Raw genomic sequence first — 144,179 nt, 5'->3', positions numbered from 1 at the left:
CAAATGACTAGCCACCACCGGTGTGGACGATGTAGCTACGTAGAAAATAGAAGCCGCTGTTTTGACGCACGCTGGTCAGGCGGCGGTTCTGCTTTGGCCTTGGAAGCCAACGTCCCAGAGTCCATGAATAAAAGGGAAAAGGAATGGATCACAGAGCACACAAGGTTCCTTGACATACTGTACCTCAACAATGAACCGCAAACTATTTCAATAAACAACATGTTAAGGTTTTACAATGGTGTTCACAGTCCACAGAATAGAACTGAATCAAAAATCTGTGCAGTGTGCGAGATGACCTTAAATTATTGACCTCACATCTCTTCCCTCATTTAACTCCAGTATCTACAGAACACGATCCAGTAACTGCTTAACCTTAGATACCCTTCATGTTCGCAATACTGTTGGCAGAACTGTTTTCAGGTGCTATGCACTGCCTTCAAACTAGAGCTATTATTTCCCTTGGAGATTTTAAAGCTTTATTAACTGCTTCTTTTTTTTTTGTGATTCTTGTAATTGTTTTTCTTAATTCCCTATTTCTTAGTTCCTCTGTTGTTTCTGTGTCTGCTGATTCTGTTCTTGTGATTTGTTTCTTGTTCTCAGGTCTCTCTTGGAAGAGATTTTAATCTCATTGAGACTGCCTGATTAAATAAAGATTAAATTAAAAATTTCTGAACTACAAGGAGGAATGGAAAGAAAAACAGGAGCAGGCTGACGTTCGCTGGCCCCGAGAAACATGTTATGATATGTGCCAAAGGAGAATGTACTGTGCTTGACAGTAATTAAGATTTATTGTTTTATTCAATAATTTTCCAATCTGGTTAATCAAAGTAAATTGAGAGTAAATGAGCATTTGCGGAAAAATGTCATGCATTTACTTCTGCTCACCTGAAAAATTAACAAGTGTGCAAAGAGTCCAGGGGTGAGTTCTCCACACTAATGCAGAGCTTAATAGACCACAGCAAATCATATTCAGATCTTTGTTTTAAATCAGAGCACGATCTCACATTCCTCCTGTCCACTTTTAAGTTATCTTTTCTTAAGAACTCCACTGATAAGCCTCCAGAAATGTTCACACTCCATTTATTAATAAGGAAAGTCATATTTATTCATGACTGGTAAACACTCCACATATCTTACAACAGCGGGATGATCATGCATGAATACCAAAGAGCAGTGTAGCAGCATGCAATCACACAAGATTGCTTTGGTGGATACTGCTAAATAGAGGTATGTTATACACTTCAAAAGAAATCTGCACTCCTTGGGCTTATGAAACATCCTTCCTCTCTGAGGTCTCTCGCTTTCTAACACAAGCTTCTATTATGCATTTAATCATGTGTTGTATTAGAATGTTTGTGCTCTTATGTCGACAAATACAATGAATGTCTGCTGTGGTGGATAAGCAACTCCTGATGCTGTTTGCTTTGGCTTCAACAGCGGAAATTAAAGTATACAATCTAATAAAGAATCTACTCAAATGAAGAGTGTGCCACACGGTGCATCCATCTAATTCCACTGCCTCGCTCTCTAGTTAAGACAAGGAGCAGTGGCTTGGGAGCACAATTAATTACACCAAGATATTTTTCCAGAGGGAAAAGCTGAAAATAAAGTTTGCGTTGTGAATGACAGCACCTCTAATTTGTTATGACCTATAGGCATAGAACATTTGGAAGTTTAGGCTTCATGCCCACTGAACATTATTACGAATCAATTTGGCTGATCCGTTAGACTCCTGATGGCTTCATATACTTTTACTTTTTATTATTCATGAGCAGAAATTTATAACTGTGTAATGAGGATGAGCATAATGATGATGTTCAAAGCTGCATCTGACATTTTCGCTCATATACACTGAGCTTCTTCTACTTAATAACCGATGCATCAGAAATGGCTCCTGTGTATTTTGGGCACGGCACTCAAGACAAGTGATAATAGGTGGGTTTTTCTGGCTTCAAAGGCGAGCACTTACAGTTGTATTGGTCAACCAGCTGAGTGTAAGGGAGCAGCAGAATGTTGTGGTGTTGGGTTTCATCTTTTAATAATGACAACAGATTGAGAGTAGCTCCCGGCTCTAAGTTTTTATGTCACAATACTTGCCAGTGCAGCTGCACGAACTCCATCTCTCTGGGCTTTTCTTGCACATTGCTCTCACGTATTGGACCGGACTACAGATGAAAAGCTATCTATACTTACATTTTTCATGGTCAAAAAAGGTTGAGAACCACTGACCTAATGTATCATCACAATCACGCTACGTTTAATAAAATGTATAAGTAATGAGGTCATTAGGAAAACTACTTAATGCATTTATTATTAAATATTCATATGTTAACACATGTAATGTTGGTTTTTTTATAAATGCTGTACAATATGCAGCATGACAGATTTATGTCAAGATGGCGGTTGGGTGTACTGTATGAACTTTCCGTGATGCACTGCCCTCAACACAATAAACACACAGCCAGCACCACTTTATGTGAATACAAATGTGCTATGGTGGCTGTACATGCCACTATTGATGACATTACCCCGAACACTGAAACCAGAGGTGAGAACGATTTTCAAAACTTCCAACCTTAGACCTTTATTGGAAAATGATTTATAATTGTATTGTGTCTAGATGACTTGCACATTCATCTGAAACACTGATACTGACCTAAAGCTCCTGGATAATTAATCTCGTGAAGCAACTCGTATTTTATCGTTTAATTATTTTGTTTCTCACTTGTGTTGTGTGTTTTTATTTCCTGTAACAATGTAACATTGTTAAAAGTGCTCATGACTATGTTCTGCTATTGTTGTTCTTCTGAGATGTCATGTCAGTGGCAGCGGCTAATAAAAGCAAGTTGAGAACTCATTTTATATTTTGGTATTTGTTTTGTATGGAAACAACTACAGTGGCTTGGAGATTTAACTTTAAATGGATAAAACTGCCATTTTTGCCCATCAAGTTGATCAAAAGTCAAGGTGATTCTCATTTACCAAAGTATTCACAGCCTTTGCTGTGGCATGTCATTGTGTGGCCAGGTGCTTCTAGAACTTGACTGGCAAATTGAACTGATTGGACATTGTTTAGAAGGGCACACGCCTTTCTATATAAGGTCACACAATTCACAATGAATGTCAGGACTTTATTGAGCTTTGAGTGTTCCCAGGAGCACAGAGCGTTGTGACAGAGATAAAGTTTGGACTTTACTCTTTCTAGAGATGTCCTTCCATACGAACTGAGTGAATGGGCAAAGAGCGGCCGTGGTCAGGGAGGTGACTCTAACAAAAAGATACAGAAGCTGCAGACATGGGAGAACCTCCCGGAAGGACGACCATCTCATCTCAGAGAGTTGCAATGAATGGATGAGTAGTGTCACGTGACCGTTGACGTAAAGGGGGGACTGAGATTATAAAAGCCTGGCCAACCCAGCTCGTCTCCTCGGCTCACCAGCGTACCACTCGCTAGTTGTTGTTTAAGCTCGATACATGTTCATTGTTTGATTTACTCTGTAAACTTTGTGCATTTGATACCGAGGTACAGCATCCGTTATCCCTGTTTACCTCCTTTGTTTGTTTATTCAAATCTTCAAAACACCTTAAAAATAAACAACGTTCTTTTAATAAAAACAGCTGCTTTTATGTTGCTTCCCTTTTCCCAAAACTAACTGGCTCATAACAGCAATCAAAGCAGTAATTGCTGCCAACGGGGCTTATACAGAGCACTGAACTAAGTATTGAATTAAAGTCTGAGACAAAGTGGTCTCAGACTTTTGGACTGCACTGTATGTTTTTACTTTGTCATTATGGCTTCCTTTGTGTAGACGGATGAGCAGAAATTGCAACTTTATCGATTCAAAATCTATAACACAATAAAGTGTGCAGAAAGTGAAGGGGTCACTGTACATGAAGGCCCGAGCCAGGTGCAGCAATATGTCACTTTTCAGGTTATTCAATTCCTGAAATAATAAAATAAGCACAAAAGAAGGTTAATCTATCCGGAATCCATTACTCTGCTATATTGTTGTATGTTACTACCATTAAGGCCAAATGTTCCGTTAATATTTACAAACTCAAGATATATCTCATATAAGAGCAAGAGCAATATAGATTTTTGATGCCAACACAATAGACCCATGAACCATGCAAATCTGTCAGTACTGCATATGAGAACTGCAAGGTCATGGTAGTTGTACAGCGCCCCGGAAATGATTTGTTATTAGGTGTATTGATCGTGCATAACTTAACCACTGGGATTTCAAACAGACATTGTGACAAGAACACTGAGAGCACTCGGTGGGAAGTGAGAGAGGATTTTTAGTTAGCAGTGGGCAAATAAATCTGTGATTAAAAAAAAAAAAGACTTCTGCTCTGCAATTATTCCAGTCTTTAAAAGCAAAATATGAAGTATTTTTGGCAGAGACAGAGATACACTGACTGCCAGTGAGGAAAGTCAAGAGGCCTTCAAAGTCCTCAAGTTCAGTTGGTGAAAATATTTAGTTAAATGAGACCTATTATGCTCATTTCCAGCTCTACACTTTTATTCCCCGACTCCACTAGCTCTGCGTGATTCACAGTATTAAAAAAAAAAAAAGTCCTTAATTTATCTCAAGCTGTCTGTTCTGCACTTCCTCTGTCGAGCCTCTGACTGAAACAGGCAATATTATCTCGGGCTTCCTTAAAAGCCCACTTTCTTTAGATTGACCGAACCTCCAGAGAAAGCAAACTAAAGTACCTAACTAATAACTAAAACTGTAGTAACAGAACATTATTGATTGGATTTTTCAAATTTCATCCGTACACGTTCGAGCCTGAACCCGAAGCGGAAAATGAGAGTGAACAGCAGAAACATCAGCAGCAACAAAGATTACAACAGGACGTCTCTGTTCGGTAAATATTACACCCACGTAAACATGACATAATGGTGGATTTAGTCTTTCAATCACAATCCGTATATACAATTTTTTTTGTATATAGGCCTGTTAATAGATTTACTTGTGGGAAATGCGCTTAAATACCGACTGAAGTGGAAAAGCTCTGCTGTCAGGAAATACAAAAGCTAACGTTGCTAGTAAAATGTTATTCTGTTCCAGTCCGAGCTTTTGGCACAGGGATCACGTTTACATACAGTTACCTCGTTATTCAAAACTTTGGCCACATTTAATATTGACATTGAACATTATAACATCATATATATGACATAAAATAAAGAATAACTGGTCCCCTTTAATGAATCACAGTCACAGCTAAAATTCATGGCCTCTGAGTGGCTTGGTATCGTCCTTTATGATGGTTATCGGTGTGTTGATTTCACATATTCTGAATATTTTGTGGTGAAATACAGTGACAGCTATCAGACAAAATGTCAGGGGAGAGACAAAATGACTCCACTGAACATCATGTTACTGGCATTATCGAATCATTGGCAAAAACACTTTCCAAAAATGATCCTAAATGATCAGAGTAAAGCCTATAAAGAAATTTGGGGCAGGGGCTGCACGAGGAAATTGTTTTTTCTGGTTTCATATTGAAATACACTAATTTATGAACACCACACTGGTATTATAGATGAGATAATTACCAACATTACTTTCCCATTATTTTGTGTGTGTGTGTGTGTGTGTTTGTGTGTGAGAGAGAGAGAGGAGTGTGGGGGGTGTGCGAGTCTCTCTGCGTGCTTTTATATCCTGATGGGGACCTCAACCTGAATACATACTAACCCATGGGGACTAGTGTCATTGCGGGGACAGAAATCTGACATCCCCTTGGGTAGAGGCAGCTTTTAGGGTAGGGGAAGGGTTTTTCATTTAGTTATGATGGTTAAGGTTAGGGTAAGGGGCGAGGGAATGAGTGAGCCCCATGGGGATAGTGAAACAAGTCTGTGTGTGAGTGTGTGTTGTGTGAAAAAAAGAGAGAGAGAGAGAGAGAGAGAGTCATCCTGTCAGCCCATGTGGCATCAAGTGAAAAGTTTATCAGCATGCTGGCTCACTGTTGACAAACTAAATGAGTAATTACACTAATGCTACTGTAGGTCACCACTTACATTAATTAATTGTAGCTACTGTAATTAACTTTCTATAATTAACAGTTGCAAACTTATAAACAGTGCTCATGTCAACACCCAAATTGTAATTAAGACTGTGAAATTCAGATTTTTCAGGATTTTGAAATCCCAATATATCCAACACGGTTCTCCATAAGGCAGGTGCCTAATATCAGGTAATTAAACTCACATTTAATGGATACTGTGCTACACTGTCAATCCTTAGTGTTTTTGAAAGCAGCTACAATGTGAAAACAAAGTGAGGATGTGAAAGAGGCCGTTTGTCGTGATGAACCTACAGCTGAGATTTACGGAAAACTTTCAGCTGCCGGTCAGTAACTTTACTGATTCGCTCTCACCACTCTCATCGCGCCCTTAAAGCTCGCTGTGCGAAACCTGCTCAGCACCGGCAGACAGACTCACTTAGCAGCAGAGACAGTTCAGCAGCTTAAGAGACACATATTTCTCTCAGGAGTTGGTGTAGACAAAAAAACTGAGCTAAAAGCAAGTGAGTAATGGACTCACCCTCCTTACAATCAGTCATTGTTGTACAAAATGTACACTACCGGTCAAAAGTTTTAGAACACCTCCATTTTTTCAGCTGTTACTGAAACTTTACAAAGAGTAATGTGCCTGGAAATTAAATCATAGAACAAAAAGATTTTGTTTTTAATTATTTCGGTGGCGTTCTTTCTACAATGGAAATGAAAAACTGTTCGGGAAGTTCGTCCCGACACTGTTGAAGAAGTTCCCATGAATGTGGTGTACTTGCATCCCACACTAGCTCCATGTGATTTAGGTTTGGAGACCGTGCTGCTCTTTTCTTCTGTTTTGGGTCATTATCTTGCTTTAGGATGAAGCCATGACCAACCAGTCTGTCTTCCTTTATCACTTTCCTTTTTCCAACCATTCGGATAAGAGGGTGTAGTAACAGTTTGTTCCAACACTGCCTTCGTACAGACAGAAGGTTTGTGAGTCATCAACCTGTAGGAAATGTTTCAATTAACTTTCAAGGCTTTGATAACTTCTATTGCTGGAGGAAAGCTGCAAGTTAGCCAATGTCTTGATCTCTTTTTTAAATTTAATTTACATATTTTTCAGTTTCTTTGTTTTCTTTTTTTAATCTTTGGCAGCTTACCGCTTACCTTTGTAAATGGAGGTGTTCTAAAGGCCGGAAGCGTACAACAATGACGAGTTGTGAGGGATGTGAGATCACATTGTCCAGAAAGCTGTACAGTGTTATCATCCAACGCTATGAATCCAAGCTGAGCTCTGCTGCTGTAGTTTGGTTTTAAACTACCACCTTAAAACCCACCTGAGGAGCCTACAGAGGTTATCTGTCACTGAGGAGATTAGAAATATCTTGCTGTGTATTTAAAAAAAGAAACTCAGAGCAGTCAGAGCAAAGCAAGTTCATTTTTCTCTCACCATCAAAACTAATGAATGTATTAGGATAATCATCACATTATTGCAGTTTTCTAATCTCTTATTATTGTACTTACACAGTGCATAGGCGTTCAAGCATGAAGCATTGAGGCAGCAGTTTCCTTGAACACAAATAAGTCCGAGTATATGTCTTCCAAAAAAAGCATCCAATGACGGAGGAGATTTTGAGAACCAATCTGTGTAAGTGTTGTGTTCTGGATGGTCGATCACGGTTTTGGTTTAAAGTGACGCTACAATTATGAGAATGATACAGAGCTTGATTGGGACAAGAGGAGACTTTCAAACTATCAAGCCTCCACACCTTTGGTGCGTCTGCCTTTCAAATAGGCATTTAAGGTTTTGAATCAGACTTAAAAAGGCACATTAAAGATACTTTATTTTATCATATAGATGTAGTTGTAAACACAGAGAGTTTACTTTTCAGGTTTGGGTCAATTTATGAGATTTTGATTAAAGTCTATCCCCTTCTCTCATGCCCAAATTACAACTCTAAATTACACCTTTCTTTCATGCAGAGGGTTAGATCACAGTGATTTCTTTGAAACTGTTTTTAGCAGAGTAAATCTATTTCTGTTGGAGAATGTTCTGGCGTTGAGGTGCTCTTGTGGAAAATTATCACTGCTGAACCCGCTCTTTGTGGTTATCTTCCAACCCACCCAAATTCCCTTAGATATTATTCACACTAAATTCCTCAAAAAGGTTATGGGGGGGGGGGGGGGGGGGCCTCTTGCTTTCTCTCTATTGTGAATGATTTCTTCTCCTCTGATGGCTTTCCCGATTATTTGAAGAAGGCAAGTGTTCAGGCTTTGCTGCAAAAAAATTAAAAAAAAAAGTAGCCTCTCCCTTGATCCATGACTACATAATAACCATACACATTTTTCAAAGCTACCCGTTTTATCTTAAAAGCTTTGCCGAATGTATTTCAAAGCCATGTCAGGAGGCGATGGAATGAAGCAACAATTGAAGAGTGACTGTTCTACTGGTTTTTCTTCTCCCTGTCAAGAAGATGAAACATCCCAGTCTCCGCCGGAACATCTGTTTTTCTTTTCCATTGCAATATGTGTCTGTCAGCAAGAAATGGCTGAAGATTTTCTATTCAATGTGCACATCATCTTCTAAGGTAGCCTCTAGCCCCGTCACCTGCAGCTAAATTTGACTCCACTAAACTGGACTTGAAGGGTATAATATTCAACTTTTCTTCTTTAAAATGTCTAAAAGCAACGAGACCTATGAGATATGTTTTGTTGAGATGTTTACTTGCAATATCCCAAATGTTTCCATCCACTTTCAAACCTAGAGAAATCTAGGTTAATCATTGTAATCATTTGGTCGCCTGTCAATGGCATCGTATCCCCTTTGTTCATGTGTCAGCGTTGCGGTTGTTTACCAGAAGTACTGACATTTTTTAAAAAAACCTTTCAAACCCTGGTCTTATTTAACTATATATTTTAACTGGATGATGGATTTTAGCCATCAGACATCTGGATCTTAACTTATCCGAAAAATAGGCCGTCCAAGACGTATTGTGTCCGCTGAACAGTGCTGGAGAAACAGTGATTTTTAACATGAACCAGCTTTATTCAGTGTTTTCACCTGCTTTAATCACCTGGTCTGTTTGTTCTGTAGAGGAGGAGTCCTCTGTGGATAATTCAGCTCTTAATAAAACCCTCCTGAACAACCGACACTGAGGGAATCCTAACCGGGAAAAGCTGATGGAAATGGTGGTGAAGACAATAACGCCCATGATCCCATACTTCACGACATCACAACTTGTCTTTTGTCATCGTTATGATTGAGAGACCCCACCCACCCAGCAGCAGAAAATTACATATTGTGCGTTTAAACACAACATATGCAGACTTTCCTTGAACTTTTCGACTCATCACTTTACATAAAAAGGACAGAAGAAGAATTGCTAAGTTACTCTTGATAAATCTTTAAATCAGTGACTAAAACCTATTCAAAATATTCTATTTCACAATGGCATTTCTTTCTGAAACGGCTTCAGACACTCATTTCTGCATTTGTGTGCTGTGAATTTGTATATATACGCTTCGTACTCAGCAAAACAAGGATGAACCTACTCAGCCTCATTGAGTCTTCCCCTATTGTACGACAGCAACAATACTGCTCCCCATCCACTTTTCTGTAGCTCAGCACAATGACAGATGATCAATGATGACTTTGTAGAAACTCGCCCATCAAATACTGCCTAACCTTCACTGGGGTGATGGCATCCTCACCAACTCTGCTTCATGTGGTTCAGCACTGAACGCTAATGTGCTACCTAACATTAAGCCTCAGAAGGCTCCATATTCATACTCAGTATTGATGTGGGTCTGCCCATGCATGAAATAACTTTAGGATCTTTACAAAGTAAGGTGAAATAAATGTCTCTTTAATTTACAGATTTCCCTCCAATACTCGGTTCCTCAGAGAAATCTCCCGCCAAGCACGGATATCATTTAATCGCATGTTCAATACAAGGATTCAGGCGCTCTCTTTGAATAACACGTGGCTGTTAGAACTCATTGAACATCAGTCAGTTATCTGCTGAATACTCGTCTGCTTAATTAGGCATCAGCCTTACTGGTCAGTTCACTGTTGCTATATGAGAAGGAATTTACATTACTCTTATAAATACGCTAATGAGGGAGAAAAACGAGAGGCTACACTTATTTTAGTGATGATGTGAACCGCAGAATTTCAGCAGCACCGTTACTGTGGTGTAGTACAATGCCATTGTTTAAAAAAAAACAACCAGATCAATCAGTCGGTGGGCCATAGCTCATCACAAAGGTTACTCGTATTGCTCTATGTGTCAATACGGGAAGGAAGGAAAGACATATTTGAATTATCCCCTAAATGGTGTTGCTAATTTACATACTGTTCTTTAATAACCAAATTTGAGGGATCTTTGTTAAAATGTTAGTTTATGTTTTGTATTTCTGTTAAAATATGAATATGGGAGGGTATACCTTTACTGGATTTTCTTTTTGCAAATAACAATAATCAGTATCAGTCCCAGAAACTGGTGAGGATCTGACACAAACACATTAAAAAAGGTGCTATATGTAAGTTTACTACTAATTGCTACAGCTGTTTACTTACCAGCCTCATAAAACAAACGTGGGGAAAAAATACTGTTAACAAATAAAGTTTAATTGATCCCACTGTTAGATGTAGAAACACATCACTCTTCAACACAAAACAGAATTACACTAAACACAAATAAATGAATAAATAAGATAGGAAAAAGACACAATTAAATGGGATAATAGAATCCAAATGACAATCGAATGTAGCACATTTAAGTTTAGTACGATAACAACTAATTGCATAAAGTGGCATGTGAGAGCGGTTTAATAGATTTGAAAATCCCTGATGCAGAAAATGAAATCACAGTGTATGTGATAGTGTGTGTTTATGTTTAGGTTTTTGTGAGCATGAGTACTGGAGGCCGAGTGTGTTTATTAGCTTATAATTAATTGTACATCGCATTCATTTCCATTTTCTACTTATCTGTAAGTCTTATATTCTATTGTAAGCCCCTTAAGATTTTACATACACTTAGTGGAAACCCACTGTGAAAAAAAAACTAAAAGAAAAACTCATGTCCTTTGTCATCACACTGTCTCTGTACATAAACAGGTGAATGACACAGCAACAGACAAGCATGAATGAGCTTTAATAAAGACATTAGCATGCTCATGGACATCAGGCGGCTGTAAGAGACTGGAGTTGCGTGTTTTAAGACGGCAGCCTCAAAAAGATTTTCAATCAAAGGGACCAGAAAAAAAACTAGACATTTCATCAAAACATTTGCTCTGCGGGATGTGGCCCTTGGTAGATGAATGTGGGAGATGTCGGATGGCTCAGGCTGTAACAAGTAATTACCAGTCCACAACAAAGACGAACTAGCCGGAAGATCCACAACTCCTCACAGCCTGAGGTCAATGCTCAGCATCCTGCAGTCTCAACCAGTAAGCATAAACTAGAGGGAAAATGGCTGAGTGTGAATCAGGCTGCATGATTTAAGTGGCAACACATAAAACTGGGAAGACTCCTAACCCTGATGATTGTGTTTTTTAGTACGTTCTGTTCACATTTCTCAAAATACTACATAGTGAATTACCTGCAGTTGCCATGGCTTATTAGAAATATACTTTCTTGAATTATTCTCTCTGGGAAAGTGGCTAACTACGTCGTCCTAGTCAAGGGTCATCAGCATTAATGCTCAGTGCGCTAATTATTCATGCTAGTGTTAGGTAAAAAGATGACTTTCATTATTCATTATTCAATATTCTGATTATTTATTCCAGATTAATAGAGTAATCATTAGGACGAGTGAAGCAGTGGAGAAATCATCTGATTATTACAGGCAGTTAAATAGGAATAATTCATGTTCATGACAAGTTGCGGTTAAATTGCCAGGTCTGAAACACAACCACAAGTGAAGGGACCAGTGATGGAGAGGACCAGAATCGGGAAGAGAAGTCAAGGAGTCTCAAGTCTGACTGAATGTGTCAGATTCAAAGAAATTCCCTCAAGGCATTACTGAGGTATCAAATTCACGAGAATTGGAGAGACGGACTGACGGACAACCTGAAAACATATACTGCCTACTCACACAAAGGTAATCTTAAAACGCCTTTGAATTTCATAGAGTTAAATTATTTTGTGTTAGAATGGTCATTAGAACAAGAATTTTCTTCTATTGTCAATGTGGACATTTTCCAGTCTTCAAAATATTTAGATGGAAAGTTCAGAGTTTGTGAGGTCACCGTGACCTTGACCTTTGACATCTGACCACCAAAATTTAATCAGTTCATCCTTGAGTCCTTGTGAATATGTATGCCCAATTTAAAGAAATTCCCTCTAGGCGTTACTGAGATATCACCTTAAAAAAAACATCCTTTTTTTTTCTTATTTGTTGTTATTTGTACTCATAATAGTGAATGATAAATTGTTTTATCCATAATCAACTATTTAGAGCTTTAAATCCAGCAAATATATTCTAATCCCTTTGAGGAAACATCTGAGTACCAGGGCCGGTGTTAAATGAGGAGACAACACTGCAACAATCACTTCCTCCGTCATAATCCGTCCCCCAGATGTTTGAGGTTAGAGTGGATTTAAACTCAAATAACATTCACTAGTCTGTGCATCACCATTAGGGTAATGGTGTTCAGCTCATACGCACGCTAAAAAATGGATTTAGGATCCATTAGCTTATTAGGCGCAAAATGACATTATCTCGCCTCAATGTGAACTCCGCAGCAGAGCCTTCGGAGATAAATTATGCCGTGGTAACACCCCCTGATCTGTCAATCAATCCTCTTATCAGTTTGTCTCCCCGCAGAGATTGCAATCACCCATTCACTGCGTACTTTAAATGAATGTAAATGCACTGGCTGATGTATGCAGCATGTTTTTAGAGGGATTCATCTAAATGATATTCCAAAGTAGTGGAAATGCCTGCATGAAGATAAAAGCCTCGTAGAGAACGCATGAACAAAGACTGTTAGAGAGCTCAGTCCAAGCTTGAGATCACTTAACATTGAACTGACATTGAACTCTGATATTATGAAAAACAGGATGTCTTCAGAGTAAATATTAGGGTTTCAACTAAAAATTCAACCACTAATTATTTTCATTATCAATTAATCTGAGTCCAACATGCAGTATCTGCACTGCTTAATTGTTTGAGCAACAGTCTAAAACCCAAATGTATTCAATTTAAAGTTTAAAACAAACAATTGTTAATTTTGACCTGATTTTGATTTGATTTTTTAATTACAAAAATGTAATTTAGTTCGTCAAATTTTAGTCATCTGATCTTATTCTACATATTTTTGTTTGTTCATAATTTTAGTTTAATTTTTTTAATGCATTTTTTACTTTTGTCTTCTAAGTATTGTGTTGTGTGTTGTGTGCAGTTTCCATGACTGCAGGTGTTTTCGTCTGTTGCAAAGTTAATGGAAACGGCACCGTTTACTCATTCACACACACACACACACACACACACACACACACACACACACACACAGTGTCCACGCCCCTCTGCTCTGCAGTAATACAACAGACTGACCGGCTCAGTTAATCCAGCTGTCATTATAAACTCTGGCTGTTTGAATAGAACTCCCTGTTGCTCCTGCTCACCTGGCATTACCGCAGCTTCCTGTTCTCTCGAGCGCAGACCAGCAGCTCATTCAGAGGCCGGTTTCACTCGCTTGTTCACTTAAATCCTGTTCATTGTCCGGATTTAGCTTTCGATGAGAGAGGCTAAAATGTCACATAATGTGGCGATATTTCTTTAGAGGCAGATTAAGATGGTTAACCGCCGACATTGATCCTGGAACTTGCTCATTCCCTGCGATGGCAACACAAAGGGGAGCCGAATGAAAGTAACATTACCGGTAACATCCAGGGTGTCAGCGTGCTACCCTGCATGTTTCCGCAGTTTGTCTCAGCTGTTTTCGTTGCTGCTCCTTATCTAACTCTCTCCGTCTGAGAACTTGAGATAACATTACTGACGGAGACACAGTGTTATGTGTTGGTTGCAGCAGGTCAAGTGGCTGAATCAACTTCTGAAAGAGAGATATGTTGGGCGGGGGAGGGATACTCGAGATCCACGCTACGGCGTGCGATTCCACAGATGCGATGCAGATCTTTGAATAGGGCTTTACATTAAAACAGTAACCATTTTCAAAGGTTACGTTTCATTTAGCTTAATTTCATTTTCGCCAAACATCAGCTCTTCACATTTCAGAAGAATTCCAGTGAATGTTTGAATGGTCAACTACTCGTTTAATCCGCTACTTGTTTCAGCACTAGGATTTATACACTTTAAAATGCACTGTATATGCAGTGCTTCCAGACTTTTGTCCCCATTTCATAAATATGTTATGGCTGCAGATTTACTGTTTAAATCTATATGTTTTGAAGATGGCTAGACTGAAACTTGCAGTGTGGCCTTGGAAAGATGAATTGGGAATTAAATAGTGTGTCTCTGAAGAGTCGGCTATACTCTAAATTGGAATCTCTCCTCTCCTTGCTTCATTATCACAATTTTCTCTTGGAGGCTAATTAAGGGGGGGGAGGAGAGAGCGAGAGAACAAGACCCCACTGATGGAAATCAAATGAGAAGGACAGGAGTGGGAGAATAGAGGAATAATCGGTCGTCTGATGAACGCTTACAGTGCCCTTGATGAATAGCAGCAATGCCCTCCTAAAGCAGATGGGAGGAGAGCGAGACAAGTGCCAGGGACAAACTAGACTTTGTTCTTGTGGGGGTAAAAAAAAAAAAAGGGGTAAGCCGAGTGTAGGAAGGACCAAGAGTAAGTGGAATCAGCTTCATTTACTGGCCTGACTCTTAATACATGCCCCTTTCTCCTTCACAGACAGACCACATACCACAAATTAGCTTGCCAGACTTCAGGCCGACACTGCTTTTACTTTCACTGAATAAAATCATGTATGCAACAGATCATTATTTTCATATCTGCCGATTATTTTATAGATTATTCAACGAACTGCCGAATCTGTAGAAAGAAATGTAGATTTTTTTTTTTTTTTTTTTTTAATCCTCAGAGCCCAAGGTGACATGTTCAGATAACCGTTAAATACCCCAAAATATTCCATTTACAATCCGAACTGAAGCTGGAACCGTGAAGAGAGTACAACAATTTAATCAATAAAAATAGTATAAATAATACATTTTGTATCTTCTGATATGGTTATGAAAAACACACAAAAATTGAAGAATTAGTCTTCATTGATCACCTTATTGATGATGATTACTCAACTGAACAGTTAAATGTAGCTACCCTCAGTAGTCAGCACAGGAAAATACTAGTCGCTTAAAACATTTAATATTTTGTCAATGTTCAACATCAGTTAACTGTTGCTTACAAGATGTTGAAGAGCTGCCCGCCACCAGCAGACGGCAGATGACATCTCGTAGTATTTTGGAAATGAAATATAGGCTGTGTGTGAGTAAACTGCACGGCATGTGGATGTTAACCTGGGCAGCCAGGGCTAGCACCGCTAACGTTGGCCACGCTCGGCACACCAATATGATATTGTTTACTCACAGACGCTGTGATCCTGATTCAATTGTTCTGATTGTTGTCTTACTTTTAGATTGCCCATGTTGTCTAAATTTAAATTTCCATTTAATCAACATGGAAATTAGTCAAGTCTATTATCACAGTGAACACAGCAAAACCGAACAACTGAGAGGTTTAAAGTAAGTAGTGTTTGGCATTTTTTGACTGGAAAATGATTTAAATGAGCAAATCAATAATCAATGTAGCTCTCTCTCTCTCTCTCTCTCTCTCTCCTGAGGTCAATCAATCACTTTGAGTTTTCCTTTAAATCCTTTGTGACAAGTGACCTTGCAAAATGGCTTTTGTCAACATCTCTGCATTGTAATTCATGCTAAATGACACAGCCATGACTGTGCCAGTGCAGCATCATTCAAATTGGTCATCTAATCTAATACAAAAGTCTACTTTATTAAATAAACCATACATCATGCCATGTCTGAATGGAATAAATTCTCCACAGCAAAAGAAAGTCGGATCGTAAGTGGGGGAACTCTTGTTGTTTGAGGGCACCGTTTTAAAAGCACAGGTTTTTAGTCTCCAGTCAGACCTCAGGGTGAGGCTGCTGGGCATTTGCCTTCCCCCCAGCAGGCTATAAATTTCAGAGCAGTCAGCCGTTTGATTAACATGTAGATCAATGTGCCGGTTGTCTCTATTCTTCTAAGCATTCCCAGACATGATAAAAATCCAATCATGCCAAAAGCCCAGGAAGTCCATATCAAAATCTAAATTCACTCGGCCACTGGGGTTGGTAATTAAGGGGAAGCAAATGAAACCACAGAGGTAAAAGGATGCAAATATGTCTGGGATCCCTGTGACGGACAAGACACAACGGCTGTGTACTGTGCTGATTTAATAGGAGGCTGAATGCAAATGGTCACATTCACATTTCCTAGTTGAAATGTGTAAAGTACAAAGGTTTATTTGTCACCAAGGCAGAAAGAGGAAGAAACAGCAAAAGCAGGATGAAACAAAGTAGTAGCTTTTGTCCGTCGTCACAAATGTTCCCTCTTCAGAGACAACACTGGCAAGGAGGCAGGAGAGAGCGCTATGTGAATGGCATTACAGTTTGTTTACCACGACACTGTACAAACACTATCGATAGATTTCCTTCGCAGGTATTATTCTAATCTCCTTTGAAACGCAATTCTACAGAAACACGCAATCTCTGATCAAAAGCCTGCTGTCGTGGAGACACAAAGAGATGTTCCACTCTGGAGGGTAAAAAGTGGGTTTTATATGAAGGCGAGACAATTCACACTGTCACACTGATGTGTAAAGCACCGCACTGGTTGACAGGAAAACATGTAAGATGACGCTTAACACACACACATATAAACACACAAACACAAATACACATCCCATTTTAAATGGTTATGTAATGATGCCACTAATAAAAATAGCAGCTCGTTAAAGACGTATTTCAAACAAAGTTACAAAAGTAATTGGAACCAACAGGATATGTGGTTCAGGTTCAAATCAAAATGTAATGCACCCTCAGGGAATGTGTTTTAAAAAAATAAATAAAAAGTAATACGATGGAAAACGTGCAGAACTATGTGCAACCCATGGAAACATGAAGCTAGCTCTATTTAATGGCATATTTGAAGTCTTGAGAAATGACTAAGTTTAAATGTAAGCACCTATACTTGCTTACACTGCTTATCTGACTGTCACCATATATTTGCTTTCCCGACACAGAGATACACTCAAGTTATGCAGATTATCTTTGTCACCAAATAGGAGGAGGAAAATAAAAAAGCTGTTGTGCAATTTCTTGCCAAGGGTAGAGCCTGGGCATGTTGACTGATTCATATCAGTTTGGCAGGTGGACAACCATCAACTCTGCAGCATATCTTTATGTAATCACTACAATACTGGGGGGGGGGGGGGGGGGGGGGGGGGGGGTTGTCTTAAATGTATATCTGCAACATACTGCATGTAATGGTAAATATACATATTTTTTAAATCCCTCTGAGAAGAGACTGTCCTCTCAAGAAAAACAACAGTTTGCTGAGATGTCTACAGCAACCTACACGCTCACCTGACAACAGCCATTAGCGACCATGTGAATTATGACTGTCAGGAACAAGGGCAGAAATAGAATGACATTGTTATCAGCACCTCACAACCTCTTACGCCACATGCACAACTTGCTCTGCTATGAACAATGCAGCAGAGCTCTTTGCTTGATGGACATGGACAGATCTGCCAAAACAACACTTCACTTGCTTGGTCCTTCCAGATAGCACCGCCTTTATGACCCACCAGCAGAGGATAACCACGACCAAACTGCGTTCTGCCCCGGTTCTTTCGTTCATTCTCCGTTTGTCTTTTCCATACTGCTAACTCTCCTGTCCTTTCAGGCCCTGCCACGCCCTCCTGCCCTGCAGTAATCCCCAGCTTTCCCGCCTTTCAGCCACCGGACTCTTCCTCGCACACCCACTCACCTGTTCCCAATTCCCTGATCAGCTCTCAGTATTTATACCAGCCCCATTTCCACTCTTTCCCTGCCAGACTGTCTATTGTGCTTTCAACACTGTAGCTTTCCAGGTTTCCTTGCCTGTTTTTGACTACCTGCCAATTTTGGGGTTTTGCCTTTAGCCTGGTTTATCTGCCCCTCTGTTACTGACCACTGTCAATGCCCTGATTTTACCTATACTGTGTCCCCTTGCCTGCCGAGCCTTTATAAAGGTGAATTGTTTTGAACTTTCACGAGTGTCTCTGAGTCGATAATGATGAAATTGGAGGGAATGGGTTGAAAATAAAGGCCATATTACAGTGTTTTTCCACCAAACATTTCAAGAACTACAACTTCTCAAGAACTATTGTCCAGGAATTTTCCCAGGGGCTAAAAATCCTTCCCAAGCTTTGTGATTTTCAGTTGGGCTAAAGCCCCAGGGAGGTGAAGCCAATTAGTCTGCTTACATATCAAAAGCACAATGGTCGACATTTGTACACGCAACCCTCAAGTGTGATGACGAAATACTACGCAACAGCACAACAGGGGTTTTTTTTAGGTTTTCCATCTCAATAATTGACGCCCACAAACTCAACACTGTGTGAAGTTGCAGGTTTTTAAAGATGCCAGGTGTGTAACAATGCTGCCAACAATACTAGCATACTTGATTGATCAACAAATTAAGAACTGCAAGCCCCCCCCCAAAGCCCACCAAGGGGCTGTCGCTTGTTTATCATTTTCCACCTGCAGTCAATATTGTTCTCTTTTAATCTTGACTGCGAGCTGCCTCTAATCCTTGACCATGACACTTGGAAAATCACAACAGGGTCATGTAAATATTTGTGCCTCAATTATTTCTAATGGTTTTGGAAAACAATGACAAATACTGACTCCCTGCTAATAGGAGCACCAGACCAGAAATCTGTGTTGTTTTGCAAGGCGACGAAAAACATTGTTTGTTCTCATTTTTAGCAGGTAGACGGGAGATGAGAGCCCCCAAGTGTCCCAATTTCAAATGTTGAAAACTCATAAAAAGGGCACTTTGTGAATCATCATTTGTCCAGCCAATGAGCTGAGACCACATTGCCTTGGGTGAACCATTCAGGTGCCTCACAACCACAATGCTTTTTGGGTCATCGAGGCACAGAAACCCCTCCACCAGAATGAGATTGCAATTTGTTGCAACGCTTTTTTGATTTTAACAAAAAGCTACTTTCATGACGCACAGATCAAAATAAAACACTTCAAAGGGGGAACATCTGAAGTCGTGTAATAGCATAACTAGGGGGTCTTTTACATTACATCAAATTTCATCAAAAAGGTCCAGACAGCTGAATCGGACACAGATACAGGGATACACAGGCTAAAATACAGGCTGAATTCATCCTGCATGTCTCATAGCACATAATGACCATCATTCATCTGGGAGGGTGTGACAGGGTTGATCAGCATCAGTGAGTCGATGGCTACTTTGCCAGAAGCTGAAATGTCTTTTTTATTTTCAACCTGTACCGCATAAAACTACTGATCTCTGAGGGGGCAAAGGGTATTAAGGTTGCACCAATAATGTAAATGACTGTGGATAAGGGAATAGAGTCAGGAAGCAAGTAGTGGGAAGTTAAATAATAGACTCTAATGAGGTTAATAATTAACAAATGCAGCCCACAATTTCAATATAACATGACTTAAATGGAGGGAAAAGGGGATTAACTCTTATTTTGACATCTCGAGACACAGTATAAAAACAAATACATACAATCAATTGACAGTAACAGTTATTTTAATGGTAGAGGACAAGGAGGCTTCATGGCGGTGAACTGCAGATTTTGTGAAAACATGAAAACAAGTCAAATCTCTGCTCTGTCATTAAGGCACAGTGGGTATACTCTTTTATTGATGCAGCTCTGTCATCACATCGAAGCTCTAAAGATTTTCTATTTACAAAGTTGGCTCTGTGCTGAGGTAATGTGAATGTTTGCAATCTATTGCTTCAATTTCTCTTGGGAATCCAATGAACGAGGCTCAGCGCACTCAATATGCACCACTTTCATTCATAATGCGGCAACAAATGTAAGTTACCTGCTATTTGCTTTAAGATCTCTTTTATGGCCAAAATGTGGGAAAACAGCCTGGAAACACTAAAAAAGATTTATAATCTCTCAGATGTAAGAAGTATATCATTATAGAAAGCAAAGTGACTCTTCTAGACTCTAAACACTACTGCCCTCCTTCTCATTTTCTGTTAATTCAACACCAGATGCCAGCAGTAAAGTCTTTTATACTACCTGTCTGGTTTGTTTGAAGAAAGTGTTTTTGTTCATATCAAGACAGAGACGTTACGGGAAAGGCTATATCAAAAGTTCAGGTAATCCTCGGGGAACGCTGATGGTATTTTTGGTGATGATGAAGGCTTTCTGGATCATTTCGGTGTAAACTGGAGCAGGTTAACAGCATCACAGATGACATCAGTGATGTGCTCTCACGGCTGCAACTCCGATGGATAGAAAAAACGCCTATGTGCATCATTTCTGGTAATGACACTTCAATATTTCCACTGACCTGAGGACATCACCTTCCGGGTCTCATTATGCAGGGTATTTTTCACCTTTGTCATTTTATAGACTTATCACTGATCAAAAAATTATAAGGCTGCAGGCCTAATCACTTTTTCCTGTCTTTTGGCCTGTATAAAGATTGGGAATCTGAATCCAGTTCCAAGCCCCTTAAATACAGTTTTTAGTGGTAGCTGCTAAATTAATCAGCTTTAACATTAATTTAAGCTACCCAAATTAATTTTCATAACCTGCAGCTACATCCTGAAAATGAGAGTGAGTGGCAGAAGATCTGAAACATTAATTGTTGATTGATATTGATTTGTCCTGACACACTGAACAGCTGTAACATACTGACTCTTACACCTGATTATTCACAAACTACCAAACGCAGGAGGTTCTGATTCAAGAATAATGAGGTTAATGAGCTCAAAGTATTGATTTGATATGCATAAAAAGTTAATGTAGATCATTCCTCTATAGAGAAGAGTCTCCACTCTGTTCAACTGTAAAAACACAGTTGGCCTGTGGCCATAGACTGATGCGTCTTTTCACTCATGAACAATCTCTGGCAGAGTAGAGTCAGCAGCTTGGAGAGAGCACATTAACCAACAGAAGTTTCAGTGTAGCTGTTAGGGCATTAACATTAGCTAATTAGCTTCATCTGATATAATCTAATCCCCGGTGATGTTGGTCATTTAGACAGGCAGCGCTGGTTATAGATGAGAAGCCTAAATGTTTTCAACTCCAGTCTTTGCTAATAACAAATAATGAGGAGACATGAAAGGTTCAATAAGAGAAATATTAGTGTCAGAGATTAACGAATCAAGACGTTCTGCCTACCAGTAACTGGATCAAAAACTGGCTGTCAGAACCCAAACTTAGGCCTGTGTACACTCGTGTCAAGCTCTTGTTGTCTCTGCTTAGCTATGTACCTTTTTTTTTTTTTTGACTTTTCCTCCTCACCTGCACATCAGACGGACACATGATACTGACAGAAGTAGTAGTCAGGGAACAGTACTGTGCTGTTTCGCGGAGCAAATGTGATGAAACAAAGCATCATGACATCACCAGTTTGTTGGACTTTACACAGAAAACAGGTGTGGATATTTAGGAGCATATCACAGGCTGCAGAAGCAAACCACTCACATCCCATTGAAAATTAATATGGGTTTTTTTGGGCAGACAAAGTCCCACAGAGTAGTTCAATATAAATAAAATAACTAGGCATTACCTCAGTATTTCTGGAAGTACAGATATGGTGTCAACTTTGCTACGATATTTTATTCTCACAAAGCTGTGACTCCAATTTGCATTGCTGATAGTTAGAAAAGCAATATTACCAAAAAAAGGGGGAAAAAAACATTGTTAAAACGTCTGTTCCTTTCAAAATAAATTCCTTTTCAGCTTTTGTTTTTGTTCCACTTACAAGCCATATAGTCATATTAGATTGCTTGCCTCTCTCCTCCCATCCAACAAAAAAGAATAGCTGATTGCTTTGGGGCAGACAAAGTCCCACAGAGTAGCTCAATTATTGACTTTGCTAAGTCAACCTTTAACGTACAAATCCTTCTCAGACTCTTGTCCTTGTGGTGGCCGAGGGCCCACTGAAGGCACGCATTCAGCTCACAGTCCAGCAGACATTAATTCCTCTCAATCTTCACACTCAATTTAGTCTTGAATGTTCCTGCCAATATGGCTGAGCCTTGGAATTAGAAGTGGTAAATTATACAAATAACCCCTTAATAGCATGCCGTGCCCGAATGAAGTGAACCCGCCAACGTGGCAGCGATTTGCAGCGTGGCAAGTGAAATGGAAGGGCAAGTCCAATCATGTACGTACATGTGCTCAGTGAGCAGTCTACGGTGGGATAATGAGGATTGGTGCTCATAACACCACAAGTATCCACAGTGTCCATTTGTTTGCCATTATTTTAGCTCTTCATGCTCGCAAAGCAACAATTCACACAACTATATGCCGTTAGTGAGAGAAAATGAACACTGAATGTGTCTGTGGCAACAAAAATCAGTTCAGTACTTCTGTTTGACCTGCATGACTGTGTCAAGACACAAGTGATGGGATAGAAATTATAGTATGTGAAGATAGACTCTCAAAGGAAAATAAAATGTGGGTCAGGGTTATACCACAAGAATACGTAAGTGCATTTCAGCACCGGAACGGCCTGCAAGAATCAGGATTTTAAGCAGTTGCTGCCTCAATCATTTCAACTGTCCTTCAAACTTGGTAAAGAATCATATAAAAAGATCATATTTATTTATTTTTCTCGATGCAGAACTTATTTTAGGCAGCCAACTCACGTAGAACGGATTTATTACATGAATAAAGAGTATGTTGAGAGTTGATATTTGGTGTCAGACTCTGAGCTTGTCATTTCCCCACAAGCAAACGCCAACCTCAGCACAGCAGCAACTGGGGAGTGACGATAATAAACTGCCCCCCGGGGGGGGGGGGGGGGGGACGGGACTTAGACTCAGAGCCTACAGGTGGATGCTGGGGTGATGGTAGGGTTTATGAAATGCTACAAGAGAGCAGCAGAGGCAGCAGCAAGTTTTTTGCAGCAGTGTCACAACAGAGTTAGCAAATTGACTAGCGGCTTCAGCCACGGCATGGCCATTCCCCATCAGGGTACCTGAGACCACGAGGGGAATATATCTTTGTACTGATGATGGATAAGTCTCAACCCAGAAACCCACCTGGTATGCAGCACCAGGCTGAGACACATCACTTATGCAGCAGATAATTACGAACTTAAAATCACAAGACCTCAGGCTCAGAGCAGACAATATCTTCTTATGTAATATAGTGATAAGCAGCAGATGACCATGGCTCAGAAGTTGGGACATAATTAGGATATGAAGAGTAGTATAGACATTTGTCACATTAACCCATTACATTGGGTTTCAATAATTATATACTGGTTGCTGAATATGAATTGTGGGGAGACATAATGAATGTGACAACCTAATTAGTGTGTGACAAAAGCACATTCAGTTTCCCATGAAACAAATAATATTAATTATGTTAATGGCCTGAGTCCAAGACAACAGTTATATCCTAAAGCTAATGTAGAATATTTCTCTCTATACAGGACCCAAGTATGCAGTTAGCAAACAGCAAACCCTCCAAAAACAACAGCAACAACCGGTTAATAGGGAAATGTGCACAAAATGACTTGTATCCATAAGATAATTATTCATATTTCATTACTTTATAAATCAATAGTAGACAGTGCTTTAGTTAGCTTCCGATTCTGCAGTCTCAAGTTAGATGGTTTATATTTTATTTTCTAGACCCAGTCTGATCCAGACCACATCTAGTCTGAAACCTTTTTTGTGTGAGTGTTTTCAATAGAATAAAAAGGTTTCACAAATCTGAAATTGTGTTTTAAACAGTCTTGAGCTTACCGGCCGCTATGACCGAAGTTTCCCTGCTAACAGAAGCTAACATTAGCGTCGCATTACACGCGCCAAACAACAACAACAACAACAAAATAAACAAGTTCAACCACAACAAATGACACAAGTGAACCCAGTGTAAGTTCTGCATGCAAGCAGACAACATGGAAGGACTAAGTTCGTCCTCAGCAAAAGTTAGGACAATGTAAGAGGATAACCGACGGGGGAGCGTCACAGCTTATTAGCCTAGCTAACATCACAGTTGTAAACATTAGCACAGAAAACAAGCTTACCTCGGTGAGGTGACAGACAGCTGGACCGGAAGACTTCCGAACAGTCCCCAGCGGGATATGAAAACTCTTGGGTTTGAAGTATCCATTGATCCAGCTGTATCAAACGGCTGTTATCTCCAAAAAAAAATCACTGATACTGTGAAGATCAGGTGAGTGTGACTGAACGGTGGTGGCAACACTAACATGATTATTCCTTCTCAGACTCGGCCTGAGGCAACGTTAGCTGGCGGTTATCATGTTCATTAAATGGTACACGAACAACAGTGGTGGGTGCAGCACAGGTGGCTTAAAAGCAGAGCAACAACAGCAGGTAGAGACTCAGCAAAACAAACCTGCCACCAAGAAGATGGTGCGATTGATTTAAGTTAGGGACCAGAAGTTCCTAGTGTGTCGTGTGTGAATGAAGCTGCCATTTAAAGGTCAAAGTTCAGATTTTGATTTTAGAGCGTAATCTGCCTACTGTCTTTTCGATTAGTCCACTCCTTCAGGTGTTTTGCCTGGAAAATGTGATTAATGAACATAATAATTAACTAGAGCCTTTAAGGTGATATTTTCAAGTAGCTTTGTATGTTTGATCAATTGTCTAAAATCCAAAGATATCTATTGCAATGCAAGAGTGGAAGAAGGAGCAAAAGAGCCTGGAACCATCAAATACCTGTAAGCAATGAACTGAGTGTCAAAATGGTGTAGTTTTATTGATAGACTAATCCTTTCAGCTCTACTCTTGAACTTAGAAATAAAAAAAATCGCCTTAAGTCTTTGAGAAGCCTTGAGAAATATATAAATATGTCTCTAAACAACAAGTAACAAGAATTAGGGCAGCAACAAATGATTATTTCCCATTATTTATTAATCTGCCAATTATTTATTATTTATTATTATTTATTTTAATAATTTATTGGTTGTTCTCTGTCTAAAATTCCAGCCAATATTAAGAAAACGCCCACTGTCATTTCCCACTGACCCAAATGTTGTATAATCGCTGCAGCTCTAACAACTATTTTTTATCTTATTTTCAAGTGCAGTAAACTTTTACATGGGGGACTAGTAGCCAACACACAGAGGCAAAGATTACACAAGGTAACTTCAACCAATACAATATTTTCATCTGTTTTCCTTTTGTTTTCCCATCTCTCAAATTATAACAAGAACTATACAATCTACTATGTTTACAGAATAGCCAATTTGTTAGTCGTACCATAGCAGGTAAATTAAAAAAAAAAAGAGGTCTTAGCAGTTTTCTTACAGTCTACTAATTTTGGAAATTCCACTGAGACAGAAAGTTGAAGAAACCCTGCAGCTTGCAGTCTAGGTTAGTGTGTTTCCAGCTACGATGTGTGTGTGGGTGTATGGGTGTGTGTGCTTCACAAGTTTCAAAGTGCAGATTTAAGGACATTTCAGGACACTGAACAAAAATCTCCGACAACTGCTTCAATGAATTAAACAATATAGGATTCCTACACAGAATGTAAAAGTATGGAGAAAGAAAAGTGAGTATTTATATTTTCAGACTATGCCCCCTTTTGTTTTCTTAAAAAGATAAAATTCTGAATTTCTAAAAATAAATTGATCACACACGGCGTTTGGAGCCGGCAGCCAGTGCAGCCAAAATATTTACTGCTGTGTGAGAGAGCGCGGGCCAGAGCCAGCTTGATGTTGTCGAAAGCGAGGCAAGAGCGTAGGAGTGTGCGTTTTACAGAGCAAAGTCAATGGACTTCACTTTTCCTTTCCAGTTAACTGGTGAATTGTACATGAGCATCCCTTTTGTTCCTGTGGGTTTTTTAAGGTGTACGGTTATTTAAATCTACATGGAAAAAACTACACAACATTGCACTGTTTCAACATTACAGCTTGAATATTGTTTGGCTTTGGTGTTAATTGATTGTATGAACTACAGTAGCCCATTATAGCTACAATCCTCCGGCAATTATATAGTGTAATCAGACCCCTTCACCCTTTTCACATTTCATTATGTTGCAGCCTTATGCTAAATTCGTTTAAAAAAAAATTTTTCCCTCATCAATCTACACTCAACGTCTTACAATGACAAAGCAAAAACAGAATTTATTTTTTATTACAGCCTCAAGTCTTCTTGGCTATGAAGCATCAAGCTTTGCACACCTGGATTTGGGGATTTTCTGCCATTCTTCTCTGCAGATCCCCTCAAGCTCTGTCTGGTTGAATGGGGACCGTCTGTGGACAGACATTTTCGGGTCTCTCCAGACATGTTGGATTGTGTTCAAGTCAGAGCTCTGCCTGGGCCACTCAAGGACATTCACAGACATACACCAAAATTAGCACGTATATGCAGTTAGCTGAGTGCTAACGGTGCCAGTGACTATGTTACTTCAGTTTCTTCAAACCCGACGCTGACTGAACAATGTTGTTGTGAAAAGGCTTTGATACACCTAATCTATAGCTGTCTACAGGTAGTGTGCTCATCAGGTGCTCGAATAAGCTGGTTGAGACAAATAGTTTTGCTCATACACAGAAGAGGTAGTCATAGCAACTTCCCAGGGTCATATACGTTATTGCTGATGAATACCAGACTACTGCAGAGTCATTTGACATGGGACTGGATGCTGATTGTACCCGTTCACACCGAAGACAAAAGCCACATTAGTAGAGTTTTTTATCCAGTGTAAAAGGGGCTAGAGTTGTCCTGCGTCATCTTGGCTGTGTGCTTATGGTCATTGTCCTGTTGGGAGGTGAACCTTCGGCCCAGTCTGAGCTGGTGAGCACTCTGCACCAGGTTTTCATTAAGGTTATTTCTGTTCTTTGCTCTGTTCATTTTATTGTTGGGATGGTATTGGTTTCCTCCAGACATGATGCTCAAGAACTGAAGCCAAACAGTTCAATCTTGGTTTCATCCAGAGAATCTTGTTTCTATCAGCCTTCAGGCGCTTCTTTGCAAACTTTCAGTGAGGAGACGCTTCATTCTGGACACTGACATAAAGCCCAGACGAGTGGAGTGCTGCAGTGATGGTTGTCCCTCTGGAAGTTGGCCAGCTGTTGGTTATTCCAAACTTCCTCCATTTAAGAATTATGGAGGCCACTGTGCTCTTGGGAAACTTCAGTGATCAATGTGATATTTCAGTTTTACCTTTTTAATAGATTTCTAAAATTCTGTTTTTGCTTTGTCATTATGGGACATTGAGTGGAGATTGATGACGGAGTAAATACATTTAAACAATGTAGGTACTTTGAATACTTTCTGAATGCACTGTAACAGCATACAGAGTCAGAATGTGTAACATACATGTTAGCAGTTGGATTTTGGAATCATTTATTTACATAATAAACATCAAGCTATTTGTATGGTCTGAGAAATCTAATGAGAAGTCTGGAAAACTATGGAGTTCTGAAATGGAAAATGTGTAGAAACCCTGAATATTAGTTGTGTCACATCCCAACAAGAATGTCCTGAATTTGAAAGGAACCGTCTCTGTTCGGAGTTTGCATGTTCTCTCTGTGTTTACGTGGGTTTCCTCCTCCTACAACGTACAGGTCAGCAGGTTTAAACCATCTATAGATGTCAGTGTAAGTTTTTATTTAAAAACCAAATGCTGCAGTATTTTGAATTTCCAAAGAGAATCTGAGGGTGACTTGGAGAGCTTTAACCTGATGTGCATCGATGAGTCAACGATGAATATACAGGCTTTGACTTTCAGTAAATATTAACAAAAATTCTTTTAACTAAAAAAAGCTGTTATGTAATCTTGTTGAGAAACTATAATGTCAAAAAATGTAGCTTTATTCTTTAGTTAATAAAATATATATTATATATTATTGTTTAATCATATTATACAAATGATTAAACAAAACAGAGCGACACCACCGCACTGATCACTTCATTCACTCACAAAGAAAAAACCAACGAGAGAGTTGTTCTCATGAATGCACATAAAAAAAAAACAACTCTGCAGCTGGCGTACAGTGTCTGTAATTGACAAAAAAATTAAAAAAAAATGTTTGGTATTTTCTGAAAATGATGCAGAAATTGAGAAAGTGTGATCCAATTAATCCACTATCCACAAACAACTGCTCATTCATCCTGTAATAGCTGCTTCATAATTGTATGTTCCTGCCTTTTCAACAGAAGACTACAGTATAACATAGAAGACTAAAGGTGAAATTTAGTTGCAAGGCCCATGGAGAGCGCTGCATAACGGCTGGGGTATTAATGTGTTGTAGTCTTGTGTTGTGGTGTCATGACTCATGACTGTGTCCTTAATTTTGTCTCTTGGAAACGATCAAAGCTAAGACAGATTCCTGGTTGTATTATGTCAGAGACAGCAGGGGTAGTTTCTGGATGGCAGGTGTTAATATGCGGTTGGACTGGACCAAGAGGAGGCATTGTTGTGTTGTACAGCATAGTTTGTGCTATTTAGCTCAAAAAAGTGTATCAATAGTGCCACCACATGGAAAGGCCTGAAAGATTCTAATGGCTGTCTGCAAGCCAACATTTCCCCTCAAACACACGGCTTCTAGTTTTAGATTTGAAGTGAAACTAATAAGAAACTTGATGTATGAAGTGTGTTTCAGGTGTCAGCTTAAGATTTTACTGATTCTTTCTTTTTTTCTTCTTTTACTTTAATAATAGAGAGGAGAGACCACCAAAGAAATGTTAGAACATCAGCTTTATATATGAAATTCAAAATCTTAGCAACAGGCAATATGGACATTAAGAAAAAGAAATACAACTGTGTTAGTAATATAATAACAATTTGACAAGGTGCAAGTAATGCTTTACAACAGAGCAGATTTACTTTGGAAATATTGATTAAAATATAGAAAACAGTGGTTCACTGCCAGCAGCTTTACACTCTTTGAAATTCTCTATCACAGTTCTTAGTGTCTTGACTGCTTCTCATCCATCGCCATATTATTGTGCCCACCAGTGATGACAGTTTTAGCAAAAATATCACCACCGCCCACAGAGCTTTTGAGTCAGCACAGTCTTCGTCCGTAACACTGCAGACTTCTGTTGGTCTCCACACTGGTTGCAAACTGGAAGCCAAATGGGTCAAACATGTAACAGTCATGCCAGAACTTTGTCTGGAGGAGCTCATCTGGTACTCCTCCTCAGGCTCTCCACGGTCTGCAGGAAGGAGCGCTGGGCTTGGTCCTCCTCCAGGGTGGAGCAGTCCTCCTCCTCCTCCTCGATGATGCCACACTGCACGCAGCGCAGGCGTGGCTCTCGTTGCCCGGCTCTACAGACGCAAGCCGTGGCCAGAGACTGGGGGAACTCCTCCATCACCAAAGGCAGCAGATGGGCAGGGAGCGTGTCCATGCTGGTCGCCATGGTGAACGTAGGCCCGAATGTGGGGTTGATCAGCTGGAGATAGTGAAGCTCTAGAGTAGATGTGGCGGTAGATATTCTGGTGTATCTGATCAGCTGTCTCCACTGCTCTGGGACAGATGATGCAAAAAAAAAAATTTTTTAAATACAATACTCAATCAGTGAGAGCTGTTTAATATTCAGCCCTGAGGGTTCTGCTTGATGAGAGATGATTTGAGAGATCCTGTTATTCCAATATGCTCTTCGTTCTGAAATCACAGAGTGTGTGTGTGAGTCCGAGCGAGCCGTGGACTTGAGCACCACGAGCTCTTCTTTATATACATCTCTGCCAGCCCACTCATTCCTTCCTTTGGGCATCCCTCCGCACACGGAGCCCTTCTCCCCTCCTACATTCTCAGTGATGACACATTTCCGCAGCTTCCATACCAGTGCACCGGAATAATCTCTCAGAAACTGTTGGCATGGGAACTAGGATGGTGATGCTTGGGCGGGAGGGAGGGAGGGAGGGAGGAGGCAGAACAAGTGTGGACTGTGAAAGTGACGAAAAGTGGTAAAAGTCCCTCAAGGAAGTTATGTGAGCTGATGGGTAGGTTGTAAAAGGATGTAACATAAAATATGGGTATGGGAGGGAGTTTTATTACACCGAAGAGTTTGTGGAGTTTTTTTTATTGTGATAATATATGACAAGAGATGCTATTTGACACCAAGATTTACACACTATACAGTTTTTACATGATTTTAACTCTGAGCTCAGTCATATTTTATCCAATTACAAACCCAAATAAGAAATTAAAACCAGTACTGTTCTCTTATCAGACCTTAGTGTAGACTAAAATATGGCCCGAAACAATAGTGACAAGATAGCATAAGAAGTCAGGACAAACGGATGACCAGGTTACGTTATTTGAAAAGCATATTTATTGTAGGCTGGAAGGACAAATACAAGATAGTTTTCCAGAGTCGGGACATAATAATAACATCCAGGTGTTCTGGTTTGCTCTGCTTTCCACATGACTCCCAGGTATTAGGAATGTGCCTAATGCCACTGCCCTTGAGAGAAGCTCTAGCCTTACAACTGAATTTGGTCCCAAGCGGCTGCAACTACACAGTCAGTATGAGTGAAATGTTAAGTACAAGTTTTATCTCCATTGGGATTAACACAGCATAAGTTAAAGCTGATATCTGAGCCAAGACAAGTGAAATATGAGACAACTACGGACTGACAGACTGTGCGGACACACAAACTCAACATACATGGGAGTTTTTTCAGAAGAGGAAGTCAAAGTCATGTATCAGAGGTTTTACATTATCTCATTGGTTTTGTTTCATCTGTAGATGTGGTTTAGTTTTAAAGCTCCATCCAGTCTAAAGGTCTCTGTCCATGTGTAGTGTGATTATAGATCAGGTCTAGCTTCTATATTAATACTGTGAAAGTATCAAAGCCTCAGTCCACAGAGAAATGCACACAGCCTGTATTCAGAAACTGAGCCTTAAAACCAGCCGTCAGGACTTCCTGTAACTTTGTGATGTCACAACAAAGCAGTCAACCAAGCCCCGCCCACCTGGACCCACCATCCAACCTTTGTAGGATTTGGTTTCTCTGAGTGTTTTTACCTGAAATCTGCTGTATTTTTATTGGATCACTCAGAAAACAGTCAGCCAATCAGAGGAGAGGCTCAGAGCCTCCTCTCTTCTGATTGGCTCACCGACCTGTTGTAAGAGCTCCAGAGAGAAGCCTGAGAGAGGAGATGTAAAACAACACTGAGATGGCTTTTAGTTTTTAAAACCGCAATTTATATCTTCTTATGGATCAACACGGGAGAAGAGGAGAATATGAACCTTTAACATTTTAGTAAAACAGATCAAACGTAGTCTGAAAGAATGTCAGACAGTAACGCCAGTTGTAAGCATTAATTTGAAAATCAGTTTAGTATGTAAACAAAACACAAATTTTAATATTCTATATTACACACAGCTTCTCTCTCCCCGCTGGCTATTCATCTACAGTGCCCCCTCTAAATTTTCTCAACAGTTGAAATATAGTTTGGTTCAATTATACAAGCAGTCCCTTCTCTACTTTGAAACTGATGTTATGAAATGAAAAAATAAGAATGAAGAATTAAGGATGCGATTAATATCACAAAAAAAACCGCATCAGCCTTTTAAATTGTTTAAGTGCTTTAGAAAATGTTAACAGTAAGTAAGTACTGTCCCTCAGTGTTGTACTAATTAGCTTTAAGCTAGTCCACATACTCACAGGAGGCTCAAACACACACACAGACACACACATACAGACACCTCCAACCTCACACACATCCACGTTTCCTGCATCCTTCCCTTCTCCTGTTGGGCTTTAGTTCTCAATCACAGTTTGCAGACAGACGATTAGCTTGTTTCCTTGTTAATGTTCCGCTCATTAAAGCTGATCACTCAATAAATAGAAACACTTTCGTCCAATATTTTTCACACTATTGTTTTGGATACGTGTTACGGCAACTGTGGCCAGTCACCGCTTCAGATCATCTATGAGTAGGAGGATCGGAGAGATGGGGGGGTGTTTAGTCAGAAAGTGTCACGTTTTCTCTTCTTGGTCCATAATGATGATGGTGTCTGCTGCTGCCGCTCCCCAGCCGATCTATCCCTGCTTCTGTTTCTTCAGGTAACGAGCGCGCTGGGACAAACCCATCCCCATCATGTAGCTGTTGAGGATCTTGGCAGGGAGCAGAGCTGTAGTCACCCAGCCCTGCAGAGGGGGAATTACATGGTCAGCTGGTGGCATTTACAAATAACAGATGAGCATTCATTATTAATTTCCAACCCACAGGAGCAAAAACTGCGGCGGGCAAGTTTGTGCAAAAGAGAATTCGGACAATTGTTGTACACTCTCCTCAGATTGTGTGCGAGTCTCTACACTTTTTGAATATAGATCATAAAACTGACATTTTCTATTTCAGCATTTTTAAATCTTTTCTCACTGTTTCTAGTCGTCACTTTTAAGATAAGGTGAACTCATCTCCCTGAATAAATTCACCTAACTTGAATCTATTTTTTATGTACTGTGCCTTAGCAGGCAGCTCAAATTACAGCGATAAACTCTTTTCTGCTTTAACTGTCACGTAAATTAACTCCAGCTTCGCAGACAACAGTGTGGCAGTTGAAACTGTTGATTTTGTTCTGAGGAACCCCCCCCCCCCACTGTTTTTAATCCTCTTCTTAAGTAAGGAGCAGTTTTATGAAGCATCATAAATGGTTCTTCCATCGACTTATTATTCAATTCATTACCAATAGATTTCCTCTTAATTCTACTCTTTCAATTTGTCATGCTGATTTTCTTTAAAAGCTAAAAATGTGTTAGTATTCTAAATTGATATATCATTAAAACAAAGTTGGACATAATAATGGACCGTGAATTTAAATGATGCGTGGAGGAAGACTTAAAAAGCACATTCACTGTTGTTAGAGACAAAGTCTGCTACTGAGAAATGTTCGTTGTTTCTCACACACATCATGTCCAGCTTAACTTCATCAGCTCACACAACGTTTCACTACTTGATTGGTCAGTCACATCACAGCTGAGACGCTACTGACTTAATTTGAATTCCTTCAGTGTCAGTGGTTCGGGAGGTTTTTACCAGCAGCCAAATTATCTGCAGAGGCGTCGTCCTCTCCAACTCAAACAGACCTGGTGATTATAACCAGTAAAAAGAAGTTTGTCACATTTAAAGTCAGAGTTTCGCCGACACGAGACGTCAGGGCCGAGTTGGGAGCTGAGACCGCTGCTAACCTTTGTTTAGATGTTTCTTTGATAACTTATGAACCAGACATTCAGGAGGTTTTAACCGGCAGCCGAATTATCTGCAGAGGTGTCCTCCTCTCCTTAACGAACGGAACAGGGGATTAAAACAAGTAGAAACACTGAATAAAGCAGGTTCACAGTGAAAATCAGTGATTCACAGGTCGTCTCAGAGCTGAGCTGTCAAACATTTCCTAAGCTTTGTTCTCGGACGTCTGAAGACCAAAATCCTTCATCTGGTTAAAATATAGAGTTGAAAACAACCAAGGTGTAAAAAAATGTATGTGGCTTAAAACTAGATAGAAGTCGATTTTGAGGGTTCGGGCAGGAAACTACAACACTGACACAGGGCGCATAGAGGATGTGATGTCACTGAGAGGCGACCAAATGACACGGACTGATTAAAATCAACTACTTGGGTTAATTTAAAAACATATATATCAAAGGTGTAGTTATTTTTTAGACATTTTAATTTGGAAAAGTTTGTTATGTAACTTCCACATCCATTTAGTTGTATTATTTAACTCTATGGCTTTGACATTTTAATTGTGCAACAAAAGGAAATGCATAAACAGATGAATTAGAGCAATGATGACAGGACATATATAGTTGTTTGTGAATATGCAGAAGGCTGCAGATTGCAGCTTCACAGCAGTCTAAATCAGGAACTGGTGAACTGTGGATTATTACTGGAAAATGGACAGAGCTGTGGCTGCACAGTTGAGGGGATTATCAGATAATCACAGCTACATGTCTGCGGCTTGTGTTTTGGTGAAATACAGGGGCTGATGCCAGGAAAGGTTTACATTATCTGCACAGGATTTTTTTTCCATGCTGAATATGATTTATTGACCACATGCACTGTAATGGATGGTGTGGTTGTTGTAATGTATATCAATAAACACAATCATTGATATTCAGATCACACAGTTCAACAACACCCAACAACAACACCAACATGGAGGAAGTGGGAGGAGAAAATGGCTCTTGCTCTGTGACCTCTGCTAAAATAAAGGCGCCTCATAAAAAAAAAAATAAAAATGAACTACTTTTGTTGTTTCTGTCTCATTTCTGATGCTCGTGTCTCCTCAGAGTAATTACAGTGTCGGGATGCAGACAATACAGCAAGGTAGCGAAGCGTCCCACTCCATTATTTCAGAGGATGTTTACCTTTTGACAGATGCTTTAGCAACTGTTGACACAACATTAATTCAGCGAATGGAGACGAGCTGCTTTTTTTAAATATAAAGTGAAATGGCAGCCTGATGAGCTTTCGCTGCTGTCGCCATGACAGAACTCGACTACCTGCGTGTCAATTTTCCCCATTGTGTTTGAATGGTGTCGCTCTCGCGTGCTCCAGCTGTGCTTCAGCTGTGCATCCCCCCCCCTCCTTTACGCCGCCATTCAGATTGCTAAATTCTTGAAGTGCATTTCAAGTATTCGGGCTCATTATGTAACGGACAGGGACATGCAGAGGAACAACCGGCCTGCAGAAAAACATTGTTAACAATAGCCAGACATTAAATAAAGAGCGTGAACACATAGAGATACAACGAGGTTTCTTTTTGTAGTACAAAGGAATCGTCTTTTCAGCAGCTGGAAGTGTGTTTCACCTTCTTCTACAGAGACACTGTTCGACTTTTGAAGTGTAAAATAGATTGTGACGGGTGAATATTTGGAAATCAATGAGGAGGCAGGTAATTTAATATTAAAGTATTAAACTAGGCAGAAACAGTTTTTGTCATTAATCAAAATGACGCCAATAAATCTGAATGAGTTTGGGGGAAAAAAGTTATATGTACTGTGTGTCTTTATTTGTTCGCTCCCAGCAGAACACACCCAGACTTACCATAATGGCGTGGGGCAGGTAGCCGTTGGTCTGGGTCTGTAGCCCCACAGTGTTGAGCTCAGCTGCCACGTAACGCTCCGGACTGGGCTTGTCCAGCGTAGCCCGTCGGATTTTACTCAGTTTGGTTGCAACGAAAAATGGCAGGACGCTCTGGAAAAAAGGAAGAAACACACACACACACACACACAGACACACACACACACAGGTTACATAAACGTGTCTGGTTTCACGTCAACACAGTGTTGAGACATTGTTTATTTTTCTTAAGCCTACAAAAGGCAAGGCAAGTTTATTTATATAGCACCATTCAGACACAAGGCGATTCCGAGGGCTTTACAGAGACAGGAAACACAATAACAATGACATTAAAATGACATTTAAAAACAAGAAAAACTAATCTGAATAAATAAATTATATGTAAATAAGTTATATCAAGATTGCATAAAATCAGGTAAAAACAAGCAAATGCAAATATGGCACAAGATTACAGAAGATACGTCTGTAATTTATTGTTAAGGTGCAGCAAATAGTGAAGCGGTGACAAGTTTCAGGTGTTCAGGAAGCTTGTTCCACAGGTGAGCAGCAGAAAAACCAAAAGCTGCTTCTGGGAGCCCCGAAGTAACCTGAAGGAGTTTTCCTTCAAACTGCGTTTTTTGACTGCAGCTGTGAACAACCAGACTTTGTTAAAACCATGTGATTTACCTGGATGATGATGCCTTTGCTCTTGTACTCAGCCTGGAGTCCTCGTGAGAAGAAGTCCACAAACGCCTGCACAAGACAAAGTCGGGTCAAACACCAGAAAGCCACGAGACTTCGGTTCTCATCCGAACGTATCGCAATAGGAAAAAAAACTGCAAAAACTAGCAAAGAGGAAATATGTGCAATGCACTGACAGCTGTAATGAACTGAGGTGATCATTAAATTAAGCACTGAACTAAAGATTCAACCTGGATGTATTTTAGATGCACTTTTAAACTTGCACTGCAGAAAGTGGGATTTAGTAGATAAACATGACCCAGTATGAAAACACGAGCAAATTAATCAGCTGAAACTGTGAACAGCAGGCTGGTTTTTAAGCTAACAAACACACACGAGACGCTTATAAAACATTATGACGCCACATGCTCTCATAAACATTTTTAATTGGTACACCACCTCGGGACCTGAGTCAGTCGCCGACTTGTTTATATTCAACAATTAAAACAGCAAATATAGAGAAAGACGATCCTTCACTTTTTCCCTGCATCTAAATAAATGTTGAACTGGCGTGTACCAACATCGGTCGTCGTGTTTTTCCTCAAAAGTCTGTTGGTGGATTACACAGAATAATTCATTACCTGAGAACAAAAGGCGGATTTCTCCTCGTGGATGGCGGCGTATGGCGAGATGTAAAGCGTTTATGACGCCGAGATGCGTCTACGGATAACACTTCAGTTAACACTGGAGGAAAAAGGTCATGAACAGTGTATGGCAATTACCTTGGAGGCAGAGTAGACGGTGAGCAGAGGGACGGGGTACATCCCGCTGGCGGACGAGATGTTGAGGATGGCCCCCTTCTTCCTGGAAACACAGGAATATAAGCAAACGCTCTTTTAGGCTAAAAAGAAGAAGAAGCAGCAGAAGAAGCAGAGAGCACGAACGAAGAGGGAAAGAGAGAGAAGTGCAAACAAACACTTCACCCTGAAATCAATGGCAGGATGATCAGAGGACACGGTGCCGTGTGTGCTCGCCAGCTGAGCCGAAACTGCTCTCGTTGTAGATCAAAGAAAAGCTGGTAGATGTTGATAAGATCAAACACAGAGTAACATCAATAACCCAAGTATTTACTATCTGATGATATTCTTGTTCCAGCATGTGGCGCCTTCGTACGATATTCCATCCAAACAACAGGTGGACGATATTTCTGAGAAGTCAAGGGTTCATTAAGTTAAACCTGATTTTCCCATAGTCTGAATTTATCAGACAATTGTATAAACTGGATGTAACGCTTCAACACATTTACAATCCATCACATTAGAATGAAAGATGGTAAAAAAAAAAAGAAATAAGTTTGATAAGTTTGATTAAATTAAACTGGTCAGTTCTTTTTACAATCAGCAGATGTTTCGGTTGATATGGTTTTAACTCCAAAACACAATATTCATTTTTTTGTCAAAGAACTAAATACAAACCCTGCAGCAAGGAAAGATTCGAAAATGGCCTTTCTTCAAACATTCAATATTAACGATCAGTTAAGTTTTATTTTTATGAACTTAAAAATAAAAATAATAAAAATTAAACAGCATTTGGAGCATGTGCAAAAAGCTTGGGCTCCCCACCGAGTCAGCACCGATCTTCACATCCAACTCCAGGGAGAACGACAACAAGAACAAAAAGTTCCCAAAATGTAGAACTTGCAAAATCAATCATTCATCTTAGACAACACGACTTCCTGTCATGTCACCGTTTCATTCAAAGCAGATAAACATTCATCGATCCACTCCGATGTGTTGGTGTCAGTTAGTAAAGATTCACAGGAGTCAGTAACGCATTAACTTGAACTTACCTCTCCACCATTCCAGGTAGAACAAGACGCGTCATCTGGAAAACAGTGGAGAGAGACAGAAGGTGATGAGTGTGAGAAACAGAGTGAAAGTCATTCGTGTGTGTGTGTGTGTGTGTGTGTGTGTGTGTGTGTGTGTGTGTGTGTGTGTGTGTGTGTGTGTGTGTGTGGGTTTGGTCGGTAAGTGTGTGGAGGAGTGCATCCACATGTGTAAATGTGAGTGTGTGGATCATGTGTGAAGAGGTGGTCGGGGAAGGAAGACAAAGAGAAAAGGAAATGATAATGATAGCAGAGGGAGCAGTTTAAAGAAATATTGGACTGGGAACTGACGAATATGGAGAAGAGGGATGGAAGTTACTTACTGCGATTTATGTCAAAGAGAGAGTGTGTATGTATGTGTGTGTGTGTGTGTGTGTGTGTGTGTGTGTGTGTGTGTGTGTGTGTGTGTGTGTGAGTGTGTGTGTGTGTCTAACTGACAGAGGATCGAAAACTTGGACAAACATTATTCAAAGGCAGCCCAGACGTCACAGTGACACGTCCAACATTTACAAGTCTACAGAGTCCATGTTGTGCCTGAACCATTTATTTAAGATAATCTCTGCACTTAGTAATTAGTTTTTTATTCTTTTGAACGTCTCCTCTTAAATATCAACTTGTGTTTTCTCTTTGACCTTAAAATGAGAATGAATGATGTTCTAGTGACTCAGTCAGAAAAAGCCTCGTTACATCAACGTCTTAAAACACTAACACTCACCTGGCACACTGATGTGATGTTAATGTTGACCATCGTGTCGATGAACTGAAACAAGAAGAACAGGAGCGTTACCGCAGCTTTGGTCAGTGTGTTTGTACTTTCACTTCTACATATTGTCGATCAGACACGCAGGTTATTCTTTACAGATGTTATACTGCGGTTTGTTGAAGCTCTCGATGGTGGAAACGGCACAAACGCTCCCCACACTCAGGGCTTCTGCTGCTACAGCCTCCCTTGGTCTGGTATGACCAGTAGCGTAAAGTGGCTAACGTTAGCTACTGTTAGCACATTTTAGCATGGCTGTTTGTTGTTTTTTTTATTTTGCTTTTGTCATAAAGTTTGATGCCTCTCCTCTACTTGTGCCATTGTTGCACAAAGCAGAAATAACACAGGCTGACTTTAGAAAAGCAAAGATAAATCACAGTGTTACTTGTTAAAAACAGGAGACGACATTTGATCAGGTCTCATCCAGCTGGCCACCTCTGTGCAGTTTCATTAAGTCTGAAGCTGCACATGACGGCCAACCTGTCCACTCAGCTTATGAGGCAGAAAACTGATCTGAAGTAAGAAGTGTGTGAAAGACAGAAAGCCTGTTTGATATAATTATTCATACATTCAGGAAAGACAGAATATAATAAACCTTTAACTCACAGTGTCGAGGTTGGGGACATTGAGGAAGAACTCAGGGTAAGAGTAGGATACTCCAACATTGTTCACTGTTAAAAGAGAATAACAACAGCACTGTGACTTTCTGAATCCAACATCATGAGACGAACTGACGGATGGGAAAGAGGATAACGTTTCGGTAGATGTGGAATTCAGAGTGTTGTTCCTCTCTCCAATCTACGGAGGGCAGCAAAGGGCTGAAGAAGCCAGGATAAATTAACCTTTATGATGACATGACAAACTTACATTTATCACAGAGTATTATATAGTATTTCCTGATGCCTATATGCCTTGGTTTAAATTGAATTTCCCATTTCATATGAGCAGCTTCATTAAATTTTATGCAGCTGCTGCTGCTGTCTTACCCAACACTCCAACCTCCAGCCCTGCAAGTCCGTCTTCAATCCTGGAGTAGATATCTACAGCGCTGAAGTCTGCGGCGATCGTCTTGGTCTCCACGCCACATTTGCTTGCTGAGGGCGCAGATATGCAAAAAAAAAACATTTTAATTTAGTAAACAGATGAGAAGTTATAAAAAAAAAAAAAAAAAAGAAGGTACCAGAAACCAGTTCTCACATTTATGAATGAGCTCAGGGAGAGAGAGGGGGGAGAGAAAAATGATTAAACCCTGAAATGATCCTTCACCATCAATGAGGATATCCCTCCCTTAACATAAAGCTTTCATTTAATTGGGCAGATTCACTTTCAGCTCCAGCAGGAGGCTTCACTGCCTCACAGCCGAAAAGCACGAGGGTCCCGCCGAATCTCCATTCGACGAGGGCTCACTTCAGCAAAACACACAAACACACAACTCAATGCAACATCATTTGGTCGTTTGTCATTTTTAGCCACACGGTGCAACACGGATGCAACATTTCAGGTTCGGGGCGAATGAGGCTTCGTGGCTGCACGGATCAGCAGCTGTCATACTTAACACATGAGCTATATTAGTCTGGTGCCTCTGGACCACAGGTACTGCTGATTTCCCCTGACTGTGAGATGTGGGATTAGTTCGACTGATGGATTAAACAGAGTAATATCGAGCTACGTGCCCGTATTTCACAGTGATTTATACGAAACTCATCCTCGAGAATCTTCACTTTCCGTTCATTCTTCGCCGTCTGGTGACGTTTCTGTCTGCACTTACACTGCATGTTTCAGACAAACAACAACTAAAAACATACAACTCACCGATCGCCTTGGAAACGTCGTCCAGCTTCTCCTGAGAGCGGCTGATCAGCACGATTGCAAAGCCTCTGCGGGCGAGCTGATACAAACACACACACACACACACAAAAAAAAAAAAATGTGTCAATAAAAAGGCGACAGAGGCAGCGCAACAACACAAGTCGCTCGTTCTGCCCCGCAGCGATGATCAAACTGTAATTGGTCTGAAATCATCTTGTGCTCAGAAAGTCATTAATGAGGCAGGTGTGTTAGTTAAAAATCAAAAGTGTTTGACAGGAACAGAGACAGAAATACTTCCCGCCTCCCTCCTATGAGTCCCGGGGAATCTTACCTCCTCCGCGTAAGCTTTCCCGATCCCATCTGTGGCTCCTGTCACAACTACAGGGCGAAAACAGGGACAGACAGAAACTGGATTAGCAGGATCAAAGTTTGTGCTGTTCAGAATCAAATGTTAAAACACTGAGAATTCAAAAAGGCGACATACACCTCTCCATATTCACTGATAAATTCACATAGAGGAAGAATGGATAGATTATTTCCGTGAATATAAAACTGGGGCTCGTTTGGCTGCTTCATAAAAACTCGTTGCCCTTGTATATCTTTGTACTTCTACATTCATCAGGGTGGATCCACAGCGTGAGAAAGGAATATAAATTAGATGAAAAAAGGAGCACAGAGAAAATTAATGTTGCCGCCCAATCGCATCCTCATATTAATGTGTACGGGCTACAGCCTCACACACACTGAATACTGAGTGTTTGTCACTGGAAAACAATGAAATAAATAAAATAAAAACTCGTCTCTTACATGGTCAAAAGTATGTGGACACAAAAGCATCTCGTTCATAAGCATTCGTCTCGCCTCGGGACTTGGCTCCAGGGATTTTTCTTTCCCAAGCCTTGGGCCAAGAATTGGACAAAAGTATGTGGACACTTACACTATTAGATAGAGGAGGAGTAGATGTATTTCTATATTTAACCTCACACTTTAAACAGGCAGTGTCAGATCTCACTGTAGTCTGAAAAGTGCTCAGCTTGTGCTTATTTAAAAGAAATATTTTTATTTATTTATTTGTTTATTGTTTATTTGATAGGGCCAGTGCATGTTAATGAACATCAGCACAAAATACACAATGTAAACATGCCGGATTGTACATCTGTAGTATCTAGGCAGGTAACATAAAACAAAAAACAACTACTACAAAATCTGCACAGAAGAAGAAAATATTTTAAAGGGGATGTTTTGCCTTTCAGATTCATAAACAGATGTTTGTTTGTTTTTTCTTAATTTCCTTGGTGTGAAATCAAGACGAAGACAGAGCACCAATAATTGTTCACACCGCCGAACCAGTGCAGAAACAACATAACGGTGCAAACCACCATAAAGGAATAGACAAAGAGCGCCACCTACAGGAACATTACCATCACAGAAACCCAGTGGTAAAGATGTCAAAGAGTTGAGGAGTGATCCCTGGAAAGTGCAGCGCAAAAAAAAAACAGCAATGATAAACCGAGCACAGAGAAGCTTCAGAAAAATAAAATAAATGGACTTTCAAGGGTAAAGGGCTGAACGTCAGCGTAGACAGATGAACTGCCGGATGAGGTACGTGGAGAGCAGCTGAGGTGAAGAAGGAGGACAAAAAACGAGGGAGGGAGGGAGAGAGGGAGGGAGGGAAAGTGAGGTCCTCTCTGTCATCAGTGGCAGTCGAGCGAACAGATGCCCTGGAACTGCCTGGCACAAAAAGCAGCAGCAGCAGGGGAACTATTTTTAGCAATTCCCATCTTTCAGAAGCAACTATTCATCACACCTCTGGCTAAATATAACAAAAAGTGGATGGGGGGGGGGGGGGGGGGGGGGGGGGGGGGCGCAGAGCGTTACAATATGTCCCGGTGTAACCTGTAAAGTCCCCGCTTAAAGAACAATATCCACCTTGTCCTTGTGTCAACTTATGTGTTGCTCTTCCGCTTGTGCGTGTAATTATTCCTCTGTGTTTTTATGTGATTTTGTTCCTTTTTTTTTTTTCTTGTTTCTTTTCGGGCATCGTGGTTCTGACCTACTTGTGAGAGTGAAGTGCACTTAAGATGGGAGCACTGGTGCATCGGTTAGGTCGAACCGCATCAGTGTGGCTGGATGCACCGAGCGGCGCGGCCTCTAGGGTCTGCTAGCGGGGCTTTTAGACTCATTAAATACAACATACAAGGTGCACAAAACATCAAGAGCGAGCTCTAAACTTTAGTACCTGGGACCAGTCTCAGTTAACTCAGACTAGATCACTATTGACATGTATTATTTTAGTTGCTAGAGGTCTGCAGGCAGGCTCGGAGTTTTTAATGTGAACAGGTCCCATCGTGGCCAACACCTGATCTGGAGTAATGCAATCCTTAAATACACTTTTTATTACATGACATACTTTATATTTAAGAATGAAAACCCTCGAACAGACAGAGTGATTAACATTACTGAGCATCACACACCTCCTCATCTGTATTTTCGTGAAATGTTGCTCGTGCTGTTGCCACAATGTCAAACGCAAACATCCCCGCAGGAATGATGGTGTTTATTTTAAGCGAATATTTTCTTATTTTGACAACTCTGTCTCCACCGTTGGCTGTACCCATCTCCCCTTTATGTGATCTTCCTGCGTACAGATGATGCTGAGGTGCCCGAGCATCCTCCAGGGCTGCAGCAGAGCCAAACAGGAGGGAGAGAGGAGGGAGGGAGGGAGGGAGAGAGAGAGCAGAGAAAATGACAAACACAAACATGGGGGATCCTGGGGGCAACTAAAAATAGCACAGAGAAAAGAGGAGGGGGCGAGTGAGGGAGAGTCTGCAGGCACAATGATGAGGGGAACAGAGGCTGGGTTATTTTTAGTTGTTTTAAGAATGAACTGTTTTGCAGTCAGAACAGGGGGGAAAAAAAAAAGCTTTTACAGCTGAGTGCATGTTCCCTTCACTCAAATAAAACAAGGTCTATTTTAGGAACTGCTGTCTTCTGCAAATGTAGGTTAGACTGGCTACGTGCTCGGATGATAGCGCTAATACACACCGCCATCTGGATTTGATAGCCGACATCATTTAATCGTTGAAAGGGACTGAAGGACCAGAACTTACACTGTCTGTGCTCTAAACAAAACACATGATGACGTTTTGTAAAGTCTGTTTATTCCTGCGTTTTCAGGCTTAGACGGTCTGCGTCGCCCCTTTCCCGACATGCAGCCGAGCACAAAACGTAATAATCCTCAAAGTGTTGCTTTAATAACCGGTGAACACTGTACAGTGCAGGAGACGAATATACGCCAACATCTTGCCCTACTTCTACACGCGCTGTCTTTCCTCTAGGGGAGTCACAGTGCACGCACTTGCAACAAAAGACTTCATACAAAAAAAAAAAGTATTGGTACACGACACGTAGGTGCACTATATCAAATAACTGCAATCTACAGTACGTATGGTTCAAACTACTTTTATATTGTTAGATAAACTGTGCTAAACTACCCATGTATCCAGGAGCTTTTTTGATAGGAGGTAAAAATGTGTCACAACATACTGGAAATGAAGCGTTGTGGCCCCGGCCTAAAAAAAGAAACTCTCCAGACATAAAGGAAAATGTTTGTTTGTTCCAAGACCTGAGAAAAATCACATCATCATCATTTTTATATATTTTTTCCAACTGAAATCGTGACTCATATAGCAATCTCAATATCTGCAAAATAATCCGAATTTGGATAAAATACATAAACAACCTGTAATTTAATGTGTTGCCTTGGTGACAGGTTCAACTTAACTGACCTAAAGAAAAGTTCCAGGTGCTCTGACGCAGCCTGAACCCTGAGCTGGAGCGTTAAGTCCATTAATCGATTAGTCCAGTAGCAAGTATTCTGATAATCAATTAATTCTTTTTCCAAGCAAAAACGCCAAAAATTTTCCTGAATACATTTTTATAAATGTGAGAAGTTGCTGCTTTTCTCCTGTTTTATATCATGGTAAAGTGAATATCTTTGGTGGCGAGACACAAGTGAGTGTGTGTATGAGAGAGAGGCATGTGTGTGTGTGTGTGTGTGTGTGTGTGTGTGTGTGTGTGAACCAGATTCCTGAGGACCCTGCGTCTCATGTGAGACTCATTTATGAATGGCTCCAGTTCCGTTACATAATCAGGCCGTCCTCTCAATCAGGTCCACCTCAGCAAGACAAAGTTTGTGAATGAAAGTAGCAGCCGGGGCTAAGGTTCCTGCGGCTCATTGCATATTCTGAATCATTTTGCATGTGTAATCCAAAAATAACCCCCCCACACCCGTCTGGTGCTCGTCCTTTTTTTTTTTCGGCTGCACACAGAAAGATCAAAGGCAATTTTCGGCTCGCATCCTCAAAACATTTGGGTTTCTCTCGCAGACTGATGTGACTGTGACTGTGACAGCGACAGTGACTGCGCAGGCTGAACTAGACGGCTGAAGGAATTATGACTTTAAAGTCAGAATTAGAAAACAAAAAAAAAAAACAAAAAAAATCATGTGGCCCTAATCCTCGTCTGTAGAATCTAGACTCTGATTTAAAAAAATGATAAAATAGTGAGAAAGTGTTGTGTGAAAATACACATAAGAATTCAAGACTGGGAAATATATACTGCAAATGACACCCAAACAGACTATTAACAATCAGTCTGCGCTGAACCTTGTGGCTGCAGTTTAATGAAGCTGTATCCAAAACCACTGGGCCTGTTTTCTTCTAAACTACAGTATCAGAGGTTTTGAGCTCTTTTTGTGTTATGATGTGAACCTTGAACAGCAGACTTAAATCAATCCCAGCGGTCTGATCAAACTTCAAGGTTCAGTCAGTGAGCAGGCCGGACAGATGGACAGTATTCAGTCTGATTTGATAATCCCCCTGACGCCATAATCCACTCACAGGATCTGAGTAGAAGTTTACACCCAGTGACAAAGTGCCGATCATTCACTGCCTGTTCTTTATGTCTTGTCAAAAGAGCCACAGACTCACACTGTGGGCTGCTGCTGCTGCTGCGACAGAGACGCCACAGGGCGGGACAAGTGTGTGCTGAGGGAACAGCAGAAGACTGGAGGCTTTGTAATTACCACTGTGAACTATGAAACAGTCAGAGCAAACCTATTGTGCAAGAAAGCTGTGACCCAGTGCAACAGCACAGAGCTGCACAAGTTGTTGATAAAGCATTAAAATGACTTTGTAAAAGAAAACGTGACTGACTGTGAGATATATATATAGATATATATCTATATATACATATATTACAAACTTATCATCATCATATAGTACAGAACAGAACTAATAAAACCTAACCCTAACCCAACAAAGATAATTAAGTAATAAGTATTAATGGAGAAAAGTATTATAATCATTTATACAGAGTGTTTCCTAATCTCAGTTCCTCGGGCAGGTTGGTCCAAGGCTGGTCGGCCTTCGTTGCTCAATGGCCGGTTATCTATGACTGATAAAAAAAGAAAAGAAAAAGAAAAAAAAAAAAAGATTTCCGGGTACATTAAATCTTTTTTGGGGCATAGAATTTAAATACTAAAGTTAAATGCTACAGCTAACAGCTACGTTTAAAAGCTGTTTAATACGATCATGCAAACTAAAAAAATAACTAAAATCAATATGTATCAATAAGTTGAGCAACTCTTTCACAAAATGATTCAGGCGGAGCTTTTAAAATGTGACTAATGATCGTTTTCATTATCAGTTCATCTGCTGATTATTTTCTCAATTTATCGATAGCGATTGAAGTAGTTCTTAAGTAATTTTCCCTCAGCTGACTGATCAATTAATCGACTAATTGTTTCAGCAATTAAAGGAGTTCCTTTGGAATTAGACACTACACATAAACAGTCAAATATGTGTTGAAACTGCAAACTGTTATTTTTCCTTAAGTTTTGGCAGTTTGCATTTATGTCTGGAGAGAGATACAACCACAAGGCCGAGACACTTTCTCCCATTTTTACAAGCACTAAAGTGACTTTATTTCCTCCACGTTCAGGTTCAAGTTGATGCTTTTCTTTTTTGCTCAGGAACCACCTCCACATATCTGCACCACTTTCTGATATGGGCCCATTTAAAAAGCTGTTTAAAACCAGTTTAAAAAAACCTACTGATACTTTATAGATCAATAATGGAAGAATAGAAGCTGCAGGACATGTATGTCAATATTTATTTCTACACTGCTTATTAACATTTACACCTGCAGACACCTTTAATAATGGTTTATTAACATTTAAAGGTGACTGACTAACTTCTACTGATGGTTAATTAAAAATGAAGACCTCCATTATCTTTTATTACATAACTGCAGACTTGAGGGGTCTCCCTAATGAACCCAATGTTGTTGTTGTTAATGGCTTCTAACTGATGTGAAATGTATTAGTAAACTATTCATTAATCATAAACAAAGACACTAATTACAATAATCTCTTCGTTATCTTACATTTAATCAGTACTAACATCCTCTATTCAAGTTCCTCACCTGCCCACTTTCCCAGTGTAGTGGGTGACACGAGCCGGCCGTTACCCAGCACCCACACCCTGATCCCGGACAGCAGCCGACACACGGAGCACACAGACAGCCAGGCCGCGGTCAGAGCACCGAGCCAGAACAGCGGCGTCTCCACGGCCCGAAACACGGCTTCTCCGCTGGACGACATTCCTGCACCACACACTCCTCTGTGTGTGTGTGTGTGTGTGTGTGTGTGTGTGTGTGTGTGTGTGACACCTGACGACAGGACGTGGGATATCTGAGTGACTGTGGCCAGGAGCTGCTCAAAGTGCAGATGCACGCGTCGACAAGGATTCCGGATATCCGCATCGGCGCTCGGCGGTCTGTGATTGGTCCATTTTCTTCTTCTTTGTGTTGTTTCTAGACAGGACATTACAGTAAATCAGAGCATTACTGCCACCTAGTGTTCTTCCACAGTCACAGATTTTCCTCTCTGCAGTTAGAAAAAATAACAATTAATATATAATATAACATTTTTTCGGAGCTGTAATCTATTCTTTTATCAACACTTTCTGTTCCAGCTCTTCATGTAATAATCTGTTTAATTTGTGATAAATATCTTAATATATGGGCTATATATAAAATACTATAAAAAGAACAAAGCTTTATTAAGTCATAATTCTTTTATTTTCTATTTTCTCCTTTGCCCTCATCAGCTCTAACACGTCTACTATGTATTTTCACAAATGTTTAAACTAACATTTCCCTATTCTTTCCCACTCTTCCACTCTGGTTATTGTTACACAGGTTTACTTTGATTTTATACCGGTCTTTAACTCACCCACTCATTCTGTGGCTGCATATATATATATATATATATATATATATATATATATATTTCCTTTGTTTCTGTTCTCATCATTCCACCATGAAACTGAATCACTGCTACCTCTTCCACAGTAGGCCTGTCTGCTATCCTACACGCATCATGAGGTCCTGATATGTGGACCCTGTGGCGCCTGTGTTCCCCGGATCCATATGTTAGAGATCTGGGTGTGATAATGGATTTTAAACTAGACAAATAGGAACTTAGGGATCAAATCTAGGGTTATACATGATCTTATCTGGTGATGTTAAGATTTTATTGTTTGTCCACAAACCATTAAATGTGCTCTCTGACCTTTTTGCCACCACACGTCCCATCAGGGCCACTCAGCCTGACCAGGTGTTTCTGCTTGTCCCAGGAGGAGACACAGCTACCAGTTGTAGCCCCCAAACTCTGGACCGTTGCCTCTGCGTGTTTTTAAAACACATCTTTATTACTTGGATTTAACTCAATATGAGATTTTTTTTTTATATAGTTTATGATCTCATTGCTCTTAATATTTTATTGTTTTTAAAACTGGTCTTTGTGTTTTTATTGTGTGGTTTTATAGTTTTTGCTATTTTGATAGTATAGCACTTTGCTCAGCTGTTGTTGTTTTTAAATGAGCTTTATAAATAAATTGGACTTGACTTTATATTCTGTCGTCATGCCAAAGCTGCAGGCTGTTTATCATCTAATGGGGAAAATGCTTGACTCTTTGCATTACAGTTTATTAGACGTTAATGTTTTACATTTTCTCATATTTTTGCAGCTTTAAGACTAAATGAATATATAATATTATTTCACCTGATGTGTTGACTGAAAATAATACTTTCCAAACTGTTCACTGATGGTGTATTGATTGTTATAGACTGGCTTATTGATCACAGTGATCTGTGCAGGTTTCAGATGTTTTACACGTCACCTTGGTTCAAATACCTTGTTTGAAAATACAACAAAAAATGTAATAATAAAACATATTATCCAACTGAGTTTTCTATATATGAAATATTTTCTCTATACCTGAAATTCAGCACCATGTCCAATTGTACAGCTGTATAGTGTATTTTAGTGGATTCTGTATTTGCTTGCTTTATCTTGTGGTTTTAGGTTTTATGAAAATCCTGTTTAAACTAAATAGGGCTCCAATTTTTGGAAATGTGGTAAGGTTTTTTATATTTTCATGAAATATACTTACAGTACTTTGAGAAATCCTTAAACACAACAAGTTCTGGGCATGTACACACATCTTCACCCTGGGAAATTGTAAGAATTATTTAGAATTTGTAACATTAATAAGGGTCTAAATACTGAAACTGTCCACAAAACAGTCCCATGCAAGATTTTACTTGCATTAGATATTTTGTAGATTCCCTAACTATGTATGATAGATGCTTACACTTAAATATATATATGCTTTTCTTTCCTTTTAATTTCTTCTTACTTCATAGAAGTGACAAGACGTTTTTGAATGCAACTTAGTATACAGACACACACGGAGTACAAAATTCAGCCAAGTGGAGCAGACAGCAGTGGTCCATAATGTGAGAGTGAGCGTTACATAAGAGCATTGCATCTAAAAATAGAAATGCAGCAATGGTAAACAGGAGTCTAAACTGTTGGCTCTAAGCTTTCAAAAGGAACCTGAATGAAATTTAGATTAAAGTGCCATCTCGGACATAAAGGACCCTGAGCCTGCAGGCGAGTGCAGCAGCCCTGAAGTCCACGAGTGAGTGAGTGTGAATGAGGCGGACGACGAGTGAGAGTTAAAACTGTTGCACTGATAAATAATCAAGAGTGAGACAAGACATAGAAAAAACAGCTGGTTAATAAATCTATGTTAAGAATATGTGGATGCACAACAGCCGGCAATGCAGCACCAAACGTTTCCAAACAGTTCATATCACTCATAATGTTGTGTTTGTTTTTTTGAGAATGGATCTTGTTGATAAAGAGACAAAAAGTTGGAGACTTTTAAAACTGTGATCACCGAGAGAAAATCTGTCTTTTATTTGACAAAAACACGTTCACAGATCTGCTGTTACTAATAATATCTGTATTAAACTCTGTTCTTTGTGGACAACAATACACATTTTATTCTGTATCATCCTGACTGTTAAACTCTAATCACAGACACACACACATGAAAGAAAACACTGTGTATCATTTGTGTTTTTAAATGTTTATTTCCATGAGTTATTTTACAGAAAAAAAAACAAAAAGTTCAAGTTCAGCTTTATTGTTATTTTCACACATACGGGGAGACAGACTGTCGTTCCTCACGGACCGCAGTGCAACAGGCATTAAAGACGTAATAAGTGTAAAAAGAAAAAGAATTGTAGACTAAAAATTTGCATAAGCGATATAAACAGCTGACAGTCTGAAGAGGAGGAGTGAGCACAAACACTGGGTACAAGATCTTTGGCACATGACGCTCCACATGTCGTGGTGTCAGTCACTAAAACTACACAGAAGATCTCACAATGCTTTTATTATGAATCAGAGCTGCTGTGGACATGTTTAAAGGCATTGTTAAAATTGAAACACACACACACACCCACCCACACACACACACACACAAACACACACACACACACACACACAGTTAACAACATATATATAATATCCATTCATAATATTCATGATATAAATTCATAATCACAGTAAATTAGGTGAATTAACAAACAATACATTCAGTCATTCTTACGACAAAGAGATTTCTTTTAAAAATGTATTTTATTTGAGTCTGTGTTGTCGGACACTGTGACACGTTTAACAGACACAGAGAAAAGACCAAATAAGACAGTGTGGAATATAATGTTAAATTATGTGAACAAATAGAGGCAGGAGGATACACATGAGGAGAGGAGGAAAAAAAGTGTGAAGTTACACAAGGTAACACACACACACACACACACACACACACACACACACACACATCTAAAGACCATAACAAGACTCTACAATGACTCCGTGCTCTCTGTGTCTTGTCTCTCTTTGTCGTCTGTTGTTAAATTAAGAAAAACATCACAAATCAATTATTGAGGAGCAAACGGGGAGTTGAGCTTCGTGGCACCTTCCAACTGTTTCCACACTGTCGTACATGAACGTCTGGAGTCTTGAACAGTAAACATGCATCTGACTTTTTCTTTTTTGTTTTCCCAGTTAAGTTGAATATAAATAAAGTGTGAGATAAAGTCTGAAATGATTTCCATTCAATCACAGTTAAGTGTCTGACTGCTCGTGTACGTCTTCAAACTATTCAAACTAATTCAGTCTGATTGGAGCCTGAACAGTCACATATACTGCAGTTTGAACAGGTGCATCACTACTGTTTTAATTTTATTAAATTTCAGACTGTATTTTACAAATATCTGTAAGGAGGTTATTTCTTTTTATTGCTTCTTCTCTCACATACAAACACACACACACACATGCACACATATACACACACTAATACCACCATACTACAGATGCACATTATCTCCATACACACAACATAACTTAACTAAAAACTGATATTATTGGCACAGCAGAAGAAAATAAATGAATGACAGTCAAAGAAAAGAGGAGATGGAATATTCTAATATACATTTAACAAACATTATTTCCATGTAATGTTGTTACACACGCTCTATGTAAAGTGTTTGTCCGGTTACATCATGTTACAACCTCTGGAGGTTTTTATTTGCACTCACAAATGGAAAAAAATGCAAAAAACTGATTCTTCTGACTTTAAAATAAAATATGTTCACAATGACTCATGAAACGTGAACCCGAAGAAAGAAAAGGACACTAGACATCTTTCCTCCCTGGTTCTGAACTCTTTTCATCTCCCAATAAATAATGTTTGATGTGTCTAAAAGCTTTTAAAGCAGTTGTCCTTCACTGTGGACGTCACGTAATCTATTTCTGTCTTTTCACAATGATATTGTTGCCACCCTCACACCTCAGGAAACAGACAGTCCTCTGACCGGTGTGTGTGTGTTCTGACTTCTGTGTCATTGTTACTACCTCTCCTTTGAGCAGTTGAGCTGATTAAGAAGACGGCCTGGAGGGGAGACGGCAGTGAGAAGGAGGCTTAGACACACTCTCACTCTCCCAAACCAGGAGTTGCCTCCTCTCCGAGGGGGAGGGAGCTGAGGGAGGGTGGGGGTTCACTACTTGCTCATGGGCATAGGTGAGACCCCAGGTCCCAGAGGCTTGGGATCCCCAAGCCAGTGATTCTGTGATGATGTGACAGCAATGCAGATTAAAGATTGAATGCAGAGGTCAATCACTCCTGTCAGTCGCAGATTACAAGAAAAAGCACATTTGTAAAACTTAAAGAACCTTTTAACCGTTTAACTCTGAAGGTGTCACGAAGAAGAAGACGCCTCAGATTCTATGTTCAGGTCTATTAATCTCTATTGACAGCATGCAATAATCTGAAGAGTCTGCAGCTCTGCGGAGATTCGATCAAACAGCTGGTTTTCACGGGGCAGCGTGGGAGGATTAAAGTTACCGTGTGTGCTGCCAGTCGAAGTGTTTGCACATCGACACATTGTGAATGTTTGAGAGCCGATGTGATGTCATGTTGTGACACTTTCTCTCTGTTTTAGTGCTGAGCCTGAAGAGGGACAAATGAACTGACACGGCTGATAACTACTGTGATTTCGGCTCGTCCTCAGCTCGGGAAAATAAGTGGAAAACACTGCTAAGCAGTAACCGGAAAAGGTCGAGGAGACAAAGAAAGAAGAAGAAGAAAACTTAAAAATTAGCAAAATCTTAGGGTGACACACGAGATGTAAAGTAAATGCAGGAATGGGATGAAACGGGATGAAAAACAACTGTCTACTTCCCTTTTACAATTTTTCCCGCTCACTGTGTGGACTCCACCTGCTGACCTCGCTGTGGACCGGTCACTGCTGCCGTCTCCCAGCGTAGTGTGTGTGTGTGTGTGTGTCTGATGTGGAGAACCTGTTAGGTCAAAAAGCATAAACAACAACAAAAGAGCAAAAAAAATAACATTAGAAAGCAGAAAAAAATCATATCATCACAGAGACATGTTTTTTTTTTTCTTGCTTTGCTCCTGCCTCAGAAGGAACTGATCTGAAATTGAGAAACATTGATTTATAATGAGTGTAAATGAACACACATTCAAAACATTAAGAACATCCATATATTGTGTGATGCCAATATACAGAATAGGAATTGTTGCACTTTCCAACTTGCACTTAGTTGACTGAAGTAAAGTCCACTTCAGGTTTGAAAAATTTCTGTTGATTCAAGATTTATTTATTTTTGAATCTGCACCATTGTTGATGAACTTTGAGTCAACGCGTTAACAACTCTTTTACTAAAAGCAAATCCCCAACAGCTGATTCATCGTCTTCTCCCTGACATCTGTCCGTCCAACATTCAGTCTACGCTCCCAAATGTTCCGTCAGCAGAAAGAAGAAAAGAACCACAACAACACGTGGGGATGAAATGAAGAGTTCTCCTGAAGAACATGCTGCTCGCTGCACCAACAAAACACAGCTGCATGTTGGAGATCCTGTGAGGAACACACGTCAGATAAGAGGGCGCTACACATGGCGCAGAGAAGCTGATGATGTGTGTCTGATGCAGAATAATTCATCAATAAAAACTATTTCTTTTAGATAATAATCCTTACATTTCTACAGTGTTGAAAAATAAAAATAAAAAATCCTCCACATCTGTTCCTCTTTCATACGTGTTTATTCACAGCACAATAGAATCACGAGCGTAACACCAAACAACCCAAGGACTTCTGGGTAAGTGAAGCCTGCTCCTCTGTGTGAGGTTGGAGATGGTGAGGTGCGTTCAGAGGTGCAAGACAAACACTCCTTGTTGTTGTGTTTTGTGTTTTTTTTTTTACCTGTGGCCTCACAAGCTCCAGGATGTGCCACAGCTGGAGAAGGAAGTGATTGAGATTGAAGACCATTTAAATGTGTAATTTACATCTGGCTGTGTGTGTGTGTGTGTGTGTGTGTGTGTGTGTGTGTGTGTGTGTGTGTGTGTGTGTGTGTGTGTGTGTGTTTGTGTGTTGGAGGCATGGGTCACACTTGTACACTTCTATTGAGTCCAGACCTCGGTGTTACAACAAACCACTTAACCTGTCTTGACAGCAGCAGTGTGACTTTCTCAGCCCCAACAACACGAGCGACGTTCAACATCCTCCACAAATGCTTTTTGGGGTAAGGGCTTCCCAGAGTCATGTATGCACAGCAAGCCCAGACCGCAAAAAGATTCGTGACGGACAACTGCAACAGCTCCCAAACCCAGCATCCACTCCACAGTCCTGCACGGATCCTCTCTCTCTCGCGGGTCTTCATCCTCCAAGTGTTTCCAGATTTAAAAATAAATAAATAAATATAAAAAAACACACTGTGCGCGAGGCTGTTTCTGCACAGGCTGTTCAGTTTATCGTCGCATGGAGCCACCAGAAGAGGAAGCCACTGGGTTGGCATTGCTTTGCAGCAACACGCAGCCTTGTCATTAAAAAGAGCGGCGATGAGGAGAGGCGGCATCTCATTGCCGTTATAGACTTTAACACGCAGCAGAGGGATGGCCGCGATTTCATTGGACAGGACGAGTCGTCATCTACCAATAGGAAGGCGAAGGAAAAGAGCACCTAAGCAGGAGGCCAAAGCACCTGACAGTTTCATTACTCCCCCCCTACATCCACTGTGGACAGCAGCCAACAGCTGAGTGCTCTCTGTGGAAAAAATACCTGAGACATGATGTGATGTGGTGTGTAGCTGTGGATCCATTTTATTCTCCAATATAAAAAATTTCACTATCTGAAACCGATCAGCGCCTCTGCTTTCATTATTGTAAAGTTTTCCTTATTTGCAAAGGGTTAATTTGGCTCCAAACCTCCAGCTGCCGAAGCAGGGGCCCCACCCTCGCTCCGTTTTCATTGGGCCGTCCAGCCTTTCATTCGTGGACGCGTCTCCCAGCCGGTCACGATTCCCCCCATCTGTCTCGAGCGCACCGGAGCCAGACGCCACTGACGCAGCACGCGCCTTACTCACTTTTTTTTTTTTTTTTTTTTTTTTTTTTTTTTTTTTTTTTTTTTAGCAGTCACGACTCGAGACTCGTCGTGCACAAAAGGAGAAAGAAAGAAAAAGAAAAAAAATATCTGCAAACAAGCATCAGATAGTAAAAGGCAGCGCTGTAAATGTGGAGCTGCTGGAGCCGCTCAGCTTCTGCGTGAAGACAAAAAACCGCCGAGATCCGAGGCGATGGCGGTTCACAAGGAGATAAAAGAAGAAGATTTTAAAGGTGAAATCTGGTGCATCAAACTTATCAGAGATGCCCACGGTGTTAGTGTGAGGACGGTCCGCGGAACAGAGCTAAGCCACGGTCTTAAAACACTTCAGCACCACAACAAGAGGACAGCTCCCCTCTCACTCTCACCGTCCTCAACTCCGAATCATCCGCAAAATCTCGAGCTTTTATTGGTCCAATGACACAAAGTAACAACGATACGAGCAGCAGAGGTGATATTAACTACAGTGATCCGTCAGGAGACACATCCACCCTTTTTTTTTTTTTTTTTTAGTCCTAACTGAGGGTGATTCCCGTGTAGCTGCAAAGACAGACTGCTTTGATATCTCCTCCAGCATGCTGCAAAAAGAGCAGAAATCCACACAAAACACCCATGACACCGCGTTTCTTCCCGCCTTCATCAAACAATTAACAATTAACTGCCCAACAGTGGATTTAAAAACAAAAAACACACACATATATACAGCAAAGCCTCGAGGACAAAAAGAGAGAGAGAAAAGAAACAGGAGCAGCCAGAGGAAGGTTGAAACAACTCACCGTTGTAGCAGCGGAGCCTCCTTTAAAAACACGTAAACGCAGCACAAAATATAAAGGACAAAAAGAAAAATAGCTTGTTTCTCCATAAAATAAACCCCTGGCTTTCCGCTCCTTCAAACTGTGCACACACTGTACTCTTGAATGGTGTGCCTTTTATAGGAGTGATGCCCCCTATCTATTTCTGGATCACGATCCAACCCCGTTTCTATTTTTAGCTCGCGCGTGATGAAAAAAGAAAAGCTCGCAGAGGTTCCTTGGAGGAATTTCGAGCGTGCGGCGTTTGAGAACTGGCGCGAGCTCCCGCTTCTTTCTCCTCCCCTCCCTGCCTCCCTCCCTCCCTCGTGCGCGCGCACGGCAGCATCTCCCTGATAATGATGATGATAATAATGATGATGATGATGATGATGATGATGATGATGATGATGATGATGATGATGATGCTCTGGAAATCTGCACGCCTGGATTTCAAAAAAAAGAAAAAAGAAACAGAATCACGAGTGTGCAGAACTTCGCTTTTTATTAATTCACCCCCCCCCCGCTCCCATGAAGGCACGCGCACAGACGCCCCCACCCTATCAATTTACACTAAAATGCACAAATACACCGATAATTCTGCAGCTCATAGTTATTTTTACGCTGCTTGTTTTATATTTAACACTAAATAACAATAAAGAAATAAAACATTAAAATGAAAACTGACTTCCTCCTCCTGGGGGCTGCGTAAGTCACTCGGCATTGACGTCAGGTGGAGAATCTCCCACTTTGAAGGTGGAAGCAGGAGCCGCCGTTTCCTTTAATGTGGCTTTAAAAAACACAGCGAAGGTCCAATAAATCATCAGCTGAACATGTTTAATAGCAGAGGATAGGCTACAGAAGGCGCAGCCCCCTCCTGCCCTCCTCCCACAAACTGGAAAGGCCATTGTTTGCTGGCTGTAGTGAAACCTCTCTTTCATGTCATTGGGAGCGAAGGAGCGGTCCACTACTACTACTACTACACACAAATAAAACGGTGAGTAAACTAGGAGCTCCACTGGTCACGTGATAAACCAAACGTCTGGGATAAAAAAAAAAAAAAAAAAAAAGGGACAAATTTACTTCATGATTTCCCCCCATAAACCGGCTCTTATTTCAAATCACGAGGCCTGTGAAGGTGGTTAAAGGACTCCAGGTTCCAGCACACCCGGAGGAGAGGAGGCCTTCAGTGTGATGATGCAGAGCTGCACAGGAAGGTGGAGGGCTGATTACAGGCTGCCGCGCGCTCAGTCCTGCAGACTCCCCCCTGCACAGGGCAGAATGCTGAAACGCGTAGTAACGGAGCGGCGCTTGGCCGACCGATGATGCTATTTTTAACTCTCGTACTCAACATGCCTGGCGCTGCGGGTTTCTCTGCTCAAGGTGGCCTACTACTGTACGAGAGGCAAAACATAAACACAGGAGCGCTTCCAGGCGGGAAACCGGGTTTGATCCGCGGTTTATCAGAATAACAATGAAACTGCAGCCAGGGAAAAATAATCCTGCTCAGATTATGAGATGTTTTTTTCTTTATGAATGTGTCTCTTTAAGAATGAGACCCTGCCTCATTCATTAAAGCTGCAACCTGTAGGATTTACATGGCATTACATTTACATGAGATGAAGCCGACTGTATCATTTTCTACTGAATGTGTTTTATTTAGATGTTTGGTAAGAACAATTGATGCATGAGGACATAGATTTTTTTATTTATTTATTTATATTTATATCTTTACATTAGCTTTTATGGAAGATGATAAGTTGAAAATTTTCTTTTTCTTTTTTTGAATTCAGATTTTTTTTTTTAAATCACATGTGAAATGAAAACATTTTTTGGGAGGAATTTTCAATTTAAAAAATTCACATGTAATGTGAAAAAAATCTTTTGTATAATGAAAATGTTTTCTTTTTTAGAATTCCATTTTTTTTTTTAAAAAAAAGGTCACACGGACTCTCAAGAAATCTTAGGTTCCTTATTCAATAGAAAATCATCCTGTCCTGGCTTCACTCTCAGGCATTGTGCAAGTCATTCATGGACTGTCAGAGATGGATCCGGTCCAGACCGTGCAGCCTGAAGCCGGAGTAAGTAAAGAAAATGACTTTAAGCTGAGTGAGATCTTATTCCATTTGACAGAGGTGGAAATCATCCACGACTGTTCAGAGTTGAAAGGCAGGCAGGTTTTCTGTTAAAGCAAACCTTTACTCCACAGCTCTCACCTGTCCACCTGCCTGATTGTTGATGACATAGCAGACAGGATACACCTTCTGTCTTCTGTTTGTAAGTACAGTCTCCACCCACAGTTTTTTAAGAGCTGTTGTTTATTTTGACCATTTCCTCAGGAGTCGTCCCCAGGATCATGGCTCTGAACGAGGAGCTACGACCAACAAACAGAACTACAACACGATGAGGAGAGGGTCTGCGATCATGAAGGGACGACAGAGGTTACCTTGCATCTCTACCAGACAACTGATAATGGATGGTTTACAGACAAAGAATTACTGGTTAATTACTTGCTGGTTGATGTGTTAATGTGTCCAAAGGTCAAGGTCACGGTGACCTCACAGAACGTGGTTTTGGACTTGTGAACGCGGTATCTGGAGAACTCTTCAAGGGAATCCCTTCACATTTGGCACACATGTCCACTGGGACTCGAGGATGAACTCATTAGATTTTGGTAGTCAAAGGTCAAAGGTGAAGGTCAGTGAGCGGCTCAGTGAGCGGCTCTGAAACATCAGGAGTGTGCTTAGCAGTGATGGCATTACTGTGGAGCTGTCCATGGTGCTGAAGCGACAGTGAAGCAGTTAGCACAGTCGAGTGAGGAGTTCAGATTACAGCCTTTTAAGTACAGTTAGGATTCAAACAGACTACAGTTAAATATTCTGTGATGCATTAGCTTTAGAGCTGCAATGATTAGTTGATCAAAAGAAAATGAATTGGCAACTATTTTGATATGTGATTAATTGCTTCAATTTCTTTAAGCAAAAATGCCAAACAGTTGTTGGTTCCAGCTTCTCAGATGTGAGGATTTGCTGTTTGTCAGTTATGATAATAATGAAATGTCTTTGGGTTTTGGACCATTGGCTGGACAAAACAAGCAATTTGAAGATGTCACCCTGGGCTCTGGGAAACCGCACTGAGCAAAAGCCTTTAGACTAAACGATAATTGATTAAAGGAGAAAATAATAACAAAGTGGACAAATTGATAATGAAATAATGTTAAAAAAAAGTTGCAGCCCGACATTAGCTCGCCTGAGTAAAACAGACTTAATTAGCTACAGAAACAAACAAACAAACTCGATACAGCCTTGCGTGCCTGCTCTGTGAACGTCTGGTGCAGTATTTAGATGAATTCTAGCTTAAACAAACAGGAAAATGGAGGATAAAATAGAATTTCCTTTTCTGCCACACTTGTATTCTAACTTCATGAGATCTTCACATGCACATCCTCAATTTCAAACAAAAAAACATATCAGACCATGCATTTATTCTGTACATAAAAACTGCTATGCATCAAAATACTGATACTGCTGTCGAGACATGTTGCAAAAGCCAGCTGCAAGTTTATGGTAAATACTGTGTATATGTTCTATTGACTTCCTTGTTTTGTACTTTGTTTTATTACTCTATATTCTGCTTATAAAGTGTGATTATATTCTATTTTACCTTTTTGATTTTACTGAAGTTTCTTCTGATAACTAGGAAATTCACCGTATCTCCCACATCCTGTCTCAGATCAGGTCCAGTGTTATTCTGCTGCAGCAACCGAGAAGCCGCCGTCTGACATCAGATGATAAAACAACACGTCTGTAAGTCTGCGCCATAAACGAGAGACAGCCTCATTCAAACAAACTGACATCCTCTCCCTGTGTGTTGAAGTCTTGATCCACTCTTACGTCACTGTGTCTTTAAAATAGCCGCCTCCTTTCATGTCCGTGTAGGAAATTCACTATTATTATATAATATCTTGCAACATCTATTCAGTGTTGCTATATTCAGCAGTGGTGAGGCGAAGCAGCAAGTTGGACTAACTGCTACATAAATAGATAGTTGCAAAAGACAATTGTCTTGAGTATATTATATATTATTATTTACATGTGTGTAAACCTTAATAAAGTGCATTATTTAAACGTATGAAAGGTGCATGCAACTTCATGTTTAGCTAGTGCAGTAATGAAACGAGCTGCCTCAGCTGCAGCAGACTTAACAAAAGACTCCCAGTGAGTATACTATCACTCTGAAAGCACTCAATGGGTACAGAGCGTCACACACACCCATTCAATGCAGTGTCTCTGTGGTGTGCCAACTCACATGCCTATTACATAACAGGGCTCCTACTCCCAGGCCTCACGCCCCTGGCAAATCTATGCACGCTTTGCTACACATGAGCTATTTATATACTGCACCCAAGACAGGGCTGGTCAAAAATACCACTCCAGTCAATTATTCATTGAGAAACATTCCAAAACAGATCTGGGAGTGGGTTCGGCTGCACAGGAATAGACCGAGGGGCTCACAATAGCCAATAAACAATGTCCATTAGCAATGCAGCAGCAGCCCGTTTGTCCACAGTGGTACCGAATCTGAGGGAGAGAGAGCGAGTGAGGGCGGGAGCTGCAAATTTGCCCTCTCATGTGTTGTGCTTGTATTTATAGGAGTCTGTGCATACACTTCAGCTCCTCTGCAACCATCTTGTTCCTTTACAGGAGTCTAAAAATAGCAGGCTGCACTGTGCTTGTGCCATTTTTAGGTTCTGCAATTTAAAGTGAGGGGGAAAAAAAGTGCTGTTTCACACGGATACTATGTGGGTGCACTTCTTTTTTGTGCGTGTGTGTGTGTTAACGGACATACTGTTCCATCTGACACACAGCTCCATGCGGCATCAGCAACATCATATTCAAATAAATAGCTTTGGCACTGGAAGCAAAGCATGTTGTTAAGTGCTATAAAATCTAATGAGTTACTATCAGTTTCAAGGTTATGGTTGCCAAACTACAAAGCCTCTAAAAGAGCCTAATTGTTATTAATTTTCTTCTGAAGACGACAACAGATAAACAGCGGCAGCCATAAAAGCTATAAAAACAATCTACACAGAATGCAGTGCGACTTTACATACATGTGTTTATACAGTTACCTGCTGGCAAAAATAGGGGGTTAATTATAAAAAGCTTCAGGTTGAAATAAAGTGTTTTATGTTATGGGAAAACAAAAGAACAGAGACTTTGACAGCTTCACTTTATGACTGATTTGTTGCCGTTTTAAAACCTGGTCACTGCACCACAGGTTATTAAACAAGAACTAGACAACAAGAAATATATTATGAGCCTGTAAATGTTTAATTCAAATCTCTGATGCTTAGCAGAGCTACTAGAAAGCACATGTGCTCATCTGTCATCAAGTCAAACTCTTCAGGTTTCCCAAATATAGTTTAGATAAGGCTAGGAAAAAAGGTTTATACATTGCTTTATATTCATGGTGTATTAATCCATGAGGATCTTGTTTTCAATAAATCTTGCATCACAGTTGCTGAATTGCTTTAGCAATGTGCGCCCATGAGCTCCACCCCTCTGCGGTCATTTATATCATTTAATAGTTATTTTACACAAACTGATGCTGTGTCTATCACCTCAACATCCATCACTTCTTGTGCAGTGTAGCATCCAAGGCTGTTATCAACTGGCCCCAACGTTGATTCATTACTACAGTGTTTAATGGTTGGCGAATGTTTCAAATTAGAAAATGTATTCACTTGAAAAGTTATGAATTATTTTCACTTTGATGTCTAATCCATATGTTAAAAAAGAAAAAACACTGATTACACCAGAAATATTGATGGTAAAATAAGATGTTCTGAATCGTCTAAAATGAATTTATTCTGATGCCATTTAATCTAGAACATAGATGTTACATCGGGATATTGTGCAGCTTTTATTATGCTAAGTCGTAATGGCGTCATTAAATTACACAGTTAGCAATGATAGAGCTTTGTAATTAAAGTCATATATGCATACGTTAAGGTTGTACACACAGTCTTTGAAATGATCTGACTTGTGGATGTAAAATAATCATAGTATCATAACTAAAAATACAACTCTATGTCAGGTAATCATTCTTTACGCTCTTCCTAAAATACAAATTGAATACTCTCCAACTATTATTGTGATGATATTTACATGTCTGAGTGTGATAACTAAGCTACAGTTTGGACGTTTGAACTATGGATCAGTCATTACTGAACTAAAGACACGTGGCTGTTGATTCCCCTAAAGATACGTGTGACATTAGAACCTATATGGACAGCTTTTTATTTTTGATCCGAAACGTGGCATTTTGGGACTTTCATACAGAGAGGAAGTGATTTTAGGAGCTGATAAAAGAAGTGCGCCTTAAAAAGGTCGGACAGTGCCACCATTAGGTTGATTATAAAATCTCAATAAAAAAAAAATTGCAGTCATGTTTATGTTTTCGTATAGTTTTCAATCAGGGATTCGTATGTGATGTGATGATAGTGGGGAATGTTACGTCTACAGTTTAATTTAAGCTTCAAGGAGTCCAAACACTTTGTTTTTAATTCCCACAGAAACAAATAAGTGATGCAGAGAAATGAACTCATAAAATCCACACATTGCCTTTAATACTGTACATTTAATACAGATTCCACTTTTTTTTTCTGTTTTTTAGTAGATGGTCAATGGCAAATCTTTTTTCTGCCTGATGATTTCCATAAGTTAAGAAGCAAATGTAATAGCATATTTAATTTTCTCTCTTTTGTATTTAAATTAGCTTGGAGCAAAATCAAAGTTTGTAGGTCCCATATAAATAGGAATGATATAGAAAAAAGTGCAAAAACAGAGAATTCCCATCCGTTTTATCATCCGTTTTATGAGGCAGAAATAGTGAGGGCATAATATTGTTCAAATTGACTCATTTAACCTCTGAGTTGAGAAGCACATTCTTTACCATCTCAGCAAAAGATTTAAGCGAATACTGTATAAAATCCTTTTCCAAATAAATTCCCAATTAAAACCTTAAATTAAAACATGGCACCTCTTCCAGGCTGTAGTATGTTTGTTCTTTGAGAACAACTGAACAATATACTTGTATTTCCTTTATTTTAAGATGCCACCTCCACATAACCAAAATGCTAAAAAGGTCTTCATGAAAAACGGTGTGTGTTCTTCCAATTAGCACAGATTGAGATCAACATATCGCAGAAGAATTAATTGGAACGTTAGAGACTTATCCTCCTTCCATTTTTGCAAAACAAGCAAACCTAGAAAAAACAAAAAACAGAGCTCGACAGTCTTAACTTCTTGATTGTTAGATAACAAGAGGTCCTGCATTTAACAGATAAGTTGTGGGGCAAAAGTATCTACAGTTGTACTCTGTGACGTTTCCTAATTCTTTGGGAAGTTAGATCTCAAAGAGAAAAAGCTGTATGTTTCTGGATATGAATCTTGATGCCTCACCTTTAACCACATTCAAGTTTCTTACACTTTTATTATGTGCAAGTTATCTGTGGTCTTCAGATGAGTGTGTGTGTGTGTGTGTGTGTGTGTGTGTATGTGTGTGTGCGTGTCTTAGTGTTCTTTATCTGGCGTGTGCATGATCGCAGGGTACTAGTGGGATCAAACTGGTAGAGTGGTTCAGGGCTGACGGCGTTCCCTCTTGGTGAGCAGGTAACACTGGATGGTTCTCAGTCGATCTTTGGCGGGGGCGAACTCCGGCTGCAGCTTCAGCGTAGACTCGTACCAGCGCATGGCTTTCTCAAACTCCTCCTGTCGTCACCAAAAACACAACAAACAAGCCACCGTGAGGTCACATGACCCCCTAGCAGAACTGAGCAGTGGGTCACGCCTCTACAAAGAAAACAAAACAGCAACAGAAATTTTGATTGCAGCCGTTACCATTGCTATATAGACGTTGGCGAGGGTGAAGTGGTTGACAACAAAGTGCGGGGCGATTTCTACGGCCATACGGGCGACGGTGAGGGCATCCTCCCATAGCCGGGCGTTCTGGAAGATGTTGGCCAAGCTGATAAGAGGCACATCCTGGTTCACAATTCAGGAGGAAAAAGAAAGAATATAGATTATTTATTTTTCATTTCCATGTTTGAAACAATCCTTTATTCAGTAGAAGTACAGGGTATGTTGGGTGTTGGGAAAGGCTGATGTCTAACTTGCCTTCATTGGATGGGGGGCGTAGTTGAGAGCCTGTCGTAGGCAGTCAATGGCTCTCTTGCCTTGACCTTTCACCCTCCAGTACAGAGCAGCCATGCTGGATAAAACCCATGATGTCTGATTCTGCAGGTTCAGGATTAGGAAAGAGAAAAACATGTACAATTTAAATTTTGAGGCGTTGATTGTGATTAGTGTTGTAGGTAAGTGTTAAAACAGCTGGGCGATACTACTAATAATTTATGCACAGTAATGGCACCTTCCGTTTTCATCATCACACACATAAAACGTGTATGTGCTATCTTTGCATTTCAGAAAATCAAAAATGTTTTCTGGGTCGCATTTAGGACAACAAACTGGAAGACCGGGGTTGGGCTGGCTGATGCTGTAAGCAGCCATGACACTGAGCAGCCTTCAGCATCTCTCAAACAGCTGAGGAGACATTCAACAGTTTGAATGTGGACTCCTGTCCTTAAATTCTCAGCATTTCACCCGTTTCCTCGGTGGGAAAAATCTCTCCTTAATGAATATTACCGTTTTGTTTCCTGAAATCCCTTTATTTGGAGAAAATGAAGAGCGATGGAGAGTTAATTCATGTAGCTCAGACATGACGACAGAACTGAATACGTTTGAGCTCAGGGCCTTTCACAGTGGAGAGCTCATGTTTGTGAGATTCAGTTTTGGAGGAACAGCTGCATCAACAAACCCTGAACGGCAACGGAAGATATTTCATATAGTGCACAATGTAATGTTTTATCTCACTGTTTCACACACACATACATAAGCATTGCTAAGCTAATAGTAGTTAACTGTAGCAGGGTACACAAGTGAAGAAAATTTGATCTTGACTCTCGCCAAAAAAAAAAAAAAAAAGATCTCAGCCAAGAACTGGGACCACCAGAGAGCCCTTACCTTCTCCAGCACTTTAGCGATGCGTGTGCCGACCTGCTCAAAGGACTGAGGGGAGAACTTATCTTTGCCCAGGTTCTGCAGGACCTGAGGGTGCGGACGAGAAGAGACACATGGGGCTATTAACTACGAGGTGGAGCTGCGCTGATCATTTAATAATAGTCTTGACTGTCAATTATGTCATTTTCTCTATTCTGTGTTGTGTGATGATTTTCCACTTGAGAGTTTCAATACATTAGGACTGACCCTGACGAATTATCTACACCTGTCCAATGCTCTTTTGCACATTCATATAATACATGGTTTGTAGAAGTACACCTGCGGAACTGAAACTGTTTTGGATGAGAACGTCAGATGTGTTCAGGATGTTGACGTTAGTTTTAGATGATAATCAACTGTTATTATGTTTAGTATTGTTGTGATAGGGACAACAATGTTTTCAGAAAGGGAGGAGGATGAATGATAATTCTTGTAATGTACGGCCTCTGCCTTCGCCCACCTCACGCAGTTGACTCTCTCCGGTGTAGTGGATGGCGGCGCGATTGGCCACCCCTGACAGGTGGTCGAGGGTGTGCATACTCGCAGCTAGGTTGGCGTTGCATAAAGGCTCAGCAGCTGGCTCCTGGAGCGGAGTGGCAAAATCTATGTGCTCTGTGATGCTGAAAAGAGACAGCCAAGGGAAAATATAGAATTAAACATAACAGGCTAAAAACTGACTTAATATTGTTTGTTGATACGCTTGTGATGCAAGAATGTCAATGAGGCTGCAATGTTTTGTTTATTCCTTTCTTTTCCTGTTTTCTATTTCTAAACACTCAACAGGTGTTTCATAAAAAACACTCAAGACATTTCTCAGGTATCTTCAAAGCTTTTCTGGATGTTACTTTTCAAACAAAACAGTTAGAGCCGTCACTCACACAACTGACGGTGTGCACATGGTCAAAATAAGAAGATACATGAATCCTCTTTGGGACTGACTTGTTGTAATATAACAAGATGAAAATGAGAATATGATCAGGACAGTGAGAGTCTTACTCAATGTTTTTGGCAGAGACAGCCAACCAGGTGCTAGCTACAGTGGTGAGGTCTACCCTTCGTGTCCGCTGGCACTCCTCTGGCCCTGGCCAGCCAAGACTTGTGTAGTCCCTCCAGCGACCTGCCCAGGAACACAAAAACCATCTCCGTCAGTTGGGTGAAGCCCGGTGCCTCGGTGCTTTTTCTGGGTACAATGAAGGTGCATGTGGTACCTGAAGGTCCAGGTGATGGGATAGTCGGCCCACTGATCTCCAAGATGGAGTGAGCTCCAGGCAGTGACTCCCCGTTATGGCCGTCATCAGAGCTGGCAACGCTCTCTGTCCCATCCACCTTTGCCTTCCTGACCCGCTTCACCTGGAAGGTGATCTGACGAATGACAACAACAACAACGGGCATTCAGACACACACTTCAGTCACATCACCTCCCACCCATATCGGGAGGAGTCAGGTGATTATTAATCATAATCACTTACCCACTCTGCTCCCTCATCATCCTCACAGTTTCCGAAGCAAGGCCCACCGCCGGCACGGGCACCCATGACACGGTCATTCTTTAGCACCCGGATACCTCGCAGGTCGCCTCGTTTGCCTCCAACATCCAGCGCTCCCTCAAAAGCTCCCATCAGGTCCTCCTTCAGCTGCCACTCCTCCTCCCCTTCCACTCCTCCACCTCCAAACGGGGTGGCCATCTTAGCTGTTCCCGAGGCAGAGGGAGAAGCCCGGTGCTGTCCAGCTGCCTCACCTGACCCATTACTGTCCAAGATAACCTCTGGGGGGGTCAGACGATTAAAGAAAATGTTATTTTGAATGATGTCCATATATTAAAATAGTGATCATGTTTACAATCATTAAAGAAACTCGTCAAATTGTATAAAGTAGGAATTATTATTACTGTAAAATCTTTGATGTTCATAATGGATGCAGTGTAAATTCCTGCCACATGTGAAACTGCACTGAACTGCATTTCTGAACAACTTCACTGTTTCCAAACACACTTCGCAACGGTGCTGTGGAAAGATTTTTTATTACGGTCACATTCTTACTCTCAAAGAGCAAGGAGTCATCCATGGCAGAAATGGCTGGAGCGTCCTGCTTCTCTTCGCTGCCCTCCCACTCCTCCAGCTGTATGCCCAGCTCCTCCTCAGCCATGCAGGCAGCTCCCTCTGGATCAACACAAGTCGGGGGACAATTGTTACTCCAGATCTTACCGTGATTGAACCATGAATTAATTCACAAAGACTGATAAAAAAAAAAGAAAGATGTACAGCCTGTGACAAACACAAATCTTAAATGTATTCCCAAACACTGTTCTGTATATCCAAACATGTTTGGTAATATACATCAGTAAATTTGGAATAAAATGAATATTCTGAGACTTGAACAATCATCCCACTCTTGTGTGGGGAATTATGTAATCACGTTATTATAGATAAGTTACTATGACAGTTTGGATATTTACTTTACAAACAAATCAGTCCTTTCAGCTTCTGTGTCTCTACACTGCTGACTTCATTCAGTTTCAATTCACTCTGGTGAAGGGAGTTTCCAACAGATACATTTAGTTTTTTTTTTTAATTTTCTTATACTGGTAGGGGCTGAGAAAATTTTTTGAGATAATAAAACAATGAGGTCGTTAAGACAGAAATGATGGAAACATGCTCTGCCATGGACTGTACCTCGTAACACTGCAGCACTGGAAGAATGCTCCTACTGTTGCAGCCCTGTGTGGCTCTTTGTTGCACTGGCAGGTTTTTGCGGTTGTTTATTAGCTGGTCTACACTGACTGCCATTATCATGATGCTGGGCTATGGAGTTATTGTGTATTATTCCCTTCTATATGGCCTTTCCCATAATGCAAGCCCCTCCTTTTTAGGTGTCAATTTTTATATTTTTGGCCATATATACATACATACATATACATATATATATATATATACACACATATATATACACATACATATATATATATACACATACATACATATATATATATATATATATATATATATATATATATACACATACACATACACATACACAGACATATATATATATGTAATGCAGTTGTCTGCCACTTATCAAGATTGTGACTATGTGTGGTGTTTTGTTTTTCCACAGCCGTGAAAGAAGATGGACAGCCCACATTATTTCCAACTATTTGACTGTGGCAATACTGCTAAAAGGATCAAACATGTAGGAGGAACTGCAGCCACCATAGAATTTAATATTAGAAATGTTTGTATATTTTTTTTCGGTGTATGTTTAAACTTTTGCCCCAACTTAAGGTGGGTGTGTGTTTTATAAGTGCTTGTGTGCCCTCATGTACTCAGCGTGCTTCATGGGAGCAATATTTAGCTTTGGAGAATAAAATATAGACCCTTCTAAATTTGGCATCAGCTATTTTCTGCTGCTTAAATTATTGAGTGGCAAAATTTCTCCACTTCAAAGCACTTTTCTCTTCACTCCCACTGATATGAATAAAAAAGCAGGTGCAGTCTCTGTTCACATCAGAAGCACAACATACTACTTGTTTTTCACAGCCAATCTTGCAGCTTCAAGGGACAACATTGGGGGGGGGGGGTTCTGAGTGTAAGGCCCACAGCGTATGTTTGCATCATGAGTCCATGGCTAATTTTCAGTTCAATACAGCCAACTGGCAGAGTTGGGCAACACAGAAAACTGTATTTGTAAGCTGTGATGAAACAGCTTTGCAAAATGACCTTTTTAAAATCAGAGAAATTATTTAGACTCAGCTTTTAATAAAAACATTCTTTCACTGAATGTGATTACACAATTTAATTTAGGAACAAATTGTCAGATTCTGCGTAAGTGGCTATAGTGTGTGTCAATCTGTTATAACCAATACTGAAATCATAACAGGAAGATGTCAATATTCAGAGCATAGAGTGCATTGTATGTAAATCGTTAGCAATAAAGGGCAAATATTGGGCTGGGATTTGTTCCACTAGATCTGTCCATCTGTCTGGTACACAGCTCAGAGACAGAGCAGTGAGAAGCACCATTACCTGCTTTTTTTTGTTAAATATGGGCAAGATTAACCAACAATGCTTAGTTTTAAGAAACCCACAGATTCTTCAGGTTCACCTGCAGTTTTAACACAGTACAATTTTGCAATAGTTAGACACAATACAGCTTGTTTTTAACATGCAAAGCTCTCTTTAAAAAAAATACACCTCTTTATCTTGTTGCAACTCCCCAGTGCCTCCGAATCTCTAAACTTTCTCCGAGATCATTGCTGAAGTTCTGAATCTGTAGTGCAGTTCAGAGTTCAGTTGAACTCTTAAAAGAAAATCAGGGAATATGCCTTTAAAAGCAGTAAATCCTAGGAAATTCCACTATAGTGCAGAGATATATTAAAATAAAGTCTTTGTTTGAGTTACTCACGTGAGCAGGGCTGTCGGTGTGAGAGATTGTAAAGGAAGGGGTAGAACTGCAGACAGCGCAGCAGAGGTAGGCTGGTGCGACACTGTTCACAGCCAGCAAAGGATGAGAAGGAAGAGGAGGAGGAAAGGGCCATCACCAGAATGTGGCGGAACAAGGCCAGAGCACCTGTCACATTGCCCTGGGCCAACTGCACGCTCACCAGGCTGAGCAGAGTGTGTGGCTGAGGAGAGGAAAACAAAACAAAAGGAACATTAGCTGATGGGTAACGTACATAAAAACTGACACTCAGCTTTAGCAGATATGTGTAAATCCTGCCGAGAGAGGCACGAAACAAGGTATATGCATTTTTTTTTTTTTCTAAAACTGCAAGAACACTTTTACAGTTTATAGCGATTTTATGGTTCCTGGATTATGGCCACTTTATTAGGTACGCTCCTTTAACCTCTACAAATCCCTGTTTTTGCTAGGCTTGATTTAACAAGATTTTGGAAACGTTCCCTATTGATTTTAGTCCATGCTGACTCGATAGCATCTTGCAGATTTTGCACATTTTAGGGCCACACAGTTGTATTTTAAATCTTCTGTGAACAATCTGCAGTCCACTGGAGAGCACTGAATTCATGCTCTGGGAAACGCCATGAGATGACATCGCTGGACAATGACAAAGGGTTCAGTGTGTGTGCACTAATATACTTAGTCTGCAACTTTGTCCCATGCAGGGCAGGGCAGGTCAGGCAGGGCATCTTTTGTTCCAACTAGTATGGTTGGTAATGAGTTTGGATGAAGTACATTTTGTTCTTGCATATACTTAAATAACCTTGTACTGTGAAATAAAACAAAAAGGAAAGATCCAAAAATTCTGTTTCTTCAACATTAAAGCCTCTTTACTCCTTACAATAGAGATCCACTTTTATTATGGTATAATGGCGTGTGGTCTAATGGTAGAATTGGAAATGTGTTTTTGGCTAACCTGATGAATCTGTTTATACAAACACAAACAGCAAGAGCAGCGTGACGACTACCACGATCTTGGGGTTTCATCGATACCGTTTCACAGCTTATGTGTGCCAAGTCCGAGATGGTAAAACCCAGCAGGTTATTTACCAATGTGCCTTTACCTCTGATGCATTGAGTGCCAATGCTTGCTCCAGCAGTGTTTGTGCGTGGGTGGTCAAGCCGTGGTGTAGCAGCAGGTTAGCAGCGTTGGTGAGGGGCAAGTGGCGGTGGGAAGGCGGAGCTGAGCTCAACACTTGGCGCAGACACTGTAGGGCACGGCTGCCATTGCCTTTGGCCCGCCAGAAGAGAGCTGCCTCATTGTAGACCTGCCAGCGGGGTATAGTGGCCTATATATACGAACAAACTTGTGTTAGCTCGGAGAGTGACTTAAGATGGGTTGAATGAGGAGTCATTCATGATCAGCTTCCCAAATCTGAGACGTGATTGAGACTTTTTAATCAACACAACAACGTGAGCATTGCTTCAATAAAACATAAATACATTCCCACTCAATGATCATAAGAGTGAAGAGCCCTCTTACCTGTTTCATAGCTTGAGCTACTTGGGAGCCAATCTGCTCCAGCGTCCATCCTCCACTGCGTAACTGCAGAATCTAAATCACACAAAGTAATATTCATGACTGGACGTTCTTCTACACACTCACACACACACAAACACAGACACAGGCAGAGTAATTCCGTAAACATACCACACATAGTACGTTTCTATCTCAACCACTTCCCTATTCAAACCACACACACATTAACACATAAATAAAACAGGCAGACAGATACCTGGGAGGCAAAGGGATCTTGGAGCTCCTTTTCTTCCAGCGGCCAGTCTAGTGAGGGTGGCAGGAGGGGTGGGTATGGTTGGGGGGTGGGACCACAGTCCGGCAGAGCTACTGTCTGAGGAGGACTGCTCTTTCCATAGAGGAGAGTTGCCACTGGGCTGAATATACACAGTTAGATATATTTCAAGTTATTTTTATGTGGTAAGTTCTGATGTATAGCTCACTTTAACATGGAATCATTTGCTTTGCGCGCATGTAGTTTTGAACGTCATTCTGAGGAAACATAGCTACGCTGCTACTAGGCAGCAACAAAATACCTCCATTCAGAAGTGTGTACTGACCTGAGGGCCTGCGTTTCAGGTGGAAGGTAGTAGGTTGGGAGCAGGTGAGCGGGGGGAACACTTGGGTACTCATGGGCACAGTCAGTCCTCTGAGGCCACAAAATCCTCTGTATATCCTAAAAGGAAAACACACTTTCAACAACTCTTGTTCTTTAAGACAATACCACGGTCTATTATCAGCGTTATCAAGAACATATTTATTAGTGAATTTTTAATCACAATTTCAACTAATCTAATGTTTTCAATGCCCCAGAGCTTATTTTTGACTGTTTGAATGTTTATGACTCTCCTCACATTCATATGCAAGACCAAATGTGATCCAGCAATTTCTCTACCGTAGCATTAATTTGACAGGTCCGATGTGGTGTCTGAATTGTGTTGAGTGTGCATTAGAGCGGCAGAGGTTTCATTTGTCCTTTTGTTTTGTTTTTTGCATGCAGTTTTCTTATCTTGCCTGTGTGTAATCCTGACGACTGCCCCAGAGGGCCGCAGCAGGGTCTTGGTCTCCGGACACAGAGGGATGGAGCTGGGGGCTGGCTGCTGTCTGGTTGGAGTTGCGCTCTGACACAAGCGCCACGCTGGATGCCACTGACACCTCCTCCCCGAACTAAGAACAAAGAGGGAGAAACAGAAAGAACTGAGAAACAGAAACTGGCTGAAGATGTTCCCCAGTAATGTGTGAAAAAGATTATTTTTTCTTTTTATGTGCTTCTATTGATAAATAGAAACATCCACTGAAATCTGTATCACACAACATGTTCTTATTAACGTCTTACATTGTCATATCTCAAAGACTCACTTGGACATAGTGGACATGTTCAAACAGATCGCCCCGGTGATAACGCACAGGCAGGTCAAAGGGGCAGAAGAGGCTGCGCTGCTGCTGACCCAGCAGACACATCTGATGGTTCCCTGCAGCACATATGACACACACCAGTCAGGTGCTGCTATGCTTCAGGATCAAAGGATGTGTGTGTACCAGTTTACATGAAGACTGGAGTGATATGACAACACATCTTTTGAAGGAACTCACAAAGTAAACTAACTCCAGAGCTGTAGAGTGCGTGCATGATGAGCTCACTTATTTTTTAAATTATGAACATCTGCTATTTGTCTATTACAGAACATGTTAAATCACAACCAGCACAAGTTGCTGTGCATGGCATCCTACCAAGTTGGGCTTCCTTAGCCATCTGGGTCTCATGGATAATGTTGCGCAGGATCTGCTCTTCCTGCAGCAGCTTGTGTTTGTCCAGTGCCTCCTGCTGGCGGAGGTAGTGATCATGCTGCTTCTGGTACTCCTTCAGCTCATTCAGTGTCCGCTGCAGGGATCTACAAACACCAGGGAATGAGGACGGGAAACACGGGACAGTTGGCAGAGAAACATAGCACGGTATCTACAAAAAGATCCACTGCAGTCGTGAACAAAACACTGACTCTCTGCCAGCTCTGGGTACTATTCTTTTACTTACACACTCTGACTGCCCCGTGGGGGGGTGTGAGTGCAAGGAGAATATCTCTGAAGGGAAAAGTATTTTGGTTTTATTGTAATCATTAAAAATCCAAAACACATACTAAATAATACTCTCACATCTTAATTGCCAGCCACAGTAGGGTTGAAATCTTAGATTTTTACTTAAATCACAGTTCAAACAGAGGAGGACAACCTCAGGTACTATAACCTGCTGAAGAGCTAACAAGTGTATTTGTAAAGAATAGTTCATAATCACAAATATTAGAAGTTTTAAAACTGTGAACAGTGAAAAGAAAGAGAAATGACAGGATCAAACTGAATACTGGTGAGCTGATAGTTTATAATTTGTCTTTCTCAGTTATGTGTGTGTGCTTGCCTACCTGTGCTGGGCTTCCAGACGCTGCTCCAGCTTCTGCTGACAGAGCACAGCATGCTTCCTCCTCAGGGCCTGCTCAAAGCCAGGCTGGGCCTGCAGTGCCTGCTCGTAACACAGAACTGAGTGGTTGTATTCCCCAAGCATCTGGTCAGACAGTGATAGAAGAGGAGACGTACAGAGTATGGATATGGCCGAGGTCAAACACTGATTTGTTTCATGTAGAAATTAAACTGCGACAAAAATAAAACAACTAAACCAACTAAAAATATGAACAGAAGTTTATGAACAGAGCTTTACACACTGGTGTAAAGCTTTTATATGCCTTTATAAACTGACCAGTAAGAAAAGACATTTCTGACAGATGAATTCTGGCGCATTTGTGTTTTGGGAACCCTGAAACTCGGCTACAGATGGTGAGATAGCAAAACTCATTATCAATAAATCTGCCACCACGCTAGGTACACATCACTCCCCTGTGAGCTGCTGTCTCAATAGTAGTAAAAAAAAGAGAAAAGAAATGAAAACCCAGCTTACTGTTATTTAGTGCGCCAAGTCCTAATTAGCTATTTATTTCTTATTAACATCTAAAACAGTATGGAAAAGTGAGCTGAGCAGCAAACAAAGGGAAACTGAAACCATTTCCACACACAATGCACATTGTTCAACCAATACATACATCAATAATTCAGTTCACTGGGTAATTTAACTTTCAAATCTTTTTCCACAGTAAACCACAAAAGTCTGTAAGCTGTAACGCCTTACTGGTACAAAGTACACTGACAAATTCATGAAACAATAGCTGTGATAGTATGGTGTTAACATTTTGAATGACCAGTTGGTAAGTTTGTGGTTTAAATACACAAGCCTCTACTGCAGTTGAATGACTTACAGCATAAATGTTGCCTAAGGTGTAGTGGCTGGTGAAGAGATCTGAGGTAAGGTCCAGGGCAGCGTGGGCGAGAATAGCAGCATCTGCTGAGAAATGGGCACGGTGCAGGATGTTTGCCATGTTGACCAAGGCTACATCCTTGTGCTGCCTACAAGTACAACACACACACACATACACACACAGCATGAGGATGTGGACACTTGCGAGCAGTCTCATTTAATGTAGCACAGTATACTAGTGAATTGGGTTTCTGAGCAGCCTGACAGTACCTTGGGGAGAAATGCAGAGCACGCACCACACAGTCCACTGCCCTCTGAGGCTCGTTCTTCATGCGCCAGTAAAATGACGCCATGTTGTACAGCACCCAGGATGATGAATTCTGGAAAACACACACACACTTTTCTAAACTTCTTTGAAGGACTAAGTGTTGACTGTTTCTCTGATACCCTGAATGTGTCTGGATTTGTGGTGATAGTAATTATTGTTTCACTTTTTTGGTATTATTAACACATCTTCAAAACCACACTGATTTTCTGATGCTGACTGAAATGAAGGCAGATGTACACACACACCCTTAAACAGATATTATGTACTTCCCGATTTGCCATTTCTTCTGAATCTAATATCTGGGGGTTTTCTACACACAGTCCACACTATTGTTCAATAGCTACAAAGGGGAAGTGGTTTAGTGAGGTAAAGTTGTACAAGCAGACCTTACCCTCAGTAAACCTTGATGGATGCGGTGGCCCACCTCATCAACACTGCGGCCCAGTTTATGAGACAGTGAGCTAAAAATGGGATCCTCCTTAGAAAGGAGTGGGGAGGTCAAGTTTGCCCTCTCTTGCACACCCTGGAACAGACAAATGGGAAGAGTCAGTAACTTGGAATTTTAGCGTGTGATCAAATACAGAGACTCTGCTGTGTAAATAATAAGCAGTGCACAGATTGCCTCACCTAGCAGCAGGGTTAACTGAAATTCTCAAGTATTTTACAAATAGATAAACAGCATACCAACTCCCCAAGCACACATTTAAACTATATACAACTTTACACAAATATTTACATTATTTACAAATAAAGATGACATGCTGGTGACCACACAGCAGAATATCTGGTTATCTGGGTTTTTCACTCTCACTGTAGCAGAATATATTTACTCATTGGTACTTGCCCATAAAAATACCACTGCCCTTCAATCTTTACCCAAGGGCCTCTCAAAATTGCTGTTGGACTTGAATGCAACCTTTAGAAAAGATCATGTTGTTCTTGAGAATTGGAGACACAGATTACAGTGATTTGCAAATCTCCACAGAGCCATTTTTTATTCTAAAAATGGTCACAGAATATAAATGTCTTGACATCTGGCACAAATGGAAATTTATTTTTACATATCATACGAACAATGTTGACGATAACCTGCAACCAAAACTTGGCTTTTTGTACAGAAACAAAACCAGCTAGTTTTCTCCTTAGTTCTGGATTACTGGGAAGTAATTTGTTGACATGCAGCTGCCTCCACTATCACCCTTTAGATTGGATTTCACATTAAGTTCTAAGGGTCAATACTGAAGATAATTACAACACTCAGCACAGCATTTCATTTGATAAGGTTGGCTGGGCTTTCCAGACTGAGAAACTTAATAACCTTTGGCATGCAGATAGAGTGTGGTCCAAAACTCTGGTCTCAGACTTTAGCATTTTAAGGCTCCTAAGAGCACAGTGGCCTCCACAATTCTTAACTGGAATAAGTGTGGAACATCCATCTTCACACTGGATCTCTGGTCCATGCTTAACTTTCTCTAGTGACTAGGTGATGCTTCAGTAATCCTGTGCCAGAACTGATGTAGATAAAACTGCTGTTGCTGTTAGCGCAAATTAATGCAAAAATAAATAAATAAATAAATTTAAAAAATCCAAAAGCTTATATCCATACTTCAATGGATACTTCGTCTGCTTTAACGAACCATATTCTGGTTGTATTTTATTAACTTCTGTATGCGTCTGCTCTTACATCCCTTGAATAATTTTCCAGCTCAACTGTGAACACTGTTGCCGTAAAAATGCATGTCAGCTCTGCCTAACTAAAGGTTAAAGACATTTCCCACAGGATGCTTACATTTGATGGATGCAAATTGTGACTTTCAAATTAACATACACTTGAGAGAGGACAGTACTCTTACGGCACATCTCCAGTACATCACTCTCTTAAACAGAGGTTTAAGTTGGCATATTAATTATAACAAGCAGGTTTTCTTTTTTTCACACACAGGAATTTGACCTCTGCATTTAACCCATCTGTGAGCAGTGAGCAGTGAACACACAAACACACACACACACACACACAGAATTTTGAACAAGGTATTGACAAGTTTGACCTTACTCACCCTGAGATGTTGGAAAGCATGGATACTATAAGGTAGTTCAAACACTTTTGCACAGTCAGGCTTTTCTAGGTCTGGAGGCAGAGCTGGCCGGGAGTCCACATAGTCTTCAGGGCTACAGGGAGGAGAGGTGGGGGGGGGGGGGAGAAATCACTTTAAGAAGGAACGTTCATCACTCAAGACTTAAACGGTGCCCAATCCAATAAACAAAAACACAGTATAGATAAAAATATGAATGTTGGGAGTTGTTGAGGAGAGCTTACCTGATCTCTTTGCCTTCCAATGAGATATAAGTACCGTCATACAGGTCCAGGTCCCCAAGGGGTACCTTAGCCATGATGCAGTCTGCATCCTCTTTGTAGTGCCTCTGCTCTAGACCTGTGTCTCTGTCCTCATTCTCCTCAATGTGAATTTTCTGTGCCACCAGCTGCTTCTGCTCAACAATAACCAAGGACAACAATAACCAAGAACAATCAATCAGTGAGGACTTGTAAACAAAAGAAATGAAAGAGAGGAAGAGAAATCCCACTTTGGTCCTTGCACATGACACTGACAAAGTGAAACACAAATACACACCTCCAGCTTCTTGAGGTAGTTAACACGAGTCTCTTGCCTCATGAAAATTACAACGTCATGTGGATGCTTCAGATTCAAAGGTGAGTCAACCTGAAATAAAAGTAGTGATGGAAGGACAGACAAACTGTGAACATAGATAGATTCCTTCGGATTAACCGAATGATACGACAGCATATCCAACCTAAATTGCAGATGTGCAAACTCCTGTCAGCCAGTCACATAAACATCAACACAGTCTTTCTCTCCAAATTGAGTTGGCACCAGACAACATTAACGTAAACGCTGGCATATTATATGCGATTGCCATCGCGGACATTGACATGGGTCTGAAATATTTTGGTCATCTTGACCTCAAACACCTAACGATAACGCCAGTTTAAATGTAGCTGGTTGGAGCTAACTGACTCAGCCAAACAAAACAACTTTTTAATGCCCCTTTCTCGCAGTATGCGACATTAACGAAGGCGTTAAAACGAGTCTTGCTGAGTTCAGATAAACTACTCAAATAAAATAATAATAAAACCATAAAACAAAACGGCACATGCTAACAAATATAGTTAGCCGCACAAGCTAGCCACCTAACGTACGCGTTAGCAAGGCAATGAGCTAGCTAACTGACATACTTGTTGTTGAATTTTTCCATCCTCTGTGACAACCCAATGAGTCGTTGCCCCTGCGGAGTCCACTATAAGTAAGCAAAGAAGGATGAAAATCTTCCCTTGAAACGATGTTTTTCGTGAACAATTGACACGACAGGGCAAAGACTCAGGACAGATTTTCCTGAGGTCCGCCATTTTTTCTGCCTTCTTTTGCTCTGTGGCACCAACGGTAACAACCGGCCTCCGGTCGGGAGGGGGCGCTGCTCAACACCTCACCAGACAAACGAAAGAGAAAAGAACCGTTTATCTTTGATGACGTTTCGAAAAAAAAAAAAAAACAGGAAATTCTGCAGAAACGAAAAGTCTGAGACGTTTTCACGTCAAAGGTACGTATATTATAAGAATTCTTGCTTTCACAAACGTAGTCATTACTTCAACGCTGTCGTTGCTGTGTTGCCGACGAGGACGCGTGTTTGTTGTCTGCTTTTTTGGTCAGTATCTTACTTTTAATCTCTTTTCAGCACAGTCAGGCTCGAAGTTGCAGTTCCGCATCCAGGGGCATGACTGGTCCATCAAGTGACAACATTGCCGACGCCGTTTATTAAGTGGACGTGTCAAGACTTTAGCGCTACAGTTTCGACACCCACACTATATATTTTACAATTTTAAGTCACTGGATGAAAGTATGACTAGTAGATGTGGCGCACAGCTGCAGCTCATTACTTACACCAGCAACTGTGTAATTCTATATAGACTCAAAGCTAAAGAAGGTCCTGTAAAGAACGTCTTGTTTTTATTCACAAAGGTCTATGTTATAATGATAAAATTATATTTTCAATCCTGCTGTAGGCAGTCATGCGAGCTATTAAAATAGTTTGGTTTGTGATCTTACTAAAAGCTGCCTGGAAAATCCCCAATACTTTAGTTCCTGACCTGTGGCCATATGTAAAGTCATAATGAGGATCTTAATTAGTTAAACCATCCATTTTCTTTTACTTACCCAGTTCCAGGCCATTGTTAATGTTAAATTAATGATATTATAAGAAATTATTGTTACATTCTGCTGGGAAGTACTGACAAAAATGTCTGTAAACTCATGCCCTTTGTAAATAAGTCAAGGCATTATCACCTTTGCTTATATTCATTGATATTTATCACATCAAGGCCAGTTTGACTGTGAAACGAATATTATATTGCATTTTGTGTGGTGTTGAAAAGGTCTACAAGGGTCTATAACTCAGTGAACCCTGCAGAAATCATGGAGTCAATACTGTATTGTCATTTAGCTGAAAGGAATTAATTTATAAAACAAAACAGAGACCTCACTTCACTGAGACACAAAACAACTGTTAATAACATGAAATTGAATATGTGATGGGTCGGACAAAACATGCCTTTTGAGGAAATCCCCTCAGGCTTTAGCAAACTGTTATTTATTTATTTATTTATTTTGGTACTATTTAAGGCTGCTGTAGTCCCATTTTTGAAAAATAAATAAATAAATTGCATGTTTTTGTCCCCCTCTCCACAGATGGCTTGCTTTGATAGCAGTAAGGGGAGTTTGGAGGAGGACAGTTATGAAGGAGCTGTTGGTGGAGAGCTGTCCGGCTGTGCCTTGGCCATGCTGGAAAAGGAACGGGAGTCCCTTCTCAGCCCATCAGAGAACCATGGCACCTTCAACAGCAGCAGCTCCAGCAGCTTTCAGGCTGCCACCCCCCTGCAGGGCTACGATGTAGAGTTTGACCCGTCGCTAGAGAGTAAATATGAGTGCCCTATCTGCCTCATGGCTTTGAGGAATGCCGTTCAAACACCCTGCGGTCACCGCTTCTGCAAGAACTGCATTGAGAAGTCCATTCGGTATGCTATTGTGCAACATTGAAGACTAACTCAGGTTTATGGTGCATTCTTTAACGCCAGCTTCATGGCACATTCTTGAAGAGTTGTTCATTTGTTTTATTAGCAACAGAACAATCTGTCAAAATGTCCTTTAGCTATGTGTCTAAATGATGCAGTATTTTCACTGCCACTAGGCTTCCTGCTCAAACATAACGCACCATGCAGAAACTGATAATATTAATGCTCAGCCTAAACAATCACTGTTCTTCCTCTTGCAAAACAGTGATACAGGACAGAGATGCCCTGTGGACAATGAAATGCTGTCAGAGGATCAGCTGTTTCCTGATAACTTTGCCAAACGGGAGATTCTGTCACTTACTGTTCGCTGCCCGAACTCCGGCTGTGCTGATAAAATGGAGCTACGACACTTAGAGGTGAGAACTTTTTTAAGGGTGACAGTCATCTTTGATTTTGAACTTAAAAAATGTAATTTTGGAGTTTAAAATGACCCTGTTTTGCACCATAAGATTTAAATGATATCAAGATCATTGTGATTAATTTGTTTATTATACTTTTATAGACCATAAATAATCACAGAACAGGTAATTGTGATCTCTTATGGTTGATCCGTTATTACCATTGACCACCAACCTCAGAAAATAAGGAACAAGTCGTCGTCTTCCTGAACTAAAGAGACTGTCGATGAAGGCTCTCGGATGATTTCAGAGGCTGCGACACTGTGTCCTTGTTTTGTGCCTGTTAAAAATGGGATGGATGTCAAGTTAAGAGCTGCATCTTTCTCTGCTGTAGACAATGAAATTGTTATATATGAGCCACCGCTGTCCTACTACAGAATATAATTAACGCCATTGTTCCAATGTATTGTTTTCCCTCCAGAATCATTTGGCACTCTGTCAGTTTGCCACTGTGCCTTGCCCTCAGTGCCAACAGTCTGTGAGAAAGAGCCACGTAGAGGAGCACACAACTGTTGAGTGCCAAAGGAGACCCATGTCATGTCCAGATTGTGTGGCATCCTTTGTTTACGAGGATAGAGAGGTACTGTTGACTACTGCCACTCTCGTTTCTTTTCCAGGAATAGTTCTCACAGCAGAATCACGTAGCTGCATTGTGTATATCAGTGAGGATTAGTCTCCTTACAATCTGGTTTTTGGTTGCTCCTACAGCGTCACGAGCAGCAGTGTCCCTTTGCCAACGTGAAGTGCCAGTACTGTGAGATGGATCTCATCAGAGACCAGGTGAGTGCCACAGTCGCTGCCACGAGAAAGGCCTCTGGTCATAAATGTTTTTAGTTTGAAGTGACCTGTTAATCATTCAAGGTAACTTCTGTTTACAAGAACTTCTCTTTTATTTAAACAATGGGGAACCAATCAAAACCCAACCGCAGTTCATGTCATAGTTGACACTTCTGCAATACCAAGTGCTGATAGAGATGTTTGAATGGGTTTTGTGTCAGATTAGTTATTTACATTTGTTCACAATTACACAGTGATAACCCACTTCCTGAAATGCTTGTTTGAAAAATTAAATCTGAATGAAACCGAGCCGATCATGTTTGTGTTTCAGATTGAATCTCATTGTGATACAGATTGTCCAAAAGCACCCATCGCCTGTAACTTTAGCACCTTTGGATGTAAGGAGAGGGTAGGTGACACAATTCAAAGTCTCTTATGTTACAAATCTTCTACACACTGTTGAGAGAACATCTGTTCAAAACTTGGGTTTGTTACAGGACTGTTAGTCCTGCAGAGCAGATGTCACAGAGAAAAACTGTCCTCCCTCTGCAGATGCAGCGCCACAACCTGGCTCAGCACATGCAGGAGTTCACACAGATGCACATGCGCTACATGGCCGAGTTCCTGCGTGGCCTTAGCCTCAATGGCACCACACCCAAATCCCTGTGGGCGCTCGGACCTTCTGTCTCTTCTGAGGATCAAGGAGCTGCAGCATTAGTACCGGCCTCTAGTGGGCCCAGAGGTCCTGTAAGCTGCAGCAGCAACTGTGCTCCATCTCAGCCCAGTGAAGAGATGCAGAGGATCAGAGACATGGATGGACGATTGGTGAAGCAGGATCACCAGCTACGTGAGCTCATCATCTTTAAAGAAACACAGGTACGGGATGTCCGAGTGCACCTGGCTAACAGTATGTTCATTCACATGTCCCCCTCCTGACCTCAGCCTCTTTTTAGATGATGTATAGATGAGCTTTGAAATGACAAGGGCAAACAAAGTAATCTAACCTCATGTGTGTTGTCAGTCACTGCCTTATTTAATTAGGCTTTGGTCATTTATGTTGAGGTATCCACACTAAAGGGGTGATGTCAAACTTAACATTTACAAAAAAATATATATATTCTGTAGCTCTATTCACCAGCTTCAATGTGATTTTTCTAAAGGGTAAGCATATTGCTTTCTCCTTCGCCTCTTCTTTTCCTGAACAGCCTGTTTTTGTTGGCAGCATGTTGTCTCTAGCTGTTGGAGACTTGCCTTTTTAGATCTTGCCTTTTAAGCCTCAGTCCTGTGAAACTATTCTCCTATCGCTTTCACAGGTAGGCCAGCTTGCAGAGCTCAGGCGTAGGGTGTCAATGCTGGAGGACACAGTGAGGGAGCTGGAGGCCCAGCAGTGCCACGGTATCTTCATCTGGCGCCTCAAAGGTTTCTCCGCTCACCTGCGGAACCAGGAAGCAGGCCTGCCGGTGGTGGAGCACAGCCCCGGCTTCTACACGGGCTGTCCGGGCTACAAGCTGTGCCTGCGTTTACACCTGCAGACCCCTAACGCCCCGCGCTGCTCCAACTACATCTCCCTGTTTGTGCACACCATGCAGGGAGCTTTTGACGCGCAACTGACCTGGCCATTACAAGGCACCATCCGGCTCGCCATCCTAGACCACGGCCCCGAGGGTCAGCACCACATGGAGGTGATGGAAACGAAGCCAGACCTGCAAGCCTTTCAGAAGCCCACCATCCTGCGCAACCCCAAAGGATTCGGCTACGTTACCTTCATGCACCTGCAAAACCTGAGCCAGAGAGCCTACGTTAAAGACGACACCCTGCTTATCCGCTGTGAAGTGACGCCACGATTTGACAATATGCCTCACCGCGAGGGACCAACAGTGCAGCCCAGAGGGCCTGAGGCATCAGTTTCAAGGGACTAAAGTCAAACGCATATCTATGACAGTGCGATACATCTCTCAATGTCTCTGTACTTCTCAGTTGATTTTATTGGTTCACATCAGGAGGAGGGAGATTAATGCTGACGGCCATTTAATATTTGGAAACGGCAAGTATACTAGTATTTATTTGTTTACCAACTTTTAAATGTCAAAATAGTTTTTGTTTCAATAGATATGCACATGCACAATACGATCCTTTTTTTTTTTTTTTTTTTTTATTCATTTTGAAATGTATGCATTCACCTATATGGTACCAACATTCACCAAGCCTCCTTTGTTCAAATTGTGTAAATAGCCAATGTGTAATCAGCTCAACATAACCAGTTAAAGAGATGTTCTCTCTGCCTGCAGACTGAACATAACTACAAACTTTGCTCTCTTCTTGTGTTTGTTGGAGACGGTATGCACCCTGTGGAGTTTTTGATCTCTGCTGGCAGATTGGAGCAGCGTTTTGGCAAGCAGATCCCCATTTCTATGTTTTACCTCATCGTCTACGACCACACACACACACACACACACACACACACACACACACACACACACACACACACACACACACACACACACACACACACACACACACACACACACACACACACACACACACACACACACACACACACACACACACACACACACACACACACACACACACACACACACACACACACACAGATCCACTTGTATGCATTCTTAATGACTGCAGGGGGAAGGAATGAAAATGAGTAGTGTAGGAAAGGCAAACAGGTGAAACAGCGCTGGGCTGTGTGGCATTTTTTTATTTGCAGTCGCCACGTTTGGGATCGTGAGAAATATGAAACACTTGGGTCCAGATCATATAAAAGAAATGGCCGCACAACAAAGAAGTGCCACAAACGCACTGAAATCACTCTTCTTATCACAATATGAGACCTTAGTCCAACAAGAATAAAACTTCTGGAATAGCTCTAACATTGTGCTATTTTCATGCCAAAAACATGGAAGCCTGAAGAACTTTTTCATGTCAGGTGAGCGGCTTCCATTGGAATAAATGGGGCGCTGTTCAGTTCTGTTTAATTTATCTGTGGGTCACACAAGATGCAGAGGAGCATCATGTCACCTGGGGGGAATTGAAGCGGCAGACAAAGCAAAGAAACACATCATACCATGTCCATCAAAAACAGGAGGACAGTTTCATGGCGGTAATCAGCTGAGCAAAGCTCCAAGACAGGGTGAAGAAGAAGAAGACGACGACGACTAGTTCTTGTATTTAAAGATGGGAAATACTGCAAGTTTCAAGATATTCAAAAGTCTGCTTTCCAAATGTTTTGTGAGGAAGGAAGTGCATTCGATAGATATGTCCTGCCTCTGTGACGCGGTGTATGTTGACTGTAAACAAAAACTCCACAGGGTGCTTTTTGTTTTGTTTTAAACTAAGGTCAGTGTAAAGATTAGGAGTCTCAATAGTCAAACTCATGTTCTCCAAATTCAACATGTAATGCTTCACTATTTTTTTGACTGTATATTTTTGATGAATACGTTACAGCGAGTCACCGAGTTGCTCATGTTGCTTTGGGCTGCCACAAACTCCTGCCTAATGTGCCTCATGTCACCTGTGCCTCATGTCACCTGTGCCTCATGTCACCTGTGCCTCATGTCACCTGTGCTTAATGTGCCTACTGCGCACTATCAAAAGCATTTCAACAGTAGACATAAATCCACCATCATGGTTCGGTGTCTTCAATGTAAAACCCTGTTTAAGGCGCTAAGGCTGTTTAGCCTCCTCAGTAGATTGTGTTATGTATTGGTGTGTCGCTGTTCAGTGATGTGACTGTATTAACAATGATAACTCTTAATGTAAATGAACAGGTTCTTATTGTGAATCTTAGCATATGATCCAATGCTGATGGAAATAGCCTCAAATTAAAGTTGAGCATACTGTCTCCCACTGTCTTGGACTATACATTGATACATTACTGTGTGATATTGCCATGTAACCAAGGATCAAAGATATGTCATCCATAAGTGACTTATTTGATAACTTGCTTTATCTTTTGTTGCTAAAATATTTCCTGTAAGAAAAGGTATTGAAAACTTGTTTAGAAAGTTTTACAACAAGAAAAAGCTGTGAACACATTCAACATCATTTTTATTCATTTAAAATAAGGTCCAAACCAAATCAAGGTTCCCTTTCCCACAACAATGATCATACCTCAAAATATTCTTAAAATCTCAGATATGCTACAAGAATTACCTGCGCATGTGCTAGCACCTACTATCATCACGTTTATTCATCAATGTAAGGAAGTTTTTTGTTAGCTCCGTATCCCGGGTGACCCGGTTTGGCTTCCCCTCTTTCCTGTTTGTCTTCTTTCTCTGGTTCTCCTTGAGCTGCGTCGTTGGAGCTGCTCGCCTTGTAGCCTGTTAGCGATGCTGAAATTGAATGCCATATTAATATTCAAAATAAATATAAAATGCATACAGTGGTGCTAGAATGGCTGTTGTGTTTTGTCTGTTGTCATAGTATGAGTCAGTCTTTCCTGTGTCAGGTTTTTTTGACTCACGTGGAGATCTCGGAGCTTCTTTCCCACACTTGAGTGTGCTCTGAGCAAAGCACTCTGCCATCCAGGACAACACCTCTCCACAATATCTGACCTAGAGACGGGTGAGCCAGAAACCAGAGACTTAGTGCTTCCTAGATTTTTAATTTGAAACATGTTGAGGAAAATGCAAGCAGGTGATGTGTGAAATCGTGCTGTTGAGGTCACTTTTCCAGGTTTACCTGAGCCTCCATGGATGCCAGTCGTTTCTCTTGGTCCTTAAACCCACTGACAATCCTCAGCAAGCTCTGAACCCTTGGTATCAAACAAAAATCAGTTAAAAACATATTCAATGCTGCAGTGATCGTTTTGTACCACCAGGGGGCAGAAGAGCTTTAAAACGAGCTACGGCGTGGTGCTGGGCAGGTAGTGTAGACTGTATAAAAAAGGATTTTATCTTGCTATGATGAGAGCGCATGACAGTTTTATCCACAGTAACACAATTGCAAAATGACAATTACTTAGAGGAGGTGCTCTTGAGTCTCTCCTCACTGCTTTCCCAATGCTGGCGCTCCAGTTTGGCCAGGTAGTTCTCTTTCTGCACCGTCTCCCATGTTATCAGCCTCTGGTCTAGCCCTGCCGGCAGCTCCCTCTCTGGCAAAACACACACACACACACACACACACACACACACTAGGAGGTAGTCCAATAACCAATTAACCAACAGGCAATTTCCAAGGACAGAGCAGGTGAAGGACAGAGATAAAAAACACAGTCTGTTTGCCTGTATTTCATTTAACCTAATTTTTAATTTAGCCAGATAAGCCACAAGGAACTACATCATGTGCTTGAAGTAATGAAATAGTCCGGAAATAAACGGAAATGTGCGTATGGACCCTTCATACCCAGGTGCTCCTGCTTGGACTCGGGCTGTTTGACCAGGCTGAGGAGGATCTGAGAGAGGTGGCTGATGATGATGAAGGGCGGAGCCAGTGCCGGACGGCTGTGGTATTCCACTATCAGGTTGTATCTCTGGAACTTCCAGAAGATGTCCGTGTTGCCCTGCACTACCTGGAATGTGTAGCTGTAAATGGGTAAAAAAGAAAGAAGAAGAAGAAGAAGAAGAAAGAAATAAAAGCCAATAAAATGTACAAAGAAGCCATCAGCTCAACTCATTTCATCAGATGGACAATCATGGGGGCAGTTTCCTGGATTCCCACCTGAACATGGCAATAAGCAGATTGAGCAGCAGGACATTGGTGACAAGAAGGAAGATAACCAGCAACAGAATGACCAGCCAGTTGGCATAGATGTTGGGACACGGCGGCCGTAGGCCCATGATAATCTCCTCTGAGTCATCGGTGCAGTTAATTTCAGGCATGCGAGCAGCTGTGCTCCGTTTATGAAAGAACAAGAAAATTAGATTAGCATTCAGCAACATTCAGGCCAACAGAGAGCCATCCCGGGCTGCATGAATGAACAAAATGTAACATGACAATAAACTGTCACGCTGCACAGCACACATTTGGAAGTCGCATCTTCTTTATACCAATTAAATATAGAAGAAATGTTGCATCCGCTGTGATTTTACCATCTATTTCCTCCAAGGGGATCTGACCGAAGATGTGCAGGTAGGGGCGGTACAAGGCTCTGCGAAACACCCAGTCGATCCTGGGGTCGTTGGGGTGGAGGAGAGCCTGGGTGGCAACGCCGTACGCAATGAGCCACACGCTCAGGAAGAAGAGGAAGAAGAAAACATCCTTCATCTGGCGGATGGAGAAACGGACATGTATTCATCTGTGACCAAGAACTTCACTCTCATGTTGAGACAGTGGTATTTTTGCTCCGCTCACCATTCTCTCCACAATAATGATCTTGGGGCCGAGCTGCTTGTGGATGGCAAAGATGTGGATGAGACGTAGAGTGAAGACCATGAAGTCTATGGCCAGCACGGTCCTCCCTGCCTCATAGGTGTGATCGACCATCCTGCAAAATCCAATTAACACGGACATTACTCTTTCATTTCTGCCCCTCCTTCACATTCTGTCATTAGTTCATTCATTCCTTCATCTTCATTTTTTTTTTATCACCTGCATGAAACCCCAACAACAAAGAGTGAGATGGCGACCATGTCGCACTTGTTCCAGTTGTCCTCGACATAGAGCTTGAACTTCTTCAAGATGCTCATCTCTTCATCCGTGAAAAAGCTCTGCGTCATAAAAGACAGTTGATGTTTTACTATAAGACATAGACAGTTGTAAAGGGAGTTCAAGAGGAGATCACAGCGATTTATCTTTGATACCAAAAGTGTGATCTGACATTTATTTCTGTTTCATTTCTCATTCCGACATTTCTTTTTCCGATCATACTCTTTGACCCTTTGTGTGGTTTAGTGGCATCATTAATCTGATAGAAAGTGATGTGTGTGTCACTGTTCTGTTTTGTTTTGACAGAAACTAAAATTTATTATATACAGTGTTTGTAATGTGCCTCCTTGAACATGTTGCTATTGGCTGAAAGAATGGGACAAAATAAATCAGTTATATATTTTTAAAAAATGAAAACATTGTGCGCTGGTGTGAAGTTTCCATTCATGTACCCTGAAGAATTCCAGATGTTTATAGGTAGATGAGGCTTGAACAAACCTTTGAACCTTTTATCCATCAGCTGTGTCTGAACAGAGGTTATTTTCTCTCTCTACTAGAGCTCAGTAATAATTCTCTCATGTAATCACGCCCTCGGCCAGGTCACACACCGGAGCTCTATTCAGACACACCTGCAGCACCAGACGGGAGTTAGACTGCACAATGTTCAGGGGGAATAGTCTATATATAGATATACATATATAGCAACATACTGTACATGTTGTCACAGCTTTGTGAGAGCGAGGAGTCTTGCACCGGCTCATCTATTAGATTTAAAAAGCTGGTAAACCCATAATCTCTAACCTTGTTCTACGACAATTATGATAAGAAACAGGGGCCCCATTGGCACTGTCCTCCTTTAGGGAGAAGCAGGCACCCCAGAGCCATCCCTTTGAAGGCACAGGAGCCCTGCTGGGTTTTGGTAGCAGGCCAGAGCCGCCTGTGGCACTATGGTGGTTCTTTTTTTGGAAACCCGCGCCATAGTTCTGTTCAGCTCAGGGACTTTCTGAGATGCACGTTGAAAAGTGAGCCGGAGGGGGGGAAACGGAGGTGAAGCCCTGTCTCATCTGGGGCTTTTGTGCCCATGGGAGCAAGTCTGAACGGGATCAGTGAAATAAGGGCTCATGCTTGTCTGACCTGGCTCATCGGGAGGGAGTCGGGCAGAGAGGTGAAAGGCTCATGAATCCTTAAAGCCCCAGAGAGAATGAGCTCATTGCAGCGATTCACATCAGATCCCACTCAGATGTGTCTGTGTTGGCAGGTATGAACTCTGTCACGCGAGCACGTCTAATAAAAATGGCAGAGCTTCAAAATGGGTGTCACACTGCGTAGACTGATAGGTGTGGAAAACCTAAAAAGAAATCACTAAATAATGATCTGAGAACTTGAAAAATCTGTTTGGAAAAAGCAGCGAGGCCGGATGCTTTGACGGTCACCTGCCGAAGCTCCTCCAGCACCAATGTGAAGACCCAGAAGTAGAGCATGATCTCCGGGGCCCCGGGACCAGAGGGCGGCGGTGGGCGGAAGTCAAGCAGGAGCACGTAGGTGAAGAGGCAGAGGAAGGCGAAGTACATGATGACGTTACCGAGGAACACGGTGACGGGAGCGCTCCAGAAGCGACGCCAGCGGCGGATTAAGAAACGCCACCAGACAGAGGCACAGCTCTGAGCTGCTGGATCTCCAGGTGGAGAGTCCCTGGAAATCAAAGGGGTTTTTATTAACATACAAAACATAACAAGTATATAATGATCTAAACACCTGGTGTATCCTGGCCTCTTTAATTGGAACACGGGAATATTACTGATGCTGCGTTAACGTTTGATGATCGGCTTTGATGATGCAGGGCTGGATGTACTCCAGGTTTTATGTTACGCCATTGCTGATGTACATTGTTTTGTGTGAGCTTCTGCGGTCTGTTTTTTAGCCATTTTTATTATGTTTCATGCATTTTGGCTGCAAGACAAGTGCAATTCCCCTCAGGGAAAAACAAAGTTGAATATACAGGAAGTTGAAATTAAGATGTGAATTGGTGTAGTGCATATGATTTTTATACTTTAGCTGAATTTGGGCTGAGGTCATGTGCAGCTTTATTGTATAATGCAGGGTACTGGAATGCTCACTTTTAAAAAAAAAAATTTAATCATTATTTAAAGATCAATTTAAGTATTATATGTTATATATTATATATTATATATATGACTCACAGAGGGTCATCATCGTCAGTCAACAGTAAAGCCTTCTCTGTATCCAGACTGTCCAGCTCCACAAACTGCTCGCGGCCGTTGCGGTTGTCAAGTTCCTCGTCACTGGGAAACACACAAACATGAGTGAGTCAGTGCAGCGCAACAAAACCAACCGTGCAGCACATCCGCACGGCTGGAGGGGCAAACGGTAGGGGGCAAAGCGTGAGACTGATCACCTGAACTTTATGAGGTTGGTCCAGATGAGCGGCGGACAGAAGAAAGACACCACTAGTTTGGAGATGGCCGTGTCTGTCGTCATCGCCCCCCACCAAATCTTTGTGAGGAGAGCCTGCGGTAAAACGTTTCGGTTTCATGTAATTTAGGGGAAAAAAATCATCAGATAGTTTCATTACAGGGGGGTAAACTAACTGAACAGGTGAATGATATTAACCACAAGAGGGCACCACAGGCCCGAGGATAGTTCTGCCTTACAGTTTGTGACTGTATCCATGGAAGCATCATGCAGGGAGTTGCCCCAGATGGTTCACAGGCAAAAAAATAAATAAATGAAAAATGCAAATTTTTCCACTTCGTCAAACCATTTCATGTCGTGTGTGAACCATGTCCTTCTCCACAACTCCTGCAGTTGCAGTTTGGGATGAGGAAATGCTTTTCTTGGTCATGTTCTTGTCGCAAACAGACCAGAAAAATCCATATTCTCTTGAAACATTACACGTTTACCAAAATATAATTAATGGTCTCACATTAAAAAAAGCCTATATCATTCCCACTGTGTGCTTTAAATACACTGTTACTTCACTGTCAAGACTTTTCTGCACACTAACTCTCTCTGATGACATTGAATTACCAATTAACTCCCAATAATGATTTTCTAATGACAAAGACGTCTGTTGCAGGGATATTTAGACAAGAGGGAGCATGAGCTATGGATTTGAAGTAGGTGTGCAATGCCCTGGAAAAGTGTTTGATAACTGCAGTACTTCAATACTAATAGAGGGCAGCAAAATAAATCACCTACTTCTCTACATCAAACACACAATACTTTGAAACTGTTGGGTGAAAGTTAAATGTTTTTACAATAGCTGAAAGAATCAGTTCAATCAGAACCAAATGTGGAGCATATGAATGCGTCTCCTTGTTACCTGCACTCCGTCGTGGGCAAAGAAGGATTTGGCGTCTGCCTCTGTTGCCAGGTTGAGGACTGTAGATTTGCTCCAGCAGTGTGTTCTCCTCACCAACAAAGCATAAGCTCTGTCTTCACTGTTTGAGTAACACTCTCCAAAGACATCTGCCACAGTAACAGGTACACAGTGTCAAACACTCGGCTTCATTTGAAGCATTCGCACATTCAGATTCATGCTTTACTCGCTCCCGCTGGATCGTGTTTGTGAAAGACGGCGCCGTCAGGAGGTCAGTGAACATACCTCTTGCTATGTTTGACCCTTACTTTTTCCCCGATCACACGCTCAACCCTCGTCGTTGGACGGTTCACGTACTCACCAAGTGCAAACTGCTCGTACTTGGCCTCCTTCATGCTGCGTGCAGACTCAGCCTCAGATTCCAGTCGTGCCATCTCTTTCAGAATCTTACAACCCGCCAGCGCTGCCGCAACCGCCTCAGGGCCCTGAAGGATTAAAAGAAAGCTGAATCCAAGAAATGGGTTTGAGAGAGGGATCTGAGAAATCTAGTTTAGACTTTTAGTGAGCTGCGTAGTTGGCATCGAAATGCATGTGTGCATCCAGCTGCAATAGATACGTTCCTATCTCCAAGTCCACCCCCAGTTTCTGAAGGTCCACTGTTTGATTTGGCCATGAAAATTACAGCTCTACCACACAGTATATAATTACCCTGCCTATGAACAAAACCTTTACAGCTTCGGATGATATCAGTATCTCAGACGTAGCTGCTGCCCCCCCCCCCCCCCCCCCGGGTCCCAGAGGTCAGGGGTCAACTACCTCTGTATGAAGTGACTGTCAATACAAGAGAGGAAAAATGGCCACAAAGTGACACAAAAACCACCTCAAAGGTCCAAAACTTTGTTGTCGTTTTGTGTCTCTTTCAGCCTGGAGCTCCTATACAGCAGGGCGGGGTGGGGTGTGTGTCTGTGTGTGTGTGTGTGTGTGTGTGTGTGTGTGTGTGTGTGTGTGTGTGGGGGGGGGGGGGGGGGGGGGGGGGGGGCTTTTACCTGTCTGTGCCCAGGAGCCAATTTCCTTATAATCCGTCCATGGTTTGTGTGTGATAGCAGGCTCTAACCCCACGTTTTGAATTTTAACAATGCAGTTTCTTACACCCTTGGAGTCTCACCTTGGATGTTCCTTCTACTGAGAGAGAGAAATCTTACTACAACCTTGATGGGCCCCACCAATGTTTTTGCATGAGTTTGGCCTATTTTTTTCCATTCATGAACACTTATCATTTCTGCTTTTATTTCCTTCATTTCTTAAGCATTTCCTTGGTTTTAAGCCTTTTGTGTGCGTTTTTGCTTCATTCCAAACTTTCATTTAAGTTTATTTCAGTGCACAATAAAGAAAAACAAAAAAACAACTTGAACCGTCCTCAGTATCGAGTAATTCATCAAGTCTTCATGTACCTTTTAAGTTATTTTGTGGTTGCATACAGATGTGCTTGAAAGCGCAAACTGATCTGCATCATCATCATCATCATCTCTGTATGTTGATATTAAAACGTATTGAAATAGATGGAAACCAGTTGTTGTAAATATGCTCTTTTGGCCTCTTGCTGAGAGCTAAGATGAGAACATGAACACGACTCTGTCTATTCAATATCAAGATGGTTAGCTTAGCTTAGCATAAAGACTGGAACTGGCTCTGTCTAAAGCAGCAATGCTCCTGGCCAAGAAATAACCCCAGCACATAAAACCCCAGTAAAGCCACAACTTGTTGTCTTTACACTTCAGCTTTTGTACAGATTAATCAAGTGCGATATAATGCATTAGTTAATTAGCTTCAGAGGTGCTGGTAAGTAAACGTGTCACTTGTGGACAGTCTTTATGCTAAGCTAACTGTCCTCTAGGTTGAGCTTCACATCTAACGAGCAGATTTGAAAGTGGTATCAATCTTCTCATCTATCCCTCAGCAAGACACTGAACAAACTTATTCACTTATATGTTGAACCATCTCTTTAAACCAGCGTTTTAACGTCAGATTGATTTCTTGTCCATCACGCGCACATGTGAGGATTGAGGGAAGAGGATGAGACAGAAGCCGACCGATAATCACTGTACTCTTCCTCGCAAAGAAAACCATCACTCCGTCCTTTCAAGGAACAGACCGGCGTCGTCTCTTATGGCACTATAGTACATTATATTGTCATTTTCTATAATCAACAAGTAATAGCAACCTTTACTTTGCAGGAGCAACATCGAGGAGCAACGTGACAAATGTGTATATGAAGAGCAACACACTCAAACACAGGGCTCTGCATTTGAAGTTACACCTAGAGCTGTGGACCTCAGACCTCTTTATTTAAATGATGAATGGTTTTCTGTATGTTTACGCTGCATAATGTCACTCCTGGGCCCATATGTATGTGCATATTCATTTCTGAGATATTCTGCTTGCATAAGCTCGCCTGCAAGGGTAATTGTGATGAGGCCTTCAACACGAGAGATACTTCAAACAATCAAATTATGAATGCAGATATCCCGGTCAGAGTCTGAGTGGTGAAACGATTTGCAGTGGTGGTTGTGGGGGTGGGTGGGGGGTGGGTGGGTGGGTGGGGGGGTGTACACACAGTGAATGCAATTACCATAATTTCAGATAATGTTTGAAATAAGACGCAGGGAAAGGAGCACATCGCGGTGACCGCTTGTGAGATTACAGTAATTGGCTCCCCTTGGATCAGGGGAGGGCAATAAAGAAATAAAAGGCGCCTTGAAAATATGTTGAAAACAAAGAGCAATTACCAGTGACGGGTGTCATTTAAACTGTTCATAGAGCATCCATTACATGTCAGGATATATTTCTCATTAACTTCCTCAGGACTTCAGACACGCCTGCACCACCTCACCACTGGTGCGCCGCTGCTTGAATATACTGCCCCAGCCAGCGGCCTGACCTTCATTTGAATAATGTTCTTGGAGATAAGATAGCTTTTTAGTTCACCTCAGCTCTTGGTAAATATGCCGTTTGCCGAGCTCTTTTATCTAGAGTGACATTTTCATATGGCAGGACTGACCTGCACTTGCACTGCGCCGGCCCACATTACTCATGTTCATGCTGAATTCAGAATACAAACTAGCACAGTATAATTCATCTCACTTAAGTTTGGTTTGAGTGTTTGTTTTTTGGTTTTTTTGCCAATGCCAGGCAAAATTCGACTTTTATTGATTGAAGCGCCGAGCACTGAGCGAGCACGAGCTGGAACTGAAAACAGTAAAGAAGCTGACAAGACTGACCATGGCCCAAAAGTAGTTAGCCATCTGCTGTCGGTTCTGAAGGACGGCCCAGAGGAAGAGATCCCTCCAAGGATGTTCAGAGCGCTCCTCTAACTCAGCCAGGTTCTTCTGGCTGTGGAACAGTCGACCCTTCGCCGGCTTCTCCTGGAGCACACAGACAGCACACTACATGTATTAAGTCTACTCAGTTTGCAGAACATGCCGTTATTAGATAAGTCGTACAATCTATGGCAGTCAATATTGTAAAACCAATTACTCCCTCTGCCAAGACGGGGATTTTTGCTTGGTAGTCTGTCTGTCTGTCATATCTCCGAAAATGCAGAGAGTGATTTCTACGAAACACGCTGAACAGACAAACCTTGAGCCAAAAAAAACAAAAAAACAAAAGCAATTTGATTTTGTTCATGGTCTGATGTGTAATTTCCTCCCTGAGATTATCACCTTTTTTTTTTAGCTGTGCAGCATGATACAAACGACATACGTTACACAACAGAGAGAGAGGTCATTAATATGCACATCCTGAGGATATGTTAAGACAAGATTTCTCAGGATGTAACTGCAGATTTGCGATGATGATCCATGGCCTCTTCCTCTCTGCAGTTATGGTGAAAGTGAAGCAGTGCCCCCCCCCCCCTAACTTGGGGGGTCTGGATCTGTGCAGGGGGGCTGCATCATGACAAACAGGGCTACACAAATCAAATCCAATTTTCCATGACTTCAATAACATGATGTAATTCCTGAAACAGTATCACGGGGTAACGCAGATGGAAGATCCTCCCAAAGGGTAAAAACAATGGGACGTCACTTTAGGAGAGAAAAGCTGAGAAAGAAGAGCAGGATTAACTAAAAACTGTGATGAAGTTATTGGTCTGACTTTCTGTTTCACTTCTGCAGGATGAGAGTCACCGTTTTCCAGGAAGTGAGTTTACCATGAAGTCTGCACATCGTCTATTTCTCTGCATCCTCCAGTTTGAAATGAAACAGTCTGAGAGGGTTAGGAGTGAAATATCACTCTCTGCTCACAACTCTCAGACAAATGCAAACTGTGTCAAAGGGTCACAAACACACATCACTTCACTTTATGGCGTCACAGGTTGAAAAGGATGAGAGCAGCTGCAAGACACAGCAAAAGGTGGAACCCAATTCATCATCTGAAGGATTTCTTATTCAGTGCAGTGTATACAGTTTACTGGAGCTTTTGTGACAGAGTACACTCACTGTGGGACTCTTCTGGTAAAAGCCTTTGCAGGAGTCATGGAGGAAGTCCTTCAGCACCTTGGCGACCTCGTACAGGGTGAAGCGGGGTTTCCCCTGCTCGGGCGGGTGGTGCCCAGGTGGACCGGGCGACCTGGCGGCTCCGAGCAGGAGCTGCTTCTCCTCGTACTTTTTGAGGAGCAGGTTGTGCAGCAGGCTCTTCTCTGACACGCACCAGTAGAGCTCCTGCAGGCGACCGTACGTAAGGAACTCGCCCAGGTTCACCCCGTTGTCCACAAAAAGGCGCACAAAGTCTGGTTTGTCATTGATCAGCGCGTCCATCATCACCTCTTCCAGGTCGCACGCCTGCAAAGATCCACGTGTTACAGTGACTCACAGAGCAGTGGAAAGGTTTTTGTAATTGCTGGGTTCTTTTCTTATTTACTAAAATGTGCACTGGCTTGCCACTCTTGTTTTTGTGCTGTCTAATGAGTCACTCGTCAATAAATCATTTTCATATTGATTGAATACAAATAATGACAAATAGGATTAAAAATAAAAGAAAAGCTCAGACAAGCTTTTTTCTGGCTCTAGGGATGGAAGACATTCATGATTGAACTTTTCTTTGTTAAACACACTGAATATAAGACTAATGTAATGTAATTACCGGAGTGTGACAAACCTCTAATCAGATCACTCTGTATTGATCTCACCTTCCACTCCACATCCCCGTTGAAGATGTCACTCTTGGCGATGTCCACCCGGTTCCAGGCCACAGCCAGCTTCAGTTCATCCAGGAAGTCCTGAGCTTCCTGACTTTGGCTCTTACAAGCTGATGCGCAAACACACAGACACACAAGATGTCAACAAATTATGAAGGGCCCGAAATGTCAAGGCTATCTCTCTCTCTCTCTCTCTCTCTCTCTCTCTCTCTCTCTCTCTCTCTCTCTCTCTCTCTCTCTCTCTCTCTCTCTCTCTCTCTCTCTCTCTCTCTCTCTCTCTCTCTCTCTCTCTCTCTCTCTCTCTCTCTCTCTCTCTCTCTCTCTCTCTCTCTCTCTCTCTCTCTCTCTCTCTCTCTCTCTCTCTCTCTCTCTCTCTCTCTCTCTCTCTCTCTCTCTCTCTCTCTCTCTCTCTCTCTCTCTCCATGCAACTGCAAAGTCAAATTGCAAGTTTCTTGATCACATACAGTAGCTCTCACAACAAGTGCTTTACCCTTGACGAGAGCTTTGAGAATGACTGTATCCAGCTCCGAGCTCTCCTGCTCGGGGTCGTGCACGGTGAGGAGATGCCCGTGATCAAGTATCTTCTGGATCTGATTGGCAGGATGACAGTCAGTTATTATTAACACCCCACTTGATTTAAGTTATGTGTATTTTTACAACCGTTTCCCTGTGTATGTCGGCTTGAAAAAAAAAAATCTCACATTATTGGTATCTTTCCCTCCTCCTTCAAACCCTTAATTAGGTCATCACATACAATTTTTGAAGATAAGGCTGAAAAATCCCACATTAGCTCCTCTCGCAATCTTTCCCACTGTGCCCCATTTTTCTGGCAGTGCTGGAGATGTGTGCGTATCCGTGTATGCGCCTGCCTCCGTGCTGTGCACATCGCTCTCACCAGCTTGACCCAGTTACTGATGTCTGTGCTGTGGTGGGCATTTGGAAAGGTGTCCAGCAGCAGCTCGTGAACACTGTCCGTATCCCAGCACCCCTTATTCATCAGCGTGACGAGGATGTCGGCCACGCCTCCCGAGCCTGCCAGGATCAGCCATGGTGTTGAATTGCCAATGCCTTTATACATCCTCTGCAGAAAAAGGACACAGTGTTCAGACATGAAGACAAACTCACAAAATGGCATCATGTTTTTACTTAATAACTTCGCAATCGACAGACAGTCATATTGATCAGTGTAAACCGTCTCTAATCTCCTCAGTTATAGCTCTGTTTATGCAAATAAGCAGGGCAGGCTTTTGAGTTGAAGAGATTGGTTTTTGTGTAAACAGATATAATTTGTCTCACAGTCTGGCTCTGGCCCGCTACTTCAGGAGGCGGCCCAGACGAAATTTGATTCGGGGCCTAATTCTCAGGCCACTGTTCAAAGTGAGATTATTCACATTCACGTGACAAAACAGATATCTGGGTTTTAAAAAGTCTCTTCGCGGTCACGTCTAAAGTTCTTGAGTTGCTGATTGCGCAACGAAACAGAACTCACCTTTAGGATCTTGGGTTCCCCGTGGACCAAGAGACACAGAACAGGGATCTCAAAACTCCCCGCGCCTGAAGGAACCGAAAATTCATAACAATATAATTTGCATCTCAAGAGTGTGTAAAATTCATTATACCTCCCACTACTGTTTGACTGGTGCATCAGCTTCTCCTGTCAACCGCTAAACAACCACTGTCTGACTGAAGTTTTCTTCCCACACCAAGTGAAAAACATCTCTTTCACTGGTTCCCTTCGTCTCCCAGTTAAACCAAAGGATGACGTCACCTCACTGGTAAATTATGAGCGGTTGTGGAGGTCAACTGTTAAATGACAAAAGTCAGGAAGAATAAACATCAGTTGCATCCCTCTATCTGCTTTATGTTGTGACCCCTTTGTGAGGAAACCTACTATGTCTTATACAATGTGCTGGTGTTTCCCAGTAAGATAAAACATGATACAACCTTTCTCAACAGTGGTGTTGAAAGGAAGTAAGAGCGAACTGTAAAGCATTTTTCAACTTAAAAGTATCCTGGAGGTTTTAATGTCGCATGTTTTCCCTGTTTTGTTTGTTTTCGTACTCATGATTGTGCGAGTCACATGATTGGTTTCCCTGACGCTTGTTTGAGGCTGCTCCACTGGCCGTCAGGTGTTGGTGGTAAACGCACAAAGAAGCAGGCAGAGAAGAAGAGTGACTGCGAGCGAGCAGACGTGGATACGAACAAGCACAAATGAACTAAACACATTTGTTAGAGTAAAAACATGAACTCTGGAGTAAACAAACTCTTTGTTTGTTTTACGAGAGAACTCCAGACTACCTTTGATTGTTCAGGGTTTTTGCGGAGCAGCACCAGTTATCCACCTCATCCAAGTTTGTGGTTTAAAACCAAAAGAGAGAGAGAGAAAAACGTCTGCTCACTCGCTCCTCTCCAGGAGACAGTGCACACCTCTCTCCGGGAGTCTCTATTTCACTCTTTAAAATGCATTTTTTATTTCCCATGGGCGATGAGGAGTTTCACTTGCTGCCACAGTAAAAAAAAAAAACAACAGAGCTCTGAGCTGATGTGCGTTTACTCTACTACTGCATTTGTGTACAATTTAGATTTTACAACAAGCCACATAAAAAGGTCATAAAATATGAAGCAAGGGCTTTTTTAAGCTATCAGTATGTGAAGCAGCTACTTGCCACTGTGAAATAATGCTTAATGCATTATAAATAATATAATAATTCAATACCTCAAAAGAGACAATTTGTTAGAACGAGTGCTTCTACTTTTAATATTTAAATACGTTTTACAGTTTATAGTTCTGTAAATGTTATATAAGTAAACGTGCAGGACTCTGGTGTGGTGACTGGTGCTGGAGTAACAGATGCTCACTCTCATCACTGGTTCCCAGCAGGGACCTATAGACGGCTTTACCTCCGTAACCAGTGCGCTGAAGAGAGATGTGCTTGAGCAGCTTCACCCTCATCTCGCTGGTGGCTCCCGCTCTGTTGGGATCCTCCTCCACCAGCACAAAGTGAGAGTGGTGGCTGTCCAGGGAGTAGACCGACCCGTGAGGCAGGTCCTGTGGCTTGTACGCGACAGGCTCGTCCGGCTTGAAGGCGTGGATGCAGGCGTGCAGGGGAGACAGAGGACAGCGTTAACACAGTGGGTGAAAATATTTGCTGCTGTGTTGTCTTGTGTGTGTGTGTGTGTGTGTGTGTGCGTGTGTGTCCTGAAACCTTGGCAGTGAGGAGAGCTTGTCGGTCATGAATCATGTTCCATGGTGCGATGCCAATGGCCACTACTCGAACTTTAGAGGAGGTGCTCGCCAAGGAGTGATCTCTCACCGCCTGGCCCAAGTGCTTGGTGATGCCAAAGCGAAGGCCATTAGTTAAAATCCATGCACCTGAGAACAGAGAAGCAGTCACATACATACGTGTGTGTGTGTGTGTGTGTGTGTGTGTGTGTGTGTGTATGGGGTATTTGTGCAGACAAACCCTTATTACGTGTATGTATCAAACTAGAGAGCTGTGTCCTGGATTTCAGACGAGCAGCTGGTCTATTGATGATGCTAATTAGATTATCGCCTTATATAGTTGTGGTGCTAAAGCATTCAGCGTTAGTCCTCCTTACATACATTAAAATTCATGAAAATATTTGACCAATCATGCAATTAAAAAAAATCCTATAAATAATTCATGCCTCTTATTTTAGACCTCATACATCTAAATAAAAGACTGGCTTTCATCTCTGTGATGTGTTTTCTCGTAGTTCTGCTACTGGTCAACAGAGGGCGGCAGAGAACCCAGTCCCTGAGCGGTGCTTTCAAAACACAACGTTTTATTTGTTAATTATTATTATTATTATTATTATTATTATTATTATTATTATTATTATTATTATTATTATTATTATTATTATTATTATTATCACCTGTGCTCTGTGCAGCCTTCACAAGTCCTTTTCTCAGAGTGTCCCTGAGCCAGGGCTTCATCTGAGCCACCTCATCTCCTCCCACCAGTGCCACCACCAGGTGTGGAGGAGCCAGGCCCCACTCCTCCGTCAGCATCTGGTAGATCAGCACCGGGTCCGTGTTGCTGGACACCCTCATAAACTGAGTGGAAAGACACGAGTCGAAGTGTCAACAGTCCGACTCAAAAAAAAACAACAACATTTCATCTCCAAACTTTTCCTCCTTCTGTCACATAACCCCTGGGTGTTTGTCTAGTTTCACCTTTCCTCTCGTCTTTGTGGAGCCAACGAAGTCGATGTCGCCCACTCGTCCGGCGGCCCAGTGACTCCTCTCCCTCTTCATTCTGCTGGCCAGGCCTCTGGCTACATTCTCCAGTGTCTCATCCACCGTGGAGCAGCAGGAGCAGCCCAGCAGGACGCTGAGAGAAACACGCGTTAAATGGATATGTGAATTGTACCATACAGACCCTGCTACCAAAACACAACAGAAACCATCCTGTCCTGCTGCTCCTGCTGCTCCTGCTGCAGAGCTGTGGACTGAGGAGTCACTCTCTCGGCTTTTCAGTCTCTACTTTTGTCCATTTTGTCCATCGAGGAGTTTCTTGTGTTGTTCTGTTTGTTTGTTGTTTAGTGGGAGGCTTCTAATGCTGATCAAAGAAATTTCAAAAACATTTGCAGGAAAGTAAAGCCGTGGGTCGGGAACACAAAAATGATTAATTCCACCACGAAACTCCTGCACAGCCAAATAATGACTCCACGGGAATTATCTGTTTTTTTGACATCCCCCTTTTTTTTTTCTCTTCTGACAGATAATTGGACATCGAACAACTCATTATTCTCTACAACACTATAACCCTCACTTTAATTGGGCAAAGCTTTAATAATTTCCAGACGGGGTCATGATTCATATTATGTTGAGGCAGATCCAGATGCAGAGATGGATTCATTAAAAACAACTCATTTGGATGATGCTGCCCTGTTGAACGTTCTTTAAGACTTCTTTATAGCTCGGCCGCTTTGTCCTTAATCTGCTCTATCAAAAATGTAGCACTTTGCTTTTCTCAGTATTTAACACTGGACTTAAAGCTTTCCGTTCTACAGCGAGAAATAATGACCAGCTCTCATGAATTATTTAAATAGAAAACTGTACTTGGAATTAGTTAAGGCTTGTTAGTCCAGTGCAAATGTTTGCTTCCTGTAGCACCTCTTTCCACTTTGGCTGTGCTAATCACTGGACTGATCTGGATGCTTGCAAATGTCTCTTTTCAGACGCCGTGATGGTGATGTCTTTGTCGTGAATACTAATACAGCTCCGTCATTTGTTTCAGATAAGAGGTTTCTACCAACTGTGATGAATGTACTGTATTTATCACTTCATAGGGCTCATTACTGACTTCTACACACACACACACACACACACACACACACACACACACCTGTGCTCCTCCGACCACTCCAGTACGTCGCCACATCTCAGGCAGCGTGTCTGCGGCTGCAGTGTCCCCTGTAAACGAATGAACACCTGTGAATACGTCATGACCTACAGCTGGAAACCTTCTTAGAGAGACTCGTGGTCAATGCAAAGTTGGCAGAATTTTCATCCTCGCTTCGCATGCAAAGAGCTTCCTGCCTGATGTTTGAACTTGAAATATACAAACCGCTGTCAATCACATAAAGTGCGTGAAACAGAGGAAAACCGCGTCACGGCGTCGAACCTCTGAACCCTTCTGACGTCAGTGTGCACGACGTTGCTTTCGACATCACGACTTGGTTTTGTCGAGTAAGTTATTGTTTTCCCGGCTGAAAACAGCCACAGTCTGTTTATCTCTGAGTGATTCTTTTCATGAGAATAAACGACACCCGGGTTCAGACGGTAAACTCGTTCATTATTGATATGATTATCCATTTGCCTGAGTAAACACAGACTTTTATCAGCCAGCGTTATTTGCATGGGCACTTGAGCTGCTGGTTGAAAGATGAATAAAACAATGAGGCAACACAAGCGGCTATTGCACTGACAAAAAGCAGTGGTGTGCCCGTGCACGTTGAATTAAACACAGAGTTTTTAATAGAATTGTGGTGCTGCGGTTAACACCGTCTGCTTTCATGTAAGTGTTGTCTTGTGGGAGCCTTTATTTGACTACAGCTCTGAGTCTGGGAGGGAGAAGACTACTGGGCATGCAAACAGGACGATTTGCATGCAGAGGTAGAGGAGGAGAGGACGTCCAGCTGTGCGCGTTTTGTGTTTCACCAAAAAAAACAACAAACACCTTTACACACAAAACACACTTTACATCTTTCTTTGGACCCAACAATCTCCTCTTAGACACATGCAGGAAACCGTTCCTCTTGAAATTTAAACACAAAAAGCTTCAACAAAATAAAATCCTTTTGTGAAAAGCAGTTTCTGTGAATGCAGCGATGCACATACTGTATATCTTACAGGCTTATATCTTAAGGTTTGCTATGAAAGGACATAATTAGGAACCAATATTGTACAAATTGTGGTTTAAAAATCCAGAAAAGGGACGTGGCTCCTCATATTTTTAACACCATAAACCACGAGAGTTAAAAAGTTTGTGAGTATTGAAAGTATTGATTTAAAGCTGATTATTGATTAGGAGAAACACATAAAATGTGTCTTCATTAGTAATACTGTGGGTATATTAGAGCTTCTCTTTGAGAAAATGATTAAACCCACAACTTCTGCCTCATCTTCAGGTCGACTGTAATTATAACCTCCAGGTCTAGAATCATGTAAAGTTTTACTCTATTCAACACATAAATCTCAGGATGAATCTCCCACATTGTGCTGCCGCCCTTGACATACAGAAACACAGTGTGAGTGGAGGAGGAGGAGGAGGTTGTTAAAACATTCATCATCAGCTACAACATATATATTATACCAGGCAGAATTCTTTCACATTGAGGTGTGAAGTGAATAAACAGAGAAACCATACTCCACCATACTCACCAGAGGTGTGTCTTGTCTCTGCTGCATGGCTGACATCGACGCTCCTCGACTCCTCCGGCCACCACGCACCTGTGAGAGCTTTTCATTCCTCCCATCCCTCAGGTCAGCCACCCGGGGCCCGTCAGGAAGTGGGACAAAGGTGGGGCTCTCCCTCCGGCCAATCCCGACACGGCCTCGCTGCCTTGCTTTGCATGTTGGTCAGCCGCTCCCATCAGCACCAAAACACTCCTAAAGACAGACACTCACAAGAATCCTTTACTGTTCAAGTCCAAGTCATGCGCAACTAAAGAATTATACAGAATTAAAAATGCAAATTGCAAATCAGCAGCACGGAAAATAGATTAATGCAACAAAAAAAACTGTCATTTTTCCCATTAGCTTCTGTCAGTGTGACAACTTTGCCATTTTTAATATGAGTGAAATGGAGACGATGTGTAATATATATCAGAAAGATTGTCTGACGAGTTCCATGATAGTATTGTGCACCATCATAACATCTATGCTTACTTTTCTTTGCTCGGCCTCCATTGCAGCACAGATCCGTCAGTGCTGGACTGACAGCTTAGAGAGGGGAAAGTGAACGGCCCCTCCCCTCACTGCCATCACTGAGGTGCCCTTGTGCAAGACCCATAATCCCCAATGTTTCCAGTGGAGCTGCCCAGTGATCAGGTTGAATCAGACTGGGATTTAACTGGCAGCTTGGGAAGTATTTAACAGTGTGAGTGAGAGCGGCGCCTCCTTCAAGTTTCTCAGCCAAAAAAATCTGTTTAATCAAGCAGAAATTATAATATAATTAACATAAAGTAACCAAATTGATTTGGTTTCTAACACAAATACAAAAAAAAAATTACTTTAGAACCTCCTTAGAACAACTCTTCTTTCACTGGGGACAAAAAGCAATTAAAGCAATGACTTTTTAATTACTATAGTCATGACCTATATGTAACTGAAACTAAATCCCCTCTTCCTGACTTGAACTACTTTTCATTTTAGACCATGCACTTACTTTCAGCCTCATCTTGGCAGGAGGACTTTGGCAGCAGAGGCGCCTGTAGTGGCCACTCATCGCTGTTCCCTGGAGGCTGAAGTGCGCTGCAGCGGGTTGGTACCGTCTCATTCAGAGAGAGTGTTTTGCACTGGGTGGCAGCTCGCAGCCGTGCAAATGAAAAGTAGGATGAACTCTCAGTGACAAGATTTTGTGTTGAAAAGGTAAATGACATCAGACATTGACTCAGAACTGATGGTTACTTAGAGGGCAGACTTCCAGAGACTTTGATTGATGGTGTCAGTGCTCCTCCTCATCACACAATGAATGGATTTCGTCCCTTCCCCTCATCCCTCAATGCAGACAGCTGCAGCCAATCAACATCCGCTGCTCATTGTGTACCAACAGAGCATCGTGCGCCCTGCAGCTTTTAAATAGTCCCGCATCCATGTGACGAGCAGAGCAGGCCAGAGCGGAGAGACAGCAACAATATCCTTCCAACCTAAACTAACACGCAGACTTTGACCATCATAACTCGACCAGAACCACTGAGTGATGACTTCCACCAGGCGCAGAGAGTCGGTTTGCAGGAGTCTGTTTGGCCCGGTGGACCACGAGCAGCTGCGCCGGGACTTGACGCTGAAGCTGAGGGAGATGACTGAGCAGGACAGCCGCCGCTGGAACTTTAACTTCCAGGCTGACGTGCCTCTTCTCGGCAGGTTCGAGTGGGAGGAGATGCCCGCGGACCGCGCTGCAGCTTTCTATCAGGAGTCCGCACAGCTGAAGGACGCGCTCGGCCGTCCCAACACTGAGGATGACGACAGGCTGAGCGACCGTGAAGGGAGCGCGGGGGCCGACCAGGAGAACTGCTCCCGCATCTCCAACACGCACAAGTGTCCCGCTGAAGTGACGCCCGTCCGGAGGAAGAGGACGCTCTCCAAGGCGGCGGCGGCGGCGAAGCCCAGAGACAACGCGCGAATTACAGGTGAGGAGGAAGTCTCACAGAAACATAATGACTTTTTATTTCATCCTGTGACATCCGTCTGTTTGAGAGAATGTTAAGTGACCAAACATTTTCTTTCTTGTTTTTTCTCACAGACTTTTTCCCGAAGAGAAGGAGGACGACAGAGACCAAGAGCATCCTGAATCCTCCCCACACAAGTTCCTCCGAAGCAGCTCTGTGCAAAACTATAAGATGAAGCTGCTGCTGAAAATGGAAGTTATTTATATTTCTACAGTAATTTTCATGGACTGAACCAAAGCCCATTCACTGCACCAAAGGGATTTTATTTTATTTTATTTTATTTTATTTATTTTATTATCTTTTCAGTTGTATCATTTGTGCCTGACATGACAAAGTGTTATTTATTTTATTTATGGAAACTTTTTTTTAATTATTATTTAATGTGTTTTCATTTTCTTCACCAGTGACGTCACAAGTGTGTTTGTTAACTTATCCAGTTGTGTGTTTTTTTTTATTTTTTTTATTTCTATATATTTCATGTGTTTGTCAACCTTCTTGGTGAATGAATGTATTGTGCTGAGCTACTTGTGTTAATTGTGTTACCTATATATAAAAAGCACTATATGTTGTCCTGAACTAACTGAGATGCAGATCAGAAAGATTGTAAAATGTTTACAAAGTTGTAATTTTAATAAACTATTTTTTTCAGAGTTACTAACTGTACTTCTTATTTTGTGGTTGTTGCGTTTTCTTCATGGGGAACTTTTCCAGTTCACTTACACACAATAATCCATATTCGCTTGTTGATAAATGCGAATTCATTAGTTATTTGCCCCCAAACCTTTTTCAATATGGAGACGATTCTTTACACATTTGATAGTAAACTCACTCCTAGATACTTAATCTTGAATAAAATGTGACAAAACATTTCAGGAAGCTACGTCAGTTCAGGGTTTAGTTGTGCGTTAATGTGCGACACGTCTCTTCTGCTTGGTGACAAGTTATCCGAACAGCCTTGAACAGTCAGCCTTGAACACTACAGCTGTTCTTTCTTCAAATGTTTTTACAGCAGTTCCAGTCATTACGAGTGTGACTACCACTTTATATAAAAGCCACTAAATACCAATCTGAGGTTTAGGATTATACCCACTGGTGAACAGAGTTTTAGAATGATTGTTATTCCAGCATGGCTGCAGTCTTATGAGAGAGCAGGTCTTTGGGTTAGCGGCAGCCGCAGATGACCACGTTCATTAAAAAAAAAGTGTTCATCGGAGGAGTTGCAAGTTTGGCAAACGAAAGAAAGAAAGAAAAGAAAAAAAAAAAAAAGGTTTTAGAGTAATTGCATTTTCCAGGATGTATTATGAAATGATTCATAATCACAGTCATAAGCACTGTGCTGTCAGGCTTAAAATTATATCCGTTAATATGAGCTGTAACTGCCAAATTAGCCCATTAGTGAGACCAAATCCCACAGAAGCGTTTGCACTCCCACAGTGTCGCGGGGTTTCAGCTCTAAAGCGTTTTCAGAGGCCATCTGGCCGGAGTGCAGGACAATGACCACAAAGCAGAGTGTGCCATCTATTTCACCTGCAAATCAGCCCTTAGGACGACCCCCCCCCCCCCACACACACACACACACACACCACACACACACACACACACACACACACTCAACTTTTCTCTTTTCACTTTGTCCCCTTTCATAGTCAAAGCAGCTATTATCACCGACATGTGCCCAGTTTACTCTCGCTCCGGCTCATGTTTGCTTGTGTGCCACCGTGTTCATATTTACACACGGGCGTAAAAGAAAAAGCAAACATCACATTTACATCTTTAAACGACTCAGTGGCAACAAGAACAACAGCGTTGAGTGTGTTATTTCTGACTTAGGGACGGGATGATCTCACTCTCTGCTCCAGCGGGTTCGTTCCTACATTACCAGTCGACAAATCAATAATCAAACTACCCCAAGGGTCCGAAAGGTCCCATGGGTTCCCCACCCATTACCTAATTAAATTCTTTTAAAGATGTACACCACAAGCCGCTCAGTACATCGTCAGTGAAGGAAGCTTTCAGTGCCTGTGTCAGTTAATATTATAGTAATGCTCCTGCTGAATGAATGGAAGTCTTTGTATATGTCCACACATGATTGGCTTTTCCTGTTTAAATGTTACCTGTGATGTGTTTGTGATAATGACCCTGTTGAAGCTTAGCTTAAAACCTACGCTGTGACTTTACTTCTGGAAGAGAAACTGTTTTCATTTGCATGAGCTTCGGCAAAATCGTCCAAATTAGAAAAAGCTAAATGAAAAAAAAAAAACAAGAAAGGTGATAACTGATTAAGTTTCATTAATCTGATATGAAGGACATACTGAAGATTCGGAAACGCACGGGTTGAAAGGATTAAAGTATAAATCATTATTAATTGATGTCAATTTTTTTTTTAGCAATTAGCATTTTATTATATTGTGATATATAATCTTTTCTTTCTTTGCTGTAACTGTTTAACCGAAGCAGTTATGTTGTTTAGTTCCACTTTTTTCTTTTGGATGGACTGATCCTCTGTGTTTATGACTGTTATGCTAATTACTGGTTTCCTCCTCTGTACCCAAAATAGCCCTAATTACCAGGCTGAGTGGGTGGGGGGTGGTGTGTGGGGGGTGAGGGGGCTTTTTAAAACCTCCACACCCTCCCTCTAATGAAACTCTCCCCTCACCCAACTCATGGTCAGCACAAAGGTCCGAGCGCCCTCAGCACACTTTAGGAGGGTGGGGCCCATTGTTGTGGACAACAGAGGCAGATGGTCATTTGGGCCTTTTCTCCACGGGGCCACTTGTGTGAAGGAATGCCTGGACACCCCACGGATGGCCGGCGGGGGGAAAAGGTCACCATCTGCCGCCCCAAAGGTCACGTGTGTAAAGAACACGGTATTATCAATGCTTTTGGCCATTTCCATAAGTCGGTGGGGGACACGACAGCCCCGCCCCCACCCTCACCACAATGAAGGAAATTCTGCTGCCACAGGTTTGAAACATGATAATTGAGAAAACTGTAACTCAAATGGTTTTAAAAGTGAAGCATCTATTTGACTGAGGAGAAATGATTAAAAAACATAATGTTTTGTTTTGAGCCACCTCTGGCAAAATGAATAAATCTCATTGAAACCTGAAATATTAAGCTAATTTGTTTTAGCCAGCGATGTGCCCTGAAGGCACCAGACACATTACATAAACACCTGGAAATAATTAATAATCTTTTATTGCTACAGAAGAATATCTCTAAACATTTACAAAAAAAAAAAAAAAGTGAAATTAAATCTGTGAAAAAAAAGCACTTGATTAAACTGAAACTTTTCAAGTGAAGTATTGAAATAATAACCTCTCCCCGAAGACGGATGTAATTACATTTATGTCAAAAGAATAAAGGACTTTGAATCACAGTTCTCGATGCCGTGGCAGTAGCAGTCTTTGGCTTTAACCTGAATAGAGTGCAGCAGGGATGATGTTTTTATAGCTAACCCGGTAGTTAGCATCACACCGGTCCCCTCCACAAAAAGCCAGTGGGATTTTTACATTGGCTTTTGGATTATTGCAGAAAATAAGATCTGGAACTTTTGGAGATGGAAGTAAAAAAGCAAATGTTTGGTTTCTAAACAAACTACACCGTGGTTTCATGACTTCATCGTCACCACCGCTGAATTTCCCCCCTTGTAGTTTGATGTAGCTCTTACCTCGTCTACAAAAGCCGAGGCTGTGAAGGTGGACTGGTGTGGAGCAAATGTTCGCTGTGATGACGTTTAACGTCCGTGACGACCTCCATCGTCTCACCGAGCCTCTCGTTAGCAACCGGCCTTCATGAAGAGATTTAAAAGCTTAAAAGAAATCGTGACCGGGGTATGAACTGACGCATTTAATATCGTAGAATAAAACGTGACAATGTGTTAACCGCAGACATTTAACAATAAACCAATTATAAACAGACTTGAGGACGAGGGGAGGGATTCATTCCTGCAGCACTCTATACATCTCAAGTATAACATTCAGAAGAGTGTGCCTGTTGACCTCAGGTTAGATCAGTAACTACGCTTACATCTCTTAAAAAAACATTTTAAAAATAAGAAATCTTAAGGCAGCAGCTTGGTGCTTTATATTTACGGTCTTTGCACAGTTCAGACCTTTTATACTTATTCTCTTTTAGTGTATTTGTATTATTTAATGTTTTTAACATTGTGTTTCATTTTATTTTTTATGTGCTTTTATTTTATAAGCACCTCATAAATTAATTTTAAAAAGGTGCTATATAAATAAAGTTTATCATTATTATTATTATCATTATTATTATTATTATTATAATAACTACTATACAACAATCCAACAGGGAAATCATTTCTTTGCAGTGTTGAATTGTTGTTTCTCTTCACACTTGTCCCATATATCACACATACGTGCTCTGATGAGATATTTCACATAAATATCATGATGCCAACATTCAGCAGCTGCAAGATCTGCCAATCAATATTTGCTGCATTGATCAGATAGACAGATAGACAGATAGATAGATAGATAGATAGATAGATAGATAGATAGATAGATAGATAGATAGATAGATAGATAGATAGATAGATAGATAGATAGATAGATAGATAGATAGATACTGTTTGGCGTCAGGTCTCAGCAGCTCTCATCCTGACTGGCTGTGGTGCTGAGGGGGGGGTTGGTGTTGGTGTTGGGGCCGGCCGCTGTGTTGGAGGAGAAGGACGAAGGTGATGAAGACAGCTGGTCGTAGCTTGGCAGACTGTCCTGGCTGGGGAGGACATGAGAGGTCCGTCCCAGCCGTGGCCTCGGCCTGCCGCCACCCTCGCACTCCACTTCGCTCCCACCGGTGTCCCTCTGGTCCAGCAGGAAGCCCAGGGACTCTGCGATGCGGTTCAGCATCTGGTCCATGTGTGTTATCTATTAAAGTAGATGTGACAGACCGAAGCATTCACAGCGAGACACTGACACCGGACTGGAAACAGTTCATTGGTGAGTTCAAACAGAGGTGAAGATTATAACTGAATCAACCTGTAAGTGACCAGATGAACTGTGGGTATTTGTCTGTTATGATTAGATCAGAATTACATTTCAAGAAAGCCTCATTGAGACAGGTCTATTTAATGACCACAGTGTTTGTTTTCGTCTGATTTCAAGTGAAACGGAAAAACATTTTATTTTGTTCGACCAGAAATTAATCTTGATTGATAATTTTATACATGGTTGCAAGGCAGGAGTGTAAGGCACACACGGGGAGGGAGGTTGGGTTTTGATTAATGTTTTTGATTTTTCTAAATAGAACTGAAAGAAAAACAAACTCAAGGTTTCTCTCTCTGCACTGCAGAACTGGCACAAGCTGTTAAAAGTTTCATAAATGAATCCACAGTCACAGGGCCGGGCCTGACGACAGTTATAATAATGATGCAACAAAAGACGGGGTCTTTTGTTGCATTATACAAAACTATTCTCAATTTCAGTTTGTTTTGATAAGTGAAACTGACACGGTCATGTCAATATCCTCTAGAGAGAAACTTCATTTGTTATATTTTCAGAAACTTTTAAAACTCTAAAAACAACCATGACTGTGTACATTTCTGGCTGCTGTTTCAACAAACAAAAAGGAAAGATCTTAAACTGTACACAACAAGCGAATATCGCTCTAGTTTCACACTGAAATGGCACAAATCCCACCTTGTCCTCCATCCTGTTGAGTCTGGACCCGATGGAGTTGGTGCCTTTGTCTCTGGCTCTGTCTTCAGATGGAGACAACAGTCAAGTAAATAAAAAGGCAGGAGGAATTAGGACTGCGGTTTGTTCCACAGTTACTGTAATATATTTTTGAAAGAGCAGTGGAGTGATTCATTACCTGAGCCTGTCTGGAACAAAGTTATCTTCCCTAAAGACTGATCCAGTCTGAGAGAAACAATGGGAGGCTCACGTCAGAGGAACGTACACTTACACACTCAGCTCTGTATTTTCTCTCTTATTCCTCTACTTGCTATTTTTTCTCTCTTGTTTGCACAAATAAATAAATAAATGAATAAACCATCGTCCACCATATGTCCCCATGCTTTACTCAGGGGATACAATTCATCTGAAGCTCGTCTTAGTGACGCAGTTTACCTTCTCTGCAGCTCCTTGATTCGCACCATGAGGTTGAGGTGACCCTGGGAGTACTGCTCGATCACATCTCGCACATCGTACGGTTTACGAGCTTGCTGCAACAGAAAAGCAGCTGCATTGAAAATCTTCAAATTCTTCTTAGACATAAAACCTTTACTTATCTCTCCTAAACATTAGAGCTTTGTTTTTCTCTTGGAAAATAATGTCACTGAAAGGCCACACCGAGAAAAATAACGATAACGATAACGATGCATCCACACTGATAACCTTCTGTAAACCATCAATTAGCTTACACAATAGAGGCAGCAGCAACGGCTGAACTTGATTTAGCTTTTGTTTATTATCGTTCTTATCAATAAGAATATAAATAATAAGAATAAGAAAGTCATACTCCTGAAGTAACATAAACAGCCCGTTCTTATTTATGTATTTAATTAATGTATCACTGTATTGTATAGACCCTCATCTCACTAAGCTCCGTGTGATCCCTGTAGTTTGTTTTTCTCACCTTGTGCTATAAGTATTTGCTTTGGTATGTGGTCTATCTGAAAAAACAATAAAAGTTCAAGTAATAAATAAATAATAAGAAAACAATTTGAAAAGTAGCAGCTGCTGTGACACAGAGACGTGGTGCTGCGCGTCTTTCAGCATCACTGCGGTGAGGAGAGAGATGCTGTTTATTTTCACTTTATTGCTGATGGAAAAAAAGTCCAAACAGCCCCCCCACCCTCCCCTACCTCCCCCCCGCCCGCTGCGTGCAACAAATACACCTTCATATTCCCGAGGGCTACAGTTCATACACTGGTTTAATTATTTTATTTTTTGAATGTGAGGCGTTCAACGTGACGCCCTGATGTGTTTTGATTAGGCTGTAAGTGTTTCTGTTGTTGTAGCAACGCCAACAATATCGTTCACCGCTATCATCGCAGAGACACTCGTGGTGCGGACTCTAAAACCACATATTTACTTTTATCTTTATGGTTATCTTTCTTGGTGTGGGTGGTCATGCATTAACGTCGACGGTGGTCAGGTACGTTACACGAGCGGCGAGGTTCAGAGCTCAGATACTTTAATTCTGCACATACAGCACGTTGCATTCACTATCACACAATAACAATATGTCAGTTTTATATCTGAACCGGAACAGCTCCTGTAAGCAGGTTTAACTACACGCTGTGACAAATATTAATCTAAGATATCGAAGCTCTGCTCACTCATTTGTTCAGTTCACAAACTGTTGCAACACTCGCTGTTAGTGTAAGCTCAGCCTCTTTACACCTACGCCAGTCTCTGCGGTTGAGCTCGGTGCTGCGTGTAGACACCAAATAACAACTGTAACTGTAATAATAAATCAATTTCAGGTTAATTGGATTACCAAAATGTCAACATTGAAAAACATGCAAGTCAATAAGAAAATTGTTTTTCAGTCTGCTCAAAGTACACAGGGGTTAGTTGATTTTATGTGAAGTTTTTTTATGTATAAAAATCTGTTATTTTCCAATAAGTAAATGTTGGTTTCAATAAAATAGTGTCATACTCACCTGAAAATTTCTCTTGGCCACAAAATAGCGCATTCTCTGGATCACCCGGATGGCTTTTCGGTGCGACTCCGTCAATCTGCGGATAAGAGTTTCACAGGAATGTTCTCATGTTACACTGAGTTTTCTCCTGAGGAAATGTACCGATATTACTGCAATTAATTTTTTTAATTATTTTTTTTCTTATAAAACAGAAGTGTCAGAGAAACCAACTTGAGACCTCGGCTTTATTTTCCTGCTGTGAAAACAGGTGTCACTGAGGAAAAGATGAATAGACGGTTGACACGGCCTTCAAACGCAAATTCTATCAATTTAGGGGAAATATTCAGTGCAGACTTTTTATACACAGTGTGTGAGAGCGGCGCAGTTTCGTGATTAATTCTCCGTCCACATCAAAAGCTTCTCCCTCATGACTCGGCTCCCTTTGAGTTACAGTATAAGAACAAAGGACGGGCGATTGTCGGGGTCAGTGGGACTGTGGAGTGACTGTCGTACGTTCAGTCTCTTGTTATGTTGTGCGAATCATTAAGGATCTATTCCTCATCAGGGGTTGTGACCCCGGCGGAGTGCGCGAGGGAGAGAGCAGCGAGCTCTTTGTCGGATCCAGTCGGGATGAGAATGTAGAGGAACAACGTCTGCGTGTCTCATAATGGACTTTTCACAGGAAACACAATGAGCTGATTTTCAAATGCAGCTTTTCATAATGTTCTGGAAAATTAGCACTGTATCAAGAAATGTCAACAATGTGCTCTGTGAGGTGTCAAAGAAACACCCCCCATCACCACCACATTTATCTTATTTATTAACATTAATACCAAAGGTCAGAGGTCAGTGATAGGCCGCCCCAGACGCAGTAGGTAAAAGTGGGATGGAAGAGGGAAGGGAAAGGGAAAAGGATGTGTTAACGCGGTTCACTTGCTCAAAAGTGTTGAGATTGTTTATTATAAAAATGGTTGAGACTGTTCGGATGTGAAATGAAAGAAAAAGGAAAGTGACTTTTCAAGCCTATTTCATATCTTTAAAATGAAGCACTTTATTCTAAGATGCTAATTTTTCAGACACTCTCACAGTTGCCGGTCTGGTGGAAATTGTGTCTTAATATTTCAATTTAAATTTCTGTCACTATCAAGGAGAGGTGTGTTGCCTTGGCTTCCTGCCCCTGCGGTGCATAATGTGTGTTTTCTCCTGCTTATGGTCTTAAAAAAAACAAAACAATACAAACTGAGAAACAAAGAAGCTGTAAACTTCTGCCTCCCGCCCACCTTCCTGCTTCACTTTAGAGGCCATGTCTGCTGTCTGTTACTTGAAGTGCAGCGGTTTTGTTAGAACCCCTAAATATCTCAATAACTCTTCATTTTACCAAAAACAAACGCGGCAGCTGCAGAAATACGACTTCTGTGAACTATCCATCTTCATAACAAGCTGGAGGCAATGTGAAAAATTTGGAATTGAATCTGCAATTCAGTTTAAAAATCCAAGACTTCACACGGAAATCTGACAAACTTTAAGCAAAGCACCTGCTTCAAGCTTTTTAAACGCTGGGTTTTTATCGTCATGGACAAAACAGCCAGTTGTATCTCATAATGGCTCATTTTAGCATGGGATTTGATGCGGCAGTGCTCTGTGGAAACAGCTGGTTACGTATTTTGGAGTCAGCAGAGCACAGAGTGATCTTTGCCAACATCGCTGCTGCATGAAATTCCCACTCTGCATCATTACCCTACTGTTCAGAAAGTAAGTCCCACAGGTCAAAACTGTCGCTCCATTTGTTTCACTTACTGTGCTCTTACATTACACTGCAGTTACTTAACACTCATTTCCTCATATTACTCTCAGTCTCTCGCTGGGCGAGTGCCTCAGCAAGCACAAGTGCTTTTCCCGACAAGAGAATCATTACCCAGCAGACAGGGGCGCTCTGGGGTTTGCCATATGGCAAAGGTTAATTACAAATAACAAAAAAAAAAAAATACATACATACATATGTACACACACAACGTACACTCTCACATGAACACAGCATCAATGCAACGGCAGAGCAGCGGTTGAACTCACTGTGACACTGAGGCGGCAGGAGCCAGTTCACTGTCTCGCTCTGCCTCCAGCTCCAGGTCGTCTGCAAAGCTGCAGTTCCTCCGGAGGGGGCCGGGGGAGTGGACATCCAAGAGGCCAGGGTTTCTTTTCACTGCACACACACACACACACACACACACACACATAGTTATCAATGTATCTGTGCATCCGGAGCTGCCTCTGTTCCAAGCTGGTTTGTTGTTTGTAGCTTTGGCCTTGGAGTTATTGTGTAATTCATTTAATTGCTCTGTCTTGTTGCATCTATCCCACTACGCCCAACGGGCTAAGAGAAACAAATGAGCCCATACGTGTATGTTGCATCAGCTTACTGACCTCAAAGTCACAGACACAGTTAACGGCTGAAATAAATACGAAAAAGAAAGTGCTGAAGTAGCTTCTCCAAATCCCTGATGATTTGGGGAAGGCCCCCTCATTGTGGGAACACCGTGACCTTGTGTGACCAGTGACCCCGTCTATGCATAGCTCTGTTTTGGATTATGACAGAACTGTCATTTTCAGATGGGAAAAAAGATATCAGAGTTTACAGACACAGTTGTGTGGCCAACACTGAGGAAGGTGTTTTTTTATTATGAGGGTCTGATACTGTGGTTGCCACAAAAAACACACGACCAATCGGCTACATGTGTATTTTCGGCTGCGTTGTCTCATGCTTTGGAGGAACTGATGTAAACTGTAACAGGGCAATAAAAAAAACGTGTTACTTTATACTTGTGAGAAACCTAACTGTGTGCAGAGAGGGAAAGAAAAAGCTGGGTCAGGTGTGAGTTTCAGTTTCATAAACAAAGAAAAAAAGAAACACACACACACAAATATATATATATATATATAGCACAGATTATATATATATATATATATATATATATATATATATATAGGGATATCTGGATGTATCCAATCATCTGAAATCCATAACTGCAGCTCCACATGCTGTCACCATCTCCAGCTGTGGCAGATCTACAGCAGGTTGCCGTGGGAGACTGTGTGGGAAAACCTATTAATTGTTTGAACCTGCAATTGCAGTGTGCTGAAACGCCACCAGCTCGACAGGTGCGACACAGCTGGTCTTATGCAAGATTTTGACGAGTGAAAATAGAAAAAACATTGTCGTGTGAAAATGCATCTGATTTAAATGGACTTTGAGTGGAACGATCGGTTGTGTCGACCAGGACAGATGTCAGGTGTCAACGACAAGTCCGGAAAAGGCTGACTGATATTCCTCCATTACAGAGCGCAGAGAGCTGCATTAGCCACTTGCTGGGTTTGTGTGATATTTCACACATAATGACAAAAAAACTACTTAAAACTCGAGCAGAAAAAGTCATTTGACTTCACATAATTTTCCTGATACAGAATCCGAACTTCTATTAAACTTGTATTACAGATCTACCTAACACCTCCAGCAATTAGTCCTCCTCTTCCCAGTGCTTGAGGTATTAAGTTAACACTACACCTGACACCTGACACCTGAACATGTGATGCAGCTTTTCACCTCTGGAGAGACACGGCAGCAGAAGAACACCGGTATCAACAGGGTGGCGTTACCTGGAGGTGGCGAGCTGAACTGCAGGGAAGATAAAGACGTCCAGGACTGCTCGCGATCTGAAACACAAACATGATGACGGCATCGATGTTGACACAGGGGCATCAGTGACAACAACAATGTTAGCCAAACACTGTGGTGCCTAGAATGCAATCTTATTATCATTAGTTGTATAATAAAGAAAACAACGTAACACGAGCACGCTCTGATAGAAAGAAAACATGCTGTTATAGCAGAAAAACAAAGTGAGTGCACAGGAGACTGTTACAGAAGGAGAGGACAGTGAGTTGTACTAAGGACATGTGCAGGACATGGACACTAACAGCAGCTCACCACATCCTCCCAGAGTGTGGGATCCAGCTAAGACCGGGTCCACAGACAGAACACCAAGGGCGGGAAAAAGACACAAGCCAGGAAAGAGGCAGTTAGGTTGATTGAAAGAAGCAGATTAAGAGACACAGATAAAAAAAAAAGGGCAGAAAGCTAAGAGACGATCATATAACAGGAAAAGAGTTTGTCAAGTGACCAAATCCACAAGAGAAGGACACTTTTATTTATTAAAAGTATTCTTCTAATAAAACCTTATAAACCGGCAGCCGGGCGTAAGCAGCAGTAGTAGTGCTGAATTGATTACCATCGTACGTTTCCTGCATCTGTATCATGTATCCATATTTCCCCGTATCTGACTGCATCCAGCAGCTGCTGAATGTTGGCATCATTTATCATTTATGTGAAACCGCTCATCAGAGCATGTGGGATGTGCAGGACGCATGTGAAAGAGAAACGACGATTCAACACTGTGGAGAAACGGCGGACAGGGCTGTCCATAAAAAGATGGTTAAGCCCTGAACATGTTCCCCTCGCTGTTTTCACTGAGTTCCAGTATGTTTGACGGTCGCAGTAACATCCTGCGCTGAAGGCAGACACATTGGTAAAAAGAAAGTTGGACGGATCACACTCTCAGCTCTCCGTTGTTGAGGCAGCAGTACCGCATGTTGTGTGAACCGCCGGAGTTCGTATCTCATCAATGCAACCTCACGTTTTATTGCTGCAATGTGCTCATCCATCTTTAATGTTTGGACTCGGCCCCGCCCCCCTCCTGTTGCTACGACTGAAGTTCAAATTAAACATTTTCTTTTGGTCATTTCTTGTCTATGCGTGACATTGAGAGTGTTTATTCTGATTTTAATGAAACCCTGTATGAAACTGGTTTAACATCAAAATGCATGAGTCCTATCTACTGTAACATCCATGCAACAGCCGAGACGTGTATTCTTAAATATGTTGCGCAGTAAACAGAGTTCTCTTCACACTGATTAAAGTGAACGTACTGCATCAGACATAAGCACACTGTACAGCTTGTCCCATTTTTTAGTACCTGCTGTGCCCACAGTGCTGTAAACATCCGAACTCAGCTCCTTCCCACTGTCAAACACAGAGTCGAAGGTGATGCTGGGAACTTTGGGAGAAGTCAGACCGTTGTCCTTGTCGGTGCTCTTCAACTTCCTCCTTATCTTCACCTGCCAAAGAAACACAAACACCTTAGCACAGCAAAGCGTTTCTCCGCGGAGGGACATGGGCATTTGTTTGACATTTGAGAGACACAACAGCCGCCGTTTCCATCGCTGTTTTGTGCAACAACAAAAAAAAAAGAAGCTTTTTCTGGTTAGAAAATCGACAAAAACACAACTGTGAATAGTGTGATGTTATGTGAACAAAGCTGGGTTTTTTCCTTTTGCGATATCATTCCAATTATTCGAGACGATGGATTTCCAGCGGCCTGCCTCTCGGTTGCACTGGCTACCTGAGGGATGATCCGATGTTTCCGTTTCAGTATTATTAAAAATATTGCTTTGAGGATTAGTCTGAAAAACCACCTCATGCAAACGTATACCTTTTGTTTTTTATTGTTACAGAAACAGTAAGTTTTGCATATATATATATATATTTTTAAACACTAATCTACATTTACATTTCCATATACTCATTTTGCATCTTTAAGGTGAGTCCCTGCATATTTTGGAGGGAACACTTTTGACATGTTAACAACATTTTAAAATGTATGCATCAGAGCAGGCTTCATCTCGTACCCAAGGAACAGTCATATTGAATAATCAATATCAATATTAAACTGCTGCTGGCTGTTATTTCTTCCCTGTTCTGCCTTAATGTCTTAAGATTTTTTTATTTTTCCCCAACACACTTTTCATACCAACACTGACAACTATCACAGACAACACAAACTACAGCCTTCAAAAATACCATAAGGTTGAGTCAACACCTCCAAAACAGTTTTCACAACAAAAAAGACCAAACAAACAAACAGACATTACAACCTTCATGACAGCAGGATTTACACTATTGCAGGGCTCTTGCTTCAGACTGCATTCGTTTTGCCTTGGTGCGCTTAATAACCTGCAAACTCAGTGTGAGACGCAGCTACGGTAAAATCTATAGGATGATTACTAACCGATTTCTTGGGCTTGGGGGAAGTCAAAGACGAGGCGGGAATGTTGGATCGCTTCTTCAAAAACATCTTGAATGTGGCCGAATCAAAGTTCTCCACTGCAAAACATCTCCATGAAGTCTGGAGGGGCATAAAAATAGCAAGAAATTGGTCGGACAGGATGCAAGAAAGAAAGTAAGGGGCTACATGAAAGGATGGTCTCAGTAATGAGACTGGGGTTCTGAGACAATCCGGCACCCCCGCTGTACTGTGGTTTTGTTTTCGCATTTTTTTGGCCAAATACCTGAATGAGGCAGGCAGCTGCAGGGATCTGCCTGTTGAAGTGTTTCTGTCTTTGCTTCTGCTGCACCTTCAGGGCGAAGCCCGAGCCTAAGATTCCCTGTGAACAACAGCACAGCAGAGATATTGCTCATTAATTCATTTCGATCAGCACACACACACACACACACACACTTACAGGCAGCAGCGTGATCCACAAGACAGAAATACACACACAGTTAATTCAGAATTAAAGAATAATGTGCCGGTTAATGCTGTTCATTCACAGAAATCAATAGTTTAAAATGTTAATCACACAAGTCTTTACTCAACTAAATATATATTCGTCGGTTACGGTTTCTGAAATGTGAGGGCTGCAAATTGAAAAACTATTTTAGATATTTTATACACGACACTGTGAATATTGAACCAAAGAATGAAGCAATAACTAATGATGGAGACTGTATTTCTCAACTTTGAGAGATATTTAGTGCAGGACCCGAGATGTTGCACAGGGCCGGCCCTCGCTATACAGGAAACATTAGAGAAGGATCAATAATTTGAACACAGCATGCAGCAACACTGTGAACAGATCTAGGAAACCTCAGCCTGAAATATGCCGCGGATCAGCAGTTTCTCTTTCCACTTACTGCGGGCAGGGCGAAGAAGGAAATGGCGAAGACTGAGAAACAGGACGCAATGGTCTTTCCAATCCAGGTCTGTGGCACTTTGTCTCCGTAGCCGATGGTCGTCACGGTAACCTTGGAAAAAAACACGGGAATGAACATGAGGGGCTTCAATCTGGTAGTTTCATCCTGTAAAAACTAACATACATGTTCGGCACCTTAGCCTAGTGTGTTAGCAGGCTAACTTTTGCTAATCAGGCTACCACTTAACACAAAGTAGAACTGAGGCTGATGGGAATGCCCTTTGATTTTTAGATAGATAGATAGATAGATAGATAGATAGATAGATAGATAGATAGATAGATAGATAGATAGATAGATAGATAGATAGATAGACAGATCTACAATCTAAAATTGGGAAGAAAATCAGATTATGATTGAAAAAAACAGTGGAAGGATTAAAGAAGTAAAAGCACTACTAACACAGCTTTATGAAAATCTTTTTTCAAATGTGTGTTTTACTGGTCAGCACACTTCACTTGGACTTGACCTATAAGACCGAACAACAGCTGTGGCTGGTTTACGACCAATCTGCTTTGAGTCTTTACTGAAGTGCACGAGGCCTCTGTGTTTTCGCTGACCCTGCAACTACAACTCTGACCTTTTTCACTGCTCCGACTCTCATTTACATCTTTACGCACTTAGAGTTCCCAATGCAGACTGTAAGTGTGTGAGCGGACTCAAACCTGATAAAACTCCTGTGTGTAAATACTGTAAATGAAGTTGCTCGAACTCTGCTGTGTGTGTGTGTGTGTGTGTGTGTGTGTGTGTGTGTGTGTGTGTGTGTGTGTGTGTGTGTGTTTTTAATATCAGAATCCCTGAAGTTTCCAAGAAGCAGAGTGGGTTGTGACTTACTGTCTGAAAATAAATTTTCCTCCTGTATTTTCCACACTACTTGTTTTGCTGCTTGTATTAACGGCCCACAAGATGGGCCCAAGGGGTTTGACACAACTCCTACTGTAACAACAGTAGTACAGATAAAACACGGTCTATATTTGACCTTTCACTTGCCAAAATACTGTTTACAACAAGTCAGTGTTTTCTGGAAAAATCCCACTTTTGGCAGAGATGAAGAGTGTTACTAAAACAATGTGTAGAAGAAGAGTCAATCAAACTTTCTCTGAAACCGAAACATAATACAGTTTATGTCAGTGTTGATATAATTAAAAAATAGTTCTGTGATACGTTCATGTGATATCAGAATCAATTCTTATCATTGACAATTATTTCAAGTAATAATAATTTGTCTTAAATGATTTATACGAATTTAATAAATAATTGAAATAAGTCATATTTATGTAAATACTAAAGTTGACTTAATTAACTATTAATTAACGGAATAGTTTGACATTTTGTCAAATATGCTTTTTTGCTGAGGGTTAACTGAGACCATTCATACTACTCTCACATCTGTCCATTAATTATGAAGGTACAACCAGCAGGTGATTAGCTTAGCTTAGCTTAGCATAAAGACTGAAAGCAGGGGGAAACAACGTGTTTTGTACAGTTTAAACAAACAAGACTTGACATGTGAATAATTGAGCATTAGAGGTGCTGGAGGTAGATATTTTTTTTTACCTTTGGACAAAGCCAGGCCAGCTGTATCCGCCTGGTTCCAGTCTTTATGCTAAGCTAAGCTAACGGTCTCATGTTTGCAGCTTGATATTTACCATACAGACATGAGAGTGCAATCAATCTTCTCATCTCAAGTGTACTTCCCAAAATGTCAAACAATGGCATTAACAATAGTGACTGGACCAGGTCTGACACACACACACACACACACACACACACACACACACACACACACACACACTTACCACTCCCCACCACAGAGCATCAGCGTAGTTTCCAAACTCAACGGAGCCGCTGCTGTCGACCGCATCTTTCTCTGCCAGGTAGACAAAGTATGAGGAGAAGATCAGGCTCAGGAAGCCGATGTATAAGGTGGTGATCAGCTCCTGAAATGCACACCAACAAATGAATGACACATTTCAAACTTGATAAACAGTGACAGGGTCATTTCAAAGAGCGCAATAACGTGAGATGATAAGATGTGTGTGTGGCTGTGTCCCGCCTGGTGTGGCTGTGTTTGCTAATAACATGACATATGGACGTGAATATTCATGTACATGTGCTGTGGATATGATGATTAAAATCTTTTTTTGGAGTATTCTGCTGTCGCCGCTGTCCCTTGTGTCATTCAACTAAAGCTCAGTCACTTTAAGCTCAGTGGCTACTCATCACTTTGGTGGAAAGATGTTGTACTTTAAGGATACGGCTGGCATCTTCCTACTTTCATTATACTTTTGCTTTCATCAAAAAATATTGTGAAAAGACCAAAAGGAACAATTCATCAGTCAATTCTTTTTTTCTGTCCGACTTCCTCACCCTGTCTGTGGCTCTCTACTCTCACGCTCATTTGATCCTACTGAACACATAAATCTTTCAAACGCATCGCAAATATAAAGTTTCATTTATTTAAAAAGGCTCAGAAATGTCTTAAAACAGCTGGGCATCGCCGGCGCAGTCAGAGACGTTACGATTGTAGTTGCTGACTGCCTTTATAATTGGCGTCTATTACACAGACTCTATGCACGCTTCATTCAGCCGTGGGCCTGGTTTCTTGAATTGTGTTTGTTCAAAACAAATATGCAAATCAGAACATGTTTCATGTCTGAAATGAACAACATCAGAGCTCACATCCTGTCTGCAAAGCTGCATTCTTAATCATACAACCCGTCACTTTGAGGCTAATTTCTAATAACTATTCTTTTAGCCTAAATTCAACTGGGGAAATATATTTTGATGACGAAAACGTCAAGTGTCATTGATGGCTAAAACTGAACAAGAAAGACGAGACTTAAATGTCCAGATATTTAGTCGATTAACTTCGACTAAAAATAACGAGGATGAAATTGACTTTTGATCTCAGGACTAAGACTAAATCTAAAATCAGCTTAGAAAATAACTACTTCATTATTTATGTACATATTCCTTCTCTTAGAACTGATGAGAAAGTGTAACAAAAAATATCTCTACTATTATATGCTTTATGCAGCTACAAAGGAACCGTAGGTGCAACTGAGTTTAAACTGAAAATATGTCCATTATAATCACTAATCACTCCAGAGCTTTTGACTGAATTCAGACGGGCATTAAATCATTATAAATTAGCTTGAATCCCAGACAGTGGGCCTCTCCCAGTGTATTCAAAATAACTATGAAGCATGTTATTGCAGATTCAATAAGGAGCTGTCTGATTTTCTCAGGAGGTCTAATTGGGCTTAGCTCTTATCCTGTCTGACTGTAATTGGACTACTGATTTGTGAAGAGCTCTTTAAGTGAATGTTCTCTTTGCACTCACCTACTACGTGATTTAAGCCGTGTTTAACCACTCAGTCTGCAGGAGCACACAAATTGGAATGAATTCCTGAAGAGCAAAACTCTCTTATTTGTGTCTCGGCCCAAAACTATCAGAGCGCCTCGGAGGAGCAGCAGCAGATTATTGCAACTACGATGTGGGAAATAGATGTATCTACCTCCCCTGAAATAACACAAGCCTCTCCTTACATTACCCTACACAAATAGTGCCTGCGGTCCATCGGCACTCAACAACTGTGGCTGTATGTCTTCATGTGACTCCACAAAATTGTATTAAAAGTTTGGGAAACAATTAAGGGCTTCAAACCTTTGGCGGTGAATGTGACAGCCTCTAACTAATTCAACCAACATCACCGCTTGCATCCTATCGGTGCACGATTCTCAGAAATAGCAGCTTTTTTATGCCTTCGGGTGCATCGTCCTTGACTCAGGACCAAAGGTTTAGTTGATGTGTTGCTGCTGCTGTGACCTGGCAAACACGTTCAGGAGACGCGCCTCCCATCTGCCAGCGAGGAGCAACTGTGCAAATTGTGTTTACAAGCCACAAGCACGAGAACGCTACTCAGTGTGTATTTAAATGCTGTAACAGCACAAAGGCTGGATACTGATTAGAGTCGGTGAAACTCCACTGACTTTAACATCTCCAGCTGTTGACACAGAAGGGCTGCAACTTCTTGTGTCTGTGTGAGAGAACGGCTGAACAAAATATTCAGGTCGTGTGTTGACTTAAATGCAACAGTCAGATAATCACCGAGGAACAAACATTGGAGGCACAATGCACCCGGGTCTCGCTGGTTGGTGGCAATTCGACTGTAAACTGTACTGACTGTCCTATGAGTGCACACTGTACTTCCCCTTAGGGCTGCTGGGACTGTATGGAGCCTTAACAGAGCGTATACTCTGGAGCCAAAGAGGTTGCAATGCGAAAATGGGATAGAGAACAACATGAACATGTGGTGTGCTGTATTAACGCCTGTCCCAAACCGGCTATTTCACTATTTAAACCCTTAAATAGTCTACACCAGTGTTGTTGTACTATGTGGGAAACACAGGTGTCAAGTGGATAATGGAGGAAACACATACATTTAATTTCCATCTTGCTACTTTGTGATATATTATTTTGGTCATGAACAAAGCCTAAAAGATTAAAGGTGAATTATGTGAATTTTTCTGAACTCTCTCTAACCTTTGCTTGTTTCCTCTGAAATATTAGATACGTTCGTCTCTTTATGTCACAAAAAATATTTCAAATGAAGCAATCTGAGCAGGAAAACACACTCTGTTGCTTTGTTTTAGAGGGTCACAAGCTAAAAGGTTTGAGAACCATGGGGCCAAACCTTTGCTACGCTTTCTCTGCGCTGCCTCCTCATGGTGACTTCATTACCACAAGACGTAGAGTTAAATTACTCTAAAATTAAAAGTAAACAAGACGTCGTCCCCTAGCTTAATGTATCTAACATGTCTTACGCCCATATGCACATTTCACTCAATAAATGAAGAATGCATCATCTATTTTATTGCGCATGGTGAATGCTCGAGGCATGTTATGCTTTTACAAGGAAACAGCAATCATCATCTATCAGTATCGATGGTGACAGATGTTTTGTGGTTACGGACGTAAAACGGTAAGTGCATCCCAAAAATCCCAAAGTGCCTCCTACAGCCACAAATAGTATACGCTGCATTCATGGAGCGGCTGTAGAACGGGAAGAGCAGGAAAAACATCCCATTCAGAGGTGGTTAGTGCTGGTGCTAAACAGGGAGTCGCACCAGATAAACACCCTGAATTAGCTACTTGTGTTGTGTTACGGATTTAGTTAATTACCAGGTGAAACCAGAAACAGTGTGTGGCTCCTATAAAATCAGCGGAATGGATTATATTAGTGTTAATGTTGGATTTTATGTCTGTGTCAGAAATTCCTGATTTCTCCTTCTTATCTCTGATGGAGCTTTTCCCCCTGGGAGATCGTCTCCACGATACGACGTCACCCACAGGTTTCTGAAGGGCGGTTTTGCAGCTCAGAGTGAACTGCTCCGCCGTCCTGGCAGTGCCTGACTCCGCCCCTAACTCCTGGCTAATGCTAAAGTGGACAAAGAGGTGGGGCGTGTGTGGAGCTGAGGCTTTAGTGAATGCTGGCATGTGGCAAGAACACGCTCACCCACCCGTCACTCAAAACAGCCACGCCCTCAATTATTCATAACTTTAAGCCTTAATAAAATTCAAATAGGTGAGTTATATAAACAGGTGTCATGAAGGAGGAAATAAGCTCTAGAGACCAAAACTGTTTTTTGTACCAGGCTGTAAACATGTGACATTTTAACATTGGAGTCTATGGGGATTGAATCACTGTTGGAGCCAGACTCTAGTGGCCATTTGGAGAACTGCAGTTTTAGGCTTCATTTTCCGGCCGCTCGTGTGAATGCAGCATTATTTCATGCAGAAAGACATCCCAGAGTGAATGGCTACTTAATTGGTGGATATCGGTTTGGGGAAAAGCCCCAGTACCTCCTCGCACCGACTCTCCCTTTCTGTACAGCTGACGTCAGTGACTGTTGATGACCAGCATCAGCCAGGAGTAATGTAGTCAAGCAGCCGAGGCCAATACAAGGAAGCACAGTGGGTGGTACAAGATGAGCAACATCCCTGACGCCCTGCTCACTTTCATCACTCTCTCTTTTTCCACAGACACTGCAGACAGCTACTGTGGCCAGTGGGAATAATCACAGCCACCTCTGTGTCTCAGCTGAATGAGACCCCCGGAGGAAGACAGCCCTCTCTAGCTGAGTCCATAACCCTAAAAACCTAACCTATTATACAGTAGCTCTTTTCTTCTAGCTCTCTGCTGACTATTCTTTTATCCGTATGATGTATTTCCATTTTAAGACTCTCCCTCTGTACTGCATAGTAATGAAAAATAATGGCCTGCGTGATGAGGAGAGGCTGAAAATCCCCTGAGAGAAAGCTTCCAGCTTGCTAATAATAATCAGAAGCCCAGATGGTTTTGGACCTGACATGTAATGTGTGTTTAAAGCTGTTTGTGTACCTGCCGATGGATGAAGACAACAGAGCCCAGTAGACGCCACGTTCCTCCCTGCCGGTCAACATGAAGCATACGCAGGATCTGCAGGAAGCGAATCCCTCTGGAAAATAACAAACATGTGCTTAGACTTGTATTCAGACCAAATGCATGTAGATGTGTATGAACACAAACACTATAAAGTAAAAAAGTATGTGGGCAACAAAACTTGACAGCCATATGGGATTGCTTAAGATCTCATTCCAAAACCATTTACTGCTATAACTGTTTCCTCTCCTCTGGGAAAGCTTTCCCCGACACATTAGAGCCTGGCCGCTCACTTTGCTCCCATTCAGCCCTAAGAATGTAAGTGCGGTCGGCCACTGGTGTCGGACAGTGCAGCTGAGCTCACAGTTGGCCTGTTCATCCCAAAGTTGTTGGATGGGGTAGAGGTCAGGGCTGTGTGCAGGTCAGTCTGCTGTGTCTTCAATACCGAACTGTCAAAACCATTTGTTTATGGGCCGTGCTTTATTCAGGGGGGCAGGGGACCTTCACCGAACTGACGCCACAAATTTAGAGGCGCACTTTTATCTATAATAACTTCCTTCGCTTTAGAAGTAGATATCAGGAATTTCTGATTAAAAGATTACATCCATGGCAAAAAACTGGAGTATCAAAATGGATAGCTGGTTAGCAACAGGAAGATTCGAAAGGAGAGAAAAGTCAAGAGACAGATGGTGAATCGACAAGTCATACAAAAAAGAAAAATTGAGCCTCCCCTCCTTTCAGTTCAATCCTGAATGTTTCATCATCATCATTGAAATAAAAAGTGCACTGAGAACCTATTATTTAGCCTCCGTATTGTTATGTGGTTGGATGTGGGCTGCCAAGTTGAGATTTTCAATTAGGCCATGAGTTGGAGAAGGTTGGAAACCACTGCTCTAGTGTTACAATATCCCTTAATTGGAACACAACCATTGGAAAAACAGCCCAAGAAGAACACAAAGTGTCTTGGCATCAAGCAGCTGCACACCTGCAGAAACACTGTCGCTTACCTTACAGCAGAGGTGGCAAACACTTGGCCTTTGGAGCCAACCGACAGCACAATTATTGAGGCAACAACTACAATCAGATCTGTAGAGATGGAGAATAAGAGGCTGTAAGTATAAACGTACCATAAACATGCAGATGTTCAATGTACAGAGGTGAAGCAACAAGAGCAAGTGTTGTTTTCCATAGAGTGCAGATATTATAAAGTAGAGGGAAATTGCTCTATTAAGCAATTATCATTGGCTTTTCATAAATTAATTGGGGTGAGAGGGGTTACAAATAATATTAACACCAATATTCATTGCTCCATATTTAAAAAACACCTGAAGGTTCTAATTTTAGGAATAAAAACCAACCTGAAGGTAGAGAAAATATTGCAGTGACAGTTTTAATTTCATGCTGAATTTGTCTGAGATACCTCGTTTTGGGATGAGGCCCAGGATATATGATAGATATTGTTTAAATAGTGTGTGTGGGTGAGCAGTGATAGGTCTCTTTGTGTGCATGTGTATGGGTATGTGTGTGTGTATAGGGGTTGTGCTCCCACCTATAATAGATATTGGCTTCCTGGCAAAGCGCAGTCGGCCCCAGATGCCAACATATTTACTGCGGCAGCCTGCTGACCAGAGGCGGACGAAATATTCCACACCGAAGAACACAACAAGGACGATCTCCTGTCAGAGAAATGTGGAACAAACAGAACAGACGAATGAAGGAGAACGACAGGTGGTGAAAGAAAGAAAAAAAAACAAACATCAGATGTTGTTGCAGGTTATTCAGTGCAACAACACCTGAACAGCTGCTCAGACTTCAGCAAAGTGCACATGAAAAACAGATATGGTTGAATTATAGATGCAACTGTTGCACAGCTGTTCCGCAGCTTCTCACAAAAGCCTGATCATGTCACCACAACTTATTAAGGGTTATTGATTCTCCTTCCACAGATACACCATTTGTCACTGTTTCATTTGTGCCACAACATTGACTAATTCCTTAATTCACCTGCTAAATGTTCACGGACCTGATAGATGAAAAAAGTGACTATGTATCCTGACAACTGTTGGTAACATTTATTTGGTATTTCATTCATTTTGAAGGGCAACTTCACTGATTTTACACTTGTGGCTCTGATAAATTGATAAATTGCCTGCAGACATTCAACCCCCTGAGTCTGAAGTAACTGTGACCTTTTTTTCTGTTTTAAACTAGACACATGATTTTTCCTTAACCTTACCCCAGTGTGCGAGTGCTTAACATAACCATGAAAAGTGTAATAATCAGAGGTGGACGAAGCACACAACTCCATTATTGAGTCCAAGTATAGATACCCCTGGTCAAATATGCTTTTAAAAATACTTCAATATTTAAAAGTACATTTTTTATGTCAATGCATTGTTGTATTGTATATACATTTACAGAACCTCATGACTCTGAAACAACCTACTGAAGCACTGACTGACTGCGAAACCTGTAGAATAAAAAGAATTTCAGAATATGATACAAAGCCTGTAGAAATGGATATATCATATAAAAACACATCGAATCAACAAAGAAGTGCAGCCAGCTATTATAGCTGTCTTTTAATTAAACAAACGTTACCTCAACGTGCTTTCTCAGGTTGCAGATTTTTGTAGGCAGTGATGAAGTTTGGTTGCGGTAAACACAGCAAACATTTAAAACGAAAGGAATCTCTCTTTAAGTCTAAAATTTCAAACATGGACACGAAGAAAAATCTTCTGACTCATCTCAATCTAAAATCGCCATTGTTAGGGCACTGACAGGTTCAAACATGACTGACAGTGTAGGAGTCAGCTGTGATTGTTTTTCTCCTGTGAGGAACACAGTGTGTGGTCTATCACATTTTCAAAATAAAATAAAGTTCATTCCTCTGACTAAAAGCCCTGCGTCAAAGAAACAGTACTTCATAGTATTGGAGTCAAAAGTACAATATTTCTCTTTAGAGCGTCATTACCCGGCGACCGTTTGAGCTAGAGACGTGCCGTTTTTTTCTCCTTAAACTACAGAATCGGCGCTGTCTAACAAGCCCATCGATCTATTCACTAACATTAAAAGTTAGGAAATATATGGAGTAGTTTTACCGTTTTTCTGGTACATTGCTGCTTTTCTCTCTCTCTGCGTTTTTATAGCTCGATTCTCATCCGCACTCTTTGCCACTGACGTCTAAAGTCACGTCACTCAATTCGACATTCCCATTCGCTCCAGCGGGTGATGTCACAGCCAATCAGAATGTCTGATTTAGAGGCTTAGCTGTCAGTTACCACCACAGACATAGAGGATCTTTGTTATCACCTTATGAAGCCCCGCCTACTTGTCCCGCTTCCGGTTCGAACGCGTTTATTTGACCACTTCAGGCTTTTTTTTCCCGCCAAAAAAGCCGAGTGAAAGAGGAAGTTTAATCAGGGCTAAATATCCAGGCTAATTAGCAGTAAACGGCAAGTAAACTTTGTTTTTAGTTACGTGGTATAAGTATTAGTTGTAGTGGTGGTAGTTTGTGTTAAATTAGCCGACATGGATAATGTGGTCACTTCATGGGAGCACACTTCTTCGGCGCTGCATCAGTCTGCTGGTGTAAATGTATTGCACTGCCGGAGTTGAGGGCGATTTTGAAAACATTCTTGCTGTATAAACATCCGTTGTTTCCTCCAATTACTGTGACACTCTCTAACGGAGCAAATAATGCTCGTCATTTTCGGAAAAATAGCTAGCAAACAGGTCCAACCAACTCATTCAACAGCGTCCGACTACCAAACTTCCGGTGTCAAGCGGAAGATGAAACGCAATCGGAAGTGCTCCTCTGACACACAGGTTACCATGGATTGTATCTGAATATGTGCTACTTGGTGAAACTTTTAAAAATGACAATCCTATATTTCACACAGCCTCACCCCCTATTCAAATATGAGGACATCGGAGGTTATTCATTAACAGAAATTAAGTCTCTTCTGATTGAAAAATGCTGTCAACATTTTACTGACAGTTTATGTTCAGTATCAACATACTTGCAACTTGCCAAATATGTAAATTGACAAAATTTCCTCATGGTGTTGATAGAAAATTTAATCCAGTTGCAATTACATTTTGTACAAAGTATACTTGCTGTTGTAGTTTAATTGTATATAATCATAATCTTTAGGAGACAGGGTTGGTACCACTAAAGATCTCCACTCAACACGTCTTGTTTGTTTAACCAGATTGTAAAACGGACAGCTTCTGGTTTTATGAGAGCCAGGCTAGCTGTTTCCCCCTGTCTACAGTCTTTGTGCTAAGCTAACAGCTTCATATTTACCGTACCACATCTGGATTACTTCCTGATTTCTTTCTTGTTCTTATTCTCCCCCCTAATTATGTTAAATTCATGTGGCATTAAGTGAAACAAGCCACAACAGCATGTGTCCAATGCTAAACACGGAGCTCATACAATTACAGCTTCTCAATTAAAGTGTCTTTATTTCAATTCCATGCAAGTTTCCTCCACTGCTCCTTGAGGACAAATGGATTTTTTTTTAAAAATCAATTACAGCTTACAATTACACCAACATGTGGAAATGAATGAACTGGTGTGAATGAGCATGCAATTACCTCCTCATGTCTCTTAATAATTGACAAGCGTTTGCAAATGAAGGTGTCTGAAGGCAAATGACTAACCTTTCTTAGATTTTTAATGGTGACATGATCCTTCTGCAGTGAATGATGAGAGCAACAAACGAGAGGATTCAGGCTGAAGATTGTACAGCAGGAGACGTTTTTCAGCTGGGAATTATTGGAGGTGTTTTTCTTCATTAGAGCCAAAGATTAAAACATCAGTGAATATAAAATAGCGCATCTTAGAAAACGAAATTTGGATTAATAATATGTTAAATTGTGCTCTTTGGAAGCTAATATGTAAAATATTGTTAATTTATGCACTAAGGATTTCTGCTTCAAGGTTGAAAGGCGGCAAATGGTCTATTGGAAAAAGCAACACATTAACAAACAAGAAGGGAGCAAAGACAGGCGCAGAGGAGAATTCAAACAGCTGCTTTTAGTTGAGCTTTACTGTCTATTCTCACCCCGGCAACAGCAGTCGACTCTATTGTCCACTCACCTGCTTGTTCTGGAGCTTTTGACTGTATAAAATGATCTTCAAGAAATGTATATTTCTCAGTTGTCCTCAGTCAATAGTTGTTGGCTTAAAAGATGGACAGTTCGTTCTTGACCTTGGAGGCAGAGGAATGTGATACATATTTTTAAAAGCAAATTGAACTTTGAGTTCATATTGTTCTGTGAAGTGCCGCGATCAAGAGTGATCTGTCAAGGTGAATGTTTAATCCCAGTGTGGAAGAGAAATCCCCAAAGTGTTGAGAATAATGAAATGTTTGAATAACTACAACATGGTTCCATGTGCAGGTGAGGATCAGGTGATAGAGGTCTCGATGAGTCCATTTGGTTGTGAGAAAATGAGACTGGGTCCTTAACATACTCAGTCTAATTGGGCCAGGTAGGTCCTTATTAACGTCCTTTGGTCTGTGGCTAATACCTGCGGATCTGATCAGAACCAGTATCAGCTCTGAGCATGTTGTACATCATAATCACTCCATTGGAGAATCTTATTTAAAAGATTTCTCTTGCAATGACTTGACTTGTATATATTCAGTTGAGAATATTGTTATCTTCTGTCCATCTACTGCCCAGTTATCAACAGAATGTTTTATTGATAGTGCAGGAGGTCAAAATAAGGCTTTCAGTTATTTCTATAAACGAGTCTTTGAAGCATGAAAACAGTTTCTGTCTGTGACTGTGTATTTGCTCACTGCTCTTTTCTGCTGTGGCTGCTTGTTACCTGGTAGCAGATCCTGCTGCTGCTGCTAGCTATTCTCTCTATTTTTAAGGATGGGCACTGCAGATTAACATAAGCTTTTATACTTGTTCCTATACACATCAACATTAGAAATAGAATAAAATACAAGTCTGTCCACATTTTGCATTGAGTCTGGTTACACTTTGGCCTATTTGGATTTTTTTCAAAAAGCCACTTATGAACTTCAGGGACTGGAGGGTTTTCCACGGGTTCATAGTGTCATGTAATAATTTGCAGCTATGTTTTAAACATCTGGTTAGAAATTATAAATGAATTACAAAACATTGTGGGTCATAAGTTAAATTATGGGATAAAAATCATCCAGCTATCTGTATCTAACCCCTTTCTCTTCCTTAACTCCCAGTCTTCCCACCTCCCATCCCTCCTCCTCTGCTTCCTCTCTTCCTTCTCTCTCATTGTGGGAACCACAAGGACGGCAATAAAACTTGGATACCTCATCTCGTCATTGCCCCCCTCCCCACTGAGTTTCACTCCCTAAACCCATCATCGATCCCCATTTGACCCTCTCTTCATCTCCTCGTACTCAACCCTCATTTCATCCCACCCTCCAGGCTCGAAACCCTGTCATCCCTCCGTCTTCAACCCTTGTTCATCCTCCCTTTCTCAATAATGTGATTTGCATTGGTGAGTGGCTCAATGGTCTTTTTTGGTGAAATATCAAAATACAAAAAGTCATGTTTCCGGGACTTCTTTGCAGAATGAGATAAAATGCTCTAGTGCTTTCAATAGTTCACAGTCAATTTGACCCGAGAGGCAAACAAATACTTTTGAGAATGTGAATCCTTTGGGCGAGCTGCCAAGCATCTGGCTGAACACACTACTACAAACACTGTCAGCCGGTGCTGCAGCTCCACGCAGGGAGCACAGTGGTCTCTGTTAACCTTGAGTGTGCAGGAAGAAAGAAACAAGACAAAGGAGATAGTTCTGTGGTGGGGGAGGTGAGAGAGTGAAAGAGTGGCAGGGTCAAATCTCTAAACTAGAAAGCACAAAGTACAAAACAGTCCCCTTGGGATGAGGATGGGAAGGATGAATGTTTGAGATTTTGGTAGGTTTATAGCATGGCAATTATTAATTATTCATTATCTGTGTAGAAGAGAAGAATAAGACGATTAAATATCTCCAGAGGGTGAACCTATGGCAGAAAAACATTTTGCATTGAAATATACATTGCATGATATTGTTGTATTAGTTTTTGGTGACAAAATCCATTCTTTTCTTTTTAAATGCAGATCACAGGAGCGTCAGCAGCGGCCTGCATCTCATATGAACCCAAGAATAAACTAGATAGGATTTGAGATTCTGATGTGGCAGCTCACGAAACGCCGTGACCCTTTCATCCCATTATCCTCACGCCAAGGTGAACTTGTCACATGTGGCACGCTCCAGTCCTCCTCGAAGAAAATCCTCAAGTCCTTTTTATCCTTTCTTGGGGGGGGGGGGTTTCTTTTGTCTGAGCTTGAGTGACTCGCCCATCGCCCAGACAGTTCCTGTGCTCAGCAGCTGGTGTCTCGGGGTTAAGTTTATCCCATTCACTATTGATTTTAGAGGAGCTGCCTTCGCCCTCTTAGGCCAGCGGGACACCCTGAAATTGTTTGCAGAAAAAAAGCCTATGTACTTCCAAACAAAGTGTCCTTAAATTGTTTTTTTTTTTGTTTTTTTTTGTGAGGCAGCAGTTAGGTCAATCAAAGCATGAAATTGCTTTTGAAACAAGAGAACTGAGGTTTGATATTAGTTGTTTTAGCCACGTCTTCGTCATGCCGTTTGATTGTTGCAGCAGCACCTTTAAAAACACACAGTCAACAAACTGTGATAGAAATTAATTACACATCTGTGATTATTTGCAGATGAATGATGTGACCTTCACGATGACTCAGTGTCTATTAACTGCATTGTTTTAATTGCAGTGTGATAATCATTTTTTAAATGATTTAAATGAGCTGTTTGACATGGAACGGGGAAAAAACCTCCTACTTAACTACTTACTATCAGAAATCAAGCCTGTTTGCAGATGCCAGCCGACAAAAACAGAAGAAAAAAACAGAAGCACATTGCAGACGGTGAAAGTCAAAGGAGAGATCAGATGAGGACGCAGCAGAGGGAGAAAAGGCTACAGGCTGCATCTTCAATGTAAACAGTGCTGCTGTGATAGGAAACTCTTGAGATTTAGATTCTTACAAAACTTAATCACCCTGCTTGTGTCTTTTAGAGCCATGTGGTTCATGGACCACTGATCAGGATCATTAAAGGTCCACTGTCGAGCTCTCTTGTAAACAAGGGCTTGTTTACATCCAATGGTTGTGGCCAAACACATCTGATGCATCCTTATGGCCTGACATTTCATAAAGCAGGATACATGGGATGTATCCTGCTTTATGAAATGTCTGTTAAGCTTCTGAAAGCTGCATTAGTTACATCAGCTTCTACTTCTTTTTCTTCTCCTTCTCCTTCTTCTTCTTCTTCTTCTTCTGCTGCTGCATTGCCGCCCTTTATTGGGCATATCATCAAAAGTGCATTGAACTGCATGAAAGTGTTATCATCACTTTCATTCAGAAGATATGAGCAGATTTGGCCAGTACTGCACCACAACACGAGGCCGCCTGAGACTCAGGAACACAAGTGTAAGTATGTACACGACGGGTCTCGGAGCTGGCATTAAAGCAGTTCGTCTCTTTTCTTTAAGCTCTCCTTATCTGTTGCCAGAACCACTTTCAGATTACAGTCTTTCAGCCAGCCTTCAGCCTTAATGCTCTGGTCACACCTGCATTTCAAGCAGATGATCCAGATCCACTTTCAGAGGCAAAGTAAAATCACACTGGTGAGTATTAACTTGAGAATTCACATCAAAGACCAAACTGTCTTGGTAGTGCAGATGTTTTAGGGAACAGAGACCCGGAGAGTCCAAAAAGGAGAAAGCTATGATTTTATTATAATCCTACTCTGCTTCAGTATACGCTGCTCCACGGCAGTGATGCAGATGGAGATCTGTGCAGGCTGATGTCATTAGACGTTGATATTTGGTTGAATGTAGGTGGTGACGTCAGGTGACTTAAGTGTCGTTATGAATCCTGACGGCAGCTGACGGTGACGTTGTAACTCCGTGTATTCTGGAATCAGTCAGTCGTCCTTGCAACTGGTCCAGAACGCTGCAGCTCGGCTTCTGAGGGATCCCTTTACCCCTCCCCTGGCCTTTCTCCATTGGCTCCCGATTCGTTTTAGAATAGATTTGAAGGTTCTACTGTTTGTTTCACGGACCTTTTAACCCCCTCTGGGCCCCTCAGATCGTCAGACACAGGCCTCCTCACCGTCCCTCGCACTAACCCTTGAATGCAGAGCTTTCTCGTTGACGGCCCCCCCCGACTGGAACAGCCCATGTCAATCAGACCTGCCCCCTCCACTGACTCTTTCAAGTCTCGGCTCCAAACATATTTGTCCTCATTTGCATTTGAGCCATGATGCCTCCCTCATTTTGTCTGCTTGCTTGTTTTTGTCATGTTGTTTTGTTGTCTGTGCTGATTGTATTGTTCTTGATGTTGTACAGCACTTCGGTCAGCTGTTTGCTAAATGTTCTCTATAAATAAATTACATTTGATTTGATTTAATATTTGTTGGTTTTGAGTTGTGGAGGTAAGTAACCATTACATATATTTATATCTACTCTTTTAGCAGATGCTTTTATCCAAAGCGACTTACAAGTGAGCGACGATGCTAAAGCTTCAGTGCAGTAGGAGACCTTGTCGTAAGTACTGAGTACTACATTTATTCATTAAGTGCAAGTTAAGAAGTGCAGTGAAAGTTTATAGTAAGTGGCATGTCAGGGTGTTAGAGGTGCTAGGAGAGGAGGGGCTCTCTGAAGAGATCAGTCTTCAAGAGATTCTTGAAGGTAGAGAGGGACATCCCTCCTCTGATAGTGTTCGTAGCTTGATCCAGCGAGATGAGAAGTCTGGACTCAGATTACTAAAATCTCTCTTCCAAATGTCTCATGCCAAACGCCGACATAAAACACATACATTCTACCTGTGAGCAAAAACCCATCTTCTGCTGAACATCACAATGTCTGTCAGCCAACATTTGGTCCTGATGTCAAACCGATTTTCACTTCCAACCAAAATTCAACGCCTCTGTCTTTCTGACGGCGACGCAATCGAAACAAATATGCCTCTTGAGTGAAGTCGGTTCATCTATTGACCTGCTGGTGACTGAGCGACCCAATAATCTCCACCCATCCGACTCCAAACCCTGCTCTCAGCTCTGACTCAGGGTCAGCTATAACTTTTAAACTATAAACTTTTCTCTAAAGGTAACTCCACTCTCACAGTGAGACAAAGTAAGGGACAAAATAATGTTGTTATTATTAATCAAAGTATTTGGTTTAATCAAATTTAACACTCACCACCCAGAAGAGTGTTGTGTAAGCCAGGTCCTGGTACTGGTCGATGGTAGAGAGGACACTCAGGATCAGACAGGCCAGAACTATGAGAAACCTGTAGGAGAAAAAAAGAAAGAGGATCATTAATCTGGATTAAAATGTAATGAATGTTGTGTTTGTTTCATTTATTCTCATTTTGTCCTGTTGCATAATAATATCCAACTGACTTTGTTGTGTTATTGACAAACATAATGTTCCTGAAATCAGAGCTTCACACACTTTGTCATCAGTCAAGTCTCGCAAACCCTGATCTCCTCGCTGCACTTTTCAACCTTCCACCTCATATTTTATGTCGACACTTTACACTTTGATTTAAACAGAAATACATCAGTCAACTTTGGTGTCTGGTTGGAGTCTGAGTCTCTGAACAACTTTGGAAAAAAAGAAAAGAAGTTTCAAGCCAGCATAACGTTACTTTATATTTTTGTCATGAAAAGTATCTGAGTGAATTTAAGCAAACATTCAAGGACAGCCCTCTGGAGGAAATACTGGGAACCTTTTGAACTCCACAATATGAATGCAAAGCGCATGATAAACTTGTCAAATAACAAGCTCGCAGGTTCGCACACACACACACACACACACACACACACACACAGACACACACACACACACACACACACACAGTTTGAACAAACATTAAATTGCTCTTTAACATTCTCCTTATTTCCCCCTCAAGGTCACAAGTGTTTCCGCTGCAGCAACAATAAGACGTCTGTAACTCCTCGACCTACTTCAGAAAAATATATTTCATGTCTTTTGTGATCTGGGTTCAAGCTGCTGTGACACGATACCAAAAGCATAAGGAACACTCTCGTATGTGACCTTGAGTTTTTCACTTCAATTTCTTTTTTTTTAACCGAATGAACATATTGGAGGACAACAGGGATCTTTGTATGTCCAGGCTTTTGTTATCTGGAAAAAGAGCAGTTGCTACTTGCAACAAAGGCCTACATATCGTACACTGTCACAACAAATACATGTAGGTGATCATCTTTCACAGCTGTTCATAAAAGTCAGGAGGAGAGATCCTGCTTAATTTGAAGGTAGCGGAGGAAGATGGCAGAGCACAGCTGACTGCAGTGAGTCATTCTCAAACTGATAACCTCGTTCACATCTGCTTCCAAGCAAGGAACCGCCTCAGTTCCTGTTTTTATTTTTGTAGTAGCAGTATTGCCTCTGCCGCAAGAGTCGATGCTGGGGTTACTGTAGTTCTGACTGTTTGTCTGTCAGCAGGACGTTTTAGAAAATTAAGAATAGATTTATATGAAACCTGTTGCCGGGGCACGGACGAACAAGAGGCGAGAGATGTGGTGGTGAAGGGCACGACGTCTGAATGGATCCACGTGACACCGACAGGAAAGGTTGTTTCCTGTTTAGATACAATATAACTCTGCTGCCAGTGTTTATTTCAAAACTTGGTACAGGGACAGAGGAGCAGTTCTGATGCTATTATATGTGATGTTGCATGAATCTGCCATATATTTTGCACATATATGTATGTATATATATATATTTGCACCTGCTCAACTCAAAGATGTAAAAATATAACTTTGTTTGCTTGTTCTTTATGCAAGGCAAAGATAAATGAGATATTAATCAAAATAACATGGACACAAGTGGCATAAAAACTGGCCAAAATGCATGAACGTGGCATGATTTAAAAAAAAATCTCTTTTGTTAATTTAAAGGAAATGAGGGAAAGGAGAGATGCAGCATGACAAGCAACCAGTATCCAGACTGAAATTGGGGATGCTCCAATTACACATTCACATCTTTAAACCTGAGGCCATTAGGATGTGGTAACAAGCCTGAGACTCTTCAGCCACGCCAGCAGCTCTGTGAGGCTGCGCTTAGCCACAGCGGTGTTGAGGTAAACGCTAACGTCAGCATGCGAAGATGCTCACGGCAGCAGCGCTAACATGCTGACGTGCTTGTTTACAGTGTACCGTGCTTTGGAAGCTAGCGTGTTAACATTTGCTAATTAGTACTAAACACAACGTACAGCTGAGGGTGGTGGGAATGTCTTCATTTGCAGGTTTAGTGTCAGAAAGCAAAGTTTGATCTGATGATGGTGCGAGATGGAAATTGAACTGAATCGCCAAACTTAATATGATGAGTCCTGGAAGCAAGAATTATAATAATATGAAGCAAATCTACAGATATGTAACTCAAAACCATCAGTTCCCCTCAGAGTGATGCTTTAGCAGAGGTCAAGGGAAAACTTAGTAATAGGATCCATACATGTTTGTAGAAAATATATTTGTGGATAATTGAGAACATTGACTTGTAGCACTTAATATAAATTCAGGGAATCATCAAACTGGATCATCAGGGGATCCAGTTATTGGGGCATAGGTGGAACCTGAGAATACTGCACAGTGTTGGTGGAAGTATTCACTCTCCTGTCATCTGCTTGATATTGTTTCAGTGTATTGTTGAGGAAACAGCCCTAATGGATCCCTGTCTTGTTCCTATATGAGCAGACTTGATGGAAACTTTGTGCAGAGGGAGTTATAGTTTCCAGTCTGTGTTTGCACCATGAAGGCCCCTTATCACCACATGCTACAGCCTGAGTTTATTGAACACTGGCCAGGAATCCAAATCCCCCACCCCCCACCCCACCGCTTTAAACTAACACACACACAGACACACGGACTTGAATGTGCACGGCACACGTCCACACAGATAAAAGACAGAGGAGAGACCAGCACGGGGAGATGGGCTGGTGTGTAAAGCAGCTAACAAAGCAGCTGGTCCTGTCTGAAAGAACACAACAAGCAGACAATACGACACGTCAGGACTGGGAAGTTTGGTACCTGTGCCTCCTGCAGAATGACATCAAAACGAATACAGCCGTGTGCAAACAGGCGCAAATTTTTCTGTTAAGAAGAGCGGGGTGGAAAAAAGGGAAATGCTTACGGGTTAGGACGCAGTGTAATTCATAAAATCTTAAGTTCAAATGTGACAGAGGCAGTTTAAAAGAGGATCAAATGAAATACAAACGAACAGCAAACTTTCCAAACCAAACACTCGGGTATGCTAATGGTTGTAATTTGTCAGTGAAGCTCTGCTTAAATTATTTCAGAGCTTTTGAAATGCCAGTAAACATACACACTCAGTATGCTGAGCGCACACTTCTGCCTCACTTTTAATCCATCTGAGACTCTCTGACTCGTCAGTCCCTCTCTGCTAACTGCACCTTTTGCATTTCACTTGCCTTACTTCCAGGCCTATAGATAATACGTGCTCTGTATCACTGTCTGGCACTCGTGGGCTTGGTGTAGCAACAGACAAAATAATAAATTGGCTCAGCTACATAGGCACCACTGAACTCTAAACAAAAGCTCAAAGCATTGCTCCTATCTATTATTGATGGACAGATTCACTTGCAGTCTGTTGTGCACTGAGTGTGGAGACAAAGCAGAGGACAGGATGAGAGTTAGTGGTGACGCTGCTGACCAAATATCCTGCTTTGGAACAACAGTCATACTTTATTATTTTCACTGTTGCAACGTGATGAAACACCAAATGTTCATCAACCAAAGGCAATGCAGCACTTCAACTAGTTTTGGACAATCAATAGAAGCCTTTGTAGTGACTACAGCCAAAGCTTTGGCTTGTATGGGGTTAATAGCTCAGAGATAAAAAAAAAAAGGGGTAAACAGTCAGTGACCTTGTCTATGTGTCTCCGTTAAGAATCTCAGCTCTTGTGTTTTGTAAAATAAACTAAAATAAAAGGACGTTTGAGTGAGTGAGTAAAGAGAACTGAAGACAGAGAGGATAAAAGCACCGATTTCTTTTAAGGAGCAAATACAAACACCTCAAGTCAGAAATGTTTCTAGAATTGAAAAGAATACTAATGCATGAACTCTTAGCCTGTTTGTTAAATCATTAAAAAATTGTCTCTCTCTATTTATTTCCTCCAGCTTGATGGTGTCTGACAGAATATCTGGTGTGAAAAACAGTTTTCTGATTTTCTCTTTACTCTCCGGGTCGACACGTCTGAAACCAGCCTACCAGACGGATCCGTGCATTTACTGTTAAACTCTGGATACAGCGTAGACAGAAACCAAGCAAGTGTTGTGCTAAGCCAGCAGAAAATAATAAATACAACATGGATAAATGTTCTTTCTGTCAATCCAGTGTGGGATATACTTTTATAATCGCACTAATCTAAATGTATGCAATGTTCCTTTTCATTGAGATTCCCTAGTGCTCTCTTTCTGCCTTTATAAAACAGTATACTTACAGTCCCTGCAAGCATAGTGTATCACCACACACACACACACTGACATACATATGCATGTGCAAATACGCACACACAAGGGTACCTCTGATAAGGCCTCAGGTCGCTCTGACGTACGAGTTCTGGGTCAGTGATAAGGCCGCGCTTGTTCTTAACTGCTTTTCTCCCACTTAAACACTTGCAAAACAAGCTACTGAACTGACCCCGAAAAACCCAGTGGATGTTTAGACATCCCAGTAACGTGCTCTTACAGCAAACACCTGGTGGTATTATTGGACACGCCATGAGACACGTTGCAAATTGACCCCCACCAAAAACTACTCACTCCAAATGCATGGCTTTACAGCACAGGAAATGTGTTGCGTAATTATGCCGTAGGTTTCTAAAGGTATGTCTTCTGAAGCCTGGATGTGAGTGTACAGCTTCCTGCCATGTGAGTCAGTAAAGCTATGGTGACGTCACGCTTTTCAGTCCTGCGAATACCGGCCCTGTCTCCCATTCACGTCAACCGAGGCCGACACAACAAACACACTGAAGAATGCACTGTCATACTGGGTGAAACCTCCTGGCTGCCTCCAGCAAGGAGCCTTGAGGTCTGAAGAGCAACCTTTGTCCAACAGCCATTATATAAACACTGTTGGAAAAGCAGAAGTCATGTTTTTAGCGTGTAACAATCACTGTGTTTTGCACAATTTTGCAAACTGCAGCATCACTTTCTCAGACTGTATGGAGTTTGTGATCATGTCTAATCAGTATTTATTACAGATGGAGGAACCGCTGACATCTTGTCCTTCTCGGGGGGGGGGGGCGCGGGTGTGATGCAGTTTCTTTCAATGGCAGGCTAATGCAACCATAACCAGAAATTTTAAAATCTGGGGCAAACAGGGCTGGCGTCTGTCTGGAGCTGAGTAGCAGCAAACAAACAAACATGAGGGCTCAGACTGTGATGGACTGAAAAACGCTTCATTCAAGGCCAAGCAGCCTCAGAACACACTTGATCACCATCACACACACCCAAAGAAGTGAAGTTTGCCACTAACGCTGTGGTTTATATAAAAAAAACAAAAAAAAACAGATTGATTTTGTATTTTAAGAAACACTTTGTGGTGTATATTGCCATTTGGTGAACTGTGAGGTTTCTTGGAAACAGCATGTAATCGCCATTACAGAAAGTTAAAGCATCTCATCTTACTTGTTTTCCCCTGATGTGCAGTCACATGATATAATATTAAAAAAAAAAAAGATTTTGTCCTGTACTGATAGCAGCCACTGGCTCTCCTATTAATATGTACTGTGCAGTTATTCTTGGTGATGTTCTAACGTGTTTAAGCTGCACTGTGTTGGCTCATGCTCCCTTTGAGTCAGTGAGACTCTAACCTGCCCCGACAGCCTGCCTGTCCCCCCCGACACTGCAGGGTCACAGGGTGGCAGCGCCGCGGAGGGCTGCTACCTCCTCCACAGCGCACGCGCACACACAGACAAACACACACACACACACACACACACACACACACACACACACACACACACACACACAGTGCCAAGTTTAGCTGCCTGCTATCAGTGCCAGCAAAGTGGGGACAGACAGCACACATGGGGGTGAGCTGGAAGATCACATCCCACATTCCTCAACCTCTGAACAGTCCAGTCTGGATCTAGTCAGTTTCCTGGAAATGAGTTATACCAAGGAGAATAAAACTGAACTGTGAACTGTACTGTAACTGTTGGCATTACATCAGTGGTGAGTTGAGAGGTAACAACATTTCTTTTTTTTTCTCTCTTTTTTTTTTTTAAAGTACAGATTTTCAAGCTACCAAACAAAACTGTCACATCAGTTTTGGGTCATGAACCACAATCAGACATTTTCATTTAGCAGATTTAACCCCCCCCCCCCCCCCCCCCCCCCCCCACACACACACACACACACACACACACAAAGGTTTAGGTTCATATTACTTGCTATATTATTTGTATTTCATTTCCATACAGGCAGGTCGTCTCACACACCTGTCATACTGTCAGGAGGGAAAAAAACATACTAACATACTAAACCATTCGCTGTCAGGTTGAATTACTCTAAATGTTCTGTTGTTACAGACTCAGTGAATGCAAAGCACAAACCTCTGCATGTGCCGCTTCATTCAAACTGTTCTGGAAAATTAAATGTTCAATGGTGCAAAGGAAAATGAAAGATGTGTATTATATTCCTTTAGTGCTCCTGTGAGTACCTATTTTCTCTGAACTTCTGCTGTCTGTGGTGAATTGTATGGTGTTTTTTAATCTGCAGTGGCTGGACTAAAATACCCTCATAATATTCCTACAGGGACCTCATGTTGAGCAGTGATATCTGCGCAGCATCTTTCTAAAATTCACAGGATTAACGGTTCTTTGTAGCGAGAGCTTCCATGGCTCTACATGCGCAATTAACTCCCTGTTTAATTAGGATCTTAGAGTTGCAATTATGCCCTTGAATACCCCGTGGATCCGGATGATTATGAAAATAAAAACACTCACACTGTGAAGTGATACACGAAGCATTTCCAGCCAGACGGCCTTTCCAGAAAGTTATACACGCGTCCTTGGATGTAGGCGCGGGTGAGCACCGGTCGGACCCCGGTGCTGTACACCGACATCCGCATAGACATCCGAGGATGAGATAAGTACGGGTGGAGGTGAACCGGGGGGACCTCGGTGCGGGTGTTACCGTCCTCTGGCATTTTGTCGCTTTCAGAAAACGTGTGGCTGCCCACTGCTGTCCCCGGTTCACGCGCGCTAAACGTGGTTTCCGACAGCTCCAAATCCGGTGGTCTATTTCCACGTGCCACACCTGAAGACCTCCGCGTGTTCCCCTGGCAGGGGGCGAGATTAGACATTATAGCTCCCCCCTTACTCTTCAGTCGGTGGGCTAGCTTTTTTCACAGTTATTATTCGGTGACTGACTCAAACGGACAATTGTTCGCTCATGTGCGCTCACCTTCTGGTGCGCGCCTTTTCGCGCCAGGGCGCATTAAACTGTAACATAAACTCTGTTATTAATGCTCTAGATCACCAGGATGGTGTTTTTTTAATTAAACTTTACGGCTCTCTGGGTTGTTGAGGTTATGGCGAGTCCTCAGCCCTGAATGAGTATCCCCTGCCTCTCTCTCAGCACTTATCAGTCTGCAGAGCTGTGGGCGCCAGGCGGTGCGCTGTCAGTCGCCAGCTGTTCAGACATTATACTGTTTTGCAAAACTGCTCGAAAGCGATCCAACAATTAATATTCACGCAAAATGCAAACTCAAAACATGTTTTTCTTCTTTGCTAATGACATGTAAACGCACATGCTATGCAGCTGTCACTCTGTACATAAGTGAGGAAAGTTTCACTTGCCAAGTGAGCTTTGGTGTTATTTTGATGTCAGTGAAGCTCTGTCACTCTCACAGTCATTCAGCGCTTAGAAGCACAACACTAAATAAGCAGGAAACAAAGCACTGGTGTATCTCAAGGTTACCACTGAGTTGTGTTGCAATATTTTCAAAAGCTCTTGCATCATACTCGGTAATCATACACTTAAAGTAACCAAAGCCACAGTCAAAACGTGTAAACAAAAGGGTGACCCCCCCACCCCCACCCCACCGCCCAAACTCAAAACACTGGAGACTGGAACCTGCTATGATGAACAGATCAGTATATCAGTGGACCTACAACAGTTACATTCAAGTTAGTCCTGCTTTATGATTCCCACAAAGGTTTGTTTACACAAAAAAGTAGGACAATATGTCTGTAACTTCAATTATGAAGTTACAGTTAGAAGCTGAAAATGTTCTTTTTTTATCTGTAGGTAAAGCTCTACAATCATG

The 144,179-nt window shown here is 41.5% G+C and overlaps 6 protein-coding genes across 8 annotated transcripts; 2 read left to right on the top strand and 4 right to left on the bottom strand.

Annotated features, from left to right (window-relative positions):
• Positions 1-30,506: 30,506 nt before the first annotated feature.
• Positions 30,507-47,216, bottom strand: hsd17b12b (hydroxysteroid (17-beta) dehydrogenase 12b). Its single transcript, XM_056378635.1, has 11 exons — positions 46,885-47,216; positions 40,730-40,776; positions 40,402-40,477; positions 39,576-39,683; positions 39,196-39,260; positions 38,545-38,589; positions 37,794-37,828; positions 36,727-36,808; positions 35,951-36,016; positions 35,249-35,398; positions 30,507-32,349 (listed from the first exon to the last, which is right to left on the bottom strand). The coding sequence occupies exons 1-11, from the start codon at positions 47,060-47,062 to the stop codon at positions 32,242-32,244; spliced, it is 960 nt and encodes a 319-aa protein (XP_056234610.1). The 5' UTR covers positions 47,063-47,216; the 3' UTR covers positions 30,507-32,241.
• Positions 47,217-62,173: 14,957 nt separating this feature from the next.
• On the bottom strand, positions 62,174-77,720 carry ttc17 (tetratricopeptide repeat domain 17). The gene is made up of 25 exons (XM_056381057.1): positions 77,537-77,720; positions 76,914-77,003; positions 76,601-76,770; positions 76,341-76,452; positions 74,675-74,806; positions 74,226-74,335; positions 73,957-74,104; positions 73,072-73,211; positions 72,389-72,549; positions 72,017-72,129; positions 71,672-71,824; positions 71,218-71,333; positions 70,878-71,034; positions 70,625-70,696; positions 70,206-70,430; positions 69,088-69,307; positions 66,726-66,845; positions 66,156-66,451; positions 65,895-66,048; positions 65,683-65,803; positions 65,147-65,306; positions 64,651-64,734; positions 63,745-63,864; positions 63,469-63,612; positions 62,174-63,339 (listed from the first exon to the last, which is right to left on the bottom strand). The coding sequence occupies exons 1-25, from the start codon at positions 77,705-77,707 to the stop codon at positions 63,208-63,210; spliced, it is 3,621 nt and encodes a 1,206-aa protein (XP_056237032.1). The 5' UTR covers positions 77,708-77,720; the 3' UTR covers positions 62,174-63,207.
• An 80-nt stretch (positions 77,721-77,800) lies between these two features.
• On the top strand, positions 77,801-84,460 carry traf6 (TNF receptor-associated factor 6). 3 transcript variants are annotated; one of them, XM_056371926.1, is made up of 9 exons: positions 77,836-77,898; positions 78,034-78,282; positions 79,044-79,369; positions 79,632-79,782; positions 80,246-80,404; positions 80,533-80,604; positions 80,933-81,010; positions 81,154-81,477; positions 81,915-84,460. In XM_056371926.1, exons 3-9 carry the CDS (start codon positions 79,044-79,046, stop codon positions 82,518-82,520), a joined length of 1,716 nt encoding a protein of 571 aa, XP_056227901.1. In that variant the 5' UTR covers positions 77,836-77,898; positions 78,034-78,282; the 3' UTR covers positions 82,521-84,460. The 3 variants fall into 3 exon arrangements, with proteins under 3 accessions (XP_056227909.1, XP_056227901.1, XP_056227917.1); XM_056371934.1 differs by lacking the exon at positions 78,034-78,282 and having other exon boundaries at positions 77,801-77,898; XM_056371942.1 differs by lacking the exons at positions 77,836-77,898; positions 78,034-78,282 and adding an exon at positions 77,921-78,003.
• Positions 84,461-84,649: 189 nt separating this feature from the next.
• trpm5 (transient receptor potential cation channel, subfamily M, member 5) lies at positions 84,650-103,274 on the bottom strand. The gene is made up of 27 exons (XM_056371902.1): positions 103,159-103,274; positions 102,652-102,879; positions 101,114-101,181; positions 99,940-100,096; positions 99,639-99,819; positions 98,945-99,111; positions 98,640-98,817; positions 97,228-97,292; positions 96,634-96,819; positions 96,229-96,328; positions 95,730-95,848; positions 95,041-95,382; positions 93,823-93,966; positions 90,906-91,029; positions 90,548-90,693; positions 89,621-89,733; positions 89,406-89,507; positions 88,638-88,896; positions 87,148-87,266; positions 86,911-87,043; positions 86,649-86,823; positions 86,278-86,446; positions 85,963-86,141; positions 85,579-85,711; positions 85,300-85,372; positions 85,082-85,172; positions 84,650-84,950 (listed from the first exon to the last, which is right to left on the bottom strand). The coding sequence occupies exons 2-27, from the start codon at positions 102,685-102,687 to the stop codon at positions 84,805-84,807; spliced, it is 3,705 nt and encodes a 1,234-aa protein (XP_056227877.1). The 5' UTR covers positions 102,688-102,879; positions 103,159-103,274; the 3' UTR covers positions 84,650-84,804.
• A 699-nt stretch (positions 103,275-103,973) lies between these two features.
• Positions 103,974-105,595, top strand: cdkn1ca (cyclin dependent kinase inhibitor 1Ca). Its single transcript, XM_056371954.1, has 2 exons — positions 103,974-104,621; positions 104,735-105,595. The coding sequence occupies exons 1-2, from the start codon at positions 104,192-104,194 to the stop codon at positions 104,833-104,835; spliced, it is 531 nt and encodes a 176-aa protein (XP_056227929.1). The 5' UTR covers positions 103,974-104,191; the 3' UTR covers positions 104,836-105,595.
• A 2,247-nt stretch (positions 105,596-107,842) lies between these two features.
• kcnq1.1 (potassium voltage-gated channel, KQT-like subfamily, member 1.1) lies at positions 107,843-143,544 on the bottom strand. Its single transcript, XM_056371913.1, has 17 exons — positions 142,855-143,544; positions 136,056-136,146; positions 127,334-127,460; positions 126,792-126,870; positions 125,764-125,860; positions 121,156-121,296; positions 119,300-119,410; positions 118,675-118,770; positions 118,395-118,511; positions 117,303-117,444; positions 115,927-115,983; positions 114,346-114,475; positions 112,297-112,372; positions 110,756-110,850; positions 110,499-110,545; positions 110,324-110,385; positions 107,843-109,552 (listed from the first exon to the last, which is right to left on the bottom strand). The coding sequence occupies exons 1-17, from the start codon at positions 143,211-143,213 to the stop codon at positions 109,271-109,273; spliced, it is 2,109 nt and encodes a 702-aa protein (XP_056227888.1). The 5' UTR covers positions 143,214-143,544; the 3' UTR covers positions 107,843-109,270.
• Positions 143,545-144,179: the final 635 nt, after the last annotated feature.

Source organism: Seriola aureovittata, chromosome 1, assembly GCF_021018895.1.
Source record: "Seriola aureovittata isolate HTS-2021-v1 ecotype China chromosome 1, ASM2101889v1, whole genome shotgun sequence".
Classification (NCBI taxonomy): domain Eukaryota; kingdom Metazoa; phylum Chordata; class Actinopteri; order Carangiformes; family Carangidae; genus Seriola; species Seriola aureovittata.
The sequence above is the reverse complement of the archived record's forward strand: the minus strand, read 5'-3'. Positions and strand labels throughout refer to the sequence as shown.

Bases quoted from the DNA above. Each gene is read 5' to 3' on its own strand.
- hsd17b12b (XM_056378635.1), bottom strand. From the start codon at position 47,062: ATGTCGTCCAGCGGAGAAGCCGTGTTTCGGGCCGTGGAGACGCCGCTG. The intron at 38,590-39,195 runs GTGAGTTAAAGG...TTCTTGTTTCAG, and splicing joins ATGTCCCCAACCTCGACACT to TTCATCGACACGATGGTCAA. The intron at 36,809-37,793 runs GTAAGTTCAAGT...CTGTGTTTCCAG, and splicing joins CTACCTGGAATGGTGGAGAG to GAAGAAGGGGGCCATCCTCA.
- ttc17 (XM_056381057.1), bottom strand. From the start codon at position 77,707: ATGGCGGACCTCAGGAAAATCTGTCCTGAGTCTTTGCCCTGTCGTGTC. The intron at 74,105-74,225 runs GTACTGTCAGGC...TTGTACTTGTAG, and splicing joins GCTCTGCATTTCTCCCCAAG to GCAGCACAAGGATGTAGCCT. The intron at 65,307-65,682 runs GTAAGACTCTCA...GTCTCTTTTCAG, and splicing joins GTCTCTGCCAAAAACATTGA to CATCACAGAGCACATAGATT.
- traf6 (XM_056371934.1), top strand. From the start codon at position 79,044: ATGGCTTGCTTTGATAGCAGTAAGGGGAGTTTGGAGGAGGACAGTTAT. The intron at 81,011-81,153 runs GTAGGTGACACA...CTCCCTCTGCAG, and splicing joins CCTTTGGATGTAAGGAGAGG to ATGCAGCGCCACAACCTGGC. The intron at 81,478-81,914 runs GTACGGGATGTC...TCGCTTTCACAG, and splicing joins TCATCTTTAAAGAAACACAG to GTAGGCCAGCTTGCAGAGCT.
- trpm5 (XM_056371902.1), bottom strand. From the start codon at position 102,687: ATGTCAGCCATGCAGCAGAGACAAGACACACCTCTG. The intron at 91,030-93,822 runs GTCAGTCTTGTC...TTAATCCTTCAG, and splicing joins CTAACTACTTTTGGGCCATG to GGCCCTGAGGCGGTTGCGGC. The intron at 85,373-85,578 runs GTAATTGTCATT...TTTGATACCAAG, and splicing joins CTCAAGAGCACCTCCTCTAA to GGTTCAGAGCTTGCTGAGGA.
- cdkn1ca (XM_056371954.1), top strand. From the start codon at position 104,192: ATGACTTCCACCAGGCGCAGAGAGTCGGTTTGCAGGAGTCTGTTTGGC. The intron at 104,622-104,734 runs GTGAGGAGGAAG...TTTTTCTCACAG, and splicing joins AGACAACGCGCGAATTACAG to ACTTTTTCCCGAAGAGAAGG.
- kcnq1.1 (XM_056371913.1), bottom strand. From the start codon at position 143,213: ATGTCTAATCTCGCCCCCTGCCAGGGGAACACGCGGAGGTCTTCAGGT. The intron at 127,461-136,055 runs GTGAGTGTTAAA...TTTCTCTGACAG, and splicing joins ACACAACACTCTTCTGGGTG to GAGATCGTCCTTGTTGTGTT. The intron at 119,411-121,155 runs GTAAGTGTGTGT...TTTTTTTCCAAG, and splicing joins ATGCTCTGTGGTGGGGAGTG to GTTACCGTGACGACCATCGG.